Here is a 144,179-nt window from a genome sequence, read left to right as displayed (position 1 = left end):
TGTTATGTTTGATTTGAAAAATTCTATAGGTATTATTTTCTACAGTGATTTATGGCAGATAATCTTTTCCAGCTGTGAAATAATTTGGTCAAAGAGGTCTTTCAGGTCTGATGTATGAACTTACATACCATTTCTGAGACTGACTTGTGAGGCAAATGCTTTCTAATGCCATCCCTAAATTAACTTATGCATGAAACTTTGAAATATAACCTGCTTTTTAAAATTGAGATTACCTGTAGAGGAGAAGGCAATTAGAAATAGATAATGCAGTTTAAAAAAATAAAACAGTATAGCTGTTTTTGGAGATAGAAGTATAAAAATTCCAAAGATCTTATAGGATGCCAAATTTATATCCATGGTTTACAATTTTACTCTTTGTAAGACAAGACTGCATCCCTTAACCTGAATGTACTAGTTGGTAGATTACAACAGGATGGCTGCTGATATAGGCTTTTCTTTATATCCAGCTTCCTTTCTCTTAACACACACACACACACACACACACACAGCCAGTTAAGAGAAGCTTCCCAGAGTGCTAATCAATAAAAGCAGATAAAACATCACTGAAAATGTCAGGAGGTGGAGAAAATTGTGTTTACTTACACTCCCATGTAGAAAATTGCACATGGTCAAAAGGAAAATGTTAGAAAGCCCCTTGTAAAGAATGCAGTGGGATATGAACCCCCATGGGGCAGGCCAGAGCAGCTAGTGCATGCCAAAGAGACAGGGTCCTGTTAAGTGAAGGGCTTTTGTGTTCCTGGGTGGGTTTTCTGATTACCTCATATTCACACCATAGGTGAAGGAGGGATCTTATGCCCAAACAACAGCCGGTACTGGGCAGATAAGATTGACAATATTTTGTTAGTTGTATATACTCACAGCCTGGGGAAGGGGAGCCAACACATGTCATATAGGGCCTCATGAGGGTTGCACGTCAGGGTAGAATAAAGCTGTAGGGACTGTGGGAGGCGAGATTTGAAGTAACAAGAGGTTGGAGTATCCCTTTGTTCCTGCAGGAGGATGTGATCGATTTATTTGAATAATTTCAGAGGCCAGCCATGAAGTGAAGCCCATTAGGTTGGGGACCAAGTGGAGTATAGCTTCTCTGATTGATAAAATAACTAGCTGATTGGCGTCCTTTTCTCATTGGATGGGAAGCATAGCTGGTAAGAACACGGAACTCACAGATAAACTTTTGGGGCCCTATAAGACTCAAAGATATCAAGGCAGAAATTGAAATTTTAGGTCTCACAATATAGTGGGAATACAAGTTGGGGCCAGAGCTCGGGACAGTAAGATAAATTGATCAGAGTCACAAAGGTCCTTATTTTCCAACTTTTTCATTCATTCTTGAGCCCCTCCACAAAATGTGTTGGACACATTGATATGGGTTGAATTATGTTCCCCCAAATTCATATATTCAAGTACTAAACACGATGTGACTATATTTGGAGATAGAGTCTTTAGAGACATCAAGTTAGATGAGGTCATAAAGGTGGGGCCCTGATCTAATAAAATTTATATCTTTATAAGACGAGGAAGAGACATCAGAGGAGAGGCCACGTGAGACCACAATAAGAAGGCAATCTTCTATAAGCAGATTGATGTCTCACAAGAAACCAACTCTGACAACACCTTGATCTTGGACTCCCACCCTTCAGGACTATGAGAAAATAAATTTCTGCTGCTTATAATATCCAGTGTGGGATATTTTGTTACAGCAGCCTGAGCAGAGTGATAAACATGTAAAATAAAAATTGATTTAACCAGTGAAAAATTCTTAACCACTGCGTTCTTGTGTCTTAGGTTGGCCTATTCACAGAATCTTAATTGTTGCTGTTGTTCAGTTGTTCAGTCATCTCCAACTCTTTGCTACCCCATGGACTACAGCACGCCGGGCTTCCCTGTCCTTCACCATCTCCCAGAGTTTCCTCAAACTTGTGTCCATTGAGTCGGTGATGCCATCCAACTATTTCATCCTCTGTCGTCCCCTTCTCCTCCTATCTTCAATCTTTCCCAGCATCAGGGTCTTTTTCAGTGAGTCAGATATGTGCATCAGATGGCCAAAGTATTGAAGTTTCAGCTTCAGCATCAGTCCTTCCAATGAATATTCAGGATTTATTTACTTTAGGATTGACTGGTTTAATAACCTTGCTGTCCAAGGGACTCTCAAGAGGCTCCTCCAACACCACAGTTCAAAAGCATCAGTTCTTTGGCACTCAGCTTTCTTTATGGTCCAACTCTCACATCCATACATGACTACTAAAAAAACCCATAGCTTTGACTAGATGGATCTTTGTTGGCAAACTAACATCTCTGCTTTTTAATATGCTGTTGAGGTTTGTCATAGCTTTCCTTCCAAGGAGCAAGTATCTTTTCATTTCATGGCTGCAGTCACCATATGCAGTGATTTTGGAGCCCAAGAAAATAACGTCTATTTCCAGACTGTTTCCCTATTTGCCAAGAAGTGATGGGACCAGATGCCATGATTTTAGTTTCCGAATGTTGAGTTTTAAGCCAACTTTTTCACTCTTCTCTTTCACTTTCATCAAGAGGCTCTTTAGTTCTTCCTCACTTTATGCCATAAGGATGGTGTCATCTGAATATCTGAGGTTATTGATATCTCTCTCAACAATCTTGATTCCAGCTTGTACTTCATCCTGCCCAGCATTTTGCATGATATACTCTGCATAAAAGTTAAATAAGCAGAGTGACAATATACAGCCTTGATGTACTCCTTTCCTTATTTGTAACCAGTCAATTGTTCCATGTCTGGTTCTAACTGTTGCTTCTTGACCTGCATACATGTTCTCAGGACACAGGTAAGGTGGTCTGGTATTCCCATCTCTTTGAGAACTTTCCACAGTTTGTTGTGATTCACACAGGCAAAGGCTTTAGTGTCACCAGTGAAGCAGAAGTACATGTTTTTCTGGAATTCTCTTGGTTTTGCTATGATCCAATAGATGTTGGCAATTTGATCTCTGGTTCCTCTGCCTTTTCTAAGTCCAGCTTAAACATCTGGAAGTTCTCAGTTCACATATTGTTGAAGCCTAGCTTGGAGAATTTTGAGCATTACTTTGCTAGCATGTAGGATGAGTGCAATTATGCAGTAGTTTGTACATTCTTTGGCATTGCCTTTCTTTGGGATTGGAATGAAAGCTGACTTTTTCCAGTCCTGTGGCCACTGCTGAGTTTTCCAAATTTGCTGCCATATTGAGTGCAGCATTTTCACAGCATCAAATTTTAGGATTTGAAATAGCTCAACTGGAATTCCATCACCTCCACTAGCTTTGTTTGTAGTGATGCTTCCTGAGGCCCACTTACTTCATATTCCAGGATGTCTGGCTCTAGGTGAGTGATCACACCATCGTGGTTATCTGGGTCATGTCTATTTTGTATAATTCTTCTGTGATTTCTTGCCACCTCTTCTTGATATCTTCTGCTTCTGTTAAGTCCATACCATTTCTGTCCTTTATTGCATCCATGTTTGCATGAAATGTTCCCTTGGTATCTCTAATTTTCTTGAAGAGATCTCTAGTCTTTCCCATTCCATTGTTTCCCTCTATTCCTTTGCACTGATCACTTAATAATTGACAATACTCTTAATATTGACCCTTTAATCTTGTTTCTCTCCCCCCATTCAGTAGTAAAGAAAAGGTTAAATTTAAACTTAAAAGTGATTTTTAAAAAACTGAAAAGTAGCAGCAGTGAAAATGCCCACCTTCAGGTCCCTCTCTCCACTGTGCTAAAACAGAGCTCCCTCTCACGAATATGGTAACTTTGAATGATGATTCAGGCTCCCTCCCTCAGCCTCAGTTTCCCCAACTGTGAAGTAAAAAGGTCCTATTGACAGATTTTTCATAAATTTCCTTTCATCTGTAATATTCCATGACTCTAAGACAACAACTGTTTTGCTCCTATAGGTCTTACATAATTCCATTTGCGAATAGTCTAATTTATAATTTTTGAATAATATAGCAATAGCAATTAGCAGAAATTTAAGTTCATGGAGGCAGTTTCTCTAGGAAGCACCCCTCTGGCTATAATTTCCATACGCACATTTGCCGCAATTGCTTCTTTCTATAATACTGATTTTAACAACCTTATTTAGCAGATCATGCTTTTGAAATGCCAGGAGAGAACTAAATAAAGTCAAGGGTCAAAAGCATGACATGCTTCTGTATAAAATTAAAAGTTAATTACTAGCTGCATCCAGGGGCCAGGACTATTTTACTTTTGGAGTCACTTGCCTATTTAGAATCTATGTTTTAACTATAGCATTAGAGAGTGAGCTGACTAACATTTGCTGTAAAGGGAGAGTCAGTCATCACCAAGCAGAAACTCTATACGCCATGACTTAACTGACCTTTCTCCTTAACTGCCTGCTGCTTATACTGAAATCATGATCACTGACTTGTTTGTTAAAGTCATCATAAAATTTAATGTGTTTTTTTAAATGCCCTTTAGCAAAATGCATTTAGGAGGAAGTATATAGGAACAAGGTTTCCTTCGTCACATTAAAGGGCCTGACATTCAGTAACACATATTTATTTTTGGCAATAATTTAGGATAACATTAGAAAACCCAGGAGTCCAGGTGGTACAAGGAGCAATGGTAGGGAACCCCCATGAAACTCCTTGAAATAAGCAAATCGGGTTACTTTCTAGGAGGTCGTGTTAAGAAAATAATTAACATTTGAATTTGATGAGAAAGAAAGAAAATCACCTTAAAGAGACAGGCTGCTTCCCAGGCAAGATCTGACTACATAATGCCTGAGGAAATGTTTCTTGTAGTACCTTCTGTAGATCACTAATTCTGTGACTAAAGTAGGTGTTATTATTCCGGGGGAGGCGGGAGGATTTCTGAAGTCAAGAAGATTAGAGATTGCACATTAAAATAATTCTTTTTAATTATAAAAAGGTTTCAGGCAAGGAGGACTTTTAAGGATATTCGATACACATATTGAGGATCTTTAAGAGGGAGCACAGTAGCCTCGTTCCGCACACTAAATTGGCTATGGATCACTCTTGTGAGTTCCTTGCCGGACTACTTAACAACACAACAATAAAAGAATAAAACAAAAATTTGGGTAATCCTTTATGAAAATGACTACAGACAGACTTTGTTGATCAAAACTATGGAAATTTCAAAGGGAGCACGAGAGCCCATTATTGCTTTGCTCTTTCAACCACTGGACAGTGGATAGCGTGGCCTGGCTCAAGTGTGAGTGCCCAGCTTCTCCCTCCTGCAATGGTGAGATGCAGATGATATGTCTTGCCTCCCCACCCCCAATGAGGGACAAGTTACCATGACTCCAAGTCCCGAAATACATGATTTATCACCAAGTCTGAATGCAGAGTTCCAGAGAATAGCAAGAAGAGATAAGAAAGCCTTCTTCAGCGATCAATGCAAAGAAATAGAGGAAAACAACAGAATGGGAAAGACTAGAGATCTCTTCAAGAAAATCAGAGATACCAAAGGAACATTCCACGCAAAGATGGGCTCGATAAAGGACAGAAATGGTATGGACCTAACAGAAGCACAAGATATTAAGAAGAGATGGCAAGAATACACAGAAGAAGTGTACAAAAAGATCTTCATGACCAAGATAATCACAATGGTGTGATCACTGACCTAGAGCCAGGCATCCTGGAATGTGAAGTCAAGTGGGCCTTAGAAAGCATCACTACGAACAAAGCTAGTGGAGGTGATGAAATTCCAGTTGAGCTATTCCAAATCCTGAAAGATGATGCTGTGAAAGTGCTGCACTCAATATGCCAGCAAATTTGGAAAACTCAGCAGTGGCCACAGGACTGGAAAGGTCAGTTTTCATTCCAATCCCAAAGAAAGGCAATGCCAAAGAATGCTCAACTACCGCACAATTGCACTCATCTCACACACTAGTAAAGTAATGCTCAAAATTCTCCAAGCCAGACTTCAGCAATATGTGAACCATGAACTTCCTGATGTTCAAGCTGGTTTTAGAAAAGGCAGAGGAACCAGAGATCAAATTGCCAACATCCGCTGGATCATCAAAAAAGCAAGAGAGTTCCAGAAAAACATCTATTTCTGCTTTATTGACTATGCCAAAGCCTTTGACTGTGTGGATCACAAGAAACTGTGGAAAATTCTGAAAGAGATGGGAATACCAGATCATCTGATCTGCCTCTTGAGAAATTTGTATGCAGGTCAGGAAGCAACAGTTAGAACTGGACATGGAACAACAGACTGGTTCCAAATAGGAAAAGGAGTTCGTCAAGGCTGTATACTGTCACCCTGCTTATTTAACTTATATGCAGAGTACATCATGAGAAACGCTGGACTGGAACAAACACAAGCTGGAATCAAGATTGCTGGGAGAAATATCAATCACCTCAGATACCAGATGAAACCACCCTTATGGCAGAAAGTGAAGAGGAAGGAACTAAAAAGCCTCTTGATGAAAGTGAAAGAGGAGAGTGAAAAAGTTGGCTTAAAGCTCAACATTCAGAAAACGAAGATCATAGCATCCGGTCCCACCACTTCATGGGAAATAGATGGGGAAACAGTGGAAACAGTGTCAGACTTTATTTTTCTGGGCTTCAAAATCAGTACAGATGGTGACTGCAGCCATGAATTTAAAAGATGCTTACTCCTTTGAAGGAAAGTTATGACCAACCTAGATAGCATATTTAAAAGCAGAGACATTACTTTGCCAACAAAGGTCCGTCTAGTCAAGGCTATGGTTTTTCCTGTGATCATGTATGGATGTGAGAGTTGGACTGTGAAGAAAGCTGAGCGCCAAAGAATTGATGCTTTTGAAGTGTGGTGTTGGAGAAGACTCTTGAGAGTCCCTTGGACTGCAAGGAGATCCAACCAGTCCATTCTGAAGGAGATCAGCCCTGGGATTTCTTTGGAAGGAATGATGCTAAAGCTGAAACTCCAGTACTTTGGCCACCTCATGCAAAGAGTTGACTCATTGAAAAAGACTCTGATGCTGGGAGGGATTGGGGGCAGGAGGAGAAGGGGACGACAGAGGATGAGATGGCTGGATGGCATCACTGACTCCATGGACGTGAGTCTGAGTGAACTCCAGGAGTTGGTGATGGACAGGGAGGCCTGGCGTGCCGTGATTCATGGGATCGCAAAGAGTTGGACATGACTGAGCGACTGATCTGATCTGATCACCAAGTCCAATCTTACCCTGGGTTTCCTCCATAAATGTTCCTAAGAATCACCGTAGTGTGAATTCTTTAGTCTCACCCTTACCTTCACCAACTGTTTTTTGGAATCATAGTGACTTGGCATTGACTTGGAGAGACCCATCTGCTCACTGGTCACACATGGACTTCTTGGAATCTCACAAATCATGGAACCCTTTAAACAAACTCCTCTGAACAGGACAAGATCATCGCACTTCTCATTGAGATGGAAGGATCTGAAGGTCACCTAAGGAAGAGCAGGAACACCAGAAACAGGTTACTCTTTCAGAAGAGGTGCTCATGTTAATCAAACTTACACAGACAAATGTCAGACTGATGTTTATTCATTCAAAGTGATAAAAAAAAGTTACTACTGAGCAATCTGGACATCCTTGAGGGTGCTTCTTACCACATCTACCCCTGTGGAAAGTCTGTACTGGAAACAAAATCAGATGAACCTACGTTAGATGTCATTGAAGACCAAGTCATCTGAGTTAGATGCCTTCATCTGCAAATGGTTTACGGTAAAGCTGAAAATCACAAATATTTTGCTCCTGGGTAAGGAATGAGGAACTTCTAGGCATTGACAGATGAGTATTTTTGTAGAGAAAGGAAGACTCTAGGCAGAAGTAACCACATGGACGAAGTCAGAGAGCCATGAAAATATTGTGGCAAGAGGAAAACCTCCATGGGGCTTGGAGCAGGGTGGAGAGGGCCACCATCTTCCTGTCCTGTGATTCCCAGTCTTGCCCACAGTCACCCAATCAGCCCTTCTTCAGGGAAATATCCAGCCTGCTCTGCCCCACAATGCATTGTTCTTTGAAGATTATGGAATTTGTCGAGGTTTGAAGCCAGATTTTTAAATGCCTAAGCTCCATGCTTTTTGATGAAGAAAACCTTTTCATTTTAGACCTACTATGTGCTCAACCTCAGCCTCACTTTCTGAGACAAACAAATGTATCATGGGAATTTTTGAAGACAAAGCAGACCTTTAAATGATCCTTTATGACACACTATGGTGTATGGTGATTCTATCATAGCTCAGAAAGGAGCCCAATTTCAAGGTATACATGAGTTAAAAGAAGCATGTAAGGTACTCACAGATTTTTCTCCTACTGAAGAATAGTTGCCAAAAGAGAACACTCACTACTTTTGTTCTGAAACTTGTCCCTAAGAGGCTTTTATCACATCAGTTAAGTTCTTTCTTTTTTATTGGAGTGTAATTGCTTTACAATGTTGTGCTAGGTTTCTGCTGTACAACAAAGTGAGTCAGCTATATTATGCATATATCCCCCCTCCCACGCCTCCCATCCTATTCCTCTAGGTCATCACTGAGCATTGAGCTGAGCTCCCTGTTTGATTAAGTTCTTTATCTTCATTTTTTCCCCCACAACATCATCTCAAGTTTGTGCAGCTACACAGTGAAAATCACATCCAATATGAAGAACTATCCAGAAATCACAAACTTAGAGATGGGCTTCTAGAATTCATCTGAATTCCTACTCCCTTCCCCTAAGAACAACAAACCAAGAGAAACACTGATCGTGAAATTATAAGTTGCACTGTTTGAATGAGTGAAGGAATGAATGAACAGACACACAAATGGAAACACCTCTTCTAGACATGAATTGTCAAAGAACATAAATGAACTATCATGAAGATGTCAAAAATCTAACCAGTGTACTCTAGATGTGGACTGCATATTCAGTCAATTTCAATCCGTACCTTATGAAGTTTGTTTCCAAAAATTGCACCCTAATTGTGCAGTACTCATTGTGGACATGGGGCTTCCCTGGTAGCTCAGTGGTAAAGAATCTTCCTGCCAATGCAGGAGATGTGAGTTCGATCCCTGGGTCGGTAAGATCCTCTGGAGAAGGCAACAGCAACCCATTCCAGTACTGTTGCCTGGGAAATTCCATAGACAGAGGAGCCTTGCGGGCTACGGTCCGTGGGGTCATAGAGGAGTTGGAGATGACCTAGTGACTTAAACAACAATATTGTGAACGCAATCTTAAAGACTAGTTAATTCTACCTGCTAAGAAGGTGGGTGTTCTGATTGTCTCCTGTTGCAGGCTCCTGGAGGAGGCAGCTCTTTCTAAGTGCCACAGAGGTAACTGAGAGTTATGGAGTCTTCCGTTTGTTACCCCAACAGCTCCACTATCCTGGCCTCGGCAATGGGAACTGCTTGTGGGGTATGCCAAGGAGCTGTATAATCGAAAATCAACGATCCAAACGGAGGTCTGTTGTTCTACAGCTGAGCTGGTGTAATATTACAATGCCAATCCTAATGGAGTTACATAGAATCCATCAAAATATCAGGATGCAGGGGTCAATGAGGACCGCAATGCCTCACTTCCTGGCAATTACCACTTATTACTGGGACAGCGCTTTCCCTCTGCTATCCAACTTACTTCAATAAATGATATTAGGCGACCCTGCAGGGGCAGTCAATAGAGCATTGTTTTATTGTCACAGCTCCATAGTCAGATCAATACCTCAGTCTTCTGAGACGTAGGTGAGAACCTCTGAATATGGTGCTGATGAAATCATGTGTTTTTATGATTTTGAAATTATACATTTCATTTCCACTTCATTTTTAATGTCAGCAAGGTTGTTAATGGGGGTCTGTCATCTAAACTTTTGTGATATTTATACTCAGTGGGAACAGCAATATATTCCCTAGAAGGAAAACGAAGATATTTCATGAAAGAGTTTTTTATGATTCTTCCTCGGTTGCCCCCATTCACTCTGCCTATTTCTCAGGGCTAATTATATGGATTTCCCTTGCTTTGGTATTAAAGAAGAAATATAAATAAATATCTGAGATTTCATAAATTTATGAGAGGACAGCGGAAAGATGTGATGCAGTATTTAAAGTGATTCCACCAGTAATTCTCCTCCTTCCATTGGAGCTTTTTTTTTTTTTCCATAATTTACAGCAGGGATTAGATTTGAATATTAATCATAAACTGGTGGCTTGTGGACCACACAATATATTGACATACTTAGAAGCCTTTATTATTGTTGTTGTTATTATTTTCACTTTAATTCTTCAAGACAGGGCAGGCATGCAGTTTCTGTTTCCCCCAATCCTCACCAACCTCTACTGCATCTCTCAAGGCCTGCGTCAATCATTTGTCTTTCATACCTAGCGCCTGTGGTTTATTTGAGTAGTCAACTTCTAGATATTTACAGTAAAAAATGTATAATGATTTATAATAATAAAAATACCATAGCTATCACTTAATGAATTCTTGCTCTAAATTGGGCTTCCCTGGTAGCTCAGCTGGTAAAGAATCCGCCTGCAATGCAGGAGACCCCACTTGGATTCCTGGGTCAGGAATCTGCTGGCAAAGGGATAGGCTACCCACTTTAGTATTCTCGGGCTTCCCTTGTGGCTCAGCTGGTAAAGAATCTGCTTGCAATGTGGGAGACCTGGGTTTGATCCCTGGAGAAGGGAAAGGCTACCCACTGCAGTATTCTTTGGCTTGGAGAATTTTATGGACTGTAAAGTCCGTGGGGTCACAAAGAGTTGGAAAAGATGGGCATAGTACAAACAATTTTGCATACATCACCATCTCCTAATTTCATACTTGTAACAATCTTGTGAAGTGATAGTGTTTTTATTTAATTTGCAGATGAAGAGACAAAGACCCAAAGAGTTGACATGACTTGCAGTGTGGTGACTCTTCCTCAGGGCTAGAAGGTGGTGGGGGCAGAGTTTAAACTCACATTCAGCAAACTCCAGAATCCATATTCCTAATTGTGTTTGTCATACTTTCTTTCAGTTATAATTTTCTTTATGTCTAAGTCTGATCCCATAGAACTGGAAATCCAGTTACTTTTGATGAATTGAACTAAGAAATATCCTCCCGAGAGGCAGGAGAACTGTAGGAAAAAGTCCAATTAATTTCAGATCAGAGGTTTTGCATCCTGACTCCTTTCTGGCCTTGCCAATGGCTGGGAACTGTTCCCTTAACCTACGTTTATTTCCATTTTTCATCTGCAAATTGAGAGCCATCCTCCCTTCCCTCGAGGGCTGTTGGGAGGACTAAATGGAAAAGCACATGTTAAATCTATAACCGATGCTATGACCAACTTCAGATTACTTTGAATGTTGATCTTGTTCAACTTTTAGATATTGCTGGTTCTCTTTCTGTACTTTTATTTTTGTTTAAATTTGTCTGGAATCACCCTGAGGATGACCCAGTCTTCATATCTGTGTAACTGATTCTAGTTCAAAGAATGTTATAAAAAATTCATCCTTAGATGGACACCTAAATAGCAGTAGTATATTGAAAGAGGTTTTATGAGACTCAATGTGCGGGTAGAGAGATAGCTCTTCACAGCCTCTGCATGAACTTCCCTTGGGTCTGAGAAAAGCTTCTTGGGGTGACAACAGCTTCTTACTCTCCTATTTATCATGACACTTAATGCCTGTGAATGTAATAGCCCAGTCTGTGTAGCAGGTTCCTTATGCATAGGGTCTATATTTTTGAGCCTTCACCTTGCTCTTTCTGATTGTACACAAAGAAGTTTTATTTCTAGGAAGACAGTATAAGATAGTCAATAAGACCCTGAGCTTTCCTACCAACAAATCTGGCTTAGAAGTAGCATTTAGCATCCATGTGATTTTGACCTCTCTCTGTAATATCTGTGTCTCGGGTTCTTCATCTGTAAAATGGGACAATACATAACATTTAGGTGAGGACTCAGTGCAAAGAGTTCACCACAATGTCTGACTTAGTACCTGTTAGTGGTCAATACTAACTGTTAGCTGTTGTGTTATTTATATTATAATAAAATAGATATGTGTATTGATTAGATGAACAATCCATATACCAACACATAACTATGCATATTTTTCAGTCCTGAGAAAATACTAATCTTCATGTTCAGTTCTTCATGACATTCAAGTCATTGCATTCTGGACTCTGTTTCCTCTGCCCATGAAAACTGGTCCTCAGAGCTCACCAGTGTGTTTCCAAGCAGGACATGCAGGGACCACCTCTCAGTAAATCACCCCAAACTCCCCATGATATTTCTCTGCCCTGATATCCCATAGTCCTTGTTGCGTTGCACTTCCCTTCTTACAGGTGTGGTCCCTAGCATTGTATTAAAATGTTATTGATAGGAAGTTAGCTGACAGAAACAAGACAGGCGGCCACTTCAGCTAACCTTCCAATAACCGCCTAATCCTGCTCAAGCAATTTATGAGCCCCGTCCCTAATTCGCCCATCAGTTCAGTTCAGTTCAGTCGCTCAGTCCTGTCTGACTCTTTGCGACCCCATGAATTGCAGCACGCCAGGCCTCCCTGTCCATCACCAACTCCCGGAGTTCACCCAAACTCTTGTCCATCAAGTCAGTGATGCCATCCAGCCATCTCATCCTCTGTCATCCCCTCCTGCCCCCAATCCCTCCCAGCATCAGAGTCTTTTCCAATGAGTCAACTCTTCACATGAGGTGGCCAAAGTACTGGAGTTTCAGCTTTAGCATCAGTCCTTCCAAAGAATACCCAGGGCTGATCTCCTTTGGACTAGTTGGATCTCCTTGCACTCCAAGGGACTCTCAAGTGTCTTCTCCAACACCACAGTTCAAAAGCATCAATTCTTCGGCGCTCAGCTTTCTTCACAGTCCAACTCTCACATCCACACATGACCACTGGAAAAACCATAGCCTTGACTAGACAGACCTTTGTTGGCAAAGTAATGTCTCTGCTTTTGAATATGCTATCTAGGTTGGTCGTAACTTTCCTTCCAAGGAGTAAGCATCTTTAATTGCATGGCTGCAATCACCACTGCAGTGATTTTTGAGCCCAAGAAAATAAAGTCTGACACTGTTACCACTCTTTCCCCATCTATTTGCCATGAAGTGATGGGACCAGATGAATTAACATACATCTAATTATAACAGACTGAATTATGGGAGGGACATGCGCAGTAGGGCATCTCGTTAAATAACCTGCCTCTGTCAATCAACGACCCCCGCCCCCGGATTATGCAAATAACCCTGACTTTACAACTCTGTACTGCAGCCCTCCAGGGCCATTTGCCTCTCTTGGCATCTCTTGGGGTGTTCACTCTTTTTTCTTTGTGTATCCTCAGTTTCATTCAATTCTTTGGCACCTGTTCTTTCTTTCCTTAATTAACTTTCTTGCAATGGGTAAGACCTTAGATTCTTCTTTGCATCCTTACCAAGAACTGAGACCCACAGAGGGAAGGGAAGGGTCATTAGACTCTCCTGCTGACATTATGAATTCTTTGGAAATGGTCATTTGGCCAGTTTTGGCCCCAATAGAATCCAAATAGCTATAGGACGGAAGCTTTCAGTGTTCTGTATACCTTCAATGCAGCTTTCTCGACTCAGCACTATCAAAGTTTGGACCAGGTTATTCTTCACTGGGATGTCTTCATTGGGGTGGTGACTGCCCTGTGCACCGTAGGATGTTTAACAACATCCCTGACTTATTCTCACTAGATGCCACCAGCATCCCCCAAGAAGTTACCATTAATGATGTCTCCAGATACTGCCGTGTGTTTCACAGGCTACCAAAATCAGCCTCCATTGAGAACCATTGCTTTAGTGAAACTCTTTGCTTAGACAGAATGAAAACTTTCCCATAGCTAACAGCACTTTAGGAAAACTTGCCCCCATTTCTATAGGCAGTACTTGATGTTTTCTAAAATTTTATTCATTTTTAAATAAATAAAGTGGACATACAGACTTCAGGCTATATTTTAAATTTGGAATGCAGAGGGGTTTGGTTATGTGACAGACTGTTTTAATTGCAGAGTCAGTGAATATACTCCATACAATATATGGACTATGATTCTGGAGAGAATTGCAGACATATCTGGAAATGACAAAAGTATACCAAGTGTCATAAATCTCAGGGCTATAGGAAGGCTATTTGGGGCAACTTGGTAGTGGGAACCTCAGAAAGACCCCCGGTCCCTCACCTCCAATCTTTTCACACCAAAAGAGAATGTGCTGGGGTTTGAAAGCGTAAGGTACTGAAAGAGAAATAACAGGCCTCCTCATCCCTGTCTACATACATGCCACATCAATAGCCTCCTCTTGAGCAAAATGAATTTTCTTCCAGGGCAGAGGAGCCCAGAAAGAGGACATGTGTGAAAACCATTCTGCTTTCCCGTGTGCATCTCATCTCCTGACTGGGAGAGACTTACAGATGCAAATGCTAACTCATTATCTAATTCTAGACTGAATAAGTAGCCAGATACACAGATATAAATTACCCCTTTTACCTTCTCTGAGGGTGTTGAGAGGCAAACAGATTGCCCTCTTCTGTTCTCATTTTAAATGGGTCAGAGCATCGGTGGAACTAGATAATTCACTCCAATCCACGAGATGTAAGCACCTCATAAATTTCATAATCAGCACTAGCATTTTCCTTTTCATAAGCAGTATGTCTTCAGTAGCGTTAATTACATGACTAGTAATGGTCTCTCATTTTGAATCCCTGTTTTGGATGAAATATGGTCCAGCCCAGAGCAGACCCCCTAAGCAGGGCCCTTTGCAACCACACATCAAAGGGTTTCCTGAAGCCAAAGGAGCAAATATTAGAAGAAACTTTAACTGGGGAAAGGCTATACATGAAATGTTATTTTGACTTTGAAAAAATAAGCCAGGAAAGAAAATATACATATGAATGGCCTTTAGAACCCTTTTATTGGATCTGAGGCAGCACTTCCCCTGGTTGGCCTCTCCTGACATCCTTGATAATGCCCTTTCCTATACACACCTTCAATGCTCTATAGTATCTCATCATGAATTAGCGTGATGCATCATAGATATTTACCTACTCTCTGTCTTCTCCATGTGTGTGCATGCTCAGTCTCTCAGTTGTGTCTACTCTTTGTGATCCCATGGACTGTGCCTCTCCAGTCTCCTCTGTCCATGGGATTCTCCAGACAAGAATATTGGAGTGTGTTGCCATTTCCTTCTCCTAGGGATCTTCCCAACCCAGGGATCGAACCATGAGTCTCCTGTATTGGCAGGCGGGTTCTTTATCACTCCGCTACCTGGGAAGCCCCTGTCTCCCCCATGTCTGTTTTATTTTTATCTATGTGACCCACAGTAGAACACTTCAAAACTATTTGTTGAATGTTGAATGCACGGCTACCTAAGGCAAATTTATAAAGTAAGCAGACTTTGTCATGTCAACCCATCTACCTCCCCAGCAATGACAAAGTAGACAGAATGAATTTTTTTGGTTGAGAAAGACCAGGGTATAAATCCCGATGCCAAGGACCCGAGCAATTCACTATAATTTCTCTGCTTTCATGATCACACCTGTAAAATAGGGAGGATGAGGTCTAACACATGAGGTTGTCAGGAAGGATGTAAAGGAAGAAGGAGGCAGGGATGACTGGAAAGCAGGGACCAGGTCGATCTGTTAGTGGACTATTCTCGGTCAGGGCTGAGAAGCAAGCAAGTGGCGCTCCAGACCCAACTTCACTACCTACCAATGATGTTTCTTTCTGAGGCTCGCTGCATCTCTGTCTTTAAAATGGCAATAAATGACCTCAAGCTTATTATGAAATTTAGGTACAAAAGGGTTTGGGGGGGGGGAGTCCGAATGGATATTAGTTGATATCATGTTTCCCATAATTGAGAGAGTAGAGGCCAGAGAGACTAACAGATTCAGTCCCAATAAGTGTCTGAACTAGAAATAGATTCAAGAAGAAAGGTAAGGAGAAGGGAGCCAGAAATGGACCCTAAGCTATCTGCTGTGAGAAGGAAAAGGATGCTGACTTCTTCTTCAGGGAGCCTCTCTGGAAACCCTTTGGGAATTTGAGCTGGGGAGGGTGGCTACGTAGCCTCTCTTAGAATAAGGTCCTTCTCACTTAAATCCAAAGGACCTGGAAGCTGGGTGGTCCATCCTTTTCTCGCCACTGCAGGCTGTGGGTCAGTTCAAACACTCTGCCTGAGCACTGACATGACCTGATGAAAACAGTTTTGAAAAGTCAGAAATGGGCTGCACCTCACAGAACTCAGAGATGAAGAAGAAAGGTAAGGAACCACATCATGGGGTCCAGGTACGAACAGAGTGCTGAGTGCTAAGACCTCTCAGCCTTCTTCCCTGGGAGCTGGCTTCATTCTCAGGCACTTCCACCAGGAGGGGGCAAATGGCTGCTGACAGGCCTCCTGCCACAGAAGGGGAGCCACCATCTGCAGAAAGCCTTCAGCTGACCCACCACAGGTCACAGGCCTCCCTGAATGGCTAGCCAGCTCATTCTGATCCTCACACAGCCCTGGAATCAGGGAGAAGGGGTGGCGGTGAGACAGCCTGGGGACCTGTGACCCTTTGCTGTAGGGCTGCCATGCTAGCACCTGGACAAGTGTCTCTTCGAGCTACAAATTACAAAGAAAGTATATGGGACTAAAAGTAACTGCATGCATGCACAGTTGGGGCAAATTATAGACAAAAAGATACAAAAAGACCACAAAATTATAGACAAAAAGATACAAAAAGATTCAGTTGCCACTTCTGAAGAGCCTGCAGCAAAACCAAGGTTGTTGTTGTTGTTCGATCACTTAGCCAGTCGTGTCCGACTCTTTTCGACCGGGTAGACTGCAGCACGCCAGGCCTCCCTGTCACTCACCATCTCCCAAAGTTTGCCCAAATTCATGTCCATTGTATTGGTAATGCCATCCAGCCATCTCATCCTCTGATTCCCTCTTCTCTTTCTGCCCTCAATCTTTCCCAGCCTCAGGGGCTTTTCCAGTGAGTCAGCTGTTCGCCAACTGTAAATGCCAGACTGCCCCACTGACACCTACTTCCCCTTCCTCTCCCTGTAGTTGTCAACCCAGCCTCAAGACCTAGAGGTGTTACTTAACTGCCCCTGAGATGGGGTCTCAGCCACCCAGAATTGGGGTCAGGCCTCAGGATGCCTGGTGCTCTATCTGAATCCCCCAGGTCTTAGGGGGAGCCCTTGGGGCCCTGTGGGGCCAGATCATCTTGCCTGTGGCTGACATAGGTGCCTCCAAAGGTCTAGGTAGCAGCAGGGTAGGGGAGGACTGCCCCTGTCAAGGGCAGTTCACGATTTCTGGGCTGCATCTCATTCCCATTATAAACATGGGCCTCAGAATCAAAAACAGAGTCTCCTTGCTTCTCAGCCCTGACCAAGAATATTCTACCAACTGGTCAACCTGTTCCCTGCTTTCCAGTCAGCGCAGCCTCCCCCTTCCTTTACATCTCTGCTGACAACCCTCATGTGTTAGACCTCATCCTCCCTATTTTACAGGTGGAGTCATGGAAGCAGAGAACACTTGAGAGGTGGGCAAAGCACCTAAGCCACCCCTCTGGCCCAACCCCTGGACACACCCCTACCTTCACCCTCTATAAGGAACCTGCCTTCACCCCCGCCTCCGCCACCACCTGGGGGAGCAAGCAAGAGAATCTGTTACTTGTTCTTGCTGCCCCCTGCTGCAGCAGGAGTCCCAGTAAAGTCTGGCTTGAATTTCTTTTCTGGCCTCTAGTTAATTTCTATTGATGGGAGAAGGCCAAGAACCCTGGCCTGTATTAGTAGCAGCCCCACCTTAGCATGTGCGCTCTGGTAAGAGGTAGGGGGTGAAGAGTGTTTCCTAAAGAGACTCTAGGAAGGCCAAATAATAGACCTGCTTCTCAGACACAAACTTTTGGAGTTTATCACATATTATTTGCACACTCATGGTAAACTAGAACCCCAGATCTAGGTCCATGATAGCCCCTGAATCTTCATTTTGCTACTAAGGGCTTTTCCCATTGAGTGATTTTCATGACAAGAAACCACACTTTCTGGACCGTGTTCTTTCCCAGTGTTCAAATCCCAGAGGCTCTTTGGGCTCTGAGCTCTGCTGGGGGCTGAGGGCCCAGGAGCTTCTATTGACTGAGCCCCAGAAGCCATATGATAAAGTCTGATTCGAAGGCTCATGGTTTCCCTGGTTCTGGAATTAATTCACATGCTGCTTGTTTTATGCAGACTCACCAATTGTGCCCAGTGTCACGAACTGTACTGAAACCTCTTAACACCTTTTAAAACTCGATTCACTTTTGATGCCATAAGAAAGATTGGGCCAATAAATAAGAACTCGAATCCATTTGTGGTCCATTTTGCGAAAGTATATTAAATATGGCCTACAATTTGAACTTGCCTTATAAAATGTTTACATGCCATTAAATAGTCCTAACATCCCTCGTGTAAATTAAGCAGGCTGTGATGTTCCTTATTCCAAGGAGCAGCAGTGCTTAGAGCTGTAAAATACTTTCATGCAATAAATCAAATACTTTGCTCCTAAAAGCAGGATTATAAATATAAAAGGCAACAATACTGACCTCAGCGTCTGCAACTTGAATTACTTTGGGAAAGGCGGCGGAGAAAGAAATACTCTAATTGGGATGCTCGGTGCCTTTGCTCACTGTGCTTTGGGCATGTCGGTTCCTGGAAAATATTGTTGTCTACAGATAAGCTTTCCAAAACACACAACTATCCTTTATAAAAAGGACAGGGTCACAAAAATCCATTCAGGCAGGGACCAGCTTCTTAACCTGCAATTTGGAGCACACGTAAGTAGGTCTTCTCGGCTGGAGAGCTTCCTGGTTGAAAAGTGCTCCGAAATCCTGCTTACACCCCATGAGCCTTCCACACTGCTGCTTTTTATAAAGCCTCTTCCCTCTCCCGCATCTGGGCCATCAATGGGCTGTTTTCTTGCAAGTGCTCGAAGTTTAATGGAGCTTAAGTGAGACACAGACCATTAACGCGGCATCAATATTTATTTTTGGTTTTCACAGAAACAGATACCAGCCCATGGGTAACTTCTCTTCCAACGTGAGCAAAGGGATCTTTCGCAGAAGGTAATATTCTGCTTAGTTTCTTGGGGGAAGGATAGTGGTGGTGAGGTTAAGAAACCGTCAGTTATTTAATAAACAGAAGCACATGGAGGAGGAGCACCTAGGCAGGAGTGTATCTCGTGTGTGTGTGTTAGGAAGGACACTTCAGTTCAGGCACCTCACAGATAGCTCTCTGCCCTCACCATTTGGTTATCCTCCGTCCTTTTGTTTCCGGGCATCAACATCCCAGTATCATTCATCTTGCTACACTGGCCCTAGTTTCTAACCTCTTAATCAGGTTTGAGGCTCTCTCGAAGAGCATGCCCTGTGTACTAATTGCATTTGGCTTTGTGACAAAGTGAGGGGCCTTGTACCTGGCTAAGGAGCAAACATCCTCATATCTGGGCTTGGTTTAATGCCCCAAGCCTGTGGTACCAACAGCCCAGGTGCTTTGTTTAAGCATCTGCTCTCGTCTCATCTCAGTAGTTATATAAGCTATTCTCCTGCCCCAGGGAAGGGCTGACTCCAACGCTGAAAGAGTTCTGCAGGATTGTGATTTCTGTCTCACAAAACTTTGGAAATAAAATGAGATAATAAAAAAAAAAAAAGAGGCGTCAGGATGTGTGGGTTCTGATCTTGACTTAGAAGTTAACCAGCTCTCTGCCCTTGCTCCATCCATGTATCCTTCATGAAGATTTAAAGGGTAAATTCTTCATAAAGATTTAGTCTCTAAATCTTCATCTAAAAACGTGAAAAATTAAATGTATGGTTTCCACAATGCCTTTGATCTATGAAATTTGTGCAAACATGCTTCTAAGTAATAATCTTGCCAGGCCATTACCTACCATTCAACAGCACTGGTCTCTTCCACGATCATCACCTTCTGTGGAATCATTTGTCTTCACTTTGGTTTTCAATGACTTCCTTGGTTTCTCCTAATTATATGTCAGCCTGGTTTCCTCTTTCTTCCAATGTGTTTTTTCTTCTTCACTAAGCTGAATTTCCCCCCAGATGCTCTTTCCACTCTCTCCCAATTTAATGATCTTATTCATGCGTTTCCAAATGATTAGATCCTACGCAACTGTAAATGCTTAAGTCCCATATTCCAGCTGTCACATTCTCTGTCCAGCGGTGTTCATTTCCTATTGGTACATATAAAGTATATCACTATTTAGCAGCTTAAAACAACACCCATTTACTAGTTCACAATTCTATAGATCAGTGATCTGACATAGCATGACTGGTTCTCTATTCAAAGTGTAACAAGGCTAAAATCAAGGTACTGGTCAAACTGAGTCCTCACTGATAGGCTCTGAACAAAAATTTGCTTCAAAGCTCATTGAAGTTGTCAGGAAAATGCAGTTACTCGTTGTTGTAGGACTGAGGTCCAAGTTTCCTTGCTAGCTGTCAAGCTGGGAAACCTCTCAGCTTCTAGAGGCTACCTCTTTTCATGTGGTCCCTTACACTTTCAGAGTTAGCAATGACATGTTGAACTCTTCTTATACTTCAAGTCTCTCTGACTTTTTCCTTAATCACTAACTAGACAAAGCACTCCGCTTTTAAAGGGCTTACCTGATAGGATCAGACCCACATGGATAACCTTCCCAACCCTAAGGTTTATTAATTTGGGGCTTTAATTATGTCTGCAGCATCCCTTCACAGAAGTACCTAGATTAGAATCTGATTACATAAACAGGATTTGGGATTCTTGGCCATGAGCAAGAGCGGGAGGGGAGTGTCGGGTATCTTTAGAATTCTGCCTTATAATTGTACACAAGTTATAATTAAGATAGAAGTTGAAAGTTGACCAGTCACATTCCACACCATTCTGAGTACCACTGGCTCTGACTACAGAGGATTCTTCCAAACAGGAAGACCTAAATGTTCCCAAAATATGTACTTTCCTGTCTGGGCTAGATTCAGATAGTGATACTCTTCCTCTCTATCAAGACTTCCAGCAGAGGAGGTTGATAAGCATTGAAAAAACGTTACACAAAAAAATACATACAAGGACATGTACATACTGAGGTATCGTTAGTACAAGGTTCTTAGGCTTTAGCATGCATCTGAATTACCTGGAGGATTTTTTAGAATATATATTTCTAAGCCCCCTCCCAGAGTTATGATCCAGTAGGTCTGGGGTAAGGCCTAAGAATTTCCTAGGTGGTGCTGATGCTGCTGATCCAAGGATGACACTTTGAGAACCATCACTTTAATATACAAATTGTATGCGTCAGAATCGGTATATGAATGCTATATTTGGAGGTATTATAGATAGATAGACAGATAGATAAATAGGAGGTAGATGGATAGATATGTGATGTAACTATTGTATTTGGATATTGAGGGATTCTTTTACAGATTAACTACTGTATTTGGATATTGAGGGATTCTGTTACATATTTTTGATATATTGAATATATCTATTTATAAAATATTTAGAATAGACACATACAGTGAATTTCCCCCAGACAATGTAATCCCACTATTGCTAAATTCCATTCTATTTTCAAACACTGTTTCTTTAGTAAACTCAACTGTAGCTATCTGCTGCCTCCTGTGCATTTGTAAGCTTCAGCATTTCTACTCTCCCCAAGGACTTGTAATGCCATAAGCATGGCTCTGTTCTTTCTCGTTTCACTTTCCTTTTAATGAGACCCTTAAACATTTTTTTTTGTTGCTACAGCCTGCCAACCCTTTCCTTCCCATCTTCCCTATTGACTGGCTTTGAGAACTCTTTAGAAATTCCATATTGAGAGACAACAGATTGGGTCCAAATCATGATTTAATGGATGCTGTCCTGAGCCTCAATTTTCTAACCTGTAAAAAGTGGATTCTAATCTCTTCTCTCTAGTTCTATTAGCTAGACCTCTTTGCCAAAGACAGAAACACAGCTCAGTCTGGTTCATATAAGAATATCCAGAGGTAGCACAATCCTATCCAGATATGAATCTAAGGGGTTAAACCAGGTTCTCAAGACTCAGTCTTGCTTTTTCTCCAACTTTGGCTGTGCGATCTTTGGTGTCAGTTTTCTCCTCAGAGAAACTATTACCAAGCAAAGGTCCAGGCAGCTCAAGGCTTCATCCTATAAGTTTAGTGGCCCCAAAAGGTTTCTCTCTCCTGATAGGCTCAACTAAAGTCCCAAGGATTGTGTTTCTTTGGACAGACTTGGATCATGTACTTATTCCTACACCAATCATGTGGTTGATGAGTATAATAAACTGAGGGGTCTGGGCCTGAGGGTGAACTCACACTTGGAGGGTGTACCTTGGGGTCAATCCCACTTGAAACATATAGACTGAAATTTACAGAGATAGTTTCCAAAGTAAATTAAGGTGGTATTACCAGGTTAAGAAGGAGTGGATGCTGGGCATGGAAAAAACCATGATGGTTCAGTATAGGTTATTGCAATGATCAAATGTGTACACACATGTGAAAGCACTTTCAAACCCACAGGTCCATATCAACACATGGCTTGATAACGATGGTAGTGGTGGTGTTGATGATGATGGTGATGATCCAGTTGTATACAACCAAGACAGTTACACCTGCTGTCTGTCTGGCTCTGGCTATAAATCCTTATCCTTTACCTCTTAAAATTAGAGGTGGATTTTCAGTTATTCTTGCCTGAGACCTCTCAGCATATTTTCTCCATCCTTCTCCCAGAACTTTTCCCTTTTCTGTTTTCTCCTGCACACTCACTTCTTGAGACTGATTACACTCTTTTAGACACCGATACCCATGAAGTGAAAAAAGAAGATCTGTTTCTTGTGTGCAGAATTCAGATGGATATTTTCAAATGCAGCTCACATGGGGAAAGAAGGCGTGTCTTCAGAGGAAATGCACAAGTTAAAGGAACATGAATCCTAAGCCCTAAGTACAGCAGAGTCCCATTGTTTTCTTAGTAATAAGGGAGAAGCCACAAGATACTGGGGAAGGCAATGGCACCCCACTCCAGTACTCTTGCCTGGAAAATCCCATGGATGGAGGAGCCTGGTGGGCTGCAGTCCATGGAGTGGCGAAGAGTCGAACACGACTGAACGACTTCACTTTCACTTTTCACTTTCATGCATTGGAAAAGGAAATGGCAACCCACTCCAGTGTTCTTGCCTGGAGAATCCCAGGGACAGGGGAGCCTGGTGGGCTGCCGTCTATGGGGTCACACAGAGTCAGACACGACTGAAGCGACTTAGCAGCTTAGCAGCCACAAGATGCCACTTCCCTGGTTATGTCCCCATGGACAAGTTGATCACGAATGCTTGGTCTGTATAAGTCATGATCACCATAGCCTCTCCCGTATAATTCTCTGTACGTGCTACCTGGGCTGCATGAAAGATGTGAAGTTATGAATGTTTGTAATTAAAAGTCCACTGAAAATACTAAGATACTAGTTTTCTGTGCTAAGACATCAAGACTGAGAATCAGCTAGACACAGTTTGACCCATTCTTATTCTTCTGATGGGAACAACTGGAAATGATATCAACACATAGATTTTTAAAACAATCCATAGTGTTTTAAGTAAGAATGTGGGGGATTCCTCTAAGTGAAGTTCAAGACACTAAATTAAGTACTTTACTTGTTCTTCTGTTATGAAATGCTTATAATTTTAACTGCTTTTGTATTCATTGGCTTAGAACACACTTGGGAGGGAAACAGGACAAATCTTACTTTTTTCTTTATTTAATAGATGAGGAAACTGGGGTTTGGAGAGCTCATTTGTCTTTAGTCTACATTTGCACTGTACAAACAGTAGCACCTAGCCACTTAGGACTTTTGAGGACCTGAAATATGGCTAGTGTGACTAAGGAACTGAATTTTTATAATAATTGTATTTAACTTTAACTAGCTTCAAATCAAATTAAAAGGGCCCATGTGACTAGCGGTACCACATTAAACAGCACAGGTGGAGATCTACAAAGTGATGTATCAGCATTTGAACCCGAGTCCAGCGGCTCCACTTGGAGTCCTTGCGGTTTGCTCAAGATAAGCCAAATCAGAGTTTCCCTGGTGGTCCAGTGGCTGGGACTCCCCGCTTTCACTGCAGGGAGCAGGAATTCAGTTGCTGGTCAGGGGACTAAGATCCCACATGCTGCACAACAAGGCCAAAATAAACAAATAAGTAAATAAAATAGACACCTATATTAAAAAAAAAAAGATAAGAATTATGGCCTTCTAAATGTCTGCATTGCCCATTTTCTCCATATATGGAGAGCTCAGCTGTACATTTTTTCTGTAGTACGTTAGTTACTCTTGATAAAAATCTAAGGTCCATAACTTCACCAGTAAAGCAGAGCTAAGAGCTCAAGCTACAACCCAGATCTTTCACCATAAAAGTCCTCATTGCCCGAATCCCCTCAGCCTCTCAAATTTCCTCTGTTGGAGTTGATGATTCTAATTCCTTTCTCAATAATCCGTGTCTTGACAATCATAACACAGAATTCTCCAGGGCTTATTTTTCTTACTCTCTTGGCAAAGAAAAAGCTATCCTGGGAGACACGCTCAATAGGAGGGAAAAGCTACTGCTCTAATTTCCTTTAGTGCAACCTATGAATACCACTGCCTGGATACATTTATTTTTGTTAATTATTCCAGGACCAGCCTTGTGATGGATGTAAAGAAGAGAAATGGCATGTGAGTTTTTTTTTTTTTTTTTTAAGTAAATCTTAATTGCAGCATGTGAGATCTTCTTTTTGTCATGTGAGATCTTTCACTGTGGCTCGCAGACTCTCTAGATGTGACTTGAGGGCTCAGTAGTTGTGGTAGGTGGGCTTAGTTGCCCCCCTGGCATGTGAGATCTTAGTTCTCCAACCAAGGATTGAACCGGTGCCCCCTGTATTGCAAGGCAGATTCTTAACCACTAGACCTCCAGGGAAGTCATGGCAGGTGAGTCTTCATAGAGTCATCTTTCAGCAACCAGAAGGATGGCTGAAGAGGAGGATCACAGAGCACAGATGGACCTGCAGTTTCACCTGAAGAAAGCAGGGTAAGGAGGAGTGACCACTCATCTCAGGGCAGGAAATGTCTCAACACATTCCTGGGATATTCAGCACATTCTTAGTGATGCATGGGGTCTCTTTATACACAGTGTCTGAGAAGACGCAGTAAAGTCAATTAAGGATCCTTGGGAAATGAGAGGGAACTGGTTGTGGATAATGCCAACCTCTAGAGCCTAGCCCCCAAATCCTTTCTTGGTTCCATTAATGTGCCCCCCAAGTCATCCTAAAATGATTTATCATGGGACAGTATTTCGTTGTATCAGTTATATTCTAAAGCAGTTGCTGTTGTTCAGTCACTCAGTTGTGTCCAACTCTGCGACCCCATGGACTGCAACATGCCAAGCTTCCCAATCCTTCACCATTTCCCAGAGTTTGCTCAAACTCATGTGCGTTGAGTTGGTGATGTCATCCAATCATCTCATCCTCTGACATCCCCTTCTCCTGCTTTCAATCTTTCCCAGCATTAGGGTCTTTTCTAATCAGTCGGCTCTTCACATCAGGTGGCCACAATATTGGAGTTTTAGCTTCAACATCAGTCCTTCCAATCAATATTCAAGATTGATTTCCTTTCGGATTGACAGGCTTGATTTCCTTGCTGTCCAAGGGGCTTTCAAGAGTCTTCTCCAGCACCACAATTTGAAGGCATCAAATCTTTGGTGCTCAGTTTTTTTTTGTTTTTTTTTTTTTATTGTCCAGCTCTCCTATCTGTACATGACTACTGGAAAATCCATAGCTTTGACTATAGGGACCTTTGTCAGCAAAGTAATGTCTCTGCTTTTTAATACACTGTCTAGATTTGTCTAAAGAAGGCAATGGCACCCCACTCCAGTACTCTTGCCTGGAAAATCCCAGGGACAGCGGAGCCTGGTGGGCTGCCATCTATGGGGTTGCACAGAGTTGGACACGACTGAAGCGACTTAGCAGCAGCAGCAGCAGCAGATTTGTCTAAAGCAATAGTTGAATGTGATCAAGATTACCCCAGAAATCCCCTAAATTACCCTTAGAGGACAATTTTTATGATTTTGTGTTTACAGCCCTGTGTAATATTGTATGTATACAAATAATTTATATATATGCTAATGTTCATGATAAAGACTTCCCATCCAGAATATATTTTAATTAGTCTGCTTCTGGTTTGTTCTTCTTTTTCTTTTTTTTTCTTCTATTTCATTTTTGGCCAAGTACCTCAACTCAATTTCACAGAAGTTAAATGTGTGAGTGGTAAATATCTAATCTATTTTCTTGAGTCTGTGAGTGGTACTTAATTTCCATAATGGGATGGTAATGATTTTGAACAGTGATCACCAAGGCTATCCTTCTGAACATCTGTCCTTAGCTTCTAGGACAGGAGACAAATACTATCTCTGAGAATATCCCTTGGAAATGGTTTGTGAGCCACTGTTTCCTGGTGGCATGATAGCTATTATACTGAATAGCAAAAAGTTGGAGGCAGAAGGTATGGAAAAGAAAGTGTTGCATGCTTCCTACGTGTCAAGCACCATCCCTTGCAGTTTACATATATTGTCTTATTTAATGATGACCAGCGTAGTCAGGCCTGTTGTTGACCCTTGCGACTTGTGGTTGACCTTCGTTGGAACTGATGCATGGTGAGACCAAATGTACAAGTAAGACAGCAATAGGCATGGAAATTGTGAGAAATGATGAGAAAGGATGAGTGGCACAAAAATATGCATCAGGTTCTAAAAATATCACGATGAATCTTAGAAATAGGCACACCTCCATTAGATGAGGACCATTAGAATGGGTGAAGTTAAAATGCAAAATATTGAATATCCATGATGAAGAGTGGTATAAAAAATGATCATGCTCTGTATGTCTAGGGAAGGGACACAGAGCTTCCATTCATACAGATAGTAGAGAATATGGCACCACATGAGGAATTCAATCCATTCAAAGAAATATTTGGAAAAGGTGGTGGATAATTAAATTTTATTGTGGACTTCTCTTATTTGGAAACTGTGCAAATTATCTCTAAGGAAGTAGAACCATATCTGATTAGTATCAGCACTCCTGGCTGAACTTTCTGTACCCTTGATAGACGTCAGTAAATCATTTGGGGAGTGAATGAATGAGAGTTCATTCCCTTAGTGTGGATCCCACAGTATACCTTAGAGGGTTAGAGGAAGGATGCATGGGATGGTGATGGGCAGAGACTAGTGAGGAGGAGGAAAAGATGTGTTGAGGGGAGGGGGAAGGGTAATGTGGGAGGATTTGATTAGAGAAGAAATCTCTAATCTTGATTAGAGAAGATTCCTTAAGGAATCTTGAGGGTTGTGCTGATCAACATTTTTCCTCCTGAGGATTCTCTTTGCAAGTAGATTGTCATTAGAATAGACTTTAGAGGTTTAGAGATTCACTTTCATTTTATAATAGAGTCACAATTAGGCCCAGGGAGTAAAATGAGCATTACTGAGGGCAAGAGGAAAAGGGGACGACAGAGGATGAGATGGCTGGATGGCATCACCAACTCGATGGACATGAGTTTGAGTGAACTCTGGGAGATGGTGATGGACAGGGAGGCCCGGCATGCTGCGATTCATGGGGTAGCAGAGAATTGGACATGACTGAGTGACTGAACTGAACTGAACTGAACTGAATACTATTACTATAATTACTCTTACTGCTACTGTGTGCTGTATGCTAAGTCGCTTCAGTCATGTCCAACTCTTTGTGACACTATGGACTGTAACCTGCCAGGCTCCTCTATCTATGGGATTCTCCAGGCGAGACTATTGGAGTGGGTTGCCATGACCTTCTCCAGGGGATCTTCCCAACCCAGGGATCAAACCTGAGTCTCCTGTGGCTCCTGCATTGGCAGGCAGATTCTTTTCCACTGAACCACCAGGGAAGCCCTGCTACTACTTTGGGCTACTATTTATTGAACACTTACTTTGACCTAAGAACTGTGCACTCTATTTCACTCTCCATAAAATGTTATTATCATCTTATTCTTCACACAAAGAAAACAAGATTCCAAGTGATAAGAAAGTCACATGTTTAGGGAAGGTCATCATCATGATTGCCCCAGGCCTATCTTTCAGTGTAACCAAGGTTGCAGTTCTAGAGCTGGAACTCAAATCTCCAAATCCAGCTTTCCTTATATATCAATGATTGCCTAAGGTGCAAGGCTGAGCGTAGGCCCTCTTCACTAATGTCCAGGAGGAAGTAATGGCATGTTCTACCAGACATCACTGATGTTGAGGACTGTATAAGAAAATGACCTAATTTTTAGAGGGAGGCAAAGGATTAGAGATGAAGTCTTAGGGAGTTAGGGGAGTCTATTCAAGAGAGGTATGTGATGGTGAATTTCTAGAACTTATCCAAACACTTGATTGGACAGGTACTAACCCAAGATTTCAAGGCCTATCTTAGAGCAGTAAGTTTCCTTCTATTTGGGCATGGAAAACCTGTGTCCATACCCAAGGGTCAAGGTGGTGAGATGCCTCTAGCCCTATGGAAGGATTTGATCATGTCTTGGGCTGACTGTAGTCACATGAGAACATCTTACAAAGGCTGTAGTTAAGACCACTGAGTTCATGCTAACCTACCTTCTGTCGCATAGTGGTCTGGTTCATTGTACTAGTGTGGACTTCACTTGAGGAGGCCATTACCGTGAGACACTGGCTCACCCCCAGAAGGGTGAGCTGTGGCACGACTTGTTGAGGTTCTGAATAGCAAGTTTGTATTTAACCCAGAGGAAGGGGAGAAGGACAAGAGGAGAAAGAGAGTCATGATTTGACAGTGATGTTATCAGAGTCAGAGCAAAGCAAGATGGCTTGGCTGAGATGATAACATTATTCCTGCAGTGCCAGGAAATGTAAAGGCCATGCTCTTATGATTTGAAGGAGTTAGTGGGTGCTCCCTGAAGTGTGGGTGACATCCGTTTTTTAATTTCATAATGTTATCTGTAACTGACATGTGATTATAACACCACAATTCTCTTTAATGTAGTCTCTAAAAACACATTGATTTTATAGCTCCCCAAACTGATTACATTAATATCTGTGCATAATTAGTTTACACATTACTAAATTACTGACAGATTAAAAGTGAAATAGTGCAGTTCATACTCAGCCGCATAACTGCCAGAAAGGAAATTAATATGGATTCAAATGGTCCTTGGAGACCTACATTTAAATAGCAGAAATCTATAAAGACTGCTTGCATTAGGAAATTTCTATCAGCAACATGTTTGTGGTTGATGCTTTCCTAAGTCTGCTTATATGAGCTGCGTGGTGCAGGAAATGATATGTGAATGATGCGTTGACTCTTACCAGCTCAAGCCTGTGTTTATTAAAAAGCAAATTCTTAATTGTGGTATTTGATGTCAAGGGAAGGTAGGCTTTCAAGTTATAAATGAAAACTTTTACCTTTCCTTGCTTTTCTAAATGACCTAAGTTCTAGCACTGGGACCACTGAGTTCTCTGACATTGTTTTCTGCGAGCAATGGGACATGTTTTACGGTCTCTCCAGCCCCCACAAGACACACACATATTGGATTTGTCTCCAGAATATTGTTTTCCACCCTGGCCAATGTGTGTACTTACGGGTCCTTACAGTAAGCCAGCCTGCTTCCTGATGAAGTGGTAGGTAGACCAAACATTTTCTTTCTTAATCCTCACATACATTATAATTTGCTGCTCTTTGAACACTGTAAATCATTTGCCCAATTACAAGAGTTCAAAGATGAATTACTTTATTTTTGCTCTGTATAGTAAAAAAACTCATTTGAACTCATTTCCATAAGGCAGATAGTTGCATTCTATTGAATTCCAAAGAATATTAATTGTGAAGAAGATGTTGGCTATAAACAAATTCTTAAAAATGGGGCAAAGCAGTCTGTAGAAGACATCGGGGCAAGACCTGATGTTTATGGAATATCTGCTATGTTCTAGACACTCATTGGGGTATTTTATCCAGATTCTGAACACTGTAACCCTCACAGTAATTCCCTGAGGGAGATAGCATTAACCCCATCTTATTAGTGGTATATATATGTGTATATATATATATATATATATATATACACATATTAACTAGGTCAAGTTCACACTGTCAATAAAATAGGAGATTAAGTTTTTTAATTACTTACTATTGGCCTCCAATGCTTAAGCAGGAAGTGAGGATACAGACACTCAGAGAAAGGGATGATTCTGGAGGCAATAATGAATGTCCATGAGCCTAGGAAAATAACTTCTTTCTTAAAAGCTCAGGGTTTTAAAAATCTCTTCCTGAATATTCAGATCATTCTATCATATATTGTTATCTTTATTATTTTATTAGTTATCATCTGCTGCTACTGCTGCTAAGTCACTTCAGTCGTGTCCGACTCTGTGCCACCCCATAGATGGCAGCCCACCAAGCCCCCCATCCCTGGGATTCTCCAAGCAAGAACATTGGAGTGGGTTGCCATTTCCATCTCCAAAACATGAAAGTGAAAAGTGAAAGTGAAGTCGCTCAGTCGTGTCCGACTCTTAGCGACCCCATGGACTGCAGCCTACCAGGCTCCTCCATCCATGGGATTTTCCAGGCAAGAGTACTGGAGTGGGGTGCCATTGCCTTCTCTGAGTTATCATCTGCTACATAGCAATTACCCCAAAACTTAGTAGCATGGAAATATATATATCCCACAGTTTCTATGGGGCAAGAATCTAGGGGCAATTTACCTGGGGCCTCTGATTCCTGATCACTCATGGGGCTGCAGTCAAGGTCCTGACCAGGGCTGCTGTGGTCTCAAGGCCAGAGTAGAGAAGGACCCACTTCCAAGGTCACCCAGGAGTTGTTGGCAGAATTTAGTTCCTCGTGGTTGTTGGACTGAGCATTCTCAGTTCCTCATCACATGGGCCTCTCTATAGGGCAGCTCACACAGCTTGCTTCTTTAGAGTGAGTGAGCCAGTAGAGAGAGAGAGAACAAGCAGAATGAAAATCACAAACTTTTATAACCTAATTTCAGGAGTGACATCCTCTCAGATTTTGCTGATCACTTTTGCTGTATGCAATTGAAGCAAGTCATTATATCCAGCCCCCATTCAAGAATATAAATTCTAGGAAGCAGAGGTTACTCGGAGTTAGATTAGAAGCTGCCTGCCATAACCATGAGTTCACTTATTCATTATATAGTTTATGTTTATTTTATCAACAAATAATAACTTGACAACTTACTATGGTATCAGGTTTCATATTTGGAACTAAACAGACATGCAAACAAATAGTTTCAATAATAGAAATAACAAATAGAGACAGTGCTTAGTATGTGGCAGGTAACACTATAGGTGTTTGCATGTATCAACACACTTAATCCTGACAATAAACCTATGAAGCAAGTTCTATTATTATCCCTCATTTCCAAATGAAGATAACACAGATGCAAAATTGTTAGGTAACTTTGCAAAGCCATGCACCTAGCAAGGGGCAGAGCAAAGATTCAATTCCAGGTGGTGTGTATTCAGATTCTGTTCTTTTCTTAACCACTAAGCTATATTCCTCCTTTATTTTAATATTATCTTGGAGTGGGTGGGGCTTGTGGAAAAATAGATTGGAGGTGAGTGGATGTAGAAGCAGGAAGATTCATTGTAGGATTATTACAGAAGCCCAGGAAAAAAGAGATGGTGGCTTGGGACAGGGTAGTGGCAGAAAACAGGGGGGACATGAATATTATTGAAACAAAATTTAAACGGGGAACAACAAGGGTTTCTGAGGAGCTGGAAGTTGGGTTGTAGAAGATAGAACCAAGCATGGCCAATAGGTGTCTGGGTGTGAAAACTACAAGGACATGTGGAGAAACTGGCCTTTGAGAGGAGGCTGGCCATTTTCTCTGTTGTAGCAGGAGGACAGAAGAGAAGGAATGTTATCTTCTATTGCATTCATGAAGCAGATGGAGAGACTGATGCTTATGTGGGCTAAAGCACCTTCTAATAATCACACAATCACTAGAACCAGAGATTGCTTGGTCCTCCTGATTCACATTTTTTCCTAATCAGTAGAACACAGTAGACCAAGAGGTTCCATAAATGCCCACCATGAGTGGCAGTCATTAGCACTGGTCACCAAATATTTCTGGCTTTTCTCCTTCCAGGCACCCGATAGGATTATACCTCCTTGCCTCTTTTGAAGTTAGGATGACCATGAGATTTGCTTTGGCCAATGAAATGCAAGTGAAAGTCACAGGTATTACTTCCAGATGGAAGCTTTAAAGCCAGTGTTTGCTTTACCAGGGCCCCTTCTTCTGCTATTGTGATCATGGAAGTGCATGTTGAGATGAAGACTCTTTTAACTGGGATCCCTGAGTGATTCACATGTCTTGAGTCTCCTGCTGACTTGAACTGGACATGAAACATGAAGAAGAAATGAACTTTGACTGTGTTAGTTCATGCGTGCGGTCATGTCCAACTCTTTGTGACTCCACGGACTGTAGCCCACCAGGCTCTTCTGTTGATGGGATTTTCCCAGCAAGAATACTGGAGTGGATTGCCGTTTCCTTCAATGAGAATTGTCTGCATATTAGTCAGATCCTCCAGAGAAATAAAACCAATAGGAATGAAGATATGTATTATACATACTCTCTCAATGAATGAATATATAATCTCTCAATATCCAGATAAATAGATAGATGAGATAGAGAGACAAAGACATAGATAAAAGTTTATTTTAAGAAATTGGTTCATGTGGTTATAAGGACTGGAAAGTTTGAAGTTTGTAGGGCAGGCCCATGGGCTGGAAATTCTGGCAGGAATCAATGCTATAATGAGTCCAGAGGCAGAATCCCTTCCTTCTTGGGAGTCCCAAGTGTTTTCTTATAAGACCTGCAATTGGAAGGCCCACTGACATTATTGAGGGTAATCTGCTTTACTCAAAGTCTTCTGATTTAAATGTTAATATATAAACAATCACTTCAGAGAAGCATCTAGAATGATATTTGACTGAGCATTTGAGCACCATAGCCTAGCCAAGTTGACACATAAAATTAACCATCACAAGGGCTGTTTGTTACCACAGCACTACTCAGTCCCTCCTGACTGATACTTTCCACCAAAAGGGGTGGAGTTTAGACCCGATAAACACAGCCCTGTCATTATGAGTACTCTGCTTTTTAAAATGTTAATTTAGTTTTTTTTTTTTTAAACAAACATGACTTGTCATTGGTCCTTGTTCATGGAACTGTGAACAAATGCTGGAGAGTCACAGGGCATATTCTAAGCAGGACACAGATACACAAATAGATATTGGTTACTTCTGGCTACAAAATCCAAGTAGAGTCTAAAAATGATAAATCGGCATCTCCGATAGTGAGTGAGCAACCTGAGAGCCATCTGCTAAAGAACACTTGGTCCTTAAATGGGTTAACAGGGACTCAGGTTCTCAGGAGAGTGCTAATGAAATAGTCATAGAAAGGATGTTCATAATGATATCACTTGGCTGTGGTTGCCATGGAAACCCATTTCTCTTATCTATATTTCTCTTTCCCCTCTTCAAATTACTGATAGTAATAATTTGTCCAGTTATTAAAAAAGACAAAGAACAGGCCATGTGAACTCAGGCAAGAAATGACAAGTGAGAGGGAGAGAAAAGATACTAAATAGAAAAATAGATGCATCACTGAAACAGTTTCAATTAGCTGGTAGGTTACTCCCTCCACTTAAATGTAAACGTTTGGTGGTTTGGGGTGGCAAAGAAAGTGGGAGAAAGTCTTCTAAGTAGAGAGGGAAAGTCTTCAAAGAGTTCTCTTCCTTATTTTCTTTAAGACCTCAAAAATGAACCTTCCTCAGAAAAGATCTGTTTATGTGTTTGTATGTCTAAATTCCATTTCTGCCCCCAAATCATCTGGTGACCACTCCCTCCCTCCTGTGCATTTATACTCAGTTGCTCGTCGTGTCCAACTCTTTGAGACACTATGGACTTTAACTCACCTGGCTCCTCTGTCCATGGGATTTTCATGGCAAGAATACTGGAGTGGGTTGCCATTTCCTACTCCAGGGGATCTTCCTGATCCACTTCATATCAATACATCACTGTTGTCTTTCTTGCTCTCAACATGTCTGAATGGGAGTGTAAGCTTGTAAACCAATGGTTCTTAGGTGTTTGAGATCATAGACACGCCTCAGAATTTTACAAAATTGATCATCTTCCTGCAAAATGCACTTGGGCACAGTCATGTGGAAGTTGGTGATTTCATAAGGTTTATGGACCTCCTGAAATTCATTCAAGAACTTCAAGTAGAGAGTCATTGTCTTAAAGAAAATTACACCATGAAGATAGGTAGTTGTTGGATCCACGAGGTTATAGAGTAATTTTATTTTCTTGTGAGTTGCTTTCACCTTGTTCCAAGACTACATTCCTATTTTAACACAATGGTTTTTACTTAGATGATGGGTTCAGACTCTTAAGGTATTGCTAGCAACATCAATCAAAGCATTATTACCAACCTTCCAAGGAACAGTAGATGGATGTATACAAAATTGTATAGGTATACAAAATTGAGCTGTAGGTGAACTGAGCCAGGTAGATAAGTCTTACAGGAGCTGTGAGAACAAAATCTTTTTATCAGTCTCTCTTACCATGTCTGGCCACTCCTGCCACAACTTAATTTTCTCTCCTCTAGGTAAATTGCAGAGACAAAGTGTGATTAATTGAGTTGCATCATTTCTATAGATCTCTTAGGACAGTGGCTGGGAGAGTGACATAAGCAATGCGTAACAGCGTTTCATCAAGAGAAAATGAAAAGAACCAGCATTTACTGAACCCATACTTCATGCTAGGCATGTATCACATTTCATTCCCACCAAAATATACAAAGTAGAATACATTGTTCTGACTTTAAAAAAACCACATTTCTGAAAATTGAAGTAACTCATCCCACTCACATGTGCAAAATGTGGGATTTTAATCAAGATCTGTCTGGGTTCCATTCTTGTGTGTGATTACACCACACCTACTTCACACGACAAGATACCAGGATGGAAGTGTGCTTCCTTGGCGGAAGGCAGGCTTCCCTGAACAGACTCCCTTTCAGGTGGACAGAGTTACTGGATTAAGAATCTCTTCTCATAATGTATGGGGGTCAGAACACAAGCTTCAAAACCAATAAAAACAAACCAAAAAAAGGAGTTCTTACTAACATTTAAATTATTTACCACTTATAAACCTCAGTTTCCTCATCTATAAAATGGAGATCATTGCAGTACCAAGGTGTAGGATTTTCAAAGGGATTAAATAAAATAATATTATAGGAAACAATGTGCTTAGCACCATGCCTGTCTCATAGTAAGAACTAAAATATTGATTATCTGTGTTCTTGTTCCATGTAGAAGCTTCCACTGCTAAAGATCAGGATGCACTGTATCCTTAAGATCCATCAGGATGCACTGTAGTGTTGAAGTCAAAGAGGTGTCGAAATGTTGATCTTTGTGAAAGATCTGCTCTGGGTACATCTGAGGTCCACTGACCATGTGAATTAAACTCAGAAGTTTTTCCTAGCTAATCTGTTGCAATATCATCTGCAGCAGTTTAGAAGAAGTTCAGAGAGTTTCCATTTTTTCAAGAACTACACCTTAGTTTGTTCAACATGTATTTTAAAAATAATTTTCCCTTATTATAAAAATTATATTTGTTCAAATTTTAAATTCCATTACCAATACTTGGTTTTCTGCAGTCTCCATTACTCCCTACAATCTCTTAGATTCAGTCCACACTTCTCACATCATCCATTGGAAATTACAAGAATTTTAATTTATAATGTCTGACTCTCAGCTGTATCATTTTAAAAAGAAAAGAAGCATTTCAAGTTAGTTCATCAGGAAGAAGGGACATCCTGGAAAACTTAGTTACATATGGGAAAAAAAGCTATTTTATACAATTCCTTCCCTGAATTTTTTTCTCTTTCATTTAGCCTGGAAGAGAGTAAAGGGAGACTCAGTATAAATTCTGCTCTTAACACTCATAAAGTTAAAAGTAAGCAATTATATTTCACTTTACAAGATATATACTGAAATAAATTGTGATGGATTGAATAGTTAAAATATTTATAAAGGCACTAAGGAAAGACCAGAAAATACACACACCACACTTTTGTCTTTACTTAGGTCATTGCTAGAAGATGGTACTGGATACAGAGAAAGGTGGGGGGAAGAGGTTCTGCTTGATGAAATTCTGTGTCATCTGAATTTGTTCCAAAGATTCAGCAATTTCTTAATAGTTATGAATATGTTTAAAAAGATTTCCTGTTATAAAGAGAAGAAGAGAAACACCTGGCCCATGTGTCATCTTGGAAATTAACAAAGAACAAAAGGAAACAGAAATAGAAAAAAGGTCTTCATTTCTATCAACCTGCCACTCAGGAGAAGGTCCACAGGTTCTCGAAGGAGAAGGAGTGACGAATCTTTTGTAGACCTTGGATGGAATCAAGAGAATCCAGGGCTTGCCAGAATAGAGGACAAACACACACGCATGCACGCACACACACACACGCATGGATGCACACACGCACACACACACACATGCACGCACATGCACACATACACACACGCATGCGCACACACACACACACTCACAGGGGTTAAAGAAAATGTTGAAAAGAGAAAGCAAAAAGCAAATTAAAAACCATTCATTAAATTATCATCCTTAAATAATAGTAACATTTTAATTTTACTTTCATATTTCATGTATTCATACATTTTACTTTAAATGTTTAACAAAATGACATTGTACCACATATACTTTTTTGAAACTTCTTAATCCAGTTGGCAAAGTATCATAAGAATTGTTATTAAACATTACTTCCTGCATTTTATTGGGTTAGCCAAAAATTCATTCCATAACATCTTACGGAAAAACCTGAACAAACTCTGGCCACCCCAATAAATAATTACTCAATCCTCTATTTATGTGTGTGTGTATATATATATACACACATACATATATATATACATATATATATAGGGATCTGTTGTTTGGTTTTGTTCTTTACTGATTTTAGTATTCCAAACAATAGTTTGTATAACAAACATCCTTATAATTAAATTTCATTTATATACCTGATTATTTCCTTAGATAAATTTCCAGAAGTGGCATGGGCTGGACTTATAAGCATGCCAGTATCTCAGCTATTATCTATAAAATGTTTCATCAAGGTATATTGCAGCTAGTAGTATGTGAGAATTTCCATTTTCTCACATCCTCTTTAACACTAATATAATTTTTGAATGCTTTTGCATAGGTAAATGATCATTACATTTTTTTCTTTTGTGAATTTTCTATGTTGTTAACTTTGTCTTATTGAGTTGTTAAAACTATTTATATATTGAGCATGATAACTGTTTGTTTAATATATATGATACACATGTATATATATTTAATGTATTTAAAAATGTCATCTCTCTCATCCTTCCTCTTAGTCATAGTTTTTTATATTCAAATATTTTTTGCATTTATGAAGTAAACATTATTAGTTTTTATGTGATTATGGCCTTAGGACTGAGGCTTCCCAATCCAGTTCTATATAACACCCACTTCCATATTCTTGGAGAACATTGTCTCCTTTTTTTAACCCTTATAAATGTCTTTTGTCTAAATGCATTATTTCAATCATGTGAAAGGGAGACTACTTTTCTTTGCTCCGCCAAATGAAAAGCCCATTGCCACAAGACAAAAATTATTGAATAACGTAGCACATCTTCTGAATGCCACTTTTATCATATACTAAATTTTTATATTTACTTGGGACTGTTTCCAGGATTTTATTCTGTTTCATTGACCCTATACCAGCAAAGGCTGATGCTATAACTTTATAAGATGTTTGAATTGGTCGTAGGAGAAATTTTCCCTTATTACTCTTCTTTTCCAAACATTCTTGGTTACTCTTATGTATCTATTCCTCCCTGTAAGCATTATAGTTTATGAGGTTAAAAAAATAGTGAAAAATTTAATTGAGATTCATTAATGGTCTAATTTGGGGAGAATGTAATCATTAGTGTAATCAAGTCATTTTTTTAGGTTTCTGGAAAATAAGCAATGTTTTATAAAAGTTGAATACTTCTTAATGGCACAGAGAGTGTGGATATAAAATTGCACTGGTTTTAGATTTCTTCTTTTTTACAAGTTTTCATGTAGCAAGTCATGCAGAAGAACTGGCAGATACCCACTAGAAAGATTAGTGAAAGAAAATGAGGTTTTATTTGGGAAAGAAAAACTTTAATAAAAAGACCTGGGAAAAGATCCCATTTTAGCCGACAACTACCTGGACAATACTTTGTTCTTAGGATGTGGCGTCTGGCCCTCTTCCTTTCTTCTTGCTATGCTCCAAAGAGCAAATGTTTGGTATTTAGGAGTCTTTTTTTCTTTTGACTTGAAAAGACGTACATCAATGATTTTACCATTGCTTTGAAACTAATCTTCTGAGGCTAGAGAAGAAATAGTTCTAAAAAGCCAAATTAAATTGCACTTTTTTTTTTCTTTTAGATTTTATTATTTCTACTGTTACTTAAGAATGGTGAGAAAGTTTTATAGTCTCATGGAAAAAAAAAAACGATGTAGCATTTCTTCCACAACTATGAAAAGTAGTTAATCTATTTAAATCGTTACATGATACTTTCGTAATTACATGGATATGGGTGGAGAGGAGAGTGGGTAAGGTAACTTTAAGCAGAAAAAAGCAGAAGGAAACCTTCTAAGACATGGATAAAGATGTGGCCCATGTGATACTGTTATATCCTGCAGTCAAAATCTGTTTTAAAAAATCACAAATAGCGTTGGCCATTATTTATAGGGAACAAAAATGTTAAGATTATAAACTTCTGATTTAGCATTGATTTTGTAAAGTTGAATAGATCAACTTGAGATGCAAAAACCCTCAGCCAGGAGAGTTAGTCTCTGATTTTTGCATTAAATCAAATGCTAGAAGTTCTTTGTCTAGTTTAAGAAACCTAAGAATTGTACAGAAAGTTGCAGTCTTGATCATACCATAATAATTAAAGCCTAGTGCATTTTTTACATAGCAACATGAAGACAGACGGCTCCATGGTTCTCCTCTATGTAGGAGCAATGGAGAAGACTGTGTTTAAAACATTTTGGCCACTGTAGTGATGGGACAGACTTTGCCAGTTAGATTTCCCCACTAAGAGCTGGTTGTGTTAGCATGTTGGATTTCCTGAAATGTGACCACATTAGAAAACAAAAAACAATTTCTACATGGATTCTACATCAGATTTTTTTTGATCAATCTATGAGAGAAAAGGACCCCTCCATAATTTTTCTCTAGTGTTTACAGGTATCACATTAAGTGAAACAGCGATGCAAATAGGAAACACAATCGCTGAGCTTGTTTTAGAAGTTCTCTGTTTAGAGAAATACAGCCTTCATTTGTTGTTGTACCTGGTGGCTATTAACTGCTCTAATTGTGCTGTAGACTCGTTAACAAGTTTGTTGAAGTTGCACATTATAATTTTAAAGGAGTTAATTGAATACTAATCCAAGGCACAGCACAGAAATTATTCGAACCATTCCAAGAAAAGCCGAAAATCCCACCAGCTGCCTTGGTCCTAGTAAATCCCTACCCCAGTGAAACGGAGAAAATGAATATTCAATATTTTTTTCTATTTGAGCCTCTTGACATTCTATTGATTCACTTTATTTTCCCAACAATTTTCTGACAGGTTTCCCAATGTGGATTCTGTAAATTCTTTGATATGCATCTTGTGATTGCCTTTGAAAATGAGCACCAGGGCCAACTTTGGGCTGGGGCTTAGAACTCAGGAGCCCCAAACACTTCACACCCCAGCATATCTGCAGAATTTTACTGTATCACCACGTGATCCTCAGATCTGGGACAGAGTCAAACAGCAGAAGAGGAAGGAGGTTCGAGAGGCAGGAAACCTAAGTTATGTTGGTGAAGCAGGTTACTGTTATGGGGGACTTGGAGGCAAAGAGAAGTGGAGGACTGCTCTAGTAGAAGAAAATGAAAGGAACAAATCACTCAAAGGCAAAATCATGTAGGACAAAGAAACCAGTAGGCATGGCAGGAAGGTGTCTATGCCAACAACATTTGTAAAGGAATAGCCAGCCCACTGTGTGTAGAAATGGAGATGACTTGTAGAGGAGAGAGGGTAGGAACAGGTGAGTCCCGTGCCTTTGCAGAATCTAAAAGTAGGCAATGTCGCTATTCGAGAGAGTACCATTAGCACACAGGTAGATAACACAGGATCTTCCTTTCCATCCTAATGCTCTTCTTTATTGGAAGAGGAGCCTCATCTTTCTAAAAACTAAGTTTGATCATCGTCTTCTAGAGTGAGGAACTAGCATGCAGATCCCTTTACAGACTTCCTCCCGGTCCACTTCTCCATCACATTTTGTCTTAGTATCTTGTAGGAGCTTAAGTTCCACAATTTACTCAGTTTTATATCTCTTAGTGTCAAGTTTCAAGCAATGCATATAGCGTAATCTCAACAATATTTGTAGAGTGAATGAATAACAAAGGGGATGGTCTATGTTGCATTAATAGAAAATATCAATTTGACCTAAAATCCAAATGGGACTCCTGTTCCTGCCAGATTAGGAACAGCTATATTAAGTAACTGACAACCTGTTTGTGTATGTGTGAAAGTAGCAGAGCTAGTCACTCAGTCACGTCTGACCCTTTATGACCCTATAGACCGTAGCCCGCCAGACCCTTCTGTCCATGACATTCTCCAGGCAAGAATCCTGGAGTGTGTTGCCATGCTCCCCTCCTCCAGGAATCTTCCTGACCCAGGGATCGAACCAGGGTCTCTTCCATCTCCTGCATTGGCAGGTGAGTACTTTACCACTAGCGCCACCTGGGAAGCCCCTGTCTGTCTATAATTGACCTTGAAGACCACATATATAGCGAGCATTCTTTGACATCACTCTTAAAAACTCAAGATGCTTTTATTATTTTTTTTTGACGTGTTAAATAATTTATTGATTATACAAAGTGATCCCAACGGGACGCGGGGCGGCGGCGGCCCCGACGCCGAGCCCAAGCCGAGCCGCCGTATAACTTACTCTGTAAAAATATATATACACACTGCGGCGGGGGCGGCTGGCGAGGGCGCCGGCCCGCGTCCGTACCCTGGTTGTCCGGCCCGGCCCCGCGCCCTCAGGAGGCGTCCCCCGCGCCGCCGCCGCACGGGCTGACCAGCGCCAAGTTCGGGGCTCTGTGCTTCTTGAGCAGCCGCGTTATCTTCTCGTCGTCCGAGTTGGGGTCCAGGGGCCGGTTGTACTCGTCGTCGTCGTCCTCCGCGTCCGAGCCGCCCACCTTCAGTTTCTCGGCGTCCGAGTCCTGCTTCTTCTTGGCCGACGCCATCTCCGCCGCGTGCCGCTTGCACCACTTGGTCCGGCGGTTCTGGAACCACACCTTGACCTGGCTCTCGGTCATGCCCAGGGAGTAGGCGAGGCGCGCGCGCTAGGGCCCCGCCAGGTACTTCGTCTGCTCGAAAGTCTTCTCCAGCGCGAAGGTCTGCTGGCCCGAGAAAGTCGGCCGCGAGTGCTTCTTCTTGCCGTCCTTGTCCAGGACCCCGCCGGCCTGGGCCGGGCCGGCCAGGCGGGGGTCCCTCCAGGGCGAGCCCTGCACCACTCCGGGCCAGAAGATGGGCGGGCGCCCGGGAAGCTCCGCCAGGGGCTTGGGATAGCCGCGCGCAAAGGCGGCCGCGGGCCCGAAGTATGCTTTTAAATGATGTCTTTGGAGTTGCCTCCTGAAGGTAGAGATATTCTACTCCATTCCTCTCCTCACACTTTGGGCAGCAGAGATCTCCAACTTCTCCACATGGAGGTCCTTGAATACATTAACTGGAACGTTCAATCAAAAAATGATCAAGCAGGCTGTTTTGACTGAGTATTGACTTGGACAAACAAGATGTGAGTTTAAACAAAACCTTGATGGCCTTCCTTTCTGCTGAAAAGTGAAAGTGAAAGTCACTGAGTTGTGTCCGATTCTTTATGACCATGGAATTATCCAGGCCAGAACACTGGAGTGGATAGCCTTTCCCTTCTCCAGGGGATCTTCCTAACCCAGGGATCGAACACAGGTCTCCCTCATTGCAGGCAGATTCTTTACCAGCTGAGTCACAAGGGAAGCCCAAGAATACTGGAGTGGGTAGCCTATCCCCTTCTAGTGGATCTTCCTGAACCAGGAATTGAGGTGGGGGTCTTCTACATTGCAGGTGGATTTTTTGCCAACTGAGCTATCAGTGAAGGCCCCTTCCTTCCTGCTGCTGCTGCTGCTGCTAAGTTGCTTCAGTCGTGTCCGACTCTATGTGACCCCATATACGGCAGCCCGCCAGGCTCCCCTGTCCCTGGGATTCTTCAGGCAAGAACACTGGAGTGGGTTGCCATTTCCTTCTCCAATGCATGAAAGTGAAAAGTGAAAGCGAAGTCGTTCAGCCGTGTGCGACTCTTAGCGGCCCCATGGACTGCAGTCTACCAGGCTCCTCTGTTGATGGGATTTTCCAGGCAAGAGTACTGGAGTGAGTCGCCAGTGCCTTCCTGCTAGTTGTACCTACAACAGCACATGGGCACATTTGGAGCATGTTGCAATGATATTTGTGCACTTTCAATCTTTATTTTAAACAAAACAAAACAAAACTTAGTCTCTAAACCTAATTTTGAGGTAAATGTAACATATTCCTGATTCGTTTCTATAGGGTTCTCATGGTGTTGTACAAAATAAATATGAAATAGTCTAAGGCACATATTGCTTTAAGTTTTGTATAATAGCTTTTAGTTCATGCATCATCCTTCTTGGACACAGTGATATTTGTAAATTAGTGCCTCCCCTCCCTGGACTATCAAACATGTTTCAAGACAGACCACATCTTATTTCACCACCAATTCTTTCTATATAGCTGATCAATAAGAAACTATCATATGTAATAATAGCTGCTGACATTTATTCATTTTTTAAATTTAACAATGATTAGCAAACAATGACCTAACGGCCAACCTCTGGCCCTACTACCTGTTCTTTTAAATAAAGTTTTATTGGAACATAGTCACATCCTTTTGTTTAAATGCTTTATGGCTGTTTCTAGGCAACAATAGCAGGGTTAAGTTGTTATGATGGAGACAATATGATCTGCAAAGCCTAAAATATTTTCTATCCAGCATTTTCCAGAAAGATTCACCTACTCCTGATTCATAATGTGCTCTGCACTGTGCAGGCATGTTGTGGTCTTCCCTTTCAATTTTCATGGCCATTGTTAAGTGAGATATATAGCAGTTATCCCCATTTCACAGATAAGGAAACTGAGGCACAAAGAGGCTTAGTAAGGGAGTGGTAGAGCAAGAAGCAAAACACAGGAGTGATGCCAAAGTTCATGCATCTCACCACTGCCCTGCCTGCCTCTCACCCCAGTGAGAAAATACCTATCCTTGCCTTTTGGCGGTGGGTAGCATGCAGTTAATAATTGAAGATGGACATCAGGGGGTGTCTCTACTTCTCAAACTCATCACCGGCAGGGCCTCCGGTTCCCTGGTGGGAGAGGCATGGCTGGGAATGATTGAAACCACTGTTGGAAAGGCTGGGAAGGGGCCTGGGTACCTCCCAAACCCTCAGTTGATAGCCTGGCATTGCCCTGACTACAGCTAATCATCTCCCAAGTGGGCATCCACGGAGATTCATTTTGTCAAGGTATGAGCTCTCAGGCAATGTGGGAGCCCAGCGGGGCCCTTGAACTGTCAACTGATGATTCTATAAACATGAGGGAGGGGTGCTTGGTGGCTGCATCCCAGGACCCCCCATGCTGGGCGGCCAACTCTTGAAGCTCCTCCAAGTCTAAAAGGGAAAACTTTCACCTCCTACCAAGACTGGTGCCCCCCTGTCTGCAGAGGCTCCGATGGGTGTGGGGGAATTTCATCTTAAATCAGAAAGAGAGGGGACACAGAGGTTAACAGACAAAGAGCTGTAATGTGAGCAGACTTCTTTCATTTAAAAAAAAATTTTTTTAAACCCCTCTGCTAATGACTTGGTGATTTTCACAGTAGTAAATGTGCTGACTTAAAAAATCTGTGGGAGGTCAATAATTTTCCCTCTGCCTGTCACTGTGTTGATTGTGGTTCTGATGCACCTTAATTACAGTACCTACAGGTGGAGTATTATACAGTGTGTACATTAATCAGAATAGATTTACTGAGGGAAATAAAACTGCCGGCTTCCTTAGGGTTGCACTCTTATCAGGCAGTAAGGGGGCTGGCGGGCCTCTGGGTTAATGCTTGGGGTTTGGAACCCAGAAGCCACCTCACAGCAGCCGATGGTCCCAGAGTGTCTCCATCCTAAGCTGGAGTCCTGTGTTGAACCAAAGAATCAGAGGAGAGTTCCAGAAGTTGGGTTTTCAGTATTTTCAGATCAGAGAGGGCAAAGGTGTGTGTGTGTGTGTGTGTGTGTGTGTGTGTAGAGAGAGAGACAAAGACAGAATGAAAGGGATTGTGCAGTTGTTTAAAGAGCTAATTTTCTGTTGTCTTCCACGGGGACAAAAGGAACCCAAGTCACAGAAAGGCACACCTTGTCCCCTCCGGTCTTATTTTTGTACAGAGAGGAAGAGAAGGACAGAACCTCCACAGGGAGCTGAAGAAGGTACACATCGCCTTCTGCTTGGGGGCTGGGAGGCAGAGGGCTAGGTGTTGCTGCTGTTGATTTTTCTATTTTATTTTGACTTTTACACAAGTCTTTATGGTAAAGTTGATTAGAAGGGAGGCCAATAGCCTCCACTGATCCAGAGGGACAATTTAGGTGGGTGGCTCATGACTCCAACTCTTCACTTAGTCTCCATCCATCACATTCCTCATCTACGAAATGGGTTTCACAGTAGTACCTGCCTCACAAGGTCACTGAGGGGAGTTATTGAGATAATACACATAAAGCACACATAGCAGTAACTGGCACACAGTAGGTGCTCAGTGGAAGTTGGTTATTATTATCAGAAGCTGTGAACTTGGGCTTTTAGGGGGCAGTGAAACACGTTCTAGTCCTGTCTCTCCTAGTTAACTGAAGTGATGTTATCCAAGTTACTAAACCTTTCTTGGCCTTAGTTTACTCATCCATAATGTGGGACTATAGTACTTAATGAGAGCTGAGTGCAAAAGACTTTGCATACAGTGAACCCTCATAAATACTAGTGATCAGCCACAAATTGGGATGTTATCTAATCTTTCAGAAATGGCAGTTCCTAAGTGGCTGATCAAGTTGTAGAAGTAGTGTCTTTCTTCTCAACGTGCTGCTTAAGTCTCTGTCTCTATTGATTTTAGTTTTCAGTCTAAAGACTTGTACTAGACAATCTAATGGGCTGCCAGATTCAGTAAATACCAAAACATAAAAAAAAAAAAAAAAAAACAACAAACCCACAGTTTTTGGGCTCTTGGTTAGGTCTAGACTTGACGTGGCTAATGGGTTATGGAGCACAGTCTCCAGCCTTGGGAAAAAAAAAATTATGAGCTCACAAAACCATCGCGTGTACTTGAGAAGAAAGCCACAGGAAGGTTCCAGTTCAGTTCAGTCACTCAATCGTGTCCGACTCTTTGCAACACCATGAATCGCAGCACGCCAGGCCTCCCTGTCCATCACCAACTCCCGGAGTTTACTCCAACTCATGTCCATTGAGTCAGTGATGCCATCCAACCATCTCATCCTCTGTTGCCCTGTTCTCCTCCTGCCTTCAATCTTTCCCAGCATCAGGTTCTTTTCCAGTGAGTCAGTTTTTCACATCAGGTGGCCGAAGTGTTGAAGGTTCCAAGCAGGACGCAAAGCCAGAGGAAAACATCTCAGCGGAAATAATCCATGCACGTTTCAGAGCCAGGTCCTTGAATTGGCCCTGTTCAAGACATGGACAAAATGCTACAGAGATCTATATTTTGAAAAGAACTTAGCCATCCATCCTTGGGAGTCAGAGCCCCATCACTAACTGTGCACAGGAGCCAAGCCTCCCTCAGGGGAGAATGAAACCCAGCAGGCGGGGAAGACTCAAGGTGACAATTGAACGCGCATTCGGGCTTTGGGTCTATATTTATCCTTGCTGAATGGCCTTTCTGTGGGAGGGAAATGAAGGTTAAAAAAAGTCCTAAGAGGATGAAAGAGGGGAGAGCAAGGGAGGGAAAACCTCACCCTTCTCTCTCCACCCAGCCCCATTTACTCTTCCTTTACGTTCCTTGGTGAAACGTGAACTCCAAGCAGGGCATGAGAGCGTTCCCAGACAGAACAGGGTCTTGCCATCCTCTGCCGGACTATTTCTTCTTCTTCCAAGTAGGTTACTTTGGCCTTTCCTCACCCACCTTCACAACTCCGCCAAATGCTCATGGAGACCCACTGCTATGCTGGGGCTCCGGGGTGATCTAATTGTACAAGGTCCAAATCCTTCACACTTAACTTTTGGCTTCTGCCTTCCAATAAGAGCTCTGCTGCCTGGAGTAGTTGCTCAGCTCAGACTGGAGTTGGCTTAGCAGAAAAGACCTTGTGTAAATACAGTCCTTGTCTTACCTGGAGCCCTTTATGCCACTGGCAGTTAAGTTTCAGGGCTTGCAGCTAAGGCTGACCTTTCTTTGCATTACAACTGGTTTCATTAACCTGCTTTTCTTTCCTTCCTTGGTGTGAGCTTTTGGTGGCCAGATTGCTTGGGAGGAGGGAGGGGTACAGCATTATAGTAGGCACTGCAAGGATACTGACCACAGCATGGCATGCTCAGTAACTAAGTCGTGTCCTAGTCTGAGACCCCACAGACTGTAGCCGGCCAGGCTCCTCTGTCCCTGGAACCTCTCAGGCAAGAATTCTGGAGAGGGTTCCCATTTCCTCCTCCAGGGGATCTTCCCAACCAGAGACTGAGCCCAGGTCTCCTGCACTGCAGGCAGATTCTTGTGTCTGAAAGCACCAGGGAAGTCCATAAGGCGTCAAGCCCTCAGTGTCAATATAAGGAAAGTGAGGTTCAGATGTCACATGGAGCATGGCTGAGCTGAGTTCTTCAATACCTATCACCCAAATAACGGCTCCTCCAGATTTCCCATGATACTAAAGAGCTATTTGGCTATGAATCCAGAGCAGTCTCAAGATACATAACTAATTTAAGTCAGTGATAAATATTAGACCATTTTAGGATGATCTGTTTAGTCTTTTAATCCAGATAAACAGTAACCTGACTACAATAATGGCTTTAGAACTGTGGCTTTAGTGGGGAGAGAGGAATAATTAGAATAGTATTTGCTTGTATGTAAGTGGGAGCTTTCGTGTTTGAAATCACTTGATAGAACAAAGCCCTTGAAACCGTCCTGAACAACGGTTGCAGAAAAAGAAAGTGCTGGAATCTCCTGCCAGAAAGGGTTTGCTATGTAAAATTTCACTTGGGCAGGAAACTTCACAAATTATAAACTAGTGGCATTTCCAAATGAGTGGCATTTTACTTTATGGCCCTCTGCAGCATGCACGGTCACTCTGAAATGATTATATAAGAGACTGGTTTTATTACATCATCTCACTTGGTACCTCTGCCTCCAGTCGGCTCTCCTGGGGAAAGACAAGGGAGTGCCTTTGATCAAGAGGACCCCAGCTGAATTTCTAGACCTGATTTCTGGCCCAGAAGCTGCCTCTAAACAGCTGGGTAACTGGGCATAGCTCTCTATCTCTGTTGATTTTAGTCTCCCGTCTAAAGACTTGTACTAGAGAATCTAATGAGCTGCCAGACTCAGTAAACACCAAAACATAAAAACACAGGCATCTAGTTAAATCTGAGTGTTACACGAATGGTAAGCTTTTTCACGTCTGAGTATGTCCCAGACAATATTTAGGATGTTCACATACTAAACAACTTCATTACCTTTCTGAAATTTAGCTGTGTATCCTGTATGCTATCTGGCAAAGCTAGTCTCTAAAATCCTTTAGACCTTAAATTTGAAGTCTGTAGTGAACACATCTGATGTATTTGTTTCTAAGAGAGAGTGGGCTTGCTAAGATGTGGAGGGTGGGGAAAAAGAGGGAAGCAGCTCCCTGAAAACACCAGCCTATGTCCAGTCTGCCAAGGAATGGGTCACAGCATCTGGAGGAACAGTGTTTTAAAAACATTGCTTCACTTTGAGACGTAGCCCCTGAGAAAACAGCCACCTTTCCTAATGGCATAGGCCCCTCCTATGGCTGCAGAGGGTGTAGGGCACTCTGTCCCCCAAATTGTCTCATTCACTGGCGGTGTTGTGCCTAACACTCCAGAGACAGCAGGTGAAAAGAGATCACTTCTAGTCCTTTCTGTACACAGAAGCAATTACAGTTAATCCTTGCTCCATGCCATCATACACCGAGGACCAGAGAATCCCCACAGCAGGGGGCTAAGCAAACCATCCTTTAGAGGTATTCAGGAATGGTCACGGGCCTCCTCTTTCTCTCTAGGTGATGTGGACATGGCACCCTCCCCAACCTGCTTTTGTCTGGAACAAGTCTCCGGGGATGGAGACAGACAGAGCAAAGGAGAGGGAAGGGAGGGAGATGCTGGAAGTCAGTGCTGCAGGATGGAAATCGCAGTTAGCACAAGGCTTGGTAGCTGGAGGTGGAGTGAGAATAATAAGATTTCCAAAGTAACCTTAAAAAATCATTGCAGATAGCGCTTTACCCTGTGTTACAGTGAGGGCCCTCCCTGAAGAATAATGACCACCTCTTCGGTCCATTTAGTTTGGGTCTTTTACAGTCTATCAGAGATGAGTTTCCTGGAGCCTGGGATCCCATTCAAGGCAGTGTGGAAACATGCAGAAGTGTGTTGATTGCATTCCCACAGTCCTTACATTCTGCCCCTGGGAGGGGGCCCTCCACTGATTTCTGGAATGGATAGGCAAACAACCCCAGTGTTTCCCAAAGCACTTCTGAATATCACTCCCCTGCTACACACACACACACACACACACACACACACACACAGTCAGGACATGAATGAACCCGACAGACAGTTGGCTTGAATTCTGCCTCACCTCCATAAAGAAGCATGCAGAGCCCGGCTGTGAAGACAATACGGTTAGGCTACACTGCTTTATAGACAGAGAGAAAGAAGGAAAACAACTCTTTGCCTTGGATGCAAATAAACTCAGCTTCACCTTTAAAGCTGAAAACCTGTGCCCTTGGCAAGACGTCTGGGGACCGTTCCAGAGGTATTAATCTTCCTCCGTTTACAAGTTAAATAAGTCTTTGGAAACTTTCTCTAGCCCTGCTTTTTCTCTCCAGCACCATCTCCTTCTTTCGCGCCTTTTTAGTACACTCAGAACTCCCCAGACGCAGGAATTCCCCGGGAACCGAGGTCCGGGAAATAGACTCGGGTGGATTTCCGAGTCACCCCCTGGCTGCGGAGCCGCCAGCAGATGGCGCTGTGCCGCACGGTATGGATCCCGCGTGCCGGCCGGCGCTGGAGTGGGCAGTCTGCTCAAAGTTTCTCGTGCCATTCCTGGACCGAAACAAATGTTTGTGGAATTAAGTAGTGATTTCCTTTAGTCTGCGCGACTCTTACTGGCTGTGTTTTCAGGCTCTAGATGTTACCATATGCCATATATTGCTTTCTCGGGGAGAAATCGAGGGTTTCAAAGCACACTTAACCCATCCTAACTGCTCACGTCAACTAGTCAAGGTCTGCATTTTCTGATAAAAATAACCCATAAAACTTCCATATTAAGAGCTAGAATGGTTTGGAAGACAAAGAAATGCTGAAAAATGTAAGTAAACAGAGCACCTAAGATTCTTCTAAGTAAACAGCTGGGGGAGGGGCGCCCTTTTTACCAGGCTCAAAAATAAAGCATGAGAGCAGACAGGATGAAACTCAAGGCTTGGGTGGGGAAGGGGTCTGTCGGGTTGCCGGCTGCGGGGCTTGGGAGGACGGGAGTTGCGTTCTATGATGGCTGGAAACACTTGGGTGCAATGACCATATATATGTATGTGTGTATATATATATATAATTGTGGAGAAAACTTTGGAGATGTGATGATCTTGAGGGCACATCCAGGAGGCTATGAATTTTCACAAGCAAGTTAAGCAGCCGTGGATTAGGGTGATAGGAATTATCAGTGCCCCATTCGTTAGGGCTCAGTATGTATTTAATGTTGTCATAAAATCCGCCTTCTCAAAGTAAGCAAGGCAAGTCTGTGTGCATCTCCAAAGAGATGTACACAGCTTTGTTTGGGATAATGGATTTGACATGACTAAAATCAACAGGGATTAGATGGACCAGCATGGATAGATATGACTAATTGTCATCTCCTGGTATCAGCATAAACATGGCCAGCCCTGCAGACTAGTCATGAGAAGATGGGGAAGCCAGGGGGTTTGGGCGGGACTAAGCTGCAGAATTGATCCTAACTGATTGATAACGTAGGGACTGAATGGAGCATGAAGGAGACTTTGCCTTATGTATGGATGTGAACAGAGCATTTTAGAATTGCTGAGCATTTCCTTGCTTAAATTGGGCTGAGTGTTGCAGCCCTCCAGAGCAAGCACACTGCTGCCTGCCTCGCACAGAGTAACTTTGGGCTTCTCTTTCTTAAATGTTGATCAAACTTTTGAAACTGGCTGAACGTCCCAATTTATCTTTTACACAAAAGAACAGGTTTTGAAATCTTGTTTCAGACTTTTCTAAAGTTTTCAGCAAGTGACCCAATTATTTCTCTTTACATACACAGAGATAATGTTTAACTTTCTTAACTTGTTTTACTGTTTTGTTTTTAAATCAGGAGCTATGGCTACATGGATTTTTTTTAAAGACAATGAATAAATATTTCTAGTTCTGAAATACATCCTTTTAAAGTAAAGAATATTCTGACTTTGAAACTTAATCATTTGAAGCAGTAATTATATTTAAAGTGATTACATAATATGATGAGGTATATTCATTTACTAACATATGGCTTTTCATAGTTGGTGCTGTTTTTTTTCACCTGTTTTCATTTTTTCAGCTAAAGTTCAAAGACATTTTTCTAACCAAATGTCATTTATTATGTCAACGTAAGCTGTTTATACCATGAATATATTGTTAACATAGTGAAATGAAACTTTAGTTCAGCCACTAATAGCAATATTTAAGGCTTCCCAAATATTATAAACACTGCAAATTCTATCCATAATATCCAGAAGCTGATTTTGGATCAAATTTAGACCTGTCTTTCACACAGCGCCACATTAAATTTAAAATTAGTCAAGGATTACAGTTTGCTATGAAGAGTGTCTCCACCTCCAATATGAGCGAATGTCATCAAAGTGAAAGGGAAAAAAAAGGAAAGAAAAGATGTGATTGTTTTGACACAAGTGAGAGAAGCTTAGTGTTGCTTCATTTTTAACCTCGTTTCAAATTATCTTTTAACCACCCTGATATTTCTGCATGGAGATAATCACATCTCATCAGCCTTCTTGAACCGGCAGCTCCATACTCAGAGCTAATGCTCCTTGTTAAATCATATTGCTAAACAAAACATTACAGCTCCTGCAGCAGACTGATGGAAATCAGCTTTGCTGGACGGTCTGTTTTTTTTTCTTTCCATCATTCAATTTTATTTTCTTTCCTTTGGTAATTTTAATCTTATATAAGGTATGCAAATGTGTTTCCTAGAAAGTCAGGACACGAGTTTAAAAGACATAAAAGCAAATCTGCCTTATAGATGAAGACAGAAACCTGTTGAAGTGTTCCTGGGAAAATAATAAACTCAGGGATTCACAGGCACAATTTCATAGAAGAAAATCCTTCTCAGGAAAGGAACTGAAACATGGGACTTCAGGAGAAGAAAAAGCGATCCTGGTTTTAAACATACACAATCAATTATTTCCTAACATCGCTTAAGAATTCACATATCATTGAGGTTTAGCAAACACAGGAAGAACACACGGCTTATTTATTTTAGCACTTTTGCATCTGCAGATGTAAAATCAAAAGACCCCTGCTTAAGCATTTGAAAAACTAGTGTATAAATGACCGACTGCCTTATCTTTACACAATTTGCCTTAACTTCACTTCCTCTCACTTTGTCATTTAATTTGTACGGTTTCCAAATCAGAGTGACGATCATCTATTAGTCCCCCTGGTGACAGAGGGCAGGGCGTTGTTGTAGCCGAGTTAATAAAGCAGAAACACAAGCCTAATTACTGGGGAGATAAACCATGCTGGCAGGGGTTACCTTCCCCGAGATCTGGAGCTATTTGCACCCAGACATTTTGTAGACAGTGTGTACGTAAGGACAGACAGAGACCAAGCAGGTGGGGTGTGTTTGTTTTCACAGAAAGATACTGGTAAATTTCAGGAATCGTCTTCCCTGGAAGACGGTGTGGTAACTGTGTATCTACGCTGGGAGGGGGGAGCAAGTGCGTATTCATTAATCAAATGAGATAATGGGGGGGGGCGCAAAGGTGCTTTATAACTGCAAGGGGAAAGCAAACAGAAAGGGGCATTGTTGCTAAAAGGGCATGTATGAATGTTTAAATAAGTCTACATACACACGTGTTAAATAGCTCTGACATGGTGGTGGTGGTGGTTTGTGGGGTTGGAGGGTCAGGGGAGACAGAGAGAGAGAGAGAGATTGAGAATGCCTCTCTGATGCCAGAAGTTACACCATGGAATGCATTGCTGGATGGAAAGATTTAAATACATGGATATATATATATATATAGTATAATGTACAGACAGAATCATACTATATACAGCATAATGACTCAACAACTTTTACAGCATAGAACCTGATTGAAAATCTAATTTATTGATGACTCAGAAGCATATATTGTGTTTTTATAGGCTTAAATCATGTGTATATGACTATACCATATTTATGCAGATTGTATAGGCATGCTGAGCACTTTCACCATCCTGTGTACTTTTTCACATTTAATATACAAGACTGCAACACTTTTTATCAAGACTGCCATCCTCCCCAATTCCCTCCCTCCCAAGTAAACAAATAAAAGAGCCTACCTGTGTAACTAACATTTAAGAGATATTCATAAAAAGAGAAAAAAATACAGCTCCTGACTCCTGATTTGGATGAATACAGTGATCAGTGGATACTGTAGTAAAAGCTAAGAAACTATGTTTGCAGAGTGAACCTATTAATGCAGCTTTGTCCAACAAATATTAAAATTGCAAAGCAATTTGCCCGTTTGACAATGGCTAATGAACTTAAGTATGCAGAATGAACTTTAATAATTGAGGAAATTGTGCAATTAAGCTGAAAGCAGCTGAAAATTACAAATAAAATTAACTCTCTAGTTTAGCAAGACTATCACTACTTCTATTACCAACCAGTTTGTGTGGGTCTCAAGAAAGTCTGGAAACTTTTAAGTGATTGTACATTTATTGTGATGATTTACCATCAAGATATTGACCTCATTTTTTTTAGTAGAAATGAACACTAATACTTCTTACAATATGTTTCTGAATTGCCATGTGGTTGGAATTATACAAAAGGTCTCATTGGCAGGCTGTGTTTTAATTTTGATTTCATGTTTATGATCCTATCTGTGTCTATTTTAAAATTAAATGGATTACATTCAGCAAAAAATCCTTTTACTAGACTGGCTTGCTTGTCTCATACTATTAGGCTCTATATGTCCAGCTTTTACAAATCTGTTAATACGTAAAACCGTAAGAAGCCTCTTATGTTCAAACCAGGTTGGACCGAAGACATCAGATTAATATTTGATAATGTAGAAGAGCCCTTAATCAGATTGGTTATTTCATGACAGAATGTTTCTGTAATTATCATAATTGTTGTGCTAAATATGTTTGTCTTTGTATCTGGCTTTGGGCGTAATCTTCTCTCTTGAAAGCCACTCAATGTGGAACTTCAGATTCCTGCACAAAACCCAATTAATATTAAGATGACAAGCCCCAGTGAGCTCCAAAGAGGCAACAGCTGAACAGACTCTAACATTCTTAAGTACAGATACTTGAGTGATCAAGTACATCTGAGGGAGACACACAATTCAATAATCCCTTTCTCAAGAAAGTCAAGAGCCCTGTGAGATACGAGGGAAATCAAAGGAACACATCAGAAAGAAAATGACGGGTCTGGTCCTGTAGCGTCTCTATTAAAATGCAAAAGTTATGGATTTTTTTCGGGGTGATGGGAACCTTTTCTGTTTTTATTGATTTCTTTTTATAGCTTGATGATTTCTCTAAGATTATCTTAAAAGCTTAAAGAAAAAAGAGGCCTCATCAAAAGGTATCTTGCATGACAGAAGTGTATATAGTCTTGGTTAACATGAAGGCTCTGTACAGGCTGGGAGGAGAGGAATTCTGCTAGTTCATCAGCCTGGGGGAGGGCTGCATTGAGCAGTGAAATGAGCATTTTACTGCCATATTTGATGCACGTGGCAAAACCACCTTCTCGCCCCTGGACCAGTCAGGGGAGATGAGAAGGGGGCTGGAACTACCTGGGCATTGCCCCGGAGAGGCAGTTACAAAGCTCTGTATTAACAAATGTCTTTCCCTTTGCATTGTGTAAAGCAATCACCTTCATACCCTGACCCCCAATTTCCTAGCAGCCTGGGTGACTCCTTGGATTTACAGCTAACTTCACTGTCCAGAGGTGACATCCTAACCCATTGATTTGTAATCAGAAATTGGTTTCCTGTCACTTTAAAAGTGAGGCACTAAGGGGCAGTAAAAACAAGGCTGTCGGGAGCTAAATGGAGCTATAGTTCAGACCCCGGGGGCCGTTACACACTACCTTCCCCGTGTATTTATTACATTAAAAAACCTCTGTAGAGCACTTTAAATGGCCGGTGACATCCTCTTAGGTGACTTATGGCTCTGTGAAATCAGTTTTGTAGAAACTCCTTCACATGTGCCAAAACAACAACAACAACAACAACAAAATATATATATATATATAAAAAAAGAAAGTAAAACCCCACTCCCAGTGTGCCTGTGTTTGTGCATAAGAGTGTGCTGGTCCCAGTCCACTGAGTCTCTGTGACCAGCATTTCAGCAGCAGGAAGTCCCCACTCTGGCCACCCAGCATCACCTAGAGCTCACTTTGTTCAGACACCACAGAAAGTGAAACCAACCAGCGTGGCCCTTTGCCTCTCGCCTGATAAATCTAGTGGAGCTGTGGAGGCCGCCTGCCCAGTTCCAGTGTCTCTCCTAAGAGAGAAGGACTCACACGTAAACTCATGTCCCTTCGCCTCCTCTGTATACCCCCAGATACCCACCTCGTGTATCCACCCAAATACTCACCTCCTACATATGACACCCTGACAGTTTTTTCAGATATCCCCTTTACAGTAAACACTAGGGAACAAGCGATAATTATATTCAAAACTACCTAGGCTGGAGTAGAAGTAGACTTCTCTGACTTAGGCTTACATTTTCAAAGATGCAAGGGCTTGAAAATTACTGAGACAATGTTTTCAGAGATTCTTCTTATAAACCAGACACCAGTTCCATCCAAATGCAGATCCTCGTGGGCCCTGAGCCCCCATTTCCTTTCTCTGCTTGTCACAACAAGGCAGGACTTCTCTAGAGAGAGACCCTCACCCTGGGAGCAATGTCGGCGCTGTGCACCATTGCATCAAAATTAGAGTCTCTGCCACACAGGCATGGACAAATTCTCTTCACAGAGTGAATTGCCCCAAATTGTGAGATACTTGAAACGGAATGTGTTCCTGTTGCCTTCTGAGGTTCCTGCTAATTAATATTCAAAAGACTCAAAGAGGAAAAATGGATACCTAAATCATACATATGTATATGCCTTTTAAGCTTTATTATAAAGGCAAAATAACCCCTTACTTGGTTAAAATCCAACTTGAATCAACATACAAAGGTGACTGCACTGTAATCCTAGACATATCTGCATTATGTAGGCATGTTACTGCGCCACCAGAATCTCTCAATAGTAATTATTATGCCAAGCACCCTGTTGGCACAATTACACTAAAGCTCTAATTAGTAGCAGTAAGATTAGAACCCCTACATGTTAAATCTGTAGAAGCAACGCTGAGTGAAGGATTTAAAACAGTTTCAAAACATTGTATTGTCTTTATTACAGTCTTTATACTTCAGTAAAGAAGGGTTTTCTATAAAATGCACTTAAAATAATCTGGTCCTGTCACTAAAAATAGGAACGATAAGGTAATTGCAGTCAAACCTAGTGAGTCGGCTCGCTACCTAGGTGCGGTTAAATCGAAAATGACAAATCTAGTGAACTCTACTGGGAGATCCATACTTCCTGCCTGCTGGACGCATTGGTGTTTTTCCAGCCATCAGCCAGGGGAACACGCGGGGGCCATACTTGTCACGGGCCTGCCTTTTCATTACCTCGGAGGAGCCAGGAGGCAGGCATCGGAAGCGGATCTCCCTCAGCAATCTAATCGCAGCATCCGGAGATTTACCTGTCTCCTTAGAGACTGCGGAGTTCGCATTGAACGCAGCACAAGACTCCTCCCCACCTACGGAGATGGCACCAGGGCTTAGCTCCCAGCCGGCTGTGAAGCTGGACGTCAGGTGCCAGAACTGGGGCCTCCAGAGGAAGAGAAGCCGAAGGGCACACTCCGCGGCAGGGGTCTGGGTCAAGCCGAGAGTAGGCAGGGGGTCTGCAGGGCACTCCTGAGCATTTGGGGGAGACCAGAACATAGCTCAAGGAGAGGAGGAAAGGAGACGCGGATTGCCAAATGCCAGGTGTATCTGTTTGGATCTGGGAACCTTTAGACTGGATTTTCCCGTGAAACTGAGTAAATGCTCCACTGTGTAAAATGTTGTAAGGGTGGAAACCTAGAAGCTCAGCAGGAGGGAGAAACAAAGCCATCATCTGCCTGGTAGTTTGCCCTTCCGGGCCCACCCCCTGCCACCTCCACAGCCAACACGGCAGGGGAGCCTGGCCAAGGCCCGGAGCGTCTTCTCTGTGGCCTGCCTGCCATCCATGGGCTCATCTGCTCACCCAGCCCCAGTTATCTGGAAAAACCCTGGTTCTCTCAATCCGTGGAGCTCCTGAGTGGAAAAACAGGGAGTTCTGGGCACACAAAGGGCCTGTCAAGGCTACAGAAGCTGGTGGTAAATTAAGCTTATGTTAAAAAAAAAATACACACACACACACACACACCCCTATATAGAGATATATATATAGTCTTGGCCAAAAAGTCCGTTTGGGCTTTTCTGTAAGATCTCATATATATCTCAGCTGCCCTATAGGCAGAATTTGGCCTACGTACTTTGAGGATGCACCCTTAAAAGCACGGTTATCCTGGAGGGATCTGTGCACAAACATCTACAGAATAGACATTTGAAAAATGTTTCACCTGGGTTTTTCCATAGAAGCAAATGCATTATTTGTTTCGCTTCTCAAATGCCAAGTCAGACAACTCTGGCAGTCTTCAGGATGAAAACAGGAGACAGAAATCCCCAAAGGTTACCGTAGTTCGGCTTTAGTGTCACAAAACGGCAGTTATTTCCCTCGGCCGACAAATTTCCCATAATTACAATAATACCTAGTGAGCGTGTATCTGTAAAGCACACATATATAGACTTTCGAAATGTGCCGTGTAACAGCCATAAAACTGTCTCCAAGAATGTACAGTGATAAGAGGGCAGAAGTCAGAGGATGGCCTCTGAATCTTAATAATTGTATGCGTTCAGCCATATGTTATATCCAGAAGAGCTATTTACTGTAAAATTGAAGGCCAGGAGAGTAGGCACTTTCTGGCTTCTATATTTTATGTTGGCTTCTCTTTCATAGCCCCAGACTGGAAGAAGGAAGCAAAAACATCCTTCTGCTTTACAGGTTATCTCCTTGCCGTCATAATTCTGGTGTTTATATGCATGTATGTTTTATCTACAAAAGATATCCACAGGAGAGCTGATCTTCCTGCAACTGTTACAGAACTATTAAATGTATATTAGCATGGTCATTTTTATTTAATGGAAACAAATAACAGTTAATCTTATTGGAAGGGTTAAGTGGGTTTACTTGGTAAAGGGCAAATCTCTTTGGATGCTTTCTTTTTTAAAGAATAGCTGCAGTGGCTGACAGATGGTCTTTGTCTGAGTGTAGCTGAGGACAGATACAGTTTCTTTTTACACATTTATGGAAGTTGTAGATATAGATGGTTGGTAATATGCGGTGGCCTAGGACAGAGGGCACGCCCGGTGGACAGAGAGGATTAGATTTCAGATCAGTGACAGATGGCCGGCTTAGCAGAGTCAGATAAAATTAAAAGTCAGGGTGGGGGGTGGAGATGTGGATAAAAAGAAACCACTTTCCATGTAAAAGTTGTATCTCTTAAGACAATGGCAGCATGCACCATTCAGTTCTCTTCCCAACCTGGTGTCAAGTTCCTGGGATTTAAATTCCTACATTTTACTTTTTGCCTTTGCAGAAGAGGTGGGATTATTCTTTGTTGATCAAGTTTATCAAAGGGAAATGAAGAAACCAAGTAATTCACAATTTGCCTTTCAGCTTGACTAGCAGAAAGTATTCCATTTGCACAATGACACTGGATTTTTATGTGGGGGTCATTAGCCACAGTGCTCCTCCTCGGTTTGGGCAGATTTTTTTATAAGCCTATTGGTAAGATCCACATTTTTGCTTACTCCATATGCACCATTTAAACCTATCACATCACTATACCCTTCGTCAAATAACCGTACAACATATTTAGTGTTAATTTGTCATGCTGAAATTATTCATCGGTGTCTTGAGTAAGTCCGATAATATTTATGGGTTATGCCATTCCATGTTTTCTGGCAATGCAGTTTGCTAGATTTCATAGATTTACTGTGTCTGCTTTTTTATGACTGACATAGCAATAACCAGATTGCAGAGATATTTATGTTGTTTGTGGCTTAGCAAGATAATTAAAGGATATAAATTAATCAAGTGCAATTAATTAGAAACTTTATGTTCGCAGCAGTCCTTCTTTGCATGTATAATTTATATTTATTGATTTCCTGGCTTTCATTAGCCTATGAGATAACAGCAAAAATGCATTAGAGAAGAAAATGTACAATTAGCGTGAGAGTGAACCTTGGCATAATGGATAGATCAGCACATGTTTGGGGCAAATATAAAGCTTTGTTAACTGTCATAAGCAGTTATAATTGATGAGTGGTATTTCACTACATATCTTTCAGCTGATTAACGGCGTTTTTAAAGAGTCCCCTTAATGGGAAGCTGATAGGTTGGCTAAATTTACATTTTAATCAGAGTATTTATGATGGAGGCAGCCCTAGAAATTCATTGGCAGAGGCTGAGGCGACATTTCCTGAGGGACTGCAACAGGAGTGGGCTTGGAGTGTGTCTACTCACCTATTCCTTCTCTTGTCATTTGTCCCAAAGGTCTGTGGCAGGGGAGTGGCGGGAACATCAGTGGCCTCTTCAACACTGGTCACGTTCCCCGTTAATCTCCTGCAGAAAGGGCCACAGGCCAGGAGAGGGGAACCCCAGTCACGCTTGCCTGTCTTCTGTCCCTGGCTGTCAAATGCCAGCCCCAAAGGCAGCAACAGTGGCTCCCAAGCTTCCGCACCAAGGGCTCCCAGTAGGAGGGAGCGATACCTTAGCCAGAGGAAGAGCAACACCTGAGTTGAGCCTGCTTCTCATATTTCCCACCTGGGTTGAAAGCCAAGCCAAGCAGCTCCAAGGAGACTATGCAAGAGACCACAGCCATGGATCCAAAGGCACATCGACTCATGCTCATAGCTCAACAGCTCCCATTTTAAACCTGGAAGCAGAGCCTGCCCCTGAATCATAAAGCCACTAAAACTCTAGCTCTTCCAAACAGGACTAGGATTAGAACAATCAGAGGAAACTTTCGAGAGGGAGTCAAAAGTAAATCCTCACATAGCAATACCTTCCTCCTTCCTTCACAAAAGATGACAGGGGATTCTTCCTCCAGAATTCCCACTAGAAGACTGAGGTGGAATTTTCCATCACCCCTGTGAGCCATTACATGCCCAGAAGTTGAGAAAGGACAAAAGCTATTAATATTTCTTAGCCTAATATTCTCCCTGGTGGCTCAGATGGTGAACAGTCTGCCTGCAATGCAAGAGACCTGGGTTCGATCCCTGGGTCAGGAAGATCCCCTGGAGAAAGAAAGAGCAGCGCACTTTAGCATTCTTGCCCAGAGAATTCCATGGATAGAGGAGGCTGGTCCATGGGGTCACAAAGAGTCGGACACTACTGAGCGACTTTCACTTTCAGCCTGATACTCTGTTTTCATATCATGAAGCCCACAGGTTGGATCTTTTGTTCATTGTAACAGACTTTGTGTTGGTGTCAGACTTTCTAAGATGGTGTCATGGACAGCCCCCAGCCAAACAGCAGGACAGAGTGGGATTCACGTCTTGCCTGTTGAAGTGGTTCTGCATGGACATCTCTGCAGGAAAGGACCTATTTTTTGTCATTTCCATGTAGAGGTAGGACTGGACAGCCATGTTATACATTTAGTGGGCCTTCCCAGTGTGGTCTTTACGTTAAAAGAATGTCAAGAAGTCCTCTGGAAATAAAAACAAAAGAACATTCCTCCAAGGGGGTTCATTCCTGATTCAGAAACAAACCAGGGAGATCCTTAGGTCAGCTTAGAAAAGGACTTGAACAGAGTGACACTGGAGACTTGGTCTGTTCTCAAGCAAAGACAAAAGCCATTGCCCTGAGTCCTGCCAAGGGCCTTTTCTTCTTTTTATTCCTGCTCCTGTGCAGCCCGAGTCTTCAGAACTCCCTCCCCTATTTCCTGGTAGAGTCCCATAAGTGTGTATTGAATATTGACTGAATCTTCCCTGAATCTCCTTGCCCTGGGGCAATTAGAGTTGAATTATATACACCCAAGCTAGGCTACAAATAAAAAATTACTTTTCCTTTATCTCTGTGAGAAGAAACCAGAAATGAGCAAATATGAGATTAATATAAGTGAAGGAGGATACGGTTTCTGCTTTATGTGGTGATAAGCCCCTTTTTTCCTTTTCATACTAATTATTATTATCATTATTAGTATTATTTTACCCCTCAATTGCCTTAGGATGTTATCCAAGAGGAAGCACTGTATCGGCTGGTGAAAGTGCCACAGTATTATTTATTTCATGTAATAAAATGTATGTAATGATCATGATTAATGTTTGTTTATTGTTGTATCGTTGTGTTTTCCTTCCAGTCCCAGTGTGATACTGGTTTAATTAAACTTGGGAGAGGGTGGGAGTGGGTTTGGGCGACAGTCTTCAGAACTGTATACAATAATGGAGTCTGCACTTGGTTGCACTTACATGTCGATTAAGATGAAGATGTCCTCATAAATGACTGATTCTGTTTGTTCTTTTAAAGGGAAGTCCATTCCCCATCCTTTATTGTGTAATTTACAGATAAATTTGTTGTGACTCAGACCAAAGGCTTTTATGTACAGAAATTGCGATGGCAGTAGAAATTATGGTAATTGAAGAGTGTTCTATTTTAGGTTTTCCTCTGATCACATGAAATGATCATCAGCATCATTCCTGGCCATAATCGTGCCCCAGATTCCAAATTATTTTTTATTAGTTTGTTATCCAGTTTAACTGTTTGCTCAGGGAAGAGAAAGGCTGAGAGGGGAGAGCAAAATATTGTCATTGCTGGTTGATTGTCTTCTCTAAGGAAAAATTAGATAGGTGCAGTCGGGGCCACTAGTTTTTTTCATTTCCGGTGCACCCAAAATTACTTTGCCAAGGCTTCCATTACATAATTTCCTCATTTCCTTGGGAAAAATCAGATGTATGTCCTAAATGGAAGCCATAGAGCTTTGAAATAAATTAATACATTTCTAAAAGTTTTGAAAGCTGAATTCACATATGCCTTAACATTTAAAGCAATTTACAGTTTTAAAACTGGGCTTCCCTGGCACCTCAGTAGTAAAAAAAAAAAAAAAAAAAAAAAAGCCCTCCTGCCAATTCAGGAGATGTGCATTCAATCCTTGGGTCAGGAAGATCCCTGGAGAAGGAAATGGCAACCCACTCCAGTGTTCTTGCCTGGAAAGTCCTATGGACAGAGGAGCTTGGTGGGCTATAGTCCATTGGATAATAAAAGAGTCAGACACGACTTAGTGACTCGACAACAACCACAGTTTCAAAACACTTTAATATCTATTATCTCATTTTAGCATCGCATCCTTTGAAGAAAGTAGGATATGAAATTATTTTATGTAATATGTATATATATAGGATATATGTATACTTCCTATATTTTTCTGCAACTTGTTTTTTCCCTTCAATAATATGCTGAGGCTTTTATGTAAAAATTTGGTTTAATTGGACACTTCTAGGTCTTCCATGGTGGCTCAGACTGTAAAGAATCCACCTGCAATGTGGGAGACCTGGATTCAATCCCTGGGTTGGAAAGATCCCCTGGAGAAGGGATTGGCTACCCATTGCAGTATTCTGGCCAGGAGAATTCCATGGACTGTATAGTCCATGGGGTTGCAAAGAGTCAGACACAACTGAGCAACTTTCACTTTCAGGATGCGTTCAGATTTCTCTTACTATAAACAATGCTGAATCAATATTCTGTTGGAAGGATATGTATGCTTATGTGTATATATACATAAATACATATACACATTCATGCATGTATATGTGTGCATGTGTGCCCGTGTGTGTGTGTGTTTGTGTATGGGCTCCTATAAGCATTTAAGCATACAGTGTTTGGATCAGGATATAAATCAATTAAATTTTTGATACAGTCTATACACACTATGCAAAATATCTATAGGATTCATTTTCTCATTTCTTCCAACCTTAGATAGAATCAACCTTCAAATTTTTACCAACTTTAAAGAAAAAAAATGGTATCACATCATTATTTAGTTTGTGTTTTCCCAATCAGTAGTGAGGAGTGAAGCATCTTTTTATATATTTATTAGTCACTCATATTTCTTCTTCAAACAATTGCCTGTTCACATTATGTACAAATGTTTCTTTTTTGCTGTTTTTCATCTTCATAATTATTTAAAGAACATTACATTAATATTAACTTCAACTGATTGCATACCATGCATCTCAGTCATTCAGTCTCTCATTTGAAGTTCCATTTTGTTTACAAGGTCCTACTCAAGATTTCTGATTGGTGCTTTTTCCTTACTATGTAGTCAGATCAGGACTAGGGTTATATGAATGAAGAAAGGAAATTCAGAGAGAGGGGAGTGCCTTACACCTATTTATTCTGTCTTTAAGTGGGAAAGCCAAGATTGGAGCCCCCATTTGTTAACCACCCTGTCCTCCTCCTCTGTGGATGCTGCCATGATGCTAAGTCTAGAGAGAAGGCATGAAGCACAGCTTTTGAATTTCAATTATCGCTCTGTCAGACTCCCCTCAACCATCTTCACCTGTGCTTGAAGGAAGTTTTCTGCCTATCTTTCAAAACAGCTCCAATCACACACCTGTGAAGCTTTACCAGATACCCTCAACTCAACCTCTGTCTTTTCTGTCAGTATCTGTTGGTAGAACGGGCTTCTAGGGCAGCGTCCGTGTCTGCTTTGTAAGGCAAATGTTTATGTCATAGTTCCCTCCTGCCCTGGAGAGTGAAATTTCATAAGTTAAGGACCTGTGGTAGATTAATTGCATTAGTTAAGTGATCTTCCTCTGTCCTGTATCCATGTCCTGGTGATGTGCTCTTCACATGAAGAGGTGAGGTCTATTCCCCCAACCTTTGAATCTAGAATCACTTTGCCGCTTGTCTTAAGAGGCCTTGTGTGGTTCTGCTCACACTCTTGGTACCCTATCATTGACACCATGTGAACAAACTCAGGGGACTTCCCAGGTTTCACTAGTGGTAAAGAACCGACCTACCAATGCAGGAGACATAAGGGACTTGGGTTCAATCCCTGGGTCAGGAAGAGCCCCTGGAGGAGGGCATGGCAACCAACTCTAGTATTTTTGCTGGGGAGAATCCCATGGACAGAGGAGCCTGGTAGGCTATGGTCCATAGGGTAGCAAAGAGTTGAACACCACTGAAGTGACTTAGCATGCATGCACACTCACACATAATTATTAGAATCAGCTCTAAGTACCTCCATTGAGAGAATTTTGCTAGCGATTTGCTTGTAGAAGGATGGGAAGCCACATGGAAAATTGTCCCAGGGGAGGACATCTCAGACAAGCCATAGGATTGAGTCTTCATCTAATCTACCAAGTGATAGCAGAAGTGAAGTGAAAATCACTCAGTTGTGTCCGATTCTTTGCAACCCCATGGACTGTATAGTCCATAGAATTCTCCAGGCCAGAATACTGGAGTGGGTAGCCTTTCCCTTCTCCAGGGGATCTTCCCAACACAGGGATTGAACCCAGGTCTCCCGCATTGCAGGTGGATTCTTTACCAACTGAGCCACAAGGCTCAGATATATGAGCAATTCCAGCTGCAGCCTGCTGAGTCCAAACTAGGCCAGAAGAAACTCCCAATCACCCCAGAGACGAATGAGCCAAGTAAATTTTTATTGTTTAAACCATTTGGGTGGCTTGTTACATAGAAAAGATGACTGATAACAAGCCTTTCAGCAGCAAAGTAAGCCTGGTCTTATTTGCATAAGGGTGCATAATTCCCATGTCTTCCTCATTTTAGAATCCTTGAAATATAGCCTAGCATGTTACATTGTACATGAGTCGCAAGTTCATTTCAATATTTCGGATCTACAAATATAGTTGTTCTTTGAATTCTCTTTCAATAAGGAGTTAAATGAAATCTTTGACACTTGTTCCTTTGATGTTTGTATGAGAATAATGGTTCTGTCACCCACTTTCAATATGGGGAGAGAGCTTCCCTACACTAACAAGCAACGCTTGGGCACCAGCAGGATGTCCCACAATTTAACTCAGTTCTGACGTTGTCTACCTGGAGATAGTGTCAGATCCCACAAGTTAAGGGCTCAGTCCTACAAAACTGGCCCCCGCACCCCCACTTCAGATACCAATCACAAGCTCGGGTTGTTACCTGTGCTTCTGGCCCACTGGTTATAGATTGGAGGGTCCAGTGATCCCCTCCTTGGACTGGATTAATTTACTAGAGTGACTCACAGCACTAAGGGAAACATTTTACTTACTAGATTATTGGTTTATTACAAAGGATAGTCAAGGATACAAATCAACAACAAGACACATAGGACAAGTTTCCAAACAAAAGAACTATCTTTGGGACTTCCCTGGTGGTCCAGTGGCTAAGACTCCATGCTCTCAGTACAGGGGGCCCAGATAGGGTCCCTGATCAGGGAATTAGATCCTACATGTTGCAACCAAGAATTCGAATGCTGCAAGTAAATGTTTCGCATGTCCCAACAAAGTTCAAAGGTTTTGTGTGCCTCAACTAAAACCTAGCACAGCCAAATAATTTTTCTTTTAAAGTTCTGTCGTATTGGAGTTTGGGGCCACACACTGTGGCTGACTGAAGTGTTCTAATTCCCCAACCAGAATGCACTCTGAACCCGGTACATAACTCAGGAACAGCCAGATGGAAGTGATGTGCACAGCGCAAAGGGCGTGGGGTCTCCATACCCACCTCTAGGTGTCTCAGTCTCCCCAGATCTCCACGTGTTCATTAACCAAGAGACTCTCAAATCCCTTCATTATGAGTTTTATGAACGTTTCATGACATAACCATGACTGATTAAATAATTGACTCTTGGTGATTTATTCAACCTCCAAGCCTCCTCCCCTCCCTGGAAATCAGGGATTACAAATTCCAACCCTCTGTTCCTAGTGTTTTAAAAAGTCACCTCATTTACATAAATCCAGTTGTGGTGGAAAGGGGCTTGCTAAAAATAACATTTCACTTTTATGGCTCTGAAGCAATTTCAGAAACTGAGGACAGGAGACCAAATCCTGTCTCCTACTGCTCTTCTGACTCAAGAAATTTCAAAGGTTTTGGGATCTGTGAGCAAAGATCTCTGGATTAAGACCAAAAATATGTGGAAAATATATTTTGGTCATCTGAATTAGCAAATATATGTTTCTTATAAATCACAATATTCAGAGAGTCATGGTTTTACTTTCACTTGAAATTTTTAACAGCTTGAGAAATCCTCTCAGATGCTCAATGGATTCATGTGACAGAATGGATTAAATTTCATTCCCAAGGTAGAGAAACTCAAGGGCTACTTAAGCTCATGGGTATCTTTTCTTAGTTCCCAATATGAATCTAAATCAGCAGTAGTACCTAACTGATTCTCCACTTTTCCAATTTTATTCTTCTCTGCCGATTTTGTTTTTGTTTTTGATTTGTCTATGGCCAATAAATTATTTCCCATTAATGACATCAGTGATTGGAAATTCGGTTTTGTGGTCAGACCATTTGGTGACTTCTGGGTATGGATTAATGGTTTATAGAGATCTAGTTTTCATTGGGCGAGAGGTGACAGAATCTTGCTTGCTAGTCTTTGCTGTGTGTTCATCTATTATGAGATCAAATCAAATAAAAAGTTTGTACTGGGAAGGAGAATAGCTCCTCAATAGCCAGACTGATGAGCTTTTGTGTTCTGTGTTTTCTCCTAATCTGTGGGTGAAAATACACAATTGAAACTTCAAGATCTCTATGTGTCTATATGTCTGTAGTTTAGAAAGGACTTTACCTCTCAGTGTTTTAGTATGCAGAATTTTCACATCACCAGGAGATATTAATAAACTAGATTATAAAGGGTTTTAAAGGACTTCTGTTCTGATTCATTTGTGGAGATAAATATGCCTTGGTATGAATTAGGTATCCTTAATATTCCCAGAATATAAGAAAATTTAATTCTGAAACTTTAAACACCCTATTTATATTGTTACAGAAACCAACTCAGAAATACTGTAATAATTGAAAGTCACATAATTGAGGTAAATCTTTGATAGACAAAACTACTTTAATAATTTTTGTTTAATGAAAACCACTATATGTGCTCATTCATTACTGTCAGTTATGATACAAACATTTTTATTATGCAGCAGTGTGTTTTCCTAAACGTATACAGCTTTAGAGATCAAATAATGTATCGTTACTCCTATATAATGTTTCATGTGTGAGTGCTCAGTTGTGTCTGACTCTGTGTGACCCCATGGACTGTAGCCCGCCAGGCTCCTCTGTCCACTGGGATACTCCAAGCAAGAATACTAGAGTGAGTTACCATTTCCTCCTCCAGGAAATCTTCTCGACCCAGGGATCAAACTCCTGTATCCTGAATCTCTAGCATTGGCAAGTGGATTCTTTATTACTGAATCACCTGAGAAGCCCCCCATATAATGTTTAAGGCTATAAAAAATATAAATGTACATTGGTGTTTAACAAAATGGAATCACTTCTCATCTACTGTTTATGTCAGCAGTAATTATGTAATTATTTGTAGTATGTCAGCTTGACGATAATTTCCAAGGTCTTAAGGTAACTAAAAACCTGGGCATGATGCTGAGTTAATTAATAAATAAACATTTGGCATGTGATCATTTCTAACTAACACATTACTAAAGCGTTGGTTACTAAGTATAATTTTAAGATTATGTATTTTCCATTTTGTTTTTATTTGCACAGACATGCTGCAAACTTGGCCTGGGTTAATAAATGTGTTTTTGCTACTTGAGGTAGTTGTGTAGGGGATATGAGTGCCAGTTGAATATTAGTGTAACATTTTTCAATTAATCACCCTACAGTTTTCTCTGTGAAATGAAGGTAGTTACTTTGAGTTAAGTTTTAATTAATATAAATATTTGAAAGTGTAATGAAAGTGTTAGTCAGTCCTGTCTGACTCTTTGCAACCCCATGGACTGTAGCCAACCAGGCTACTCTGTCCATGGAATTCTCCATACAAGAATACTGGAGTGGGTAGTCATGCCCTTTTCCAGGGGATCTTCTTGATCCAGGTTCCATCCCTGGGTCTTCCAGATTGCAGTGAGATCCTTTACCATCTGTTCTACCAGGGAAGAGAGAGTATTTAAAAAAAAAAAAAAAAGGAGAGCCTATATTAAAAGGAATAGCAAAAAAGAATATAACTGTGAACATGTTTCTATTTCTCAAAGAAAAAAAGTTTTGTAGTGAAGTAGTGGTTTTCAGTTTTATTTGTTTTTGCCTTCAGATCTCTTTATACTGTTAGAACTTAGGCTCCCAAAGAGCTTTGATTTTTAAGTTATAACAACTGATACTTACCGTATTAAAAATTAAAACTGATTCTAAGATATTTCCTGATTCATTTGACACTAGCAATCATGAATGCATTGCACGTGAATAACATCTTAATATTACTATGAAATTAGTTCTGACCTTACAGACCTAAAGTAAAGAAAGTGAAAGTGAAAGTTACTCAGTTGTGTCCGACTCTTTGTGACCCCAACTGTGAACATGTTTCTATTTCTCAAAGAAAAAAAGTTTTGTAGTAAAGTAGTGGTTTTCAGTTTTATATGTTTTTGCCTTCAGATCTCTTTATACTGTTAGAACTTAGGCTCCCAAAGAGCTTTGATTTTTAAGTTATAACAACTGATACTTACTGTATTAAAAATTAAAACTGATTCTAAGATATTTCCTGATTCATTTGACACTAGCAATCATGAATGCATTGCACGTGAATAACATATTAATATTACTATGAAATTAGTTCTGACCTTACAGACCTAAAGTAAAGAAAGTGAAAGTGAAAGTTGCTCAGTTGTGTCTGACTTGAATACTGGAGTGGGTAGCCTTTCCCTTCTCCAGGGGATCTTCCCAACCCAGGGATCAAACCCAGGTCTCCTGCATGGCAGGTGGATACTTTACCAGCTGAGCCATAAGGGAAGCCCAAGAATACTGGAGTGGGTAGCCTATCCCTTCTCCAGTGGATCTTCCTGACCCAGGAATTGAAGTGGGGTCTCCTGCACTGCAGGCAGATTCTTTACCAACTGAACTATCAGGGAAGCATAATGTAAAACAAAACTTGGAAAGTAAATTTTACTTATCTTGATTTACAGATAATACCTGAGTCTGAATAGCATGAAATGTATTAAAATCTTGGCAAACGTTTGCACAATTTGACGGGTGTGTTTCCTTGGCTTACTGTCTTTACCTATATTAGGGGTTATTCTTTCATATGTAATCTACCTAGATAACAAAGATTCTGTATCCTACCAAATTATTTTCTTCACTTTATTCTGACTATTAAGTTCTTAGTTATGAAAACAAAGATTCCTCACGTTAAAAAGTTACAGGTTATTTACAATCATATCACCTTCTACGTTTACTTTTTAATGTTTGATCATCTCTGATTAAATGAGCAACCAAGCATTGTGTGTCAAACATCAGAGATACTAACTTAATCAAATGTCCAAATCTTCTTTGGCAGATTTTTTTATCATCACCTGCTCAAAAGCATACCCTAAACATTAAATCAAACTAAAAAAAAAAATTTAAGTTACCTTTTGCAAGCTAAGTTTCTCAGAAACTTGGAAAATCACAAAGATTTGTTGTTTTTCCTAATAGAAGGAAAGTGCTAGAAATAATTAGGTTTATTTAAAACATTATTGTTGATACATTGTTTGGGAAGAATCACTATATCAGAAGAGATGCTCTTCCTCTACCACATTCAGTTTGTGTAAATCAAGTGTTACAAATACGCAAATTTCAGAAGCTGTATACTGGGAATTTCCTAGAGATTTGTCAGGGCCCTCATTCTCCATGACACGTTTCTATTTATCATAGCCATGAAGATATCAGGTAAGAACAATACAGTATTTCAGTCATGATTTGGTTACTATTTAAAATCTTTGCTTAGTTATCACCTCACTTTAAAAAAAATTATTGTACATTTGCTTTACAATGTTCTGTTAGCTTCTGCTGCATAGCAAAGTGAATCAGCTAGAGGTATACATACATCCCCTCTTCTTTGGATCCCCTCCCCTCATTTAGGTCACCACAGAGCACTGAGTAGAGTTCCCTGAGTTATACAGTAGATTCTATTTTATACATGGTATCAGCAGTGTGGGGCTTCCCAGGTGGCACTAGGGGTAAAGAATCTGCCTGCCAATGCAGAAGACATAAGAGACTCGGGTTCAACCCCTGGGTCAGGAAGATCCCCTGGAGGAGGAAATGGCACCCCACTTCAGGATGCCATTGTTGCTGGGAGAATCCCATGAACAGAGGAGCCTGGCAGGCTACAGTCCATAGGGTCAAAAAGAGTCGGACACTATTGAGCCTCTGAGCACTATAGCTCTACTATCAATAGTGTATATATATTCAATCCCAATCTCCCAATTCTTCGCATCCTTTTTACCATTCTTGGTGTCTATATGTTTGTTTTCTACTTCTGTGTCTCTGTTTCTGCTTTGCAGATAAGCTAATCTGTACTATTTTTCTAGATTCCACATACAGAGTTAAGTAACTCAGGAAGAGGAAAACAAATATCATCTCACTTTTATTGAAACCTAGCATCTTCTAGGTAAGTGGGTTTTGATTGAGGATGCACTGCGAAGTTTTATAAAAATACTTTTCTTGCCCATATTCCAGACTTACTGATATTCGTGCTGTAGGTAAAAAGGCACAACAGAAGTCAGCAAATTGTTGAAGTTGTTTATGGGAGGAAATATGTTGCCTACATTGAGTGAATACAGAGGGAGAAGATTAATGGCAGGACTGTTCATGTGGACTTTACTCCAGCAAGGTGGTTATCAACAGACTATAACTGGACAAAGATCACAAAAAGATCCTTGAACATAAACACAAATCTCACTCAGTGGGAAAGGAAAAGGGCAAATCTAAGGAAGAAACAATTGAGAAGATTCAGGAATAAAGTAGTCTGGTACAGAACTTAAAAAACTGTTAAAATGGAAAAAAAAAAAAACCCTCTTAGTATGTTCTTACTTTATGCCTGGCGTATTCTTACTAATTTTTACTCAGGCACAGTTACATGTATCTATTAATATATGTTGTAGCTCAAGATTTTTCCCTTTATGAAAAATCATACTTAGCCATTATGTAAGTCAGATGTAGCATTCACTGACTTCTTTGAGAATAGGCTGAATCACTTTCATGGCAGACTCTATTTTGCAATGACTTTATCACTTTGTTTTGCTTGGCACAGAAACAAACAAATTTCCTTGTCAGTTGCCTTATTCTTGTCATGAACTCTAACTGGATGTTTCATTTTTGGAAATTATTGGTGATAAATTAACTATAGGCATTTTAAGTTACCGGCATCTACCCACAGTTTGTCTTTAATACTTGCCGAAAGTCTCTGCCACTAGCCCCAGGCTAGAGCTCCTGTTCACTGAAGGACTTAAATAAAGAAGGACCATCTGAGTGCTTCTTGGAAAAGGACTATACCACTTACTTCAAACTACTGAAACTAGAAAAAAAAAAAAAAACAACTGGTGAGTGTTCTGACGTCATTGCTTAGATAACATTCAGACCATTCCAGTGGGCTGAGTCAGGATTTCCGGAACTCTTTTTATTTGAAAAGCACATGTTTTCATGAGATTGCTAACCCAAGACCCTGTGGAACAAGAAAGGACCAGATAAATCAATGAGGAAATTTTACTGGAGTGATTTGTTGTAATACTACAGATTCTATTTTACTGTTTTACTCTTTTCTATATAAAAGGAAGCCCTTTTCCTTTCTTTCTCAAGCTATAGCCCATGACAATTTAGTAGGCTCTGTTTTTGGAAATGAAAATGAGACATTTCAATAATATTTTTCTTACTAATACCCCTTCTATATGCAATCCCTATCAAATTATCAATTGCATTGTTCACAGAACTAGAATAAAAGTTTTTACCATTTCTGTGGAAACACTAATTCATCAATTCTTATTGAGTATTCTTACTTTTCATGGCAATTTAGCAATTTGCATAGACTGTGAATAAGATTGTCATTGTTTTATCAGGATGTGATTAGAAACATTAGTTACATAATCAAGCCCTTGCCTGGAATGTCATTTGAAATGTTGCTCATATAATCTGATATGGCCAATCACTTTTAAGGAAATAAGATTGACTCTCTGGAGCCAGTGCTTAGAGAACTCTCCTGGAAAAACTGTTGGCCTGGTAGGACTTACAGGGTCCCAGTTCTAAGGAAGGGCACTTCCTAGAGGCCAGGAACTTTGAGATATTTTGGAAAGAAGAATTCATAAAAATTTAAAAGTACTGGAGGTAAAATCTGGTAGAGTTTTTGAGCTTGTTTTCCTAGCCTCAGGATAACAAATAACAGAGGCTTTTAACTCCCAATCTAACATTTCATAGGAAAAGTTTCAGCAAAGCAAATTTAAGAAAACCTATGTGCTAAGTTGACTCATTGGAAAAGACCCTGATGCTGGGAGGGACTGGGGGCAGGAGGAGAAGGGGATGACAGAGGATGAGATGGCTGGATGGCATCACCGACTTAATGGACATGAGTTTGAGTGAACTCCAGGAGTTGGTGATGGACAGGGAAGCCTGGCATGCTGTGATTGATAGGGTCGCAAAGAGTCGGACACGACTGAGCAACTGAACTGAACTGAACTGAACTGACTGCTGTGCTAAGTTAACACTCTTGCTGCACCATATAAATAATGAGGCCAGAGCAAGAAGACCAGCCTTATTTTGTGACCAGCAATTGTCTTTCTCTGAGGGGAGACTGTCAGGAAATCAGCCAAAAAAAAACCAAAAAACAAAAAAAAAAGATAGAGAATGTCCGTTGAAAACTATGCCTTATTTAGGGTTCAGAGTCCAGGTTTTTTGATTTTAGCTTTCACTGACTTTGAATGATAAGGTCTAGAGAATTAATGGTGATGCTACACCGTTCTGTGGGTGGAGGTACAATTCTTCCTTGCCATGGAAAAGGTGATTTTGCATCCAGTTTGCAAGTTCATTTCAATATCCCCAACCTGCCAATGTGGCTATTCTTTGGATTTTCCTTGGAACTAGTTGTGACATCTGCATTGTTCTCTCGTTTTGGTTAATGACTTCAGCAAAAATTTTGACATGTGTTCATTGAATATCTGTATGAAAGTCATGATTTTCCCTTCTTTGGAAAAAACCCATCTTTTAACAATAAATAGTAAGCTATAATCATTCTGTTTGAAGTCTACACTGGGATGAGTATTTCTACCATGAAGGTTATGTGAGGATAAATTCCTTCTCTTTTGATCACCTTTGTCTACACAGGATCCATTTTCCCATCTTCTGAGAAGAGCAAAGCTACTTCTCCCCAGGGTTTAGTTCCTGTGTTTCCCGTGGGGCTAGGCAAATTCTCACTTGTAGGTGTGTGCAGAGACCAAAACCTGGCCAATCTGAGTGTCACATTCACCCTGTCTTCTCCAGTTAGGTAAGGGTTGCTCATTTGACCCAAGCCAGACAAACCGGAGACAGGGAGACTCATTTCTAGAATTTTGGCTGAGAAGATAAACTTATTTTGCAGGATTTACTGAAAGAATGATCTATAAGCCTATAAATGTTCGTGACTCTCAGGTTGCTACATGGGAAAGCCCTGCCTGAAATAAGGCCACCCAGGGAAAGAAGTGGAGATTATTATTAAAAAGAGAGGTGTGGGGCGAGGTGGGGTGGGGGAGAAGGGAGGGGACAAGAGAGAGAGACAGAAAGCAGCCAAGTCCTAACCACTGTGTTTGAACTGATAAACTTGTTTCTGTCATTTGCAAAAGGAAGAGTCCTGATGAATGCATTTTTATGAAGTTACTCTGGGATTTAAGGTTTGCTTACTTAGAACCAAAGGTAGTCAGTCCCTTTTCAAATTGACATTGTAACAAGAAAGCTATTATTATATTATTATTACTCTTTCAGTAAATGCTACACTCCTTCAAACCAAAATTCCAGAACTGACTCCTCCTGACTCTGACTTGCCTGGCTGACAGCTACTGGCCAACCCTTTGTAGCTGCAGTCGAATGTTGAATGGAGTGCAACTGCATACCGCAACCCTTGGAGACTCACTCAGAGATGCTTTTCTGGCCAAAATCCCACCCACACTCCACCACACTCACTTCATCAAAGTCCCAGCCATGGAAGGAAAGCTCTTGAGTCAAACCATGAGATCCCATGGCTATCATTCTAGCCACAGGATACATATCAACTTGGCCTGTTGCATGTTGGCTCCATGGGAAGATGGAGCAAGCCCCTTTAGAGCTGCTCAACAAAGCCAGTTTTACCCTGGGTTTTATTCCAAAGCTAAGTTCTAAATCAGAATCATGGAGTTATAAATACTCGATATTAATTCAGGCCTTCCTTAATTGCATGTAAAAATGTTTGGAAATTGTAAACAGGGTACATGGGGAGGACAACAGTATATTAAAGTATATGTGGAAGTCTGGATTACCAGGAATACATTATGACCAGTAAATATGACCACTGAGTGTTGAAAAATGAGTCCCACTTAGGTGCATTTGCAAAAAGAAAGGAGATAATATTTGACAGCATCTCCTATAATTTTATATGGGAGCAGATATTAATATAAGGCTTAACAGTTTGTATATTGTTTGCTTCTAAAGGAATTGTTGATCAGCTTAGGGATAACTGTATTCATTGAGTCATTTGACAAATAAGTTTAGACCTTTTGAGCTTAGGGACACATGTGTGTGATTCCATGTTTGTGTCTTGGGGTAGAGGAGTAAAATAGATGCTGTTGTAAACTTGTTATGTAAGTATTTTACACATAAGTTTTATTTCAAGGAGCATATTTTGACCCGTGGTATGTAGAGTTATACCAAAGTAATACCAAATTCAGTAAAGGGATTCTATTGTAATTAAAAATTACGTCCTGAAAATTATAAAGCACATTTAAAATGAGAGATGAAGATTCTGATACATACATGTGTGTTCCCCAATCCTGCTAGAGCTGAAAGAATCTCCTAGGATTCTTGATAAAATATAAATGCATTTTGGGATATCTAACAGGCTTTTACAATCAGGAAAGTTTAGGAGACATTGCAAATGTGCCTACATATACAATATCATATACGTAAATATAATAAATGTGTTAATGTTTGTACATGCCTGTGTATGTATACATTCTTAGCTTTCTTTGCATAATGTTCATGCTCCCCTGCAAGACAGGATATCTGTCTAAGATTGGTTACCTTACCTCACCAGCTTTTTGTGAAGACCACAATGTAGGTAAATTAAAGGCTTCTTCCTCCTTGCAATACTTCTGACTGTAAATACATTGTGTACTGATGACTGACATGTCTGTCTCCCCCCATAAGATTATGATATTGTTGATGGTAGAAGCATGTCATCTATCTTTTTTACTTTAAAGGATTTAAAGGAGGGTTGGCACAGAGCCTAAGCCCAACTATTTATAGACATATAATTCTACTAAAATGTCATTTGGAAGGTACCAAAAGAAGTGAAAGGTTCTTGAAAACCATTAAAGAGGGTTTAATCATTGAATTTCCCTGGTCCCTGATGGCTCAGAGTAAAGAATTTACCTAACAATGTAGGAGATGCAAGTTCTATCCCTGGGTCAGGAAGATCCCCTGGAGAAGGAAATGGCAACCCACTCCAGTATTCTTGCCTGGAAAAATCCCATGGATAGAGGAGCCTGGCAGGCAACAGTCCATAAGGTTGCAAAGAATTGGACATTACTGAGGACACACGCATGCAAGCATGCTGCAGATCGGTGAATGTCTCAAGTCAGATAAAGGATGGTTCAGAATCCCCACTGATACCACTATTTGGTGAACTTGGGCAAGTTCAAGAATCTCTTGAGCACCAATCTCCCGCCTTGTATACAATGTGGCTATGTATAGTGCTAACCTCATAGGCGTGATGAGTGAATGAGGTGTGTAAATTTACATCACACTGATTGTCACGGAGAGTCCTCAGCAAATGTTAGTTTTCTCTATCATCATCAACTTTATCAGCTATTTTCATCCACTCTTTTCTTGAAAATACAACTTACCATGCATTTGATTGCTGACTCATTAACAATATATTGAACATGCGCTACAAGCAAGGAATTGAACTCAGCCTAATAGGGGCTTGGGCAAAACACAAGGTGTGGTTCCTCCCTGGGAGCGAGGGGTGCTTCACAGCGAGTTCTTGAGTGAGTGGATTGTAGGGTGTGTTTGGGCAAGGGGTCATCTTAAAGATCAGAGACCAGAGTGGAGATGCTAATGGTTGAGAGCCCCCAAACTGCTTTACTGGAATCTTGGAGACAATCTGGGTCTCAGCAAGCAATTAATCAATATTAGAGCATTCTTGTTGCCAAACATCCAGGTGAAGGAGGGGGCCTGGTGATGTTTAAATTGCTCCCTATTCATCCACATGTCTGGTGTCATGTGGACTCAGCTGGAGCCAGTGACAGGTAAGGACTAAGCCATCTCTCCTCCTTGGTTCTCCTTCCACAGGGAGGCCAGCACCTCTTCCCATTGTGGCTGCCATTTGTGAATACTCTGGGGAGACAGGTATAGGATATAGAACCAGAGAGCATCATCAGCAGGATCCTCAGTGGACAGATGGGAAAACTGAGGCCCAGGGTGGGGAAAGGAACTTTCCCTTGGATGTTCAAATAGGATTAAACTCAGATCTCCTTTATAGTAAAGGGATGACTTAAATCTCAGATATTTACTTTAAAACACATTAATAAACACTTACTAATAGTAGTAACAGGAATACCATACATTTATAGTGATTGCCCTCAATCCTAAATGCACATAGGATCATCTTGAAAAACTTTAAAGGGATGTGGTATCACCCCAGACCAATTAAATGTGAATATTATGGGTGTCAAGGATGTTGGGCTATTTTCAGACGTTCCTCGGGCTATGCTGATGCAGTGAGGGTGTAAACCTAAGATTTTTGATGTGTGCCTATCCTTGAGGGCTTTCCTGGTGGCTCAGTGGTAAAGAATCCACCTACCAGTGCAGGAGATGCAGGTTTGATCCCTGGGTCGGGAGGATCATCCCCTGGAGAAAGGAAAGGGCAACCCACTCCAGTATTCTTACCTGGGGGATCCCATGGACAGAGGAACCTGGCGGGCTACAGTGTTCATGGGGTCGCAAAAGAATCGGACATGACAACCACAACCTGTCCTAGAACACAAGACCTTTGATTTAGGAAGTGGTACTGATGACCCTATCTGGAGAGCCGCAGCAGAGACGCAGACATAGAAGACAGACTCACGGACACAGCAGGGGGAGGAGACGGAGGGATGAAGTGAAAGAGCAACATTGAAACATACACGATATGTTACATCCATTACATATATTACCATGTGTAAAATGGATGGCCAGTGGGAATCTGCTGCTTGATGCAGGGAGCTCAAACCGGTGCCCTGTGACAACCTAGGGGAGTGGGATGGGGTGGGTGGGAAGGAGGTTCAAGAGGGAGGGGACATAAGTATACCTATGGTTAATTCATGTTGACGTATGGCAGAAACTAACATAATATTGTAAAGCAGTTATCCTCCAGTTAAAAAAAATTACAAAAAATTAAAAATCTGAAAAAATAGTCACTGCTTGCATCAAAAAAAAAAGAGGTCACATCTACTTTCAGGATATCCCTGCTTTTAGGGTACAGGGAAAACCTACAGAATGTGTGCAAATCTGCATCGTTACTCATTTTCCAAGACAAAGTCTCTCACTTTGGGACCATGCAGAATCTCTCCTTGTGACATGTTCTCAACTTCTAGCTCTTCCAGGCAAGAGTACTGGAGTGGGTTGCCACTGCCTTCTCCGACTTCTAGCTCAGTGGTTCCCAAACCTTAGCCCATATCAGAGAGACCCATATCAACTGGAGACTTTGTTAAACACAGATGACCGGGTCCCAACCCCAGAACTTCTGGTTCAGTGGGTGCCCAGGTAACATTGATGCTGCTGGGTTGGAGAGTCCATACCCTGAAGAACACTGGTCTAGTTCATGCTCACTGATAATAGCAGTAAGGGAGATGTCACTTATTTACAAAATTAAAAGAGTCAGATAAAAACACTGAAAGATTTAGGTTGGTCCTAAAGAATTTTTGATACTAAAATATCAACATAAGTAATCAGCAGTGACACTGTAAAAACTTCACCTCTGAAGTTTCTCTGAGATGACATTAAGTTCTACCTGTCTAATGGCATCATTGTCCATCTTCCTGCATCTTCTCTACTTGTCTCCTTGAAACAACTCACAAGGCTTGTCTGCTACTAACTAACCCTATTTCTAACCCTAACCCTAACCCTAACCCCACTCCTGCATATACTATCAGAAAGTTGCCATGCTTGTGGTGAAATGTATAGAGAAAATAATGAGTATAATTTAAAAAGGGGTGTATGGTTTTCCATAGTCAATATACAGCGTACTTTCAAATGAACTAGGTTCATATGGAAAATTCTCAGTGAATATCTGACATCAAAGAAAAAAAATAATTAAATCTGTCTACGAATGTAAGCATGATCATAGCCTTGGTCTGCAGGATTTCTGTCTACAGGGCTGTCTTAAAACACAGTGAAATGAAATATTGCTGTCTAACTTATGGGGAAAAATATTTTAAATAAATAAATGTTTCCTTGAGTCTCAGCTTACAGCACAAGTGCAACTGATCCCTGGGTTGCCTGGTACTGAGGTTTCTTGAATGCATAATGCTACGCTTTTGTTTGATATGATATTGTGAGAAAAGTTACTATCTCCCATTCAGAATAAAAAATTAAATGTTTTGGAAGGGGCAGGGAGATTTTGTGCCAAAGTATGTAGACATCTCCTGTGGAGGTGTTTTGGGTTCTGGATAGTTTTTCAACTAGATATGTATCGGTTTTAATTATAATGTTAAGTAGTTCTCCTGTTTTGACTAGACATACTTACTATAAATAAATTTGATTCATCTACGAACTTGCACCCTGAATGGCATTTTACAATCCAAGACAAGAATTGTAATTCGGTTTGAATTATCATAATGTGTTGATCACCCTAAACATTTCCCAGGCAGGCAGACTCCTTTCTAAGTGAAGCGTATGAACATTACTGCATAGTAATTTGACCCACTGGCCCAGGAAGATGTCCTTGAGGTTCAGGGGCTAACCCACTCAAGGTTGCAGACAGACTGCAGTCTTTGGTCCAGTACACCTGGCTTGAATATGGTTTGTGACCCTCACTGGTCCAACCTTTGTCAAATCATACTGCTTCGGTGGGCCTCCTTCTCTCATTTGTTCACTGGGGATAACAATGCTCCCCTAGTAAGTGGTACAGGCCCCCTCCATGGAGGTGTGGCCTGTGTAATTAGGAAGGGCCTCATACTTAGTTTGGTGCTCTGCTAGTGCCATCTTAAAATTCTTAATTTTGACACGAGGGGTTCCATCTTTTTACTGTGTACTGAGCTGCACAAATTAGTTGGTCCTGACATGGTGTTTGGAGAAGGAAATGGCAACCCACTCCAGTGTTCTTGCCTGGAGAATCCCGGGGATTGGGGAGCCTGGTGGGCTGCCGTCTCTGGGGTCGCACAGAGTCGGACACGACTGAAGCGACTTAGCAGCAGCAGCAGCAGCAGACATGGTGTTGATGGAGTTCATTGTGATAACAGATATCAGACCCATAGCACTCAGTAAATATTGGTCCTCCTGTTTTTAGGCTGTGAGATGAGCCCATGAACTGTCTGTGTCATCAGCTGTCAGAATAACATCATGCAGCCAACACGGTCTTTGCTGCCAACCCCACTTCTAATGGTTGGATTGCAAAATGAAGGTGCACCTTCCTTCAGAAGGTGTCTGGAGAATACTCATGGAAAGCAGCCTACTTGTAATCATATGTCCTTTTATTTCACTTAGAATGCTCCCTACACAAGTATTACCTTTTTCTTTTCTTTTTTTTTTTTAATTTAAAAGAAGAAACAAAAAGACTATAGGATTAATAATTCTAATCAGAATTCTCAGATGGATAAATCATTATCTTGTAGAAACTTGATTTCTCAGTGTCAAAAAGGCCTTCAGCTTCCTCAAAGTGTTGCTGTACACTAGTTTTAGCCCCACTCGCCTTCAGTTTGTGTTGTTGTAAAGTTGCTAAATCGTATCCAACTCTTTGCTAACCCATGGACTGTAGCATACCAGGGTCATCTGTCCTCTACTATCTCCTGGAGTCTGCTCAAATTCATATCCATTGAGTCAGTGATGATATCTAACCAACTCATACTCTGCTGCCCCCTTCTCCCTTTGCCTTCAGCCTTTCCCAGTATCAGGGGTCGTTTCCAAAGAATTGGCTCTCTGCATCAGGTGGCCGAAGTATCGGAGCTTCAGCTTCAGCAACAGTCTTCCCAATGAATAGTCAGGGTTGGTTGCCTTTAGGGTTGACTGGTTGGATCTCCTTGCTGTCCAAGGGACTCTCAAGAGTCTTCTCCAGCACCACAATTCAAAAGCATCAGTTCTTTGGTGCTTAGTTTTCTTTATGATCCAACTCTCAGATCCATACATGACTACTGGAAAAGCAGTAGCTTTGACTATAGGGACCATTGTAGGCAAAGTAATATCTCTGTTTTTTTAATATGCTGTCTAGGTTTGTCATAGCTTTTCTTCCAAGGAGCAAGCATCTTTTAATTTCATAGCTGCAGTCATCGTCCACATGATTTTGGAGCCCAAGAAAATAAAATCTGTCACTGTTTCCACTTTTTCCCTTCTAATTGCAATGAAATGATGGCACCAGAAGCTATGATCTTAGTTTTTTGAAGTTGACTTTCAAGCCAGCTTTTTCACTCTCCTCTTTAACCTTCATCAAGAGGCTCTTTAGTTCCTCTTCACTTTCTGCCATTATAGTGATATCATCTGTGTATCTGAGGTTGTTGATATTTCTCCTGGCAGTCTTGGTTCCAGCTTGTGATTCATCCAACCTGGCATTTCACATGATGCACTCTGCATATAAGTTAAATATGCAGGGTGGCAATATACAGCCTTGCACTCCTTTCCCACTTTTGAATCAGTCCGTTGTTCCATGTCTAGTTCTAAATGTTGCTTCTTGACCCACGTACAAGTGTCTTCACCACAACAAGGCTGTAATCCATGAAGGGGCTTCAGTTTACACCATGGTTCATAAAAGAATTCATACTGCAGCCATTTCTAGGTTGGAACAGGTGTTTTCCTGTGAATCCAGGAAGGGAAGACTCTTGTATATCTTTGCGTTCTCTGCTTTCCTCTTCTGACTCTTAACTATATCTTTCACATGTATAAAAATCACTCTTGCTACTTATCCCACCTGAAATTTCAAAGGAAATTGGAAGGAACTAATCAAAGCCAAGTGCAACAAATTTGAAGGACTATTTTATTAGATTAAACCCTCATTGTAATAACGGATGCCATTCTCATCTATACAGAGATTCTGGTTGAGATTCTATATGTGGCAAAGAGGTGGGGAATTGGATAAGGGTAACATTATTTGTCCTGGAGGAAGTTTACTTAAAGGTCATGGAAACTCAGGCAAAGCAAAAGCCACCGTTTTAACCTGCCAGAGTTTCAGTGAGTAATTTTTTGGTGTTGGGCCAAACCATTTGCAAGTGAGCAATACCATTTCCCCCACATTCTACAACCTTCAAGAATCTGAGAACTTGCAAGTCCTAAGAGTGTCCTACAGAGACCATTTTCTTCCATGGTTATTAAATGTATCAGTTGCACTCTCCACTTGCAAATTCATCTTCCATCATGCTTTTAGATTTGTCAGGGTTTAAATGGGTCTTAGGATCTGCAGCGTATCCTAGGATCAAATGAACTCCTACATTTTGATCCAATCCCCTTGCTTTTTCCATATCTTCCTGATTCAAGGAGGGGGCTCCAGGATTGCTGTTTAAATAAAGACATGCTCAGAGAGTTCCATCCATGGCCATACATGTCTGCACTGTACCTGCCGAGGACTATTATCTAATCTTTTCTGGGAAGTTTACACTCTCTCTAGTAAACCTCTTCATGTTTACCCAGAATGGTGTTTTATGGTGTAAGAGATACTTAGCCTCTGAGTGTTAAAGCCACTTTGCACCTGGCATTAAGAAGAGACTTTCAGGAAGGCAGGGCCTGATGAATTCACTGAATGCCTTTCCTGTGAAATTTCCTGCAATTAAACCTCAGAATTCTCCCACTCCCATCAAGCTTGAACAGTCATTTCTCAAAACACCGTAGAGCTTAGGTCCTAAATGCGAAGACTCCTCGGCACTGATTTAATTGCAGGCTGACAAAGACTGGGACTTCTTACAATGGCGCCACTAGATATCAGAGCTGAGGCATCGAACCATGGTGGGAAGGGAGTCTTCTGTTGATTCAAAATCTCATCACAGCGTTTGAGGAGTTGGGTTTTGATCCAGGCTTCAGGGAATCTGAGAAGACAGTACATTCTGTTAAAAGAGCTGGATCTTCAGGGTAAGGTCGCCGTTTCCATCTCAGCACCTACACTATTTTCATAATTAATCCCCCCACCCAGCTTCCCTGGGCTTGGGGAATGGGAGAGAGGGGAAGTCTTTGATGAATATTAACACCCCCAATCTCAGAAGCCTCAAAAAGAAAATACACTGAAGTTTTTACATGTCTGGATAGATCATGAATTCTAATTGTCAATGTTAGTCACTCAGTCGTGTCCAACTTTGCGACCCCATGGACTGTAGTTCTCCAGGCTCATTTGTTCATGGAATTCTCCAGGCAAGAATACTGGATTGGGGGGCTATTGCCTTCTTCAGAAGATCTTCCTGATTTAGGGATTGAACCTGGGTCTCCTGCCTTGCAGGCAGATTCTTTACTGTCTGAGCCATCAGGGAAGCCCAATGTGTGTGGAAAAAACCCACAAGGAATGGACAGACCCTAAAAAGCAGTAGTTCTTACACTTGGTTGCAAATTAGAACCCACTAAGGAAGTTTTAAACAATCTGATGCCAGGGATGCCAGGCAATTGATGTCAGAATCTCTGGGTAGGGACTTCGAACTCCCACCATCTAGGGAACTCACCTTATCTCTGCAACTAGGAGAGTCTCCAGCAAGAGAGTGGATTTAATGAAAATCCCCAATGCCTTTCCAAATCCTATTTTGCAATTTGGATAAATAAATAGAATTTATTTTTCAGAATTCTCCAGCTAAGCCCAGTGTGCCATCGAGAATGAGAACCTACAATACTCAGTGGGTTTGTCATGGGTGCTTCCTAAAGTGACTGTCCGAGAGGTACTCAGGGTGACACACAGCTCACAGAGAAGTGGGTTTCCCCCAAGCAGACCCCAGAAAGAAGGAACAAACTTTATGGTTTATGGTGACAGTTGGTGCTCTGTGACCTGGTGACCACAGAAACTGGGACTCCAGGAAAAGAATGTGAAGAAAGTATGAGGTTCCAGGAGACAGGGGGTCTTGCAGGGAATATCTATAAAATTAAGATCTGTAAATCACTGGGATTTGCAAGGGAGAGATGAGTAATTTAGGGATCATAAAGCATCCATCGTAAAATGGCCCCTGAACAACAACAAAAGAAAGCCAGAGAATAAAAATAAAGATGTTTGCAGTTCAGACTTCCACCATCCCTCTGCCTCTCTGTGTGCTAGAAGTCTGAAGCCTAAAAGAAAGGGAAAGAATAGAGGTTCGAGGAAAAAAATTATTCTGTGCTGTCCATTTGTTGAGTGCTTCATAGAAAGGCCAAATGAAAGCAAATGTTTTAAAAATATTATTTAATGAGTTAATGAATCTTAAAATAATGGATGGTCTTCCTTTTACTGAATGACAGTAGTAAGAAAAGACAGGTGCTTATTTTTAAACATAGCTGGCATTATAAAATGAATGGAAAGGATGATTTTTGCCCCATTCAGTTTGCAAAATAGGATTTGGAAAGGTATTGGGGATTTTCATCAAAAACCACTCTCTTGCTGGAGACTCACCCAGTCACAGAAACACGATGAGCTCTCTAGATGGTGGGAGTTCAAAAGCCATTTAGGGATGGAATTGGAAATGTCCATCTTTTCATGCCACAAAATAATGGCCCCTTCCATCATGTAATTGAATCGTGTTTCAGTCTCCTTATCTTCTCCTAAACCTCCAATCTGCTCACCTTCCTTCTAGAATCCCTTCAATTCTCCAGTCTCATCTCTGCAAAACAGAAAGGAAAAAAGTGTGATCATGAGATTGGCATTCTGTTCAAGGTCTTAGAAACAAAATGAATGCCTAAAAAATAAATTAAAGACTTGAAATGCAATGTGTTCCCATTTCTTTCTCACTCCTGGCCTGCTGAGAGGACCAGTTTTCCTTCAAGCCTCCACAATTCTTGGCTTTTTGAGTCCTTCATCTCTAAGGACAGTGCTTCCTGTTTCCAAAGGCAGAGGCTGTTGGATTCTGAATGACCTAGGGGACCATGGGGACCAGTATCTCACTCGCAAGGCTCTAAGTGTTAGTTTTTCCATCATGTCTCACTCTTTGCGACCCCATGGACTATAGTCTACCAGCTTCCTCTGTCCATGGAGTTCTCCAGGCAGGAGTACTGGAGTGGGTTGCCATTTCCTTCTTCAGGGAATTTTCCCGACCCAGGGATTGAACCTGTGTCTCCTATGTCTCTGGCATTGCAGATGGCTTCTTTACCATCAGAGCTATCAGGAAAGCCTCAAGGCTCTAAGGGAAAATCCTATTGCTTGTTCACTCCAAGAAATTCAGCTCAAGACGCAGTTCCATGCTGTGGCATCGCACTATCCTCACCCGCTGCACTATTCTGTGCATCCTGAGAATAGCTCCTTTTGCCTTCTCTTAATTTGGGAAGAAGAAAAATAAAATAAAACCCACAGTATTGTCTTCTAACATTAAATAAATCCTTTAAAAAAAACACCATCTATTTAAAAGGTGTTTATAAATCTATGTCCCCAAACTGAATTCCTTGCACAAGCCCTGGAACTCTAAACCTCTGTGTGGCTGGAATCTGGGGCAATTACACCTAAGGGCCAGACCTGCGGTAATGCCCCAAATTACTTTCTGGAGGGAGTGGCCGGGGGCGGGGGGTGGTTTCCCATTATTTTAAAGGAAAGACTTCAAACCAAATGTTTCTCTCTTTATTGATCTGCTTTCATCTCCTTTCATTGCATTTCCTGTTTGGCTTTTTCCTCCTCCTTTTTATTTTTTCCACCCTGGTGGTGAACACCCTCAAATTGGTGATTGAAGACCTTGAAGGTGCTGTTTACAAAGGCTATTAATGCCCCCGTCCTCATTTCCTGGTTTACTGCCAATAAGCCTGACACAAAGCCCTCCTTGGCAGACACTAAAATATTGGTGAGGCCCCACTGAGCTTCTCAGTTTGCAGATAGTAGAGGATTGCAGAGGAAAGGCGCCTTCTCTTCTCTGTGGCTGGCTAGGAAGGCTCCCTTTGTAACTATTTAAAGAGAGATTTTAGAAAAGCTGAATGATTCAGCTGGAAGGGACTTCACAGATCTTTGGGGTCCAGAGATTCTTGACCTGAAATCTACTCATCTTGACAAGACTTGGGAATGAGATTCAAGGGGCCAGGGAACCCTTGGCATCATATGCAAACACTACATGAATGTGTTCTCAGGTACTCTTTTCTGGGGAGAGATTCTATGGCCTAAAAAAAACTTAAGAATCACTGATGGTTCCCCTCTCTTTTACAGATATGGAAACAGGTAGAAATCAACTGAAATCATTTTTCCCAGTTTTTAACATAATGTCATGCATATTATCTATTTTGTTGTCATAAATTGACCCATATTGCATCATTACCTCTGTTGAGAGGCCTTGATTTTCTTGCCTCTAAGAAAATGAGGTTGTCTTTGATCAGAGCTTTTCAATTCTTGAGGGAAAAAAAAAAAGACTAGGTTGAGGGCCAGCCCCTCAGAGTCTAGGATCAGCCAGACCTGGTTCAGACCCAGACCAATCACTTATGGGCACTGAAACCTTTGGTAAGTCTATTAACCTTTTAAGTCATGTGTTTCTTCATTAACTTAATAACGTGAATAATAGTCCCCACCTTATTAGGTTATCTTAAGAATTAAATGAGATAACGTGTGACTGCCTAACACAAAGCATTCAATAAATGTTAACCACTTTCTAAATGAAAGTTGTGTCATGGTGACTAAGATGAGCTTCCCACGGTGGCGCCAGTGGTTAAGAAAGCACATTCCTATGCAGAAGGGATAAAGACTAGGGTTCAATCCCAGGGTCGGGAAGATCCCCTGGAGAAGGACATGGCAACCCACTCCAGTATTCTTGGAAAATCCAATGGGCAGAGGAGCCTGGTGGGCTACAGTCCATAGGCTGCGCAGAGTTGGACTGAGCAGGCTTGTCGGACACAGAGCAACTTAGCACACACACATACTTCCATGGATACAACCAGATTCTGAAAAAAAGTCCAAAAAGAATTCCAGGAAAAGAAATCTAATTGTGCATAGAAACACCTCACTTATTCAGGTTTTACCAGAAATAGCAGATCAAGCAAGGTATGCCGAAATTGGCTCGGTGTTGTGGGTGATTCCTACTGTGGCTACCTCTGCGAGCCCTCCCTCCCTGAAAAACAGAGCCGATGTTAAAGTCAGTCTGTGAATGTGATGTAATAGTAGAAAGAAATTCGATTCTGCTTTAGCTGACAGTTTTTGAAGGTAAGCCATTCAACAACCTTGGTATATCAATATCAGAAATAATTAACTTCTTCTACAGTGTGCATTAGGGTAAGCCAGTATTACTGTCATCATCATCATCATTATCATTTCAACTGTTATCACATGATTTGAGAATCACTCTACATGATTATCTTTGAGGTTCTCTTTTATTTCTAACTATGTCTTTTTAACATTTAAAAATGGTTTATATTAAAAAATTCAAAACGGTTACACTGAAATTTGTTAGATTAAGGAAGAACAATAAAACATATAATACATCCATGTATTCCTCAACCCAACTTGAAAAGTAGATCAGGAGTACATGTGACTGGTGTGATCAGCTGGTCAAAATGATCAACTGGTGTGCTCAGTTGGTCAAATGGTGAAGTACATTTGACTGCAATGGTCTCCCACACTGCAGGTGGACTCTTTACCAGCTGGAGTGGGTAGCCTATCCCTTCTCCAGCGGATCTTCCCACCCAGGAATTGAACCAGGGCCTCCCGCATTGCAGTGGGATTCTTTACCAACTGAGCTATCAGGGAAGCCCTCTAGATTAAGGAAAAAGAATAAAACATGAAATACATCCATGTATTCCTCAACCAACTTGAAAAGTAGGTCGGAAGTACATTTGACACTCTCATAATGTACTTGTTATTTTACCATTCTCTGATTTTCATACTTATCTCTAACCTGTTGAGTCTTGTATGTTTTTAAGCAAAGGGATTCCTACATTAGATATTTATCTGTTGCTCTGTTCCCTCAGCATTGTCTTGAACTTTGTCAATGTTGACATGCAGCTATTGAAAATATAATTTTGACTTTTGTTGTGGTCATAGTCCATTCTCCCATCTCCATTCTCCTATCTATAGATATTGATGTTTCTTCAGATTCTTGTTTTACTTTGCTTTTGCTAAGATAAACTTTGCTGTTATCAATCACCTTGTTGATATCTACTGTGAGCGGTTTTCTAGATTGTGCTTCTAGGAGAAAAATTTCATTTTTAGGTACTTGCTTTTTAACATAATAATAAATGCAAAACCATTTTCTAAAGTGGTTGAACTAATTTACATGTCCATCAGAAGTATGTAATGTAATATAATCAACACATTTAATACAATCAGACATTTAAAATTTTTGTCAATCCATTAGGTATAAAATAATATCACTTGGCTTTGAAATTTCTTGGTTTCTAATGACCATAAGTATTGGCAATTCATGATTCCTGTTTTGAAAAGTTTTGTCTAGAATTCTGCCTATTTTTCATTAGGGTTTCTTGTCTTTTTTCTCATTGGTTTCTAAGAGTTTATTAAACATTTTGGGTGCCCCATTTTTACTGGTTATATGTAGTGAGAGTATCTTCCAGTTTAAGAGCTCTCTTTAGAGAGTCATTTGATAAGCAGAATGTATTCATCTTTTTCTTTGTAAGTTTTGCTTTACTCTAAGATTTATTTTAGAAAATCTTACCCTATTACAAAGGGTAAATTCTTATCTAAATTTTTTTTGATGGTGCCTTTCACATAAGGCCTTAACATACCTGGAGTTGATTTTTATGTAGGGAGTACAGGAGAGGCCCAATTTCATATTTTTACAAGTGCATAACTTCACTAACAGTTAGAACTGGACATGGAACAACAGACTGGTTCCAAATAGGGAAAGGAGTACGTCAAGGCTGTGTATTGTCACCCTGCTTATTTAACTTCTATGCAGAGTACATCATGAGAAACGCTGGACTGGAAGAAACACAAGCTGGAATCAAGATTGCCAGGAGAAATATCAATAACCTCAGATATGCAGATGACACCACCTTTATGGCAGAAAGTGAAGAGGAACTAAAAAGCCTCTTGATGAAAGTGAAAGTGGAGAGTGAAAAAGTTGGCTTAAAGCTCAACATTCAGAAAACTAAGATCATGGCATCTGGTCCCATCACTTCATGGGAAATAGATGGGCAAACAGTGGAAACAGTGTCAGACTTTATTTTTCTGGGCTCCAAAATCACTGCAGATGGTGACTGCAGCCATGAAATTAAAAGACGCTTACTCCTTGGAAGGAAAGTTATAACCAACCTAGATAGCATATTGAAAAGCAGAGACATTACTTTGCCAACAAAGGTTCATCTAGTCAAGGCTATGGTTTTTCCTGTGGTCATGTATGGATGTGAGAGTTGGACTATGAAGAAGGCTGAGCACCAAAGAATTGATGCTTTTGAAGTGTGGTGTTGGAGAAGACTCTTGAGAGTCCCTTGGACTGCAAGGAGATCCAAGGAGATCCAGTCCATTCTGAAGGAGATCAGCCCTGGGATTTCTTTGGAAGGAATGAGGCTAAAGCTGAAACTCCAGTACTTTGGCCACCTCAAGCGAAGAGTTGACTCATTGGAAAAGACTCTGCTGCTGGGAGGGATTGGGGGCAGGAAGAGAAGGGGACGACAGAGGATGAGATGGCTGGATGGCATCCCTAACTCGATGGACCTGAGTCTGGGTGAACTCCAGGAGTTGGTGATGGACAGGGAGGCCTGGCGTACTGCGATTCATGGGGTCACAAAGAGTCGGACACAACTGAGCGACTAAACTGAAACTGAACCTCACTAATTTGGAGTTCACTTTTCTCATAAAACTTTTCATTTAGGTGTGGGTCTGTTTCTGAATTTCCTCTTCTGCTCCACTGATCTACTTGCCTACCCCTGTTCTGATATCACACTATCTTAATTGCTAGAGTTTTTAAGAAGTTGATACCTGGTAGGGAAATCTGTTCCCCCCCCACCCCGCCATTCTTTTTTCACAATCTTGAGCATTCATCTTTAACTAACTGTCAAATTCAACTACCATTGGCATTTTTGAATGGAATTGTACTGATCTATAGAGAAATCTTGGGATAAATTATATTTTTATGATATTAATGTTTTTATCCTGCCATGTAGTTGAAGAATGCCTATCAAAATGGTTTCCCATTTTTTTCCTTAAAGATCTGGAAGATATTCTGTTTGGTTTACTCCTATTTGTTTTATGTTTTATGTTGCTACCATCATCATATTTTTTATACTTTCTAGCTGCTAATGGTGTTTAGAAAGGCTATTCACCTCTATATTTTGTAACAGGAAACTTTTAAGACTCTTTTTAATTTTTGTAATTTTTTTGTAGATAAAAAGACTGCATATTGTATGAAATGTCCAAAACAGGCAAATCTATAGTAGATTCTTGTTTGCCTAGGGCTGGGATAGAGGGTTGCAGGGAAATGGGGAATGCTTCTAGTAGGTATGAGGTTTCTTTCGGAAGATTGGAAATGTCATAAAATTGATTTGGTGATGGCTGCAAAACTCTGTGATATAATCAAAATCATTGTATACTTTAACAGGTAAATTGTACAACATAAGACTTATATCTCAATAAAGCTTTTTATATAAGAAGAAACTAGACAAATGTCATATGATTGGATGTTAGAAACCATACTCTGCATAATCATGAATCAAGGATGAAATCTCAATAGAAATTAAAATATATTTAGACCTAAATAGTAAAAATACTATATAAAAACTTGTGAGATTAGATAACGCTTCCTTAGACGAAAAGTTGCAGACATTTTACAAGTGGTTGTATAAGAAAATTAGAGGCTGGCTGATATTGAATAAGCTAAGCACTCAACTTGGTTTGACAATAACAAACCCCAAGATAGAAGGATGAAAAAAGTAACAGCAGGTTTTAAAGAAATGGAAAGTAACTTTACACTATAGAGTCTCAATAAAACTGAATACTGGTTTTCTTAAAGGACTAATAAAATTAACAAACTTTTGACAAGACTTATTATGAATAAAAGCAGGAAAGGAGCCAATAAATACATCAGAAATAACAATGAGAATAACCACAGGGCTGTCAAGATTAGAAAGATAATAAAATTAGTCATGATTTAGTCTAAGATATTTGAAAATAGATATAGACAAATTCTTAGAAAAAGTATAACTAATAATTTGACTCAGAAGAAATAGAAAATTAATCATTAAAGAAACTGAGATTATGTAATTTAAATTTGTTTTCCCCTCATTAAAATCTTCTGCTATTTTTATTATTCTCATCCTCCAATTTCTAGATTTGTTATTGTCAAAGTTGAATGTTTAGTTTTTCAGTGGACCCTTGCCTTTTGTATTGAAGATTTGTGTTTTCCATAAATTTTGGAAAACTCTTAGCCTTCAATATTGCCTTTCCCTCAGTTTCTCATCTTGAGTTTCAGGAAACTTGATTAAATATGTATTGTGTCTTCTACTTCTATCCTCTGAACCTCTTCCTTTTTCTCTTATTTTCCTCACTCCCCATGATGCATTCTGGAAAATTCCTTCAGAGTGAGCATCTAATTCATAATATCTTTGGTTATTTAGAATTTTCAATGAAAAACATCCATTGAGTTTTTTTTTTTAATTTTATTTTATTTTTAAACTTTACATAATTGTATTAGTTTTGCCAAATATCAATTCAAATACTGTATATTAATTCTTTTCTCAATTTTAGAAATTCCGTTTGGTACTTTTCCAAATCTACTTCATTATTTGTATTGTCTCTTGCTCCTAACTTATAGTTTAATTCCCTGTTACATTTTTCTAATTATACTACACATGGTTTGTTTATGTTCTGCATTTTATGATTTTATTACCAAAGCTTTGTTGCTGTCATTCTATGGCTTTTATTTTAACTAGCTCAAATTCCACTTGTTGCTGTGATGTTCCACTGTGAGCACATATTTCTTAGAATTCTGCCCTTCCAGAGAATATTTTGTTTGCTTCTGCCTGTTGTCTGGAGGCTCAATAAAATTGGGATCGATTTAAAACAAGTTCTTACCCCGAGGGACTTTTGGACAACAACGAGACAAGTTTCATGATTAAAAATCTTCTTTATCCGTTCTCAAAGTAGAGCAACCCAGTTCAGTTTCCTTGATGTTTCCATTTGTAGCACATGTATACAAAGAACACTTCTATTTTATCCTTCCAGTAAGGATAAGGTGTTTTGAAGTTCCTTTTTCTTTCATGCCTTGTGTCTTCCGTAGCCATTTATGAGGAAAAAGCCAGATTCAGTATTACCTACCTCTCTAGATCCCTCTTTCCTTTGTGTTTCTTTTTCTCTGGGAATCTTTTACTTTTTAAAAGAAGGAAGCTCAGTAATTCAGTTAAAAATATGAGAGTTTTCTCCTCATATATTACAGCATAGTTTTTTAAAATTTCAGTGTGAGCATCCTTTTGTGTGTAATTCTCTTGCCTGGAAAATCCCATGGGCGGAGGAGCCTGGTAGGTTGCAGTCCATGGGGTCGCGAAGAGTCGGACACGACTGAGCGACTTCACTTTCACTTTTTATTTTCCTGCATTGGAGAAAGAAATGGCAACCCACTCCAGTGTTCTTGCCTGGAGAATCCTAGGGATGGGGGAGCCTGGTGGCTGCCGTCTATGGGGTCACACAGAGTCGGACACGACTGAAGTGACTTAGCAGCAGCAGCATAGGGATATGTGTCCGCGCATGCACGCTTACGCACGCACATTCCTGCACACATGCATGCAGGGAATTAGCTATTCCGCCATACTTCTGGAAGCAGGAAGTCTTTTAGACTATGATTTTTCTATGTCTTCTGAAAGTATCCCTTGCACTACAGTATAAAATAATTTGTGTGTGAGATTAAATTGTCTGCTAGTATCTCCTTGATGCATGTTCATGTATTCTCATTTGCCAAACAAATAAGGAGAAAAATTCAACTCTCAGACTTCCTGGATAATATGTATAGTTTTTACTGTCAGATTTCAAGTACACTATGCTTACATTCTATAACTTAACTCTTTAATGCCTAGGGGAAGACAAACCTATGTTGCGATATAGGCAAACTTTTAGGTTCTGAAACAGAACTTGTTGTCTATTAGCAGCCCCAAAGAGCTCCCAAAGTTTAAAAAAAATTTGTTGATTAGAAATGAAATTTCAGTATCCTATTATGGCAGCAAATAAACAAAAGAGGAGGCGGTACAGGAAAATAGAAATTTTATACTAGTATCTTGAGCCCTCATACCAGTTTGATGTTTGAAGTAAGTAATTTGATTCAATCAAACATATTAGTAGAGAATTAGGAACAGTGGCTCCACAAGGAATTTGTAGTCTTTAGTAATCTAGGGATAGGGACAATATTGATGTGCCCTGCTTGAGGGAATTATACCAACCTGATCAAGATCATGGACTTGGAAATCATAGAAGCCTCAGTTTGAATTCCTTAACCTGTTGCTTGACCTCTCTAAGCCTCCCTTTCTTTTTCTGAAAATAAGGGTGCTATTAGAAATTATGTATATGACTGTTGTAAGAACTGACAACACTGTATTTGATAAGAATTGACAAGCACTTATCACAGTTTATGATATTGTGAAAGCTCAAAAAATTGTGTTTCATGATAATTATGATTCAGGACTGTTTGTCTAGGATGGAGTGATACTATCCATCCCTTCAATGATGAACCCACTGGACAGGGGCCAAGGTTAACTCTTATAATTCCAGAATAGTGATTAGGGGTGCTCCAAAAGATGTTGGAAAATTCCCCAGATATCCTTGAAATAAACATGTTTCCAGTCCATAACACAAGACAACTGCATTATAAGACATCATGTTGAAAGGAAGAAAATTATTGAAGAGAACTGAAAAAACAAACAGCTAGACCTCATCCCAATTTCTAAATAGTAGAGACCACCCTTGCATAGACAGGGACAAAATGATGGCCCATTATTTAACATAGTCTATGTTCAGCAAAGCAAGGAGTGAATTTCCTTTTGATCTGTTGTTGGATGACAAGGCTAGTTTGAAAAGGACAACGAAATGTATATTAAGAAATCAAGAGACCTAAAACGTGTTTAACTGCAGAGATGCTAAAAGCAAGGCAAAATGTGTGTGCCAATAGTGCAACTTGATCCAAACTGCATTTGGACTGAGCCTGTAATAAATTGTCAGAGCCAGCCTTTGCATTCACTTAAGCTAATACCAAGTGTCTCATTTCTACAAAGTAAATCACAGTGGCTTTGGTACTTTATTTTCCATCTTGTGTATAAGTAAACTGCAGGATCAATTGGGAGGTAGAATCAATCTGCTATTTATTACCTTGAAATGTGACACCCTATTTTAAGTGCCCTATTCCCTTATGATTTTGCTTGAGAACAGTATTATGTCCAAACAATATAGAAACCAGCTTTACAGCTCCTGGGTTTTTTTACATCAGCCTGGATGGATTTATATTGTATATAACTTTCAGAACCTAAATAAGTTACTTAGTGGTTTTGAAACAAGCATGTAAACGAGGAAGAGTCATTTGGGATTTGGGGAGTCTTAAATCTTAGCAGAATGCACTCATGACCAGAGCATTTTTTTTTTCATCATCAAAAAAAAAAAAATATGTGTAGGACTCCCATTGACCCACCGATCATGGCTTAATGTTCCAAAGAAAATAAATAAAAATCTCATGTCTAGGGAAAAGAGTTAGGCTTCGTGGGGATTCTGTCATCTTGTCATTACACTTTGCAAAGAAACCTTGGCCTCTAATTTATGGGTTTCAGAAAGAATGCCTCCTCACACTGCTGGGAGGTTGAAAGGGCAAGAGATCTGATGTATATCAGAAAGGTTAAACCTAATCTTTGTGACCTGCCACCCGCTTTTCCTGATTAAAACACGAGGCACTGGGGCCCAGCAAAGATTCTTACTCTAAAGGACTGTCTGTATCTTGGTCCTTGATCTTAGTCTTGAGTCTTGGTTTATTTCAAAAAGGTCATTATTGGGCTTGGTGGTGACTGCACACAAAGTCTCTAGCAAGTGTGATAAAACATTTTTAAATGCCCCAACCTGAGTTAGATGAAACTGAAGAGAAACTGACAGTAATGAAAAGCTGGTGACAAGCTTGATCCCCATAAATTTGTATTTTATTAGGGCTTAAACTTAAGGTTAACCAGAAAGAGAAGGGAAGAAAAGAGACGAAAACCTTAAAGGTGGTTCAAGAAAGATCATGGCAACATCAAGTTTCTCCTTAGCTAGCTAAGATGGCAGTGGGCTGTTTCTTTCTTTCTCGCTCTGTAAATGTGTACACTTCATTATGTGTAAGTTCTTAAACCTTTCATGATAACAGCATCTCATATGGAATTCATCCAGGACTTCTTGGAAGATATACTTAAGAAGGAAGGATGGTTTCTTCCTTTATAATAGTGTATTAATCCTCTAATATTTCAGGACGCAACTCACTTAGCCTGTCCTTATCCTTGAGAAAGCCTGAACTGTATATTCTAAGCTTTGGCATCATCTCCCATGGACCAAGTCCTTTACGACAAAACATGAATTAAAAAGGAATTAATATATATACTGTGATGTAATTTAAACCAGAGGGCAATTGTATGTGTATGAAAAAGTTCCTTTTTTCCTCTTCATCCTTTTAGACCCCCAAAACTTTGTCTAAAACAGTTAATGTGTTCTGGGATTTATAGGAAAATTTATTATCTTAAAGATAAAATAAAATTTTACATTGTATACAGCCTAGGACAGGCTCTGAGAATAAACGTAATTCTCCTAAATTATAAGGAAACATAATTTCTGGGTAAGTTCTTGTATCACTGCCATGTAACCTTCAGTCAACCTAGAAATCACAAGGGACTTTTGATTCTAAACAGTAAAGTTCGAGAGAGTCTTATATCCACAGCGACCAAATTCATAAGTTTACTTAAAGACAAAATGGGCGTGGGGGTGGGGAAATGAACAGAACACAAAGACAGACAAATTAGTCATCTCTTATCACAGCGAGCCAATGTTAATTAAAACATCATTGCAAATGTATATCAGCAAGGAAACTTCTGCCGGTTTAGGAAGCATGTACCTATATAATCATAAAGATATCTTGGTTATTTATCAGCTGCTTGGATCTTACCCTTTGCCTCAGCAAGCAAGTCACCGCTCTCATTTTATTACAGGCGCTCGACATAATCCATCATAAAGAGGAGGGAAACGTATGGGACCTTGTTTGGACTTCTGTAATGAATCCTTCAGAATGATTCCTTCAGAAGGAATACTATTTCCTTCAAAAGTTCTTTGGGGTTTTACTGCAGTCTGTTTGTGTATTCTCCCCAGTAATCACGTGAGCAATATTCATATTGGTAAAATGGCTTTGAAGGGTTCTTGCCTCAGAAAATTGCTGATTGACCGCGCATGCCAGTGATTAACGGTGTTCTTGTATAGCTGGGCTCCTCTGGCATGCTGGCTGCTTCTTGCATGAGGAGGGTGTAGGATGGCCTCTTTCCCAGAGCCCAGGGCTCCTCCCCATTGTTGTTTTGTTTGGTTTTCTTTTCAATGAAAGATTTGCCACTAGTGATTCTCACTCTCCAACTGCCAAAATCCCTTTAACTCCTCTCTGGTACACAAACCAGAGGTTTGAAGCCCAGGGCCCATGTGCCAGGTTTGGCTCACAGCTGGGTTTTGCTGGTTGTGCACAGTTAAAAAATACTGCCAAAAGAATGTGTAAATGCTTAAAAATGATAAGTTTTCACATCCAATGCTGGGTTTATAGAGTAGTTGTTAGATTTTTTCCCCCCCAAATCATGGAAACCACTGTACCAAATTTTCCTCTTGAAAGATTAGAAGAACTAGCCATCTGGGCCCACCTTCCTGCATGGCAGCCAACCTCATCCTGCATGGTGAAGGGTATCTAAATGCAGCCCCATTATTTAGGATAGTTGATTTTAATCATTGAAGTACCCGCCTGGCTCTTTTATAGGCTCTGAATTTGGTGCCTATATCTGAGATAACCAGTTCTAGAGTCAAGGTATCGGGAAGTTAGTTTGTTGTTGAATTAACAGGAGATTAAGCAGTAGATATGTGAATTTCAATTTGTTTCATGTTGCCTTTAAAGTTTCTTAGGACTCCTTTTCCAGGCATGCCTAACTCTTCTAAGCTATTTTGTAGTCATAATCATTAAAAATAACTTATTTGAGGACTTATGTGATGGTCCAGTGGTTAAGACTTCACCTTCCAATGTCAGGGGTGTGGGTTCAATCCCTAGAGCTAAGATGCCACATGGCTTATGGCAAAAAAATCAGAACATAAAACAGAAGCAGTATTGTAACAAATTCAGTAAAGACTTTTTAAAAATGGTCCACATCAAAAAGTATTAAAAAAGCAAAAACAGGCTTATTCATCTTTCCCTCCCTCAGCCCCAGACATGAGGTCTAAGTCCATGCACTGTGTGTATTCTATGATTTGATGAATGAGGGAATGAGTGAGTGAATGAGACTCTTGTTAGAGGCTAACAGAATTTACATCTGATAAGTATATGAAAATATATTACTTGAAGACTTCCTCTACCTCTTGCTCTAATGATGACTGCTGAATCTCCCCTCTAACCTATACTCATTCCTCTGAAACCCCAGTGCCAAAACCACGAGGCATGTAATCCTTCTTAGACAAATTAATTATTAATAGTTGATGAAGTTTCAAAAATGGTAGCTAACATCTATTGAACGCATATGATGTACCAGGCACTGATCTAAGTACTTTCTATGAATTAACTCAAAACTTTAGTATCATTTTACACATGAGAAAACCACAACAGAAAGATTTTTTTTACCTGAGTCTAGTAAAATTTGGAGCTGGCCTGTGAACCAGGTACGTAGGCTTTGGTTTTTATTTGTTCATTTTTGGTTTTGGCTTTATAAGTAAGGTATTATTTTTTGAACTGCAATCATATACTGGCTGTGCATCTCTGTAGGGGAGGGTATACTTCCTTAAGCCTGACTTCATTGTCTCAAGCAGTTTAACCTTACGAGTAAAAAAGGTAAACCTATCTAGTTATGACTAGACTTTAATTTTAGGAGGATTTTAAAGAACCAGTGGGCAGTAGGAACAGGAATCACATGAGCCCAGAGTATCTGGCCTTTAGAGAGTTGCTCCTTTTGATATAGAGGCGCTTGGTATTGTTAGATGATGCTAACTGCTATAAGTAATAGACCCAGTCTATATATTGCTAAGTCGCTTCAGTTGTGCCCAACTCTGTGCGACCCCATAGACGGCAGCCCACCAGGCTCCCCCGTCCCTGGGACTCTCCAGGCAAGAACACTGGAGTGGGTTGCCATTTCCTTCTCGAGTGCATGAAAGTGAAAAGTTAAAGGGAAGTTGCTCAGTCATGTCCGACTCTTCGCGACCCCATGGATTGCAGCCTACCAGGCTCCTCCGTCCATGGGATTTTCCAGGCAAGAGTAGTGGAGTGGGGTGCCATGCCTTCTCTGCAGTCTATATATATAATGGTGCAAATGTAGAAGTATAGTTTTCCCTTGTGTAGACTTAGGTAGGCATTCTGGTTAAGGGGGCAGTTCTCTTCCATACAAATATGCAGGGATTCAGGCTGATGAAACCTCTTTCATTTTCAACCCATTATGTAAGATGTTGTGAGAATGCTGCCCTTTCATCCAAGCAGAAGCAGAGAATATAGAGGAACCCACAGATGAAGGTTTTATGGACCAATCCTGGAAGTGACTCATATCACATCCTGCCGTGTTTATTGATGTGAATTTTATTATTTGACGAAGAATTGATGCTTTTGAACTGTGGTGTTGGAGAAGACTCTTGAGAGTCCCTTGGACTGCAAGGAGATCCAACCAGTCCATTCTGAAGGAGATCAGTCCTGGGTGTTCTTTGAAAGGAATGATGCTAAAGCTGAAACTCCAGTACTTTGGCCACCTCATGCGAAGAGTTGACTCATTGGAAAAGACTCTGCTGCTGGGAGGGATTGGGGGCAAGAGGAGAAGGGGACGACAGAGGATGAGATGGCTGGATGGCATCACCGACTCGATGGACGTGAGTTTGAGTGAACTCTGGGAGTTGGTGATGGACAGGGAGGCCTGGTGTGCTGTAATTCATGGGGTCGCAAAGAGTCAGACACGACTGAGTGACTGAACTGAAGTGAACTGAACTTTAAATGAAATCCCATGGACGGAGGAGCCTTGTAGGCTGCAGTCCACAGGGTTGCTGGGAGTCAGACGTGACTGAGTGACTTCACTTTCACTTTTTACTTTCATGCATTGGAGAAGGAAATGGCAACCCACTCCAGTGTTCTTGCCTGGAGAATCCCAGGGACTGGGGAGCCTGGTGGCTCAGACATGACTGAAGTTGGACACGACTGAAGCAACTTAGCAGCAGCAGCAGCAGCAGTAACTTTAAATGAACACTGAGAAATGTAGGTTCACTGTTTGCCAGGAAGAACAGAAAACAAGGACTTTGGTGGACAGTTCACCACCATCTCTTATCGTTCCTGAAGTGGAAGATATTTATGTAAGGAAGATTTGCCTAGACTATATGTTTAAGAAACACCAACATTATACAACCAATTATACAACCAATTCAGAGTCTTTGAAAGTTTGTAGGCATACTGTTTTTTAGAAATTGTGCTGAGAGGTATCTTTGGAAAACATTTTAGTACCAGCAGTATTCATTGAAAGATCAACACTCCAAAACTCTAGGGAATGAGTCTTTATAGAGAATATTAGAGAATTTTAAAAAAAACTTAGAGAAAATTGAGAATATTTTTTCAGAGTCCTTTCCATACATCCCATATTAACAGATATAGCTCTAGGGTCACTACTAATGCAATCAAAGTGTTGGTCAGTTTCTGCTTCCTTTGTAGGGGGCAAGAGATAGCAAAACAAAATTTCATACATTTGACTTTTGATATTGATAATGTTTCCCAGGAAAATTTTATTTTATCTTTGTTAGTTTGTCTTGCTTTTCCATGAAGTCTAAAGGATAAAATGAAGGAAAGACAAGTTGTGAAAACTTGGTCAACCTGAAAATTTATCTATTGGGCATTCCTTCTTTGCTTTAACTGACAGGAACTAAGACCAAATAGAAATTTTTCTGACTCATCTTCAGCTTGATGTTTTCACACCACTGTTTGTCTTCTGATGAAAGCTGTGTAGGACATCCTTAGCTCTGAGAGTATGGTCTCTAACTATCATTTCCACTGAAGAAAAGGCTTATTCCAAGTCTTATGGGCAAATAAGGTCTATTTCCTTAGCAAGGCATGCCTAGACAATTTTTTTTTTTATTCCAGAAAGGAAAAAAGATGGTAAGTAGTCAGAGAACTCAGAAGATTCCCAGTAGCCAAAATGGGATAACTGGAGCATTAAATGCGTAATAAGTACAATAGATTGAATATATTATAAATGCTGAAATCCATGAGATCATATTGATATGAAAACCACCACACAAACACATAAACAGCTAACAACCAAAGTCTCAGTGTTCCTCTTTGGAGGTTGATAGGAAGCACATTATTTTGAAAAAATAATAAAGAAAATAATTAAGCATTGGTCCTGCATTTCATCTATGAATTGTTCATTAAGGTAATCAAGTAGTTAATTATTAATAGTAAATGGCAATTTCTCTTTATAGAAGTATCACAGCTTCTGGAACAAATGAATGATAAAATTAGAACAGCACTGTTTTGTGGTCCCTAATGAGATAATTGGAGAAGGAAATGGCAACCCACTCCAGTATTCTTACCTGGGCAATCCCATGGACAGAAGGGCCTAGTGGGCTATAGTTCATAGGGTCACAAAAGAGTCAGATACGACTTAGCACCTAAGCAACATCGAGATAATGGGTTTAGGTACTAATTAGCAATGACTGCTAAGATCCCAGAAGAAAGACACCAGATTTTAGGTGCCTCCCATTGGAAGAATACATTTCTTAAGAAGTAACCTTGATGATGTTTTGTTTTGCTTTTTAATTGACTCTTCTTAAGTACAGAGAACAGAATGGTGGTTTCCACAGGCAGGGGTAAGCAGTGAGGGAAATGAGTGAAGGTAAAAAAAAAAAAAATAGCAAGAGTCTCTGAAATTTTAGTAAAAGGCTTTAAAAATATACTCTATCTTTTAATGTCCTTTTAAATTTCTGTATTCTAAGTTGCTTACTGAGATCAAAGCTCTGAAAACCCCTTTTCCTAGTGATTTGCTATGCTTCCTGTTATTGTGTAACAGGCACTGCGTAGCTTCTTTAGATTTCTTTGCCTTGGCGGTCAGGAAGCTCAAGTTTTATGTTTAATTTAGATTTTACTGCATATAAATTCCTACTGAAAAAATTTAATATGATCAGACCTCTAGAAATAGCTACCAACATACTAGAAATGTAGGGAGCAGAGGAAATCTTCAAAAACACCATGGAGATAGAAAGAGTAAAATCCAAATTGTGGGAAACACGTAGGACAAATAATATGGTTTCCTCTACAAATGAATTACAAAAATGTAGCTTAAAATAGTTGTAAAGAGCAATCAAATACAATGCATGAATGTTGCATGGATCCAAATTTAAATAAAAACATATTTACTTTTATGCGGTATTTATGAGAAAATTGGAGAAATGTGACTACTGATTGGCTATTGAATGTAATTAAAAATCATTGTCAATTCTGACTGCAAAAGTGGTATTATGTGTGTGTTTTATGAGTCTTTATATTTTAGAGATACATACTAAAATATTTATGGGTCAAATTACATATGCCTGGGATTTGCTTCAAAATAACTGAGTGAGAAAGATTAGGGTAAATGAGATTGACCATGAAGTAATGATTGCTAAAGATAGATAATTGGTATGAGGGCTCCTTGTTGAATAAATGTTTAAAATTTTAGAAGTTTAGAAAGAAAAGAAAAAAGAAATGAAAATAAAAGGAAAAAACAAGAGTGGTTAAGAGGGAAGGCTCAGAGCCGAGCTGCCTGGGGTCAAATCTTATTTTTGTCATTGTGAGCTGTGTGATCCCAGGCAAGGGGGTCCTGACAATTACCTAAGCTTTTGCTACCTTGGATTCCTGACCTGTAAAATGGGTTTAGTAATAGCACTCATTTCTTTAGGCTGTTTATTTATTTATTTAAATCTGCAGTGAGTCTTCGCTGCTGTGCAGGCTTTCTCTAGTTCCAGGAGGTGGGGGCTACCCTCCAGTTGTGGTGTGAGGGATTCTCATTGCAGCAGTGTCTCCTGATGCGGAGCACAGGCTCTAAGTGCAAGGCTCAGGAGCTGTGGTACATGGGCTTAGGTGCTCCACAGCATGTGGGATCTTCCTGGACCAGGGATCGAACTGGTGGCCCTGACATTGCAAGGTGGATTCTTAACCACTGGACCACTAGGGAAGCCCACTCATTAGGTTTTGAGTAATAAATAAGCTGGGAGGCAGTTTGTACATTTCTGACATGAAACAGATGCTCATAAGTGTTTGCTATTATTATAATTATCATTAGACACACCATCATTAGACATGGCTTTAGACATGCCATTTACCCTGGAACTGATTGTGTCATGGGGAGCACATCCATGGTACCAGGGCAGGCTTTGGTTACCTGAACCAGAATGGACCCCTGTGGGCCTCCAAGGTAACCAAATCTTCTTCTTTAGCCAAGATGGCACACAGAATTTAGGCCATAATTTTGAAACCTGCTCTCTGGCCTTTTGGTGTTCTGGCTTCCCAATTCAATCTGTTTCCAGTAACACATTAACCCTTCATCCATTCTTGTCTTTGTTTCTTTGCTTTTGTTGATATCTCATCTCTTCACAAAAATTAGAGATGCCAAGGGAACATTTCATGCAAAGATAGACACAATAAAGGAGATAAATGGCATGGAGTTAACAGAAGCAGAAACTATTAAGAAGGGGTGGAAGAATACACAGAACTATATAAAAAAGATCTTAATGACCCAGATAACCATGATGGTATATTCAGTCACCTAGAGCCAGACATCCTGGAATGTGAAGTCAAGTGGGCCTTAGGAAGCATCACAGTGAACAAAGCTAGTTGAGATGATGGAATTCCAGCTGAGCTATTTCAAATCCTAAAAGATGATGCTGTTAAAGTGCTGCACACAATATGCTAGCAAATTTGGTAAACTTGGCAGTGGCCACAGGACTGGAAAAGGTCAGTTTTCATTCCAATCCCAAAGAAAGGCAATGCCAAAGAATGCTCAAACTACTGCACAATTGCACTCATCTCACACACTAGCAAAGTAATGCTCAAAATCCTTCAAGCTAGGCTTCAACAATATGTGAACTGAGAACTTCCAGATGCTCAGGTTGGATTTAGAAAAGGCAGAGGAATCAGAGAGCAAATTTCCAACACCCATTGTATCATAGAAAAAGCTAGAGAATTCCAGAAAAAAAATCTTCTACTTCATTGACTATGCTAAAACCTTTGACTGTGTGATCACAGCAAACTGTGGAAAATTCTTAAAGAGATAGGAATACTAGACCACCTGACCTGCCTCCTGAGAAATCTGTATGCAGGTCAAGAAGCAACAGTTAGAACTGGGCATGGAACAATGAACTAGTTCCAAATTGGGAAAGGAGTACCTCAAGGCTGTATATTGTCACCTTGCTTATCTAACTTATATGCATAGTACATCATGTGAAATGCCTGGCTGGAAGAAGCACAAATTGGAATCAAGATTGCAGGGAGAAATATCAATAACCTTAGGTATGCAGATGACACCACCCTTATGGCAGAAAGCAAAGAGGAATTAATGAGCCTCTTGAGGAAGGTGAAAGCGGAGAGTGAAAAAGCCGGCTTAAAACTCAATATTCAGAAAACTAAGATCATCGCATCTGGTCCCATCCCTTCATGGCAAATAGATGGGGAAGCAATGGAAACAGTGACTAACTTTATTTTCTTAGGCTCCAAAATAACTGTGGATGGTGACTACAGCCATGAAATTAAAAGACTCTTGCTCCTTGGAAGAAAAGCAATGACAAACCTAGACAGCACATTAAAAAGGAGAGATGATACTTTTCCTACAATGGTCCATCTAATCAAAGCTATGGTTTTTCCAGTAGTCATGTATGGATGTGAGATCTGGAAAATAAAAAAGGCTGATCACTGAAGAACTGATGATGCCTTCGAACCGTAGTGTTGAAGAAGACTCTTGAGAGTCCCGTAGACAGCAAGGAGATCAAACCTGTCATTCCTAAAGGAAATCAACCCTGGATATTCATTGGAGGGACTGATGCTGAAGCTCTAATACTTTGGCCTCCTGATGTGAAGAGCTGATTCATTGGAAAAGATCCTGATGCTAGGAAAGATTGAAGGCAGGAGGAGAAGGGGACAACAGAGGATGAGATGGTTTGATGGTATCACTGACTCAATGGACATGAGTTTGAGCAAACTCTGGGAGATGGTGAAGGGTAGGGAAGCCTCGCATGCTGCAGTCCATGGGTCTCAAAGAGTTGGACACAACTGAGCAAATGAACAACAACGGGTCTAGAAAGTCTTTCTTCGTCCTCTGCCAAGCTTGGTCATCCTGAATGTCTGGGTCCTATCCGTGTTGGCCAAAGAACCCTTTCCTGAATGAAAGTCTACTCTGACCTCCTCCTCCTCCTCCATACTGCAAGATATTGACTGTATGTACCATGCAATCTAGTTTTTCATTATGTTGTGCTCAAAAGAGATCCTACTGTGTAATATCTTCCCAACCCTCCTTTCAGTGACATCACTTTGCTGGCTTGACATTGGCTGTATCCATGTTGAACGTATTTGTTTTTCATTGTTCAGTTGCTAAGTTGTATCCTACTCTTCACAACGCCACAGATCGAAGCTTTGGCAAGCTTCCCTGCCCCTCACCACTTCTGGAGTTTGTCCAAGTTCATGTCCATTGCATTAGTGATGCCATCCAACCATTTCATCCTCTGTCACCGTCTTCTCCTTCTGCCTTCAATCTTTCCCAGCATCAGGGTCTTTTCCAATGAGTTGGCTATTTGTATCAGGTGGCCAAAGCGTGGGGAGTATTTATACCACAGCAAAGACTGCAAGCCAGTGATCTTCTTCCTTCTCTGTGAGCAGGTTATTAAACATTACCATCACAAGAGTAGTTATATGTCCCCACAGCTATCTGCAATGGACTGAATGTTTGTGTCCCCTCCAAAAAATAATTTATATGCTGAAATTCCAACCCCCAATGTGATAGTGTTAGGAGGTCAGACTTTTAAAGGTGATTAGGTCTTGAGAGTGGGGCCTTCATGAACAAGACCCTTATGGACAAGGACAAGACCCTTCATGAACAAGGACCCACAGTGCCCTTATGAAGAAACCCCAAAGCGTTGTCTGGCGCCTTCTCTGCCATATGAGGACACAGTGAGGAGTAAACAGTCTGCATCTCAGAAACATGCTCTTACCAGGATCTGACCATGCTGACTTCCAGCCTTTAAAATGCAAAAAATAAATAATGTTGTGCATAAACCACCTGGTCTATGATAATGGATTATAGAAGCCTGAACTAAAATATTTCCCCTCTCTCCATCTGCATATCTACCCTGTGCCTCACACTGAGTGGTCCATCGAAGTCTCCAATAATTGCATGAATGATTGCTGAATGCTACTTGTGTTTTTTACTTCTTCTCCCAAGTTGGTGAATGTGCATGCTAAGTTGCCTCAGTCACGTCTGACTCTGTGAGACCCTACGGACTGTAGCCCGCCAGGCTCCTCTGTCCATGGGTCTCTCCAGGCAAGAATACTGGAGTGGGTTGCCATGCCCTGCTCCAGGGGATCTTCCCAACCCAGGGATCGAACATGTGTCTCTTATGTCTCATGCATTGACAGGCTGGTTCTTTACCACTAGCACCACTTGGGAAGCCCCCTCCCAAGTTGAAAACACCTTAAAAGTAGAAACCATGTCTCATTCTCCATACTGCCTAAGAGAGTGGTGCATGCAGTAGGTGGTCAGGAAAAACGTTATCAATCGATTACAGAAAGCAGTTTAATAACATCCTCCAGTGTGAAGCAGAAGATCCACTTTTCTTGTTTTTATGGTTGACAATGCACAGATACTCAGACCCAAAGATGTGAAGGACAGTTTTACAGCTTTTTAAAGTAAACCAAAATCCTCTTTAGGCAGCATCTTTCAAGTCTTTGAACAGCCCAACAAGGTTTCCTCTATGCCAAGCCATGATCACCTTGGGGGATTTATGATGAGGTCCTTTCTCATAATTGCAGGGCTGGGCTTGAAGCGAAGTTCCTGTGCAAAGCTTTGCCTGCTTTTGGAGCTTTATTAATCTTGGCAAATGGGAACAAGGCCAGAAGCCAGGACTGCAGCTGAGGGCCACAAGTCCCCTCCCTGTTCCTTCAGACTCAGGCACAGGCTTGGCCAGCTTCAGAGAGGTGGGGGAGAGAAGTCACTCCCACGTAAGGTCTCTGCCCGTTCAGACCCCACACCTGGCCACACTGGGAAGTAGTGGGTGGCTGTCCCTTGAAGAGGCCATTCGCCTTTAATATTTTACTTGAAGATTCTTTCTTTAATGTTTTCCCATGATGTATGGAATGTGCACAGTTTATGAAAGAAGCAATTAAGTGGGTGGAACCTGTAAATCAGGCTGATACTTAAAAGTATGCTCATTTACTGCTGTGCCATTATAATTATTCTGCTCACCCTCTCCCAGCCCACCCCTCTCCCAATCCCACTGACTCCTCAGGGGTGCAGGGTTTCTGCTTCTGAGGCTTCTTCACCCTTCCTTCTGTACATCTGAGCTTTGGGGACCATCTGAATTCAGGCTGCTTCTCCAGTGGGTAAAACTGGCCTGCCCTGTCTTTTCACCATTACTGTCATAACCAGCCTCTGCACATTTCCTTCGTAAATGTTTATAAATCTGTTCCTCTCCATGAACTCATCAAACCTCAAATTCTTGTACTACCTATGGGGCTTACTTGTAAGATTCCAAGTACTGAATAAAGATTAAGGTCTTTGGAGGTAGAGGCGGCTTTCAAACTCCATCACCTTCCAAAGCAGAGCACTAGGGTCACTGTCTGAACTCTTTGAGCCATGGTTTTGTCACCAATGAAATAGCAAAATAGGGAGAATTATACCTTCCAGAAAGAGCTGTTTAGGCACTCAAATGAAGTCATGTGTTTGTACTTTAAGAGTTGGGATGTACATTCATGCATGCTAAGTTACTTCAGTCATGTCCTACTCTTTGTGACCCTATGGACTGCAGCCTGCCAGGCTCCTCTGTTCATGGGATTCTCCAGGCAAGAGTACTGAAGTAGGTTGTCATGCCCTCCTCTAGGGGATCTCCCTGACCCAGGAATCGAACATCTCATGCACTGGCAGTTGGGTTCTTTACCACTAGTACCACCTGGGAAGCCCAATAGTTGGGGTAGGGAGTGGTAACTGCCATGCAAACTCCAAAGTCTCATTAGCTTAATCAAATAGGAGCTGATTTCTCATTCACATAAACTCTAATTGAGAGTGTGATGGGACGCCTTCCCTGCAATGACTCAGGCACTCAGGCTGCTTCCACCTGAGCTGATTTCCTTATCCAAGAGCCTCAGAGTCCTCCAGGGAGCAGTCTGCAGATGAAAGGACAGAGGACCTGGAGGTTAGGATTAAGCCTGAAGTTGCATATGTCCCTTCCATCTTGCATTCCACTGGCCAGATCAGACACCTGGCCTCATTCAACTGCAGAGGAGGCTAGAGGATGCTGTTTCTCTGCTGCTGCTGCTGCTGCGTCGCTTTAGTCGTGTCCGACTCTGTGCGACCCCATAGACAGCAGCCCACCAGGCTTCCCCGTCCCTGGGATTCTCCAGGCAAGAACACTGGAGTGGGTTGCCATTTCCTTCTCCAATGCATGAAAGTGAAAAGTGAAAGTGAAGTCGCTCAGTTGTGTCCAACTCTAGTGACCCCATGGACTGCAGCCCACCAGGCTCCTCCATCCACGGGATTCTCCAGGCAAAAGTACTGGAGTGGGGTCTCTATGCATCCACAAAGAGAAGAAAATAGGATTAAGCAAACATGTAACACTGTCTCTACTATAGGATCCAGAAAATGTCCTTCCCATCTGCAAATGGGTGGTTAGAGGGTGAAAAATCTGCCTACAATGTGGGCCACCCAGGTTTGATCCATGGGTAGGGAAGATCCCCTGGAGAAGGAAATGGCAACCCACTCCAGTATTCTTGCCTGGAGAATCCCATGGACAGAGGAGCCCAGTGGGACACAGTCCATGGGGTCTCAGAGTCAGACATGACTGAACGACCAACATTTTCATTTTTCAGGCACATAGTTCAGAGGATCAGCCCAATAACCTAAGGTGACAAAGCAGGAAGTAGTAAATCTAGGACTCAAACCCTAATCATCTGACTCCTGGAGACTTCTCTCTCGGTACCTTATGCATTGTCACAGGGAGGGCAAATGGGATGCACTTTGTATACAAACTCTTGTCAACTGCTAGCGGGTGGGAAAGTGCTGGTGTGAAAGGCTTCTGAAGCAATGCTGTTATCGATTAGTTATGTCCACTGGATTTAGAAGGAGGCAGTAGTATCCCTGTCACTCCTGTTCCTGCTCTAACATCCGCTCTAGTAGTGCATATTTCTGGTGTCCTGCTGCTGCTACTGCTAAGTCGATTCCGTCGTGTCCAACTCTGTGCGACCCCATAGACGGCAGCCCAGCAGGCTTCCCCCGTCCCTGGGATTTTCCAGGCAAGAACACTGGAGTGGGTTGCCATTTCCTTCCCCAATTCCTGGTGTATAGTTCTCTTCAGTTCCTTTCCCAAGCAGACAGAAGTTCATAGGCCTGAATACGGCATTTTTTCCTAGTGCTGTACCAGTACTGTAAATGGACCTCTCTGTTTTTAACCCAAAAGAGTAACTAAAAGTGAACAGTCTCAAGACTAAGGCAGACCAGCGAGGGAACCATAATCCATCAGAGGCCTTCACCCGTGACGTTCACTTTTTCATTTACCCGTGTTGTCCTTTCTGGCTAGGATGGTCTTTTTTTATTCTATATTTTTCTACCTACCAAAATCTAATTTGTACCCTAATGTCCACCTCAAATGCAGGCTCCTCCTTCAGAAAATTTCCTTCTAGCCTTAACAGCAGAGAAGGCAATGGCACCCCACTCCGGTACTCCTGCCTGGAAAATCCCACGGACGGAGGAGCTTGGTAGGCTGCAGTCCATGGGGTCACTGAGGGTTGGACACGACTGAGCGACTTCACTTTCACTTTTCACTTTCATGCCTTGGAGAAGGAAATGGCAACCCACTCCAGTGTTCTTGCCTGGAGAATCCCAGGGACGGGAAGCCTGGTGGGCTGCCGTCTATGGGGTTGCACAGAGTCGGACACGACTGAAGGGACTTAGCAGCAGCAGCAGCCTTAACAGAGTTTATTGAAATCCCCCTCCCCTGGGAAGGACCTATTCGTCTCTTATCATCCTCAGCCTGGATCTTCCTGACCCAGGTGGTGCTAGTGGTAAAGAACCCACCTGCCAGTGCAGGAGATGTAAGAGACACGGGTTCGATCCCTGGGTCAGGAAGATGCTCTGGAGAAGGAAATGACAACCCGCTCCAGTATTCTTGCCTGGAAAATCCCATGGACAGAGGAGCCTGGCAGCCAACAGTCCATGGAGTCATAAGGAGTCAGACATGATTGAAGCAACTTAGCACAGTTATTGTTAGTATTATCACAATTATGTTTACCTCTTTCTAACCTAGACTACACGATCCTAGGAGGCAGGAAATATGTTGCCTTTACTAGCTTTCTTTCTTCCCCGCCCTAATCCACAGCCCATTCCCAAACACACACACATTCACTGGCACATTACCAGCCATTAGGAATTGTCAACAAATTTTTGTGTAGTGGAGAGATAGCTGGGTGGACAGTGGTGGGAGGGGTGGTCCCCTGTGCCCTGACAATTACATCCATCAGGAGATAGTTTCTGAGAGAGGCCAGCCTCTGAAAGGAAAATTTTCCAACAGTAATTTGCTCTTATACATTAACCATAGCAATGGCCTATGGTTAATGGAGATGTGATGGAAATTTACTAGAAGCCCAGCAAGTTTAACAGCACCTCTCATCAGACAGTTTCGTGCATGGAGAGAAAACAAGCTCAGAATAAGGTAGCCTCTCCTGGACTAGCACCTCTATCATTAACTCCATGATCTCTAGTTGTTTGCTTCTCAGAAGCCCAGTTGTCACACAAGTAAAATGGGGATCATATCTCCAATTCATGGCTGCTGTGAGACAAAACATGTCCATTTCATGGCACAGGGCTTTCGACTCAGTCATGAGCAGTTAATATTATTATTATCCTGCAGTGGGACACACTGGCAGGTATCTACTCAAAGTGACTTTGCCAGACACAGACAGCTGTGTCAGTCCCCTGAGTGTCCCTTCACTCTAGTGCTTTTTTCTAAGGGCAGTGCCAGGGTTCTCTACGCTGTTGGGTGATCGAGTCCAGTTTAAGAGTTTATCTGAGATTTATTGACTGAATATACATTAAGATGTATGTGTATATAGAACATTGTACTAGATGCTGGAAAGTGAAAGTGTTAGTCGCTGAGTTATATCCAACTCTTTGCTCCCCACGGACTGTAACCCACCAGGCTCTTCTGTCCATGGAGTTCTCCAGGCAAGAATACTGGAGTGGGTTGCCATTTCTGTCTCCAGGGGATCTTCCCAACCCAGGGACTGAACCCAGGTTTCCTGCATTGCAGGTGGATTCTTTACCGTCTGAGCCACCAACAAAGCCCGCTAGATTCTGGGACAATAGCAATGGAAGGAAACAGAATCCTTGTTCACCGGAGTGTACAGTGGGGAGGGTCACTGGATAGATGGCTGAATAAACATTATCTGGGGTAGTGTCATCCTAAATGAGGGGTCAAAACATGTGACCAGAGCTCCAGTGGGCCACGTGACCCTTGCCAATCACTTCATTCCTCTGAGCCTGAGCTCCTCTTATATAAGGTCATCCTCAACCTTCTTTGCTCTGAGGGAGCTTTTCAGGATTGCATGAACGCTTCCGTCTATAGGAAGGGCTTTGGAAGGAAAGAGAATCCTGGGAAGGCCAGGGGTTCAGAAGACCCCTCTGAACATAGCCCTTTCTTGTAGAATATTGTTCGAGCAGAGTTTCCAACCAGTGTCCCTTCAGAGAGCAAGTAAGCTTGGATGTCCAGAGAGCCCCTCCTGGGAAGAAACGGATGCTGTTTCTCATTCTCCTGTAGGATCTGCTGTAGAATTGCTGCTCCAAGTTAGCTTTCCTTGACTGTGTGGTCAGATGCTCTACCTGTCTCCTTATCATCCCATCTCTTCCCAGGAAGGTCATTTCGCACGTAGCTGCCAGGGAGTTAAATATGATGTGTTTGTGTTTGTGTGGTGTGTTTGTGTGTGTGAGCACATGTACACATGTGTGTGTGTGTGTGGAGGGGTATGGGTTTGCTTTTATACATTAGCTCTGCTGAGAATTTCATCTGCAGAACTTTGGGTGGGCCTTGTGGATGCTCAGGATATTTAATTCGGGGGACATGATTTGTGGACATGGTCCTCAAACAATGACGATAATGGCAGCGGCAACGATGACATCCATAAACCGCTCTTAAATCCTTACTCCTCTGTGGACCCATTTCAGGTCTCTTATTTTACTTACTTGGCAACTCAACAAGGTAAGTAATGCTGCTGTTCCTTTCGGTGCATTATTTCAGTGACTCTCCAGGATGCTACGTAAGATAATAACAGTGGTTATCATTTACAGAGCACTTGGTTGGGAGAAAGCACTGTTGTCTACACGTTATGTCTTGACTCAAGTAATATCCTATAACATCCCCATGTTTCAGATGGGGAAACTAGGGCACAAAAAGGTGATATAATTTGCTAGACTACCAACCAAGCAGTGGCATGCTGGCAAATCCCAGGGCAGTCTGACTCTGAGCCACACTTGTAAGCTCCACCCATATGTGTCCGTTGTTTATTTTCTAGAGATTGTGGGAGGTGGAGGTGTGTCGATCCTGGGTCTCCTTTTATAGCAACTCTTTTAATCTGCACAGCAGGAACATCTCTGTCATTTCCCCTAACATTAATCTGACATATCTGCCTTTTGAAGGCCCTTTCTGATCTGCACAGCTCATTCTTCCTCCTCTATATTCCCTCTTCAGAGCTGGGGATGCTGGGGTAAGCATGGCCATGATACAGATGCGGAGAGCATTTTTATTTAGTCTCGGTCCACCTTGGAATCTCCTTCAAATGCAGATTCTGCTTCAGTGGTTCTGGAGAGTGGCCTGAGTATGTCCAACCAGCTCTCAGGTAGTGTGGAGGCTGCCGTTCTGGGACCACACACAGGGGAGTGAGTCTTTCCATTCATTCCCCTTCACCCCACCTTGTGGCACTGCCTTCTGTGTGCTCACAGGGCTCCCTGGCATTTTCCTTAAATCCAGCTCTTGACTCCAGCAGGTCCTACAGTGTGGACAGGGATTGCTGACCTCATCACCGGGTGAGTCAGAAAATCCAGGATGCCTCTCCTGGGAAGGTGAGGGCAGAAGGAGCCAGAAGGCTCCTCGGTGCCCATGCCCCGGGTCTTGTCACACCTCCAGCCCTCGTCCCTTGGGCGAGCTCTTCCCACTATGGATTTCCACTTTAAAGCACAAGTGGTCACCTCCAGGTCAGTTTCTAATCCTCCCCTAGGTAATTGGCCTCAATGAGGTGAGGGCTGGACAATTATGCAGCCGCGGGGCCGCCCCTCCCCTTGCTGCATGCCTCAGACAGAGCTCATTTTATTTCTGGTTTTATGGGGTGCATTTATTGTTGGCCTTTGGGTTGTTGGTGTCTCCTATGCCCAGTGTGGGGGTTTTATATGGATACTAGGTCCGATTGCCCTTTAGAAAGGTTCTGCTTTTAATTAAGCTTTTTACTCTAGTTGAGCATGGGGTTTCAGCATTTTAGTGCTTTAAAAATAAACATCTATAATCAGTTTTTAAATGGCCTTTATTATTACATATCCATAATCCAAGCTAAAATTAATCACCACAAAGCCTCTGCTCTCATCGTAGGAAAAGTCTCTGTATTTCCCAATGAAAACAGGGAGTCATTCTTTTCTAGATGGCAAGAGAAGAAATATAGAACGCCCTGTACACAAAGCGGCCCCGTACTCTTTTCACTAAGTTTCTCCTTCATAGGAGTTTCCAGAGAAAGGCCAAGACCTGCCTCTCCCTCCTGTTCAGTTCAGCTCCAGACACACAGATACACTCTATGCAAGGCTTCTCCAGTTCCCCCTCACTCATGACCTTCCCTCACCTTCAGATCCATCTGACCATCCAGAGTTTTACAATCTCTTCTGTCCTATTGCAACTATTGGGTGACATTTTTCTTTGTTTTACCTATGTGTCCAGTCTCCCTAACAGGATTCATTCAACAATCACTCATGCACTTGGTTAACAAATATTTGTTGAGTATTTACTATGTATTAGACCACTAAAGCGGAGAAGGCAATGGCAACCCACTCCAGTACTCTTGCCTGGAAAATCCCATGGACGGAGGAGCCTGGTGGGCTGTAGTCCGTGGAGTCGCTAAGAGTCGGACACAACTGAAGGGACTTAGCAGCAGCAGCAGATCATTAAAGGGGCTACCCTGGTGGCTCAGATTGTAAAGAATTTGCCTTTAATGCAGGACACCCAGGTTTGATCCCTGGATTGGGAAGATCCCCTGGAGAAGGGAATGGCTACCTACTCCAATATTCTTGCCTGGAGAATTCCATGGACAGAGGAGCCTGGTGGGCTACAGTCTATGGGGTTGCAGAGAGATGGACACGACTGAGCAACTAACACTATTTATAGACCATTAAAGATGCTGAGATATAGGTGTAACCAAGGCAAACACAGATCCCCAAATGGCGATAGTGGTAAAGAACCCACCTGCCAATGCAGGAAACGTAAGTGACACGGGTTTAATCCCTGGCTTGGGAAGATTCTCCTGGAGGAGGGAATGGAAACCCACTCCAGTGTTCTTTCCTAAAGAATCCCATGGACAGAAGAGCCTGGAGGGCTACGATCCATAGGGTCACAAAGAGTCAAATACGGCTAAGCTACTTACCACTATGCATGCAAGGCAAACACATTCTACCCTCACAGAGTTTATAGTCTCACTTAATGATTTAATTACAATTGTTGTTGAGTCCCTAATTCATATCTGACTCTTTTGCAGCTCTGTTGACTGTAGCTTTCCAGGTTCCTGTGTCCATGGGATTTCCCGGGCAAGCATACTGGAGTAGGTTGCCATTTCCTTCTTCAGGGGATCTTCCCAACCCAGAGACTGAACCTGTGTCTCCTGCATTGCCAGGCAGATTCTTTACCACTGAGCCACTAGGGAAGCCTTAATTGCAATTACCTGTTATGACAGGAAAGCATGTAACGGTGGCCTGACCCATTTGGAACTGTGCACTTTTTGAGTCCAGGCACCAAGTTTTCTCTCTTTGAGCTGAGAGGTGATTTTAGCCTTCCTATGGAACAAGAAACATGATATAACTGATAGATCCCTGGGATAACTTTCCAGTATCTCCTTCTTCAGCACAAATAGAAACCATACCCCCATCTCTTACTTTCTATGCCAAATATATATCATATATTGTGGCCTCTCATCTCATATCCATTCTTCTGTTTGCTCTGTACCTCTTAATGTGAAAGTCTGCAAATTCTTTTTACTTAAATCTCCTTGCCTACTTGGTTCCAGGAGGCAGCATTCTTGACAGGGTAGAAGGCAGAGACAAGCTAGAAGCTTGTCTATTTTTGGTGACACTTCTGCAAACAGTAGCAGAGGTGACTCTCACACAGCTTCAGCATCTGGGTTTCCAGCAGCATCTCAGCAACAGCTCCACTAGTAGTAGGGTCAATGGCATAGATCACTGGTTAGCACCATAAGTTTATGCTTCCAGTAACAGGAGCAGTGAATTGGGGTTTTTGGGCTCCATCCCAGAGGCAGTAGTAGGTTTGCAGTTTCCAGATAATATCTATTTCCTGTTTTGATGTTCCAGCTTTCCCCAAAATGTTATAACTAATACCTTGAGCTAAACTCCTCTTGGCTTAAAAATCCAAAGTGGTTCATGTTTTCCTGACAGGACATAGATGGATAAGCTCATCACCACCACAGTCATTTGGCTGCCAACCCACAATTCCTATCACATGCACTTCCTAATCATTTTTGAAGTCTACCTTTCCTCTCCACTGTCATTCCCATGTACTGGGTCTGAAATGTATTTTCTGGACTATAGCTAGTGCAACTTAAATGGTATCCTCTAAGTGCTAGTTTCTCTCTCTTTCTATCTCACCTCCCACCTATCTTCACAATTTTTCTGTGAATCTGAAACTGTTATATAAAATATAAAGTTTAATATGTAAAGTAAAAAAAGTTTGTTTTATTTTTTTCCAGAAAAGCAAAATCTTGGAGGAGACTCACAGTGTGAGAAACATTAAAGTAAGTCCTTCAGGCAGATAGAAGTGGTACCAAATGGGAATAAGGATCTACACACACACACAAATTCAGAGTTCCAGAAATGATAACCACATGGATATATATATGTAAGTTTTTGTTGTTGTTGTTATTTAAGTATCTTTAAAGTATAACTAACTCTTTATATGAGAATTGATACTAATGTGATATAAGGTTAATAACGTGATGTAAAGTTTATAGCATATATAGAAATAAAATGTATGGTAACACTAACACAATGACTGAGAAAGGAGGAGTGAGGGTAATTATTCAAAAGTTCTTTTAGGCTACATGAGTTGGTAAATATTACTTGAAGGTAGATAGTGGTAAGTTTAAAGTGCACAGAAATTCTAAAGCAGCCAGTAAAATAACAAAACAGTTATAGTTAAAAAATCAGCTAAGGAGATAAAAAAGGAGTAATAAAAAGTACTTAATACCAAACTCTTGGAAAAAGAAGGAAAAATGAATATGAATAAATGAAATCAGTAAAAAGCAACTAGTAAAATAATATATTTATATTAATTATGCCAATAATTATATTAAATGTAAATGGTCTAAACAGTCTAATTAAAAAGCAGAGGTTGTCAAGTTGGATGAACAAACAAAAACCCAACTATATGCTGCCTACAATAGCTGTACTTTAAAATGAAAGTGAAAGTCGCTCAGTCCTGTCCAATTCTTTGTGACCCCATGGACTATATAGCCCATGGAATTCTCCAGGCCAGAATACCGGAGTGAATAGCCTTTCCATTCTTCAGGGGATCTTCCCAACCCAGGGATCTTCCCTACCCAGGGATCAAACCCAAGTCTCCCACATTGCAGGCAGTCTTAACTAGCTGAGCCACTGAATAGACATAAATAGGCTAAAAGCAAAAGAATAGGAATGCCAGCCAAAGTAGATTTCAGAGCAAACAGTATTACTAAACACAAGAAAGTAACTTTGTAATGATAAAGAAGTTAATTTCATCAGGAATATTTTTGTGATGTTAAGAGTTTATACATTTAGTAGCAGATGTTCAAAATAGATGAAACAAGACTGATAAAACTGTAAAAAAAAAAAAAAAAAAGATCCACAGTAACATTTGGAGATTTCAATAATTCTTAATAATCAATATAGCAAGTAGAGAGAAAGTCAGTAAGAACATAAAAGACTTTAAGAGAACCATTAGCCAACTATATCTAATTTTCAATTTATAGAAAACTATGCAACCAAAGCAGAATTCACATTGTTTTCCACACTGTGCATATGGAATGTTTAGCCATTAAGATAAACCATAATCTTCCAAAACTGATTTACTTAACGGTTTGGCACACAAACTCTGAGTATTTGTGCCTTTGTGTCTTTTCACAGAGTTTCCTTTGGCATGAAATACTTTTCTCTGCTTACCCACCCTCACCTCCCTAACTCCTCTTCATCTTTCAAATCTGCTCAGCCATTACCTCCATTATAAGGCCTTCCTCAACTACCCCCTTCTCTTCTGTGTGATTGTAATACTTTGTGCATACATTTATCCTTGCTTGCATCATAGTATGTGAAATCATATGTATAGTTCTAATGCTTCTCCCACTGGATTATAAAGATTAGATCTAGGACAAAAAGCACATTATTATAATTAATAGCATATGATATAATTTCCTTATTAAAAATAGCTGTTTATTAATGAATACCTATTATGTGCCAAACACAAATATACATTTTTTTTTAATGTAGAGACGTTAAGAAACATTTATTAAATAACTTATATGTGTTGGACCCTGGGATACTTATAGAAAATGTCTTCCAAAATACATTTGGAAGGAAGTCCTATGGGCAAGATGATGTGACTCTTGACCTTTATTTTGTAGACTCACAAATCACTATAATTTTACAAATCAAATCAGGCAGTGTAAGGATGGCATTTGTCCCCACACACTAAGTAAATCATCTGAGTATTAGGAAACATAGCAATTTACTGTCTTTCAGCAACTTTTACTTCCAATAACACTACAAGTTGGGGATGTGGACCATGTCCTAGTATAGACAGTCCCTTGGGTGGCCCCAGACGTGTCTTGCCGTGAGGGAACTAATGAAGCAAAAACCATTCTCTGACCTCTTGTGCCATTGATGAGAATAAATTACCCCATTCAACAGAGAAGAATATTTTTCATTCATTGATTTTTACAGTTATCCAATAATCTGGATTGCCTCTTGCACTTAATCTTTCACTTCAGAAGGAGAACGTGTCCCCACAAAGGGACACCCATTGTGATTCTCACAAACTTTGCATTTGATTTATCTGTGGCAGGCCAAGGAGAAAAACGAGATTTTTCATCAGGCGTGCCCTTAAATTGTCTGAATCCTTGTCAACAGCATCATTCTCACAAGGAAAAAGCCATGATTTGATATAGGACACAGGCCTAGATGGTTAGTAACATGATCCTAATGTCCTTTTTGGCTTGACTAGGTGGATCAAAAAGTTAGATTCACTTTTCTTGCTGCAGAAGTCCTATATTATTGGACTAGAAATGAAAACCATTTTTCTTCCTCAGTCAGGGAAGAAGAAATACATTTGCCAAGTCATTATATATAACAGATTGTAGCAGGAAGGTGCTTAGGAAAATGCCCAAGGCAGGCAGTTACCACACAGCACCAAGACAGCAAAACCCAATTGGCCTGGCAAGGGGAATTTGTTGTCTTTTCTGACGATGACACTTTTGAGGGTTTGCCACTTAGGGTGCCAAGAAAATGACTGACATGTAAATTGGCATTGTGGAAGTCCAGAGAACCTTAATACCTGCTACTTGGAAGTGAGTTCCTACTTCAGTTAGGTTCTCATGTGGCAAGACCTTATGAAAAATGCTTTCCTTTGTAAGTCCATGGCCTTCGAGGTGGCTAGGTCTGATGGTTTCAGGAACAAGCTCAGGCACATGGAAAGCTGAATTTTCAAACCTAAAGTTATAGGGGTAAGAGCATAATGAAAACAAGCATAATACGTACAAATCAAGGTCAAGAATGACAAAGCTAGTAGTTTCCTTCTTGGACAGACTATTTGGACAGGTCCCCCATACTAGTTAAATTGTGTTTATTAGATGATGATTAAACCGTTTTCCCTTTTATAATTCCAGCTAGAACTCCAGCCCTGTGTTACAGTTAACCATCGTCAACTGATCCTGAGTAAAACTGTCCTTCCCTCCCTCCTGCCTTTCCTTCCTTCCCGAGACCTTTGTGGTTTGCAGGCCACAAGCCCACTATCTTCATGGAACAAAACTGGGAATGAAGAAGCCCCAGGTTTTGATGATTAAAGAGAAATTTGCTTCATTTCTACATGCCTTTATTTCAAACTAGACTAATAATTTTTCATGAGACTATGAGGTTCCAGAGGGCAAACACATTAGCATTTTGGTATGTTAGCACCTAACACGATGCCTTGGCACACAGTCGATGCTTAATAAATATTTCTTAAATAATTCTGCATTCACCTCATCTTAGGATGATTCATGAGAGATAAAGTATATGAAATTATTTTGAAAATTTAAGAATGTTGGGAACAGATATAGCCATTTCAATATCTGCAGCTAAAGATTTGTGTCTTTACAACAGAGGGAAAAACAACCTAATCAATCAGAAAATGTTATAAGTGGAAAGACCCATTTAAAAAAGAAAAAAACTCCATTTTTTTTTCTAGCTCCTGATTGGATAGATAAGAAAACCAAGGCTTGAGGAAATGTATTGTTGCTGTTCCTAATAACTCCTAATATTTATTGAGTAAATAAGTAAAGAAATAAAGCCCTTCTATTATGGGCTTCCCAGGCGGCTCAGTGGTAAAGAATCTGCCTGTAATGCAGGAGATGCAGGTTGGATTTCTGGGTTGGGAAGATCCCCTGGAAAAAGAAATGGCAACCGACATGAGCATTCTTGCCTGAGAAATCCCATGGACAGAGGAGCCTGGTAGTTATAGTCCATGGGGTCATAAAAGAGTTGGACATGACTTAGTGACTAAACGACAGCAACAACCTTCTATTACAGTGGCTGCACAGAGCTAAATTGTTGTGTAATTACCAGAGGTGGCCCTGCATCTCATGTTCATTCCTTATGTGCTTTTTTATCTCTAAGAAAAGGTGTGTACATCAGTTCAGTTTTTGCAAATAACTCACAAGCTATTATGTGTCTGTTAAATTATATATAAACTGGAAATGCAACTGAAGTAAGTTTAAAAATGAGTACAAAATAAATGTTATCAATACAAGTTTAAAAATAGCATGTTCCAGTGCTATTTCAAGAACTCCGCACATGTCATCTTGCTTAAACCTCACAGCAACCACACAAGGTAGACACCATTATTACCATCCTGTTTAGCAAAGAAATCACAGAGAAGTTAAGAAATTTGACCAAAGTTGCCCAACAAGTAAGAGGTTCAGCCAGGATGCATGTTTTAATCAGAGATGCAAGCCTGCCCCTACTAAGTCATGTTTATATACATTTCTATCAAATATAATTATTTATTGGGCCTAAATCCGACTCTTTGCGACTCCATGGACTGTAGCCTACCAGGCTCCTCCATCCATGGAATTTTCCAGGCAAGAACACTGGAGTGGGTTGCCATTTCCTTCTCCAGGGGATCTTCCTGACCCATGGATCGAACCCAGGTCTCCTGCATTGAAGGCGGATGCTTTACCATCTGAGCTTCCAGGGAAGTCCAACATTTTCTAAATCAATATAACTAAAGTTTATCAGAAATGGCAGAGTCCTCCAGTTCCTATGAGTATGTCAGAAGTATGACTCTCCAAGCAAGATTCCACATCAATCATAAGGATCAATTCTGTTGTATTCCTGAGAAAGAGATATTTTCACAAATGCCACTTTTACAACTTGGTTTTTTGACACTAAAAATTAATTACATCATAAGGTGTAAGGTGCTTCCAGATGCCATTGAAGTTTAAGTCTCTCTTCTTCCCAGCTTCTAGTCAGATCTAAATCGAAAGTCATGGGTAATTGATTCAGCTATTTGAACCGCAGTTTCCTTATCTCTAAGATGGGAATAAATATCTGCAAGGTGGGAATTAGCCCACCACGTTACTGGGAAGATTGCAGTTGCTGTGCTGTGCTCAGTCATGTCTGACTCTTTGCAATCCCATGGACTGTAGCCTGCCAGGCTCCTCTGTCCTTGGGATTATTCAGGTAAGAATATTGGAGTGGGTTGCTGTGCCTTCCTCCAGGGGATCTTCTCCACCCAGGGATCAAACCTGCGTGTCTTGTGTCTCCTGCATGGGCAGGCAGATTCCTTACCACTAGTGCCACCTGGGAAGCCCAGGATAATGTAAACCTATAAAGGATATCTGTCTTAAGAAACTCAAAGGATGTCCCTAAATGCCACTTTCAGCACATTTGAAGTTACTTGGACAAAGCTTAGGCTTATTATATCCCTTTTCAGAGATATTTCAAATATTTAATATATCAAATATTATATTGACAGAAAAATTAAAGATTTCAAGGAAATACTCAGTGTTTTAATTACTTCAAAGATTTAAGTGTTCTAAAATTATATATTACTGCATACTTTTACCTCTTTATTACAGTTTTCAATCTGGATATTATCTATTTGTGTGGTTTCAGGTATACCTCAGATGACAAGTGCATTTATTTTAAGCCATACTAAAATGTATATTTTCACTCCTTGAAGCTCTACTTCCCCATAGTCCATTCAGATCCTGTGAGATTTTAAAACAAATCAAATAATCCTTCAGAGTATGTCACCACCCTCTTACCACACACCTCAGTTCAGTTCAGTTCAGTTAAGTCACTCAGTCGTATCCAACTCATTGCAACCCCATGGACTGCAGTAAGCCAGACATTCCTGTCCATCACCAACTTCTAGACCTTGCTCAAACTCATGTCCATTGAGTTGGTGATGCTACCCAACCATCTCATCCTCTGTTGTCCCCCTCTCTTCCCGCCTTCAATCTTTCCCAACATCAGGGTCTTCTCCAATGAGTCAGTTCTTCACATCAGGTGGCCAGTATTGGAGTTTCAGCTTCAACATCAGTCCTTCCACTGAATATTCAGGACTGATTTCCTTTAGGATTGATTGATTTGATCTCCTTACACTCCAAGGGACTCTCAAGAGTCTTCTCCAACACCACAGTTCAAAAGCATCAGTTCTTCAGCATTAAGCTTTGTTCATGGTCCAACTCTCACATCCATACATGATTACTATAAAAACCATAGCTTTGACTAGATGGACCTTTGCTGGCAAAGTAATGTCTCTGCTTTTTAATATGCTGTCTAGGTTGGTCATAACTTTTCTTCCAAGGAGCAAGTGTCTTTTAATTTCATGGCTGCAGTCACCATTTGCAGTGATTTTGGAGCCCCCCAAAATAAAGTCTATCACTGTTTCCATTGTTTGCCATCTATTTGCCATGAAGTGATGGGACTAGATGCCATGATCTTCTTTATTTGAATGTTGAGTTTTAAGCTAGCTTTTTCACTCTCCTCTTTCACTTTCATCAAGAGGCTCTTTGGTTCCTCTTCATTTTCTGCCATAAGGGTGGTGTCATCCACATATATGAGTTTATTGATATTTCTCCTGGCAATCTTGATTCTAGCTTGTGCTTCATCCAGCCTGGTATTTTGCATGATGTACTCTGCATATAAGTTGAATATGCAGGGTGGCAATATATAGCCTTGACGTAATCCTTTCCCAATTTGGAAACAGTCTGTTGTTCCATGTCCAGTTCTAACTGTTGCTTCTTGACCTGCATACAGATTTCTCAGGAGACAGGTCAGGTGGTCTGGTATTCCCATCTCTTGAAGACTTTTCCACACTTTGTTGTGATCTACACAGTCAAAGGCTTTGGCATAGTCAATAAAGCAGAAGTAGATATTTTTCTGGAACTCTTTTGCATTTTCGATGATCCAGTGGATGTTGGCAATTTGATCTCTGGTTCCTTTGCCTTTTCTAAATTCAGGTTGAACACTGGGAATTTCTCTGTTCACATAGTATCAAAGCCTGGCTTGGAGAACTCTGAACATTACTTTGCTAGCGTGTGAGAAGAGTGCATTTGTTCACTAGTTTGACATTGCCTTTGCCTTTCTTTAGGATTGGAATGAAAACTGACCTTTTCCAGTCCTGTGGCCACTGCTGAGTTTTCCAAATTTGCTGGCATATTGAATGCAGCACTTTCACAGCATCATCTTTTAGGATTTGAAATAGGTCAGCTGGAATTCCATCACCTCCACTAGCTTTGCTCATAGTGATGCTTCCTAAGGCCCACTTGACTTCTCATTCTGGGATGTCTGGCTCTAGGTGGTTATCTGGGTCATTAATATATTTTTGTATAGTTTTTCTGTGTATTCTTGCCACCTCTTCTTAATATCTTCTGCTTCTATTAGGTCCACACCATTTCTGTCCTTTATTGTGCTCATCTTTACATGAAATATCCCCTTGGTATCTCTAGTTTTCTTGAAGAGATCTCTAGTCTTTCCTATTCTATTTTCTTTCCATTGATCATTGAGGAAGGCTTTTCTTTTTTTTAATCTCTCCTTGCTATTCTTTGGAACTCTGCATTCAGATGGGTATATCTTTCCTTTTCTATATTGCCTTTCACTTCTCTTCTTTTCATAGCTGTTTGTAAGGCCTACTTAGACAACCATTTTGCCTTTTTGCATTTCTCTTTCTTGAGGATGGTCTTGATCACCACCTCCTGAACAATGTCATGAACCTCCATCCATAGTTCTTCAGGCACTCTGTCTATCAGATTGAATCCCTTGAATCTATCTGTCACTTCCACTGTATAATAGTAAGGGATTTGATTTAGGTCAAACGTGGATAGTTTTCCCTACTTTCTTCAATTTAAGTCTGAATTTTGCAATAAGGAGTTCATGAACTGAGCCACAGTCAGCACCTGGTCTTATTTTTGCTGACTGTATAGAGCTTCTCCCGGAGAAGGCAATGACACCCAACTCCAGTACTTTTGCCTAGAAAATCCCATGGACGGAGGAGCCTGGGAGGCTGCAGTTCATGGGGTTGCTAGAGTCAAACACGAGTGAGTGCCTTCACTTTCACTTTTCACTTTCCTGCACTGGAGAAGGAAATGGCAACCCACTCCAGTGTTCTTGCCTGGAGAATCCCAAGGAGGGGAAGCTTGGTTGGCTGCCGTCTATGGGGTCGCACAGAGTCGGACACGACTGAAGTGATGCAGCAGCAGCAGAGCTTCTGCATCTTTGGTTGTGAAGAATATAATTGATCTGATTTCAATATTGACCATCTGGTGATGTCCATGTGTAGAGTCATCTCTTGTGTTGTTGGACAAGGGTGTTTGCTATGACCAGTATGTTGTTAGCCTTTGCCCTGCTTCATTTTGTACTCTAAGGCCAAACTTATCTGTTGCTCCAGGTATTTCTTGACTTCCTACTTTTGCATTCCAGTCCCCTGTGATGAAAAGGATATCTTTTTTTGGTGTTAGTTCTACAAGGTCTTGTAGGTCATCATAGAACCATTCAACTTAAGCTTCTTCAGCATTAGTGGTTGGGGCATAGTCTTGGATTATTGTGATATTGATTGGTTTGCCTTGGAAATGAACAGAGATCATTCTGTCGTTTTTGAGATTGCACTCAAATACTGCATTTTGGTCTCTTTTGTTGACTATGAGGGCTACTCCATTTCTTCTAAGGGATTCTTGCCCACAATAGTAGTTATAATGGTCATCTGAGTTAAATTTGCCCATTCTGGTCCATTGTAGTTCACTGATTCCTAAAATGTCGTTGTTCACTCTTGCCATCTCCTGTTTGACCACTTCTAATTTACCTTGATTCATGGACCTAACATTCCAGATTCCTATGCAATTTTGTTCTTTATAGCACTGGATTTTACTTCCATTACCAGTCACATTACAATTGGGCACTGTTTTTGCTTTGGCTCCATGTCTTCATTCTTTCTGGAGTTAATTCTCCACTCTTCTCCAGGAGCATATTGGGCAACTACCAACCTGGGGAGTTCATCTTTCAGTGTCATATCTTTTTGCCTTTTCATGCTGTTCATGGGGTTCTCACGGCAAGAATACTGAAGTGGTCTGCCATTCCCTTCTCCAAATACACCTAGCAGTTGCCATATTATTGACACAAGCCCGGTGATGTGCTCGCTGAGAGCTAGCCATCAAAAAGCGCTTTCAGGGACTTCACGATCCAAGAGAAACATTTTGACATCTCATGGCAAAAAGTTTAGAAACAAATCAGAGCATATACATAGTAAGAATATGCGAGACATTTCTGATTCACATTCTTAAGGTCATTCATTTCCTGAATTATAACACAAAAGCTTAAAAATCCTAAGAGAACAGAAACAGAGAAGCAGAACATAAGCTCTCCATTAATCATCCTTCTATAACCAATGACTGTAGAATTTCTCGTGTATGTGTGTTTGTGTGCGTGTGTGTTTATATAGGTGTGTTTGTATGCATATACATAGCAAACATATACATGTAGTGAATGTATGTATATAGACACATATAAACACAAGCATACTTTTGTTTTTTAAATAAAAACTAAATAACACTGTGCAAACTATTCTGTAACCCACATTTGTCCCTTAGCCATCTGTCTTGAGAGGGACTGTATCTTGCTTTTATTTATTGGGATCTTCAGACAGAAGGGAACAACTGATGTGTAAGTTAGGTTTTCGTTAGTGAGCTAGTAGTACAAGAAAGCTGTAGGTGAGGGGAAAAGAGTTTGAGGTGGAGAAAACAGGCAGAGAATGCAAATAAAAATTATTTCCAACAAGAAAATGATATTTTAGAAAAGAAGTGGGGAGAGAGATAAAGGTTAAGGGACTGAATAACAGCTTTTAAAGCAATGAATCAATTCTGTGTCCACAACCAGAATCTAAAGCTGAGCTAACTCATTTAATACGGTATCAGAGTTTTCACATATGAACTTTGACCTCATCAAGGAAGCAACTAGATGCCAAAGGATGGGGCCCATCCTTCTAACAGTCCCAGACTGGGACCACTACAGCTATGAACAATGTCAGAGTGGAAGGGAATGGGGGACGGACAGGAGGAGAAGAAACTTGCCATTTCTTGTCAGTGAACACAGTGGAAATGGGTTAAGTTAGCACAGAAAGGACTCAAGTCCCTGCTGCACTAATTGTGTTTCAGTATCGAGAAGGAGATGGGATTTTGTGACTCTCTGTTGGCTTCCACTATTAGCCGAAAAAGAGCCAGAGAATTTTTTTAATAGAGGCTCTTCTGTAAAGAAAGCGGGGAAACAATAGCTAGCTGTCACAGCCAGCTGATATCTGCCTTTGATCAGCCAAATGAATGTTGCAGGCATTTCTTATAGAAAGGAGATTGCTTATCGATCTATATCAAAATATGCATGCTAATCCCGGGCAGCAGAGAGTATTTTCAAGTGGAGTTAATAATCTGATTGCTGCCCTGTCTGGAGCAATTCTCTGAACTCGGAGGTCTAATCAGTCTAGGGTCTTGCAGTCAAATGTACTTTGCTGTTTAAATTTGGATTTGTGACATTGATTGAGGAGCCCTTGTAAAGGTGTTGACAAATCAAATTGTTTGTTCCAGTAGTGTTTTGCCAGAGATCAAGTCCAAAGTAATACGCAGTGAATTTGTTCATTACCAGTAGGGTGAAAGGAATGATAAAATTCACCTGCATCATTATCACAGACACAAGCCCAATAAAAGATATGTTTTGTCTGAAGAAAATGTAGTTTTGTGGGCACTCCAGTGAGTTATACAAGGGGTGGTTTAGCACTTCTAAACCTGGAGGGTATTAGATATGTTTTAAGAAAGATAGGCAAATAATTTTTTCACCATGTTTGAGATCAGAGCACTTTAGTTGGCAAAGAAACAACAAAAAAAAGATGGAGAGATAGATGTCGTGCATTATTGGAAGAAGCCTTTCACCACTCAGACCCGTGTAGGGTCAGAGGTTCCATCCATGCAAAGAGGAAATGACAAAGGGGAAAAGCAGCTAAGTCCTCAAGGTTGGCCTCTGCTCAAGGCGAGGACTGGTGCACCATCTTTACTTGTTCCCAGCAAGGACCGGAGCCAGCATGAGTGAACGTAGCTTCGGTAAGTCTATAGGTCCTAAACAGAACAGTGAGCAGGCCTGAACATTCCTAGTTTTTACTTTAATAATTTATAATTTGCCACACATTGAGTGATGTCCATAGCCATTATCATGGGTGTGTGCCAAGTCGTGTCCAACTCTTTGCGACCCCAAGAACTGCAGCCCGCTAGGCTCCTCTGTCCATGGGATTCTCCAGGCAAGAATACTGGAGTGGGTTGCCATTTCCTCCTCCAGGGGATCTTCATAACCTAGGGATCAAAGCTGCATCTCCTGTGTCTCTTGCATTGGCAGGAGGATTCTTTACCACTGAGCCACCTGTCCTATTACCCCTCTATCTGTCCTGAGGCTGATTTCACAGGCACTTTAAGGATGGATTATGTGCAGGGGACTGCCTGAGGATGCGTTCTCCCAGAAGTAGACCCTGAGACAAGAGTGTGAGTGCAAGTAAGTAGTTTTTTTTTTTTATTTGAAGGTGATCCCAAGAAGCACTGGTAGGGGAGGAAGGAAGAGAGATGGGGAAGGAAACACTCTAATACAGGGTGCATTCATGAGCAGAGCAGGTCATTGTCATGGACATGGGGGGTTAGTCCTGCTGGGGACTCTGAAATAGCAGGAAAGTGAGGAAGAGAGAGAAGCTGACCTTGTGGGAGGCAGCTCCTTGCGGGAGCTGAAAGAGGGGAGAGTCTCCTCTGGGAGTAAGCACTGGAGTTTCTATCACTGTACTGGGCTGGACACTGGAAAGACTAAAATGCTACTGCTTTTGTTAGTAGATAGAATTCGAGGTTAGGAAAGAACTAGCCTACTGACTGGATTTGTGGGAACAGATTGATGTGGTTTTATATTCTACCTCTTCACATCACTTTGCCACGATCAATAATAATGCCAGTGATCACCATATTATCTGCTAGCATTCACTGCATAACTTTCACCTGTCAAGCACTTTTTCCTGTATTTAAATACACTATCTTGATTTTACTCATTTAATTTATGAATACATTTAATTTATGTGTACATGGTACAATCTAATTAGTCAAGTCAGTCCTCTTGGTCAAAGCAACCTCGTAAATCAAACTGACTTTGCAAGAAAAGTCTGGCTTCTTTTCTCCCTGCTAACTTTATTTTCAATACATATGCAGTATGTGTTTTTTATGTTTCAAAAATAAATACATAAATAAATGAATAAACAATCTTTATGTTTTTTCCTTTTTTTTCAAACTTTAAACTTTTGATTTTGCATTGGTGTATAGCTGATTAACAATGTTGTGGTAGTTTCTGGTGAACAGTAAAGGGGCTCAGCCAACATATACATGTATCCATTCTCCCCCAGATCCACCTCCCATCCAGGCTGCCATACAAATTGAGGAGAGTTCCATGTGCTATACAATAGGTCCTTGTTAGTTATCCATTTTGAACATAGCAGTGTGAAGTATATCATGTGTTGCAAGGATTAGCTTTGCTAATGAAAGCTTTGTTTCAGTTATGTGTGTGAGTGTGTATGTGCATTAGGTCAAGGGGAAAATATATTCCTCCTTGGAACTCAAGGGCAGTTAGAGGAACCCTGAGTTTTCTCATTTATATCTTGAGGTTGATGTTGTTACCCCCATTTTACAGGTGACAAAACTGAGATTCCAAGACGTTAAGTAACCTACCAAAGTTCACACAGCAAGAAAGTGGCAGGGCCACAGTTTAAACACCCCCACCCAATGTTCGCTCTCCCGCATAGCAGCCATAACTCAGACAACTCTTTAGAGAAAAGAAAATGTAAACCCTGTAACTTTCACAGCAAGCCAGCGTTGGGAAGCCTCCGGGACCATCTGCTCCTCCAGAAGGCTTACAACTGTTCTTTTCTTGTTTGTAAGGAGAGTTTGGTAACAAAACCCATTTAATATCAAACTGGAAGGCAGCAGAGTGCTCCTTGGCATTGTAGCATTGTTGATGTCGCCTTAATTTATAACATGGCAAATGGTTAGGCAGATGGCATTTAATATATTCCCAGACATAAACATGAGGCTTAAGTTGTGTATGGGATATGTTCCTGAGCTTCCATAAACTCTGTTGGGGGTAAGACTATCTCCTCCCCTCCCCCATCCCCCTTCTGCTCATGAGCAGTTGTTAACCATTCAGAGATGTGGGCAGGAGGTACAGAATTGGCCCAACTTGTAAGAAGATACAGAGTGACTTATGTGATGAGGTTTCCAGCTCATTCTAGATAGCACTAGCCATAACTGAAATAGTTCATATCAGTCACTAATGGCAAAAGGCAAGGGTGTGTGACAGAACGATCTTGGTCTTAGGAGTGTGAGCTACCTGGAGGCTGGGCCATCTCCTGAATTTCACAAGTCATGTCACTCTGTTTTTTAATCAATAGGCCTTGTTTTTATTACAGTTTCAGATTTACAGGAAAAAATCAGCAGATAGTATAGGTTTTCCCATATTAACACACAATTTTCCCTATTGGTAATATCTCACATTAGGCGTTGGATGTCTGCACAATTAATAAGCCAATAGTGATACATTACTATTGTTAGCTAAAGTCCATTGTTGTTTAGTCCCTAAGTCACATCTGACTCTTTTGTGACCCCACGGACTCTAGTCTACCAGGCTCCTCTGTCCATAGGATTTTCTCGACAAGAATACTGGTGTGGGTTGCATTTTCTTCTCCAGGGGATCCTCCCAAGCAAGGGATGGACCCTGTGTCTCCCGCGTTGCAGGCAGATTCTTTACTGCTGAGCCACTGGGAGTATTTGGACAATTTATGAACCAATAGTGATACATTAGGAGAAGGCTATGGCAACCCACTCCAGTGTTCTTGTCTGGAGAATCCCAGGGATGGGGGAGCCTAGTGGGCTGCCATCTATGGGGTCGCACAGAGTCGGACACGACTGAAGCAACTTAGCAGCAGCAGCAGGAGAAGGCGATGGCACCCCACTCCAGTACTCTTGCCTGGCAAATCCCACGGATGGAGGAGCCTGGTGGGCTGCAGTCCATGGGGTCGCAAAGAGTCGGACACGACGGAGTGACTTCATTTTCACTTTTCACTTTCAAGCATTGGTGAAGGAAATGGCAACCCACTCCAGTGTTCTTGCCTGGAGAATCCCAGGGACGGGGGAGCCTGGTGGGCTGCCGTCTATGGGGTCACACAGAGTAGGACATGACTGAAGTAACTTAACAGCAGCAGCAGCAGTGATACATTATTATTATTATTATTATTAACTAAAGTCCACAGTTTACTCAGATCTCCCTTGATTTTACCCCGCAATCTTTTTTCTATTGCAGAATCCCATTCAGGATTCCATGTTACATTTGATTGTCATGTCTCCCTAGACTTCTCTTGATTTGACAGTTTTTTCAGACTTTTACTTGTTTTTGTTAAAGTGTTAAAACCCTTAACACTTTTGAGGAATACTGGTAAAGTATATTGTTGGATGTCCCTTGACTGGAACTTGTCCGATGTTTTTTTGTGGTTAGACTGGGGTCATAGACTTGGAGAAAGTAGATCACAGAGGTAAAATCTCATGTTCAATTTAGTTCAGTTGCTCAATCGTGTTCGACTCTTTGCGACCCCATGGACTGCAACAGGCCAGGCTTCCCTGTCCATCACCAACTCTGGGAACTGGCTCAAACTCATGTCCATCCAGTCTGTGATGCCATCCGACCATTTCCTCCTCTGTCATTCCCTTCTTCTCCCTTTCAATCTTTCCCAGCATCAGGGTCTTTTCTAATGAGTCAGTTCCTCACATCAGGTGGCCAAAGTATTGGAGTTTCAGCTTCAGCATCAGTCCTTCCAATGAATATTCAGGACTGATTTCCTTTAGAATTGACTGGTTTGATCTCCTTGCAGTCCAAGGCACTCTCAAGAGTTTTCTCCAACACCATAGTTCTAAAACATCAATTCTTTGGACCTCAACTTTCTTTATAGTTCAATTCTCACATCCATATGTGACTACTGGAAAAACAAAAGCTTTGACTAGATGAACTTTTGTTGGCAAAGTAATGTCTCTGCTTTTTAATAGGCTGTCGAGGTATATAAAATTAAAAAATAAAAATTTAAAATCTCATTTTAATCACATCATATCAAGGATACATGCAATCAACATGGTCTATTGTTGTTGATGCTCATCTTGGTCACCTGGTTCAGTTAGTGCTTATGAGGTTTCTCTACTGTAAACTCTGCCCATTTACTTCCATCACTCTGTCCATTTCTTTCTATAGTGTCCTCTTTGGAAGGGAGTGTGTAGCCTTCACTTAAGGACTGGGGGTTTATTGTCTCCCTCCTTGAGGACGAAGTAACTACATAATTTATTTGGAATTTTTCTGCCTGGCCAATTTGGCTCTTCTCCATTTATTAACTTACCCAATATTTATTTTTATCAGTATGTCCTTGTGGATATTTATTTTATACTTTGGGTTATAATCCAATACCACTTTATTTTTTAACTCAATTTGTTTCAGCTTTGACCATTGTGTGCTCTTTAAGTTAAATCCTGTGCCCCCTTGACATGTATCTATCAATGTGTTTGGGGTTTATTTTTTTTTTAATTTTTGTTGTTTGTTTTTCTTTTACCATGTCCTTATTTTCTGGCAATACAAGACGCTCCAGGCTCATCTTTATTTCTTCTTCTAGTCCAAGAATCAGCCTTTAAGAGGTTACTTTAACTGGAATATGGTATTAGAAACTAAAATCTGGGTACTAGATGGATTTATCATTACTAGGGTATCATTGCATCTGAACCCCCTAAGTTGACAGGGCAAAGGAGTATCTGTATTTTATATTAACCTGTGTATATACACATATCTATAAATATTTCTCTATGTAACCATCTCTATCTATTTTAAGATAAACATGACCTCTTACTGGTATCTCTAACTCTGATCCGTTACCATATGGGTCATTCTATTCTTCTCCGCTTGTTTAGGTAAGTTCCCACAACAGCATCAAGAAACCTGCCTCCCAAATTCCCCATCCACTTAATGAATTGTTCAATTCCAATGCACATGTACACCGCTGTCAGAATTGTTAACCTAGACCCCCATCAGAAGGGCTTCCCAGCTGGCACTAGTGGTAAAGGATCTGTATGCCAGTGCAGGAGAGGTAGGCGGTGTGAGTTCAATCCCTGGGTCTGGAAGAGTCCCTGGAGGAGGGCACAGCAACCCACTCCATATTCTCGCCTGGAGAATCCCCTAGACAAAGGAGCCTGGTGGGCTACAGTCCATGAAGTGGCAAAGAGTCAGACATGACTGAAACGACTTAACACACACACCCCTGTCAGAAACAACTTTGTCAATGAGTACAGAGCTTATGTGCAGCTCCTTTTGCTTTTAGTCTTACGGATTCCATTTCCAAAATGACTTAGTTCAGCACCTTCCCCCCATTCCCTTCCACAAGGTTGTTTCACAGTATAGTGAGAATCTCATTGCAGTCTGCATTCATTCCTGGGACCCTCTGATATTCTAAATTATTGTTTCAAATTTTTATACATTAAGGTTGACTCTTTGTGCCATAAAGTTCTATGGGTTTTTACAAATATGTAGTGTCATGTATCCACCATCACACAATCATACTGAATATTTTTACTACCAATCCCCTGTACTACATCTATTCATTCCTTTCACGTCCCCTCCAAACTCTTGGCAATCACTGACCTTCCTAGTATCTTCATTATTTTACCTTTCCCAGAATGACATATAACTGGAATCATACAGAAGGTAGCCTTGTCAGAATGGCTTTTTGCACCAAAGGATATACATTTAAGTTTCCTCCATAGCTTTATGTGGCTTGGAAGCTCATTTCTTTTAATCACTGAAAATATTCCATTGTTTGGATGTACCACGATTTATTCGGCTTCTTTGATGGCTCAGATGGTAAAGAATCTGCTTTCAATGCAGGAGGCTCAGGTTTGATTCCTGGGTGAGGAAGATCCCCTGAAGAAAGGAATGGCTCCCACTCCAGTATTCTTGCCTGGGAAATCGCATGGACGGAGGAGCCTAGTGGGTTGCAGAGTCTGACACGACAGAACAGCTGTCACCTTCACGATGTACTTATTCACCCATGAAAGGACAGCTCAGTTTCTTGCAGTTTGGGGTGAATAATCAAAATATAGCTGTTATAAGCATTCATGTGCATATTTTGATGAACAAACGTTTTCAACTCAATTGAATAAATACCTACGAGTGCAATTACTCTGTCATGTGGTAAAATATGCTTAGCTGTGTAAGAAACTGCCAAATTGTCTTCTAAAATAGCTGCGCCATTTTGCATTCCGGTCAGCAATGAGGGAGTGTTCCTGTTTCTCCACATCTGCACTAGCATTTGGTGTTTTCAGTTTTGAATCTTAGTCATTCTAATAGTATAATGGTATCTTGTTGCTTTAATTTGCAGTTCCCTAATGACAAATGATGTTGAACATCTTTCATACGCTTATTATCCACCTGTGTATCTTTTCTAGGAAAGTGTCTGTTCATATCTTTTCCCCATTTTTACTTGGGCTTTTTCTTTTGTTGTTGAGTTTTAAGAGTTCTTTGTATATTTTGGATACCAGTTCTTTTGTCAGATCTGTGTTTTACAAAGATTTTCTCCCAATCTGTGATTTGTCTTTTCATTTGCAAAACAGTCTCTTTTTCAAAGCAGAAGGTTTTAACTTAATAAAGACCAACTAATCAATCATTTCTTTTATGAATTGTGCTTTTGGTGCTGTATCTAAACCTTATTACCAAATTTAAGATTTTCTCCTATGTTATACTTTCAAAGTTTTCTTTTAGGTCTGTGATTCATTTTGAGTTAGTTTTTTTAAAAGTGTAAAGTCTGTGTTTAAATACATTTTTTCTTATGCAAGTCAAAATGTCTCCAAGCACATTTGTTTACAAGACTATCTTCTATCTTCTCGTGATTAAATCGCCTTTGCTCTTTTGTCAAGGATCAGTTGACTATAATTGTGTGACTCTGTTTCTGGGCTTTCTCTCTGTCCCACTGAACTATATGTCTATTCTTTTTCTAATACTATGCTGCCTTGATTATTGTAGGTTTATAGTAAGTTTTGAAGCTCACTGCTGTCAGTCCTCCAAATTCGTTTTTTATTTTCAGCATTATGTTGGCTATTCTGAGTCTTTTGTTTTCTTTTTATTTTCTGGGTACATACTCTTAATTTTTTTTTCTATTTATTTTTTTTAGTTGGAGGAAAATTGCTTTACAATGTTGTATTCATTTATTCCATACAATGACATGAATCAGTCATAATTATACATATATCCCCTTCCTCTCGAGCCTCTTTCCCCTCCCTCTAGCCCACCCCTCTAGATCCCCCCAGAGTACCAGTATGTGCTCCCTTGGTTATAGAGCAACTTCTCACCAGCTATGTATTTTACACATGGTTATATATATATACCCTGATACTATTTTCTCCACTCATCCCACTCTCTCCTTCCCCGCCTGTGTCCACAAGTGCATTCTTTACAGCTGAGCCTCCATTCTTTCCCTGCAAGTAGTTTCATCAAAACTGAGTAAGTTCTAGTGAGGTGGATGAACCTAGAGTGAAGTAAGTCAGAAAGAGAAAAACAAATATCGTATATTAACACACATATATGAACTCTAGAAAAAAAAATTTTAACATATATAAACCTCAGAATCAGTTTGTCTGTATCCATGGGGTCGCAAAGATTCAGACGCGACTGAGCGACTGAACTAAACTGATCTACAAAATAGTGTGCTGGCATTATGTTAAAACTATATATATATATAAATTTGGGAAGAATTGACATTGGGCTTCCTGTTGTCTCAGATGGTAAAGGTTCTGCCTGCAATGTGGGAGACCTGGGTTCAGTCCCTGGGTTGAGAAGATCCCCTGGAGAAGGGAATGGCAACCCACTCCAGTATACATGCCTGGAGAATTCCATGGACAGAGGAGCCTGGTGAACTACAGTCCATGGGGTCACAAAGAGTTGGACATGACTAAGCAACTAACACACACACAGAGATTCTAGAAAAAATGGTTTTGCTTTTTTTTATATATAAACTTTAGAATCCATTTGTCTGTATTTATAAAATGATGTGCTAGGATTATGTTAAATCTAGCAAACACCCTCTTCCAACAACACAAGAGAAGACTACGCATGGACTTGACCAGATACTCAATACCAAAATCAGATTGATTATATTCTTTGCAACCAAAGATGGAGAAACTATAGTCAGCAAAAACAAGACAGGGAGCTGACTGTGGCTCAGATCATGAACTCCTTATTGCCAAATTCAGACTTAAATGGAAGAAAGCAGGGAAAACCACTAGACCATTCAGGCATGACCTAAAAGTGACAAACAGATTCAAGGGATTAGATCTGATAGACAGAGTGCCTGAAGAACTATGGATGAAAGTTCATGTCATTGTACAGAAGGCCGTGACCAAGACCATTCCCAAGAAAAAGAAATGCAAAAGGGCAAATGGTTGTCTGAGGAGGCCTTACAAACGGCTATGAAAAGAAGAGAAGCGAAAGGCAAGGGAAAAAAGGAAAGCTATACAAAAGAATAGCAAGGAGAGATAAGAAAGCCTTCCTCAGTGATCAATGTAAAGAAATTGAGGAAAATAATAGACTGGGAAAGACTAGCGATCTCTTCAAGAAAATTCAAGATACCAAGGGAACTTTTCATGCACAGATGGGCACAATAAAGTACAGAAATGGTATGGACCTAACAAAAGCAGAAGATATTAAGACGAGGTGGCAAGAATACACAGAAGAACTATAAAAAATAACATCTGCATGATCCAGATAACCACGATGGTGTGATCACTCAGCTGGAGCCAGACATCTTGGAATGCAAAGTGAAGTAGGCCTCAGGAAGCATCACTACCAACAAAGTTCATGAAGGTGATGGAGCTCCATTTGAGCTCTTTCAAATCCTAAAAGATGATGCTGTGAAAGTGCTGCACTCAATATGCCAGCAAATTTGGAAAACTCAGCAGTGGCCACAGGACTGGAAAAAGTCAGTTTTCATTCCAATCCCAAAGAAAGGCAATGCCAAAGAATGCTCAAACTACCACACTATTGCACTCATCTCACACATTAGCAAAGTAATGCTCAAAATTCTCCAAGCCAGGCTTCAACAGTATATGAACCGTGAACTTCCAGATGCTCAAGCTGGATTTAGAAGAGGCAGAGGAACCAGAGATCAAATTGCCAACATCAACTGGATCATCAAAAAATCAAGAGAGTTCCAGAAAAACATCTATTTCTGCTTTATTGACTATGCCAAACCTTTGACTGTGTGGATCACAACAAACTTTGGAAAATTCTTCAAGAGGTGGGAATACCACGCCACCTGACCTGCCTCCTGAGAAATCTGTATGCAGTTCAAGACGCAACAGTTAGAACTGGACATGGAACAACAGACTGGTTCCAAATCAAGAAAGGAGTATGTCAAGGCTGTATATTGTCACCCTGCTTATTTAACTTACATGCAGAGTACATCAAGAGAAATGCTGGACTGGATAAAGCACAAGCTGGAATCAAGATTGCTGGGAGAAATATCAATAACCTCAGATATGCAGATGACACCACACTTATGGCAGGAAATGAAGAGGAGGAACTAAAGAGCCTCTTGATGAAAGTGAAAGAGGAGAGTGAAAAAGTTGGCTTAAAACTCAACATTCAGAAAACAAAGATCCTACCATCTGGTCCCATCACTTCATGGTAAATAGATGGGGAAACAGTGACAAACTTTATTTTAGGAGGCTCCACGATCACTGCAAATGGTGACTGCAGCCATGAAATTAAAAGACGCTTACTCCTTAGAGGAAAAGCTATGAGCAAACTAGACAGCTTATTAAAAAACAGAGATGCTACTTTGCCAACAAAGGTCCATCTAGTCAAAGCTATGGTTTTTCCAGTAGTCATGTGTGGATGTGAGAGTTGGACTATAAAGAAAGCTGAGTGACAAAAAATTGATGCTTTTAAACCGTGGTATTGGAGGACTCTTGAGAGTCCCTTGGACTGCAAAGAGATCCAACCATTCCATCCTAAAGGAAATCAGTCCTGAATATTCATTGAAAGGACTGATATTGAAACTGAAAGTCCAAAACTTTGGTCACCTGATGCAAAGAACTGACTCATTGAAAAAAAGCGCTGATGCTAGGAAAGATTGAAGGTGGGGGGAGAAGGAGATGACAGAGGATGAGATGGTTGGATGGCATCACCGACTCAATGGACATGAGTTTGAGTAGACTCTCAGAGTTTGTAAAGGACAGGGAGGCCTGGCACGCTGCAGTCCATGAGACTGAAAAAAGTCAGACATGACTGAGCAACTGAACTGTACTGAACTGATAGATAAAGTTGGGAAGAACTGGCATTTTAACAATATTGAATTTTTGAACAAGGCTTTTTTTTTTTTTAAACCAGCTTAGTTCACTTCAGTTGCTCAGTCGTGTCCGACTCTTTGCGACCCCATGAATCACAGCAGGCCAGGCCTCCCTGTCCATCACCAACTCCCGGAGTTCACTCAGACTCACGTCCATCGAGTCAGTGATGCCATCCAGCCATCTCATCCTCTGTTGTCCCCTTCTCCTCCTGCCCCCAATCCCTCCCAACATCAGAGTCTTTTCCAATGAGTCAACTCTTTGCATGAGGTGGCCAAAGTACTGGAGTTTCAGCTTCAGCATCATTCCTTCCAAAGAAATCCCAGGGCTGATCTCCTTCAGAATGGACTGGTTGGATCTCCTTGCAGTCCAAGGGAATATCAAGAGTCTTCTCCAACACCACAGTTCAAAAGCATCAATTCTTTGGTGCTCAGCCTTCTTCACAGTCCAACTCTCACATCCATACATGACCACTGGAAAAACCATAGCCTTGACTAGACGAACTGTTGTTGGCAAAGTAATGTCTCTGCTTTTCAATATGCTATCTAGGTTGGTCATAACTTTCCTTCCAAGGAGTAAGCATCTTTTAATTTCATGGCTGCAGTCACCATCTGCAGTGATTTTGGAGCCCCCCAAAATAAAGTCTGACACTGTTTCCACTGTTTCCCCATCTATTTCCCATGAAGTGTTGGGACCAGATGCCATGATCTTCGTTTTCTGAATGTTGAGCTTTAAGCCAACTTTTTCACTCTCCTCTTTCACTTTCATCAAGAGGCTTTATAGTTCCTCTTCACTTTCTGCCATAAGGGTGGTGTCATCTGCATATCTGAGGTTACTGATATTTCTCCTGGCAATCTTGATTCCAGCTTGTGCTTTTTCCAGTCCAGCATTTCTCATGATGTTCTCTGCATATAAGTTAAATAAGCAGGGTGACAATATATAGCCTTGACGTACTCCTTTTCCTATTTGGAACCAGTCTGTTGTTCTATGTCCAGTTCTAACTGTTGCTTCCTGACCTGCAAGGGTGTAATTGACATAAATTAAGCTACCCCTTTAATGTGCACAACTTGATAAATTTTGATGTATATATGCATTCCTGAAGCCATCACTACACACAATATAATGAACAAATTCATCAGTTACCAATTTCTTCATGTCTCATTTTAATTTCTTCCTTCTTATCCACCTCTCCAAATAACCAATAGGATCTCTATTATCAGTTTACATTTCATATACTTCCATATAAATGGAGTAATACAGCATATATATATTTTTGGTCTGATTTATCACTTTCACTCAGTATAATTATTATGAGATTCATAAATGTCATAGTACATACCCATAGAGTATTTCTTTTAATCCTCAGGTAATATCCAATTGTATAGATATACCACAATTTGTTTATTTGTCCATCTGTTGAAGAACATTGGATTGTTTCCAGCTTTCAGCTATTCCAAATAGCAGCTGTAAACACTTGTATAGAAGTCTTCATATGGACACATGCTTCCATATTTCTTGTGTAAATATCTGGGAGTAGAATGACCGGATCAACTGATAAGCATAATTTTACCTTCTTAAGCAACTGCCATCCCATGCTCATCAATACCTTCATCTGTTGCAACTCAATTCCAGGGAACATTGTGAGATGTTAAAAATAGACATCTTCAAGCTGTTCTCTGACAGAAGAAGGAAGTGGTATGACAGCAATTAGAAACACTGGCCTCAAAGGTTGAGAAAGTTCAGTCCAAGTCAGACACTTCTTCCACCGCAGTCTTCTCTACTCTTGTTAGAGATATTTATTATTATGGACAGAAACATGTGGTTTTTGTGATTCTGTTCACTCCCTTCATGACAATGGATTCATAATTTTGCCATAGGTTTTAAATCTCAAGGGGTTTTAGACTGATTCTTTTCTAGTTTCAATAGCATGTTACTTAGACAACACTTTTGGGGAAACTTTCACATATTGTTCTCGCTTCCTGAAGATATGTTATGTTCTCCTTCAAAAAAAAACCGTATATATATGCAGTCTTCTTGTTTACATCCCCTTGTGTAAAGTTCTAGGCCCCTTGGTTCTTCTTTTTTAAACTGTTTCTTTTCCATCCCTCTCTTCTACATTTCTTGGACTAAGTAAGGGTTTTTATTGAGAACTTCTTCTTTTCCCTTTAAGCCACTACCACAATAGTTTCCAGATAATGGGGACACATTTAAAAAAATTATTTGATACGTTTTTAAAGTTACACTACATTTTCAGTTATTACAAAATATTAGCTACATTCACCATGCTGTTCAATACATCCTGTCTTATACCCAATGGTTTGTACCCCTCACTCCCTCATCCCTGGTATATTGCCCCCCACCACCTCCAATAACACTTAATTTGTTCTCTATATCTGTTGAGTTTGCTTATTTTATGCTATATTCACTAATTTGTTTTACTTTTTAGATTCCACATATAAACAACATCATACAGTATTTCTCTGTCTGATTTATTTCACTTAGTATAAAGCCCTCCAATTCCATCCATGTTGTTGCAAATGGCAAAATTCCATTCTTTTCTATGATCAAGTAGTATTCCATTACATACATGCCACATCCACTTTATCCGTTCATCTGCTGATGGACATTTAGATTGCTTCCATGTCTTGGCTGTTGTAAATCATTCTGCTGTGAACACTGGGATACATGTATCTTTTCGCATTAGTGTTTTTGAAGTGATGTTTCTGTTTTTCCTTTTTGGTTAGGTCCTAACATTATCTTTCTTTTTAACCTAAGGATATTTCAGTACCTTTTGGTCTAAGAGGTTTTGATGGCTGAAAGACAGCCAGTCTTGGATGGTGTTTCCCTTGTCAGCTTGGGTACTTACGGCATCAGTACAGGTGGAGGTGGGCTGGGGTGGCATGAAGGCTGTAGATGCTGTGAGCTATAAGAATCTTCCTTTTCTCCTTCCCTCCCTTCTCTTGAAAACAAGAACTTTCCTCCTGTTCTTTCTAAAACAACAACATAACTCATCTCTTTTTGACCCCTCTTTGTGCTGGGTTTGAAGCTTTGTGGAACTCTAGAGCAAGAATTGGTACACATTTTCTTATAATAAATATTTTAGGCTTTGCCAGTCAGGAGTTAAAAATCAAGGCTATTATGTAGGTACTTGTATAACTATTTAAAATGTAACTATTTCAGAATGTAAAAAAAAAAAAAAAATTCTTACCTCTTGGATCATAAACCAACAGGCAGCTGGCCAGCTTTGGCTCCCATAGTTTTGCTGAACTTTGCTCTAGAGGACTGGATAAGATCTAAGTTCTCATGGGATTTGGGGTGTGCTCAACTATAGAGAGTAGTGCAGAATCCTTGGGAAAATTTATGTTCAAATACAGAATGAATTCACATCAAATCTATCTCTATCAATGCTATCTGTTAAAATCCATCTGAAATAATTTTCTCTGCAAATGAAAAAGCTATTACTGAATTTCTCACTGAGCTGGGCCTGATATGTACAAGGGAAAGTAGTGACTGGTTGCTGACTGGTTCTAAAATTTTCTCCTACTTCAGAAAATTCTACAGCCTCATTTTTCTCCAGTGATCTTTCCATTCCAGTGAAGCAGTTCACACTCATCTTCCCACTCAACCTCTTTGCCCTGACATCCACACGTTTCCTGTGGTCTCTCTGTGGCTGGCTCTTAACTCCCCCGCCTCCTCATGCCCTCCATCCACTGCCACCTGTGCCAAGTTAAGTCTGTCTGCATCCCTAATGTGAGGAATTGCCAACATGCAAAACCTGAACCCTGAGAGTAAGAACGCTGATTTCAGAGAGAGTAGTGGTCTGGACAGACATGGAACGTGGCCTCACACGATTTCCACCTTGAGGTGCCACACCCTTGGATAATCCACTCCCTGTGAAGTCTGGGCTAGAACTAGCGACTTGCTTCTAAAGTACTGAGCTGTCCCGTTCAAGATGTGGTTGGTTACAAAAATCTATGACTGTCTCATTAGCATGCCTTCTCTTGCTTTCTGACTTGTTCAGTTCAATGAAGACAGTTGTCAAGTTGTGAGCTGCCCTATGGAGAGGCCCGGGTGGCCTGGAACTGAGGGTGGCCTCTGGCCCACTGCCATCAAGGAGCTGAGGTCGTCAGTGCAACCCCTGGGAGAAACTGAATCCTGCCAAAAGCCACGGAGAGAACTTGGAAGCAAATTCTTCCTTAGTCCAGCTTCAAGACCACAGTAACCCTAACGGACACCTCAACTACAGCCTCCTAAGAGACCACAGGCTTAGAACTCAGCCAAGCTACACCTGGATTCCTGAGCTGTGGAAACCATGAGATAGTAAATGTTGTTTTAAGTCAGTAAGTTTTGGGGCTATTTTGTTATACAGCAATAGATAATTCCAGTAACCTCAGATTTATGATAATGTGTAGTGGGAGAAAACGGGCATACTAAACATCTGTATTGGTGTGTACTCAGCTAGGTCCAATCTCTGTGACCCCTTGGACTGTAGCCCACTAGGCTCCTCTGTCCATGGATTTCCCAGGCAAGAATACTGGAATGGGCTTCCATTTCCTTCTCCAGGGATCTTCCTGAGCCAGGGATTGAACCTGCATCTCCTGCATTGGCAGGCGGATTCTTTACCACTGAGCTACCACTAAATATTTAATCTTCTTTTCAAATGTATTTAAGTAAAAAAAAAGAAAGAAAAAAAAACTTTACTACAGATGAAAACATTCAAATGTGACACATATTTCAAAAATTATGAAAATGACTGTTTTAGGCAATGGCTTTGAATTCATCACCACCAATAATCTGTCATGATTTAAGACTCCCACCCCTGCTCTCTTCTCCATCTCTATCACATCTTTACACCACAATTTTGTGTAGTTGCCTTGTGATGGCAAGGTGGGATGGCAAGTATCCACTCAGCATTTTGTTGTTTTGAGGTCTATTTTAGGACCTGAAGGAGAAAGATACAAAATGATTTCATGTCTAGGTTCATGGGTTTAATGTTGTAGTGAAGCATCAGAATTTATTTTCATGAAACAATTTATATGCACGTAGGAATAAGAGATTGTGCAATGAACATGGGACTTGGATAAATATTCAAGATTTGGGGGAGATCTGGATTATCAGTTCAGTTCATTTCAGTCTCTCGCCCAGTCATGCTTGATTCTTAGAGGCCCCATGGACTGCAGCAAGCCAGGCTTCCCTGTCGATTACCAAGTCCCAGAGCTTGCTCAAACTCATGTCTGTCGAGTCAGGGATGCCATCCAACCATCTCATCCTCTGTCATCCCCTTCTCCTCCTGCCTTCAATCTTTCCCAGCATCAGGGTCTGCTCAAATGAGTCAGCTCTTCACATCAGGTGGTCAAAGTATTGGAACTTCAGCTTCCGTCCTTCCAATGAATATTTAGGACTGATTCCTTTAGCATGGACTGGTTTGATCTTCTTGACAATCTGGATCATAAAGGGAAATTACAGAGATTAGAAAAGTCTAGAGAGACTTTAAGGAAAGGTCATTTCAGCTCTGGAAGAAGGGTCAATTTAGCACTCACTGTGTGCTACTGTAAATACGGTACCATGCGCCTATAGGAAGCAGTAAAGGGACACACTGTCCTGGTTTGTCTGGGTCTGAGACTTTGCTGGGACAGGGAATTTTCCGTGCAAACACCAGGAAAGCCCCTGGATGGTTGGCCTCCCTAAGTGGTGGCCTCTGTACTTGTGGAGCTTTGAGTCTGTGAAAAGTCACAGTTGGGCAAACCTTGTGAGAGACATTGTGGAAAACTGAACAATGGTCCCCACATATCTCCACCTCACCCCTGTAACCTACAAATAGTACCTTATACATCAAAAGCAGGTGGTTCAGTGGCAAAGAAATTGCCTGCCAATGCAGTAGACCTAAGAGACTGGGTTTCATCCTTGGGTCAGGAAGATTCCCTTCAGGAGGGCATGGCAACCCACTCCAGTATTGTTGCTTGGAGAATCCCATGGCCAGAGGAACCTGGCAGGCTACAGTCCATAGGGTTACAAAGAGTTAGACATGACTGAAGTAACTTAGCACACACACATGCCTGCAAAGGTTCATTTTATGTGTCAGTTTGACCAGCCATGGGATGCTCAGATTAAACTTTGTTTCTGGGATCATCTTTGGGCATGTTTCCTCGTGAACTAGCATTTGAATTGATGGACTAGGGAAAGTAGATCACCCTCCCCCATGTGTGAGGGAGAGCATCCATTTCCTTCTTGACTGCCTGACTGAGCAATATACAGGTCTTCTGCCTTTGGACTGGGATTTACACCATCATCAGCTCCCCTGATTTGCTGGCTTTAAGACCTGAGTGGAATTACAGGACCAGCCTCATGGGGTCCCCCATTTTCTTCCCCAGGCTTCAGTTTGCACATGGTGGATTGTGGAACTTCTCAGGCTCCATGATCTTGTGAGTCAATGCATCATAATCAATCAGTCTCTCTCCATCAATAAATAGGTGTATGATAGATAGATACAGCTATATCTCCCATTGGAGACATATTATACACACACGCATCCATGCACACACACACATACACATATTCTGTTTCTCTCAAGAACCCAGACTAGTATACCTCCCAAGCCTAGGACATGTTAGAATGAAATGCATACTGGTTAAGTACTTATCTCCAATGTGGGAAAAACTCACACCCTGAAAAATGGAGATAATCCATTTTAGTGTGAAGAAAACAGGAATATTTCCATATTTTTCTCTATCTCATTATTTTCCTATTTCTACTTGGAGTTTTGTTATATACAGTAGATAATGTAGTCATGCTTGTGTATCATTTATAAATCAATAAGTAGATAGTGATGGAAGTGTCTCTTCACGCATTTTCTTCATAATGGGGTGTGCAATAAAAAGGTCTGATGATCAGAAATCTCTATAATGTTACACTTGGGTCGATTTACAGCCACCCCTACTTGCCTCCTATTGGATTCAGGAGATGTTTTACAACCTCTCCCGTCCTCCACATGTTCAATCTGTGAAATGGGATGGCAACCATGATACTAATACTTTAACTCATGATGTTGGATGAGGGCTAAAATTGAGGCTGCATATGAGAGCTGGGACTAGAGTGAGCTCTCAGGGTATGTAAATGCAGAGTTGGCCCCTGACATTTCACATCTACTGCCCATGAGCACTTGGCATGTACTTGCCACTGGTAGCTACTAGAATTGATACTCACTCTCAGTCCAGCCCCAGACTGGAAGCCCCCCTCCAACCAAGGCCCTCTCCCAGGAAACCTTAGATACTGAGTTTCCCATATCCCCAATCCCTGCAGTTCAGAGAGAAATGTGGTTGGCCTTTCCAGAGTGAAGGCTCAACCCTGCCAAGCCTCACACTGGAGGCCAGCTCTCCCCACATCAGGCACACTCTTAAACATCTGTCTGTGGTGTGATTTATTCTATTTTAAAATGAGGTTTTCAAACAACTCACTATCTTAATTTTAGCAGTTCAGCTCCTTTGTATGCTAACAATACCAAACATGCAAATGAGCTACCACTTTGCTTTCTAGCAAAAATGTTTCTGTGCAAACACTTGATTTTATAACGCACTTTGCAGCTTTCTCCTATAATTAGTTGTTAAATCTATATTTGACTTTGTCTAAGTGGTTGCATTGCAAGGCTATTTTTCTTGCCTCTCACTTTGGCTGGTTCATCTTACCCCTGCTCATGTATCTGTCTGCATGGGGACATAGCTTCTTGGCTAGTTTCTAGCTGGAAGGCAAAAATCAAGAAACATGCCAAAAGTCAGGGCACAGTTGCACCCAGAGACAATAAAGACTCCTGGATGTGTCAGGTTCAAATCGCATGTCTCTCACCCACTTTTTTTTTTTCTTTTAAAGGGAGTATGGCCAATCAACAATGTAGTGATAATTTTGGGTGAACAGCAAAAGGACTCAACCATACATGTATATGTATCCCTTCTCCCCCAGACTTTCTCCCATCCAGGCTGCCATTGAGCAGAATTCCCTGAGATATGCATGTTGGTTATCCATTTTAAATATAGCAGTGTGTACATACTGATCCTGAACTCCCTAACTATCCCTTCCCCCATACTTCCCCCCAGCTATCATAAGTTCATTCTCTAAGTCTGTGAGTCCCTTTCTGTTTTGTAAATACCTTCATCTGTATCATTTCTTTTTAGA

The 144,179-nt window shown here is 41.0% G+C and overlaps 1 long non-coding RNA gene and 1 pseudogene across 1 annotated transcript; one reads left to right on the top strand and one right to left on the bottom strand.

Moving 5' to 3' along the window:
- Positions 1–40,924: 40,924 nt before the first annotated feature.
- On the bottom strand, positions 40,925–43,233 carry LOC147353207 (homeobox protein Nkx-6.2 pseudogene; annotated as a pseudogene).
- A 6,132-nt stretch (positions 43,234–49,365) lies between these two features.
- LOC147353206 (uncharacterized) lies at positions 49,366–140,353 on the top strand. The gene is made up of 3 exons (XR_015145002.1): positions 49,366–49,698; positions 114,552–114,700; positions 140,035–140,353. It is a non-coding gene; the product is annotated as an uncharacterized LOC147353206 (long non-coding RNA).
- The last annotated feature ends 3,826 nt before the right edge of the window (positions 140,354–144,179 follow it).

This window comes from Bos grunniens, chromosome 18 (genome assembly GCF_055505025.1).
Source record: "Bos grunniens cultivar Pamir isolate PY7600 chromosome 18, Bosgru_T2T1.0, whole genome shotgun sequence".
Classification (NCBI taxonomy): domain Eukaryota; kingdom Metazoa; phylum Chordata; class Mammalia; order Artiodactyla; family Bovidae; genus Bos; species Bos grunniens.
This window is presented reverse-complemented; position numbering and strand designations above follow the sequence as displayed.